General features: G+C 35.5%; 1 protein-coding gene and 1 long non-coding RNA gene across 2 annotated transcripts; one reads left to right on the forward strand and one right to left on the reverse strand.

Annotated features, from left to right (window-relative positions):
* The first annotated feature begins 13,037 nt into the window (after positions 1 to 13,037).
* On the forward strand, positions 13,038 to 117,659 carry LOC309665762. The gene is made up of 3 exons (XR_014266673.1): positions 13,038 to 13,941; positions 117,308 to 117,422; positions 117,643 to 117,659. It is a non-coding gene; the product is annotated as an uncharacterized lncRNA (long non-coding RNA).
* Positions 34,591 to 99,253, reverse strand: PPP1R3A (protein phosphatase 1 regulatory subunit 3A). Its single transcript, XM_082472281.1, has 4 exons — positions 80,382 to 99,253; positions 50,536 to 50,594; positions 50,315 to 50,439; positions 34,591 to 48,395 (listed from the first exon to the last, which is right to left on the reverse strand). Exons 1-4 carry the CDS (start codon positions 81,167 to 81,169, stop codon positions 46,014 to 46,016), a joined length of 3,354 nt encoding a protein of 1,117 aa, XP_082328407.1. The 5' UTR covers positions 81,170 to 99,253; the 3' UTR covers positions 34,591 to 46,013.
* Positions 117,660 to 144,179: the final 26,520 nt, after the last annotated feature.

Consider the following 144,179-nt stretch of genomic DNA (forward strand, 5'->3'; position numbering starts at 1 on the left):
AGTATGGGCAAATCATTTGTTTAAGTAGTATGCAGTAATCCTAGACTGTCATCTGCCAGTTGTTACATGTCAAGGCCATTTGATGTAGACAGTCCTTCTAAAAGGGGAGCAGAGAGGCTGATTGACAGTTTGCCTCAATGGCAATACTTATACTTAGAGGGAATATACTTAGAGGGAAAAATTATAGGGCTTTAAATATGTACATCAGAGAGTAGATAAAATTAATTTAAAAATTTCTAAATTATAGTTTTACATGTTAAAGGTCAGGATTTCTTTAATAGAAAAGTCCCTATGTGGCTCCATTTATTTGGCTCTTAAAAGTATTGTTCCTTTAAAATAGAAAGTTAAAACAAAATTCAAGGTAAACTATTACCACATATTTTGTGTAAAAATAGTTCTCTCACCAGGAAGAGAATTGGTCTAGCATAGTTTCGGAAACTGGTTTCCCAGGATCTCTGGAAAACTTGGAATGAAACAGGGCACACAATTTCAAGGTCAAAATTTCCACAGTAATATTTCAAATCTGTATTTTCATTTTGATCATAGCCTCTTTAAAAATTATCAATATAAAAGTTCTCTCTTGGGGTATACATTTTAAATAAAAAAGATATTTTTATAGGTTTGGATGTCTTCAAGTAGTTTTCTCCCCCTCTTTAAAAAAGAGTCTATACATGACTCAAGTTTGATACATTCTTTAGTAAAGGAAATGAACAAATTGGTTCCTACTATGTCACAGAGCAGCAGAAACTGAAGAGAGAACAAAGGCACATGATGGAGACTATAAAGAAAAGCTGCACTGGAAAGAGTTAAAGAGGCAAGGAAGGCTTTATTCAAGACTATTGTAACAGGGGTCATGACTATTGCTATAAGGGAGAGAGACTGAACTCAACTTAGGTGAAATGAAAGATGGGAGAGTTTTTAAGCACTGTGGCGGGCTAAAGAGAAAGTGCTGAAGAACCTTAGGAGGGAGGTTGGTCAGTGTGATCAGGCCACCTGTGCATGCTAATTGGTGCTAATTGAATTTAGATTCCTACCTCTCCCAGAGACTGGGAGAGAGGGTCCCAGTCTTCCTTGATGATTACATTTTAAAGGGACGGCTCCAAGGTCCTTGAGAAAGACAATTTTGGGGTTGTAAACTGGCAAGAGAAGATGTACATCTCAAAGTGGCAGAGAAAGAATTTACAATTGCAAAGTTTCTTAAGTAAGTGCTCCAAGAAAAGGGAGGTCTGGGGCTTATAGACAGAAAGAAACCTGTCTAGCTGTTAGTCAAGCTGAGGAGAACATTACAGATGTAGAAAACAAACGTATGGACACCCAGGGGGGAAAGGGAAGGTGGGATGAATTGGGAGATTGGGATTGACATATATACACTAATATGTGTAAAATAGGTAACTAATGAGAACCTGCTGTACAGCACAGGGAACTCTAGTTAGTGCTCTGTGGTGACCTAAATGGGAAGGAAATCCAAAAAAGAGGAGATATATGTATACATATGGCTGATTCACTTTGCTGTACAGTAGAAACTAACACAACATTGTAAAACAACTATACTCCAATTTTAAAAAAAGTCCGTATTTGTTACCATCTTGAAGAGGAAGAGAAGAGAGAAAACGGCATCATCACAGGGGACAAAGACAAGCTGTGGATTACTAAGCAGGCACTTGAAAACATGTTTGAATAAAGGAAGAAAAGAATGAATGAATGAATGTGTCTCTAGAAGTAGATGACACCATTTTTTAGGATTCATCCTGGAGAGTTTCATGCCTCTCTCTTTCCCTTCAATGAAATACAAATAAAATGAGACAATACTCATATTTTAGATGCTCAAAAGAACTAGAATTAAATTTTGTTTTTTATCTTTAGTTCATTAAATTTCTGTGAATCTTATTTTAAGAGTTTGCAACTGTGAGCAATGGATGAGCAGATTCTGAAACATGTGAAGTAGGGGGTCTCTTCTATATAAATGTGATACCCCAACAAGAATGCAACTTCTTGTGATAGAGAATTAGCTACAGGAGGGTTACAAAATCTGTCAAATTTCATGAAAAGTTCTAGACTGATAAAGATCACTCAATGCATTTTCTTGGGACAATTGAGCCTGCTTTAGTCCTGCTGCATCCCAAGCATTGAGATGAATAAGATGTCTTCTGTCCTTCAGCGTTGACAATATAGTGGGGAAAAGAGGCAAATAAACAGAGATTGTCATTCATGTGGCAGGAAAGGACATGGAGGGATACATGTCCCTCTGATTGTAATGCCTGCACAGACTGTTGCTTATTGTGTAAGTGCCATTCATTCATTTAAAATATATTTAGCACTATGTGTAAGACATACTTGTAGGTTCTGGGATTTAGCAGCAAACAAAACATACAACTTTCATAGAGTTTACACTAGAGTGAGTGAGACCGACAATGAACAACGAAATATGTAACATAATGCCAGGATAATGGTAAATGCAGTGAAGAAGTTAAAAAGCCTGGAAGGAAGAAAAAGAGTAACAGGACATTTTATTTTTAGATAGGGTGTTTAGGGAAGGCTTTTCAAAGAGACGAATTTTGAGCAGATATTAGAATGAAGTAAGGAAACAAGTCATGCCAGTATATGTAAAAGAGCATTTCAGGCTGAGATAATAGCAAGTGGAAAGGTCCTGGAGCAGGAACATATTTAGCATATGTTGAAACATCAAGAAGACCAGTGTAACCAGAACAGAGAGAGAAATAAGAAGACTAGAAGGAAATAAACTAGGAAAGTTAGCCAGTGGACAGAGTATATAAAATTTTATAAAATCCATGGTAAGGACTCTGAACTTTATTCTGAGCATGATGGAATGCCAGTGGAAGATTTTGAGCAAGGACTCAATATGATTCAATTTTATTGGAGTTGCTCAGGACTTGGGTGGAGCTGGTGGGCTAGATGGGGAAGATTTCTAGAGACAGAGGAGTCTGAGTTTCTTCTGGAAAGACACATAAGAGCCGGCCAGGTGAATAAGTTCATCTGAGTTTCAAGGAGTAGGAATTGGGGTAGAAAAGTGTGGCACGCAGAGGGAGCAGCGTGTGTAAAGTTTGGGGACAGGAGCTATGACAGTGCCTTGACTGGGTTGTTTTATCCTGTATATAGTACTAGAGGCACAGTACCAAGGGTCTGTGAGCTTTCAAAACTGGCCAAAATGTTTGTGACCTAAAAAAACTAATGTTTTGTTCTTAATATAAAAAGGGGACATTTTAAAATAAAGCCAATCAGTAACTAATTATGTTAAAATATAGTAAAAATTACAATGTAGGCTCCACAAAAGTAGGAACTTAACTGTTTTGTTCACTAAAGTATTTCAGTACTTAAAATAGAGACTGATCTGTAGAAGCCATGTAATAAGTATTGAATGAATGAATTTAATTCAGTTCTATAAAACATGGCATTGTGTCAACCAGTCAATTACAGCATGGCTCACATCCTTTATAGTCATTTGTAAACTATTTCTCACATAGAATGTCGATTTACTATAATACATCTGATAAGATGTAAATCTTCAAAAGGAATTATTCCCAGGGCCTGTGAGAGTCTTTAAAAGAGTTTGTGTTCTGGAAACCAGCAGGTAGAGGGTATGGCATGAGTGGGTGGAATAGTAAGAAATGGATCTGCAGAAGACAGACTATGGAGGGCTTTGTAATGCTTTAATGAGAAGCATCAAATTCATCCTGGAGAGAATATGGAGCCATTAAAAATTATTAGGAATGGAGTCAGAGTTACATGTTAAAAGGGGCACTCTGGTTTTCATCTTGACAATGGATTTGGTTTAGGTAAGACTGCAGTAATTAACTGGAGACAAGGTAAAAAGGTAGTTGCCCCAATCTGAGGGTAAAATGAAGATGGATTGATCTATAAGGTCATGCACATGGAATAATGAGAAAGGAATTGACTTAAGTCTATTAAGGAGATAATATTAGTAGGAATTGGTAACTAACTAGTTGTAGAAGTAGAGAGAGGGAAGCATTATGAATGACTGTTGTTTGTAGTTGAATCACTAGATGGATGGTACTGCCTCAGAGAGGAGGAGTAATGGAGGAAATGTTTAATGAATTGATTAATTGATTGATTAATGAAAAGTTTCTGATCTTTTTCCAAAATTCACCATCAATTAGGTCTTGTGTAAGTTACTTAGATCTTATTTCCCTCATCTATGAAACAAGGGCAATTGTATGTACTCAGCCTGCCTCACAGAGTTGGTTTGAAGAACAAATGTAATAATGTATTTTCTAATTTTGAAAATGTTTAATATTTTATATGTATAAAATATTACATATTAAAAATGATTTTAAATGGACCTTCTTGAACCCACCTTAAATATATTTTAAACAGATGTTACAAATACAATACTATTGAATCAGTGTGCTTTTCTCCATCTCATCCTCAGCAAAAATCACTATCATGAATTTTACATTTAACATTTTCTTACTTAAAAAATAGTTTAAATTATATATGTATATATGCTCAAATAAGATGTAACCAAGTTTTTCTTGTTTTTGAGCTTTATTCATCTGATATCGTTCAGTCTTATGCATATTGCTTTTATTTATTCAATATTATGTTTTCATTATGATTATAAAAGAATTGTGTGTAAAAGCAAAAAAAAAATACAAAATAAAACTAGAGAGGAGACCTTCAAGATGGCGGAGGAGTAAGACGTGGAGATCACCTTCCTCCCCACAAATACATCAGAAATACATCTACATGTGGAACAACTCCTACAGAACACCTAATGAATGCTGGCAGAAAACCTCAGACCTCCCAAAAGGCAAGAAACTCCCCACATACCTGGGTAGGGTAAAAGAAAAAAGAAAAAACAGAGACAAAAGAATAAGGACGGGACCTGCCCCAGTGGGAGGGAGCTGTGAAGGAGGAAAGGTTTCCACACACTAGGAAGCCCCTTCGCGGTCGGAGACTGCGGGGGGTGGAGAGGGGAAGCTTCGGAGCCACGGGGGAGAGTGCAGCAACAGGGGTGCGGAGGGCAAAGCGGAGAGATTCCCGCACAGAGGCTCGGCGCCGACCAGCACTCACCAGGCCGAGAGGCTTGTCTGCTCACCCGCCGGGGCGGGCGGGGGCTGGGAGCTGAGGCTCGGGCTTCGGAGGTCAGATCCCAGGGAGAGGACGAGGGTTGGCTGCGTGAACACAGCCTGAAGGGGGCTAGCGCGCCACGGCTAGCCGGGAGGGGGTCCAGGAAAAAGTCTGGAGCTGCCGAAGAGGCAAGAGACCATTATTTCTGGGTGCGCAAGGAGAGGGGATTCAGAGCACCGCCCAAACGAGCTCCAGAGACGGGAGCGAGCCGCGGCTATCGGCGCGGACCCCAGAGACGGGCGTGAAACGCTAAGGCTGCTGCTGCCGCCACCAAGAAGCCTGTGTGCAAGCACAGGTCACTCTCCACACCGCCCCTCCCAGGAGCCTGTGCAGCCCGCCACTGCCAGGGTCCCGTGATCCAGGGACAACTTCCCCGGGAGAACACACGGTGTGCCTCAGGCTGTTGCAATGTCACGCCGGCCTCTGCCGCCCAGGCTCGCCCCACATCCGTACCCCTCCTTCCCCGAGGCCTGAGTGAGCCAGAGCCCCCATATCAGCTGCGACTTTAACCCCATCCTGTCTGAGCAAATAACGGACGCCCTCAGACGACCTACACTCAGAGGCAGGGCCAAATCCAAAGCTGAACCCCAGGAACTGTGCGAACAAAGAAGAGAAAGGGAAATCTCTCCCAGCAGCCTCAGGAGCAGCGGATTAAATCCCCACAATCAATTTGACCTGCATCTGTTGAATACGTGAATAGACAACGAATCATCCCAAAATTGAGGTGGTGGACTTTGGGAGCAACTGTAGACTTGGGGTTTGCTTTCTGCATCTAATTTCTTTCTGGTTTTATGTTTATCTTAGATTAGTATTTAGAGTTTATTATCATTGGTAGATTTGTTTATTGATTTGGTTGCTCACTCCCTTTTTTTTTTTTAGTTTTATTTATTTATTTATTTATGGCTGTGTTGGGTCTTCGTTTCAATGCGAGGGCTTTCTTCTAGTTGTGGCAAGTGGGGGCCACTCTTCATCGCGGTGCGCGGGCCTCTCACTATCGCAGCCTCTTGTTGCGGCGCACAGGCTCCAGACACGCAGGCCCAGTAATTGTGGCTCACGGGCCCAGTTGTTCCGCGGCATGTGGGATCTTTCCAAACCAGGGCTCGAACCCGTGTCCCCTGCATTGGCAGGCAGACTCTCAGCCACTGCGCCACCAGGGAAGCCCCCTATTTTTTATATATATAGATATATATTTTTTTCCTTTTTCTCCTTTTCTGAGTGTGTATGTGTATGCTTCTTTGTGTGATTTTGTCTGTATAGCTATGCTTTTACCATTTGTCCTAGGGTTCTGTCTGTCCATTTATTATTTTTTTTGTATAGTTTTTAGCGCTTGTTATCATTGGTGGATTTGTTTTTTGGTTTGGTTGCTCTCTTCTTCCTTTCTTGTTTTTTTTTTTTTCTTTTTCTAAATTTATTTTTCATAATTTTGTTATTTTAATAACTTTAATTTATTCTGTTTTCCTTCTTCCTTCCTTCCTTCCTTCCTTTCTTTCTTTCTTTTCTTTCTTTTCTTCCTTTCTTTTTTTCTCCTGTTTCTTCTGAGCTGTGTGGCTGACATGGTCTTGGTCATGGTCATGGTCTCGACTTCAGCCGAGTGTCAGGCCTGTGGCTCTGAGGTGGGAGAGCCGAGTTCAGGACTTTGTCACCCAGAGACCTCCCAGCTCCACTTAATATCACATGGCAAAAGCTCTCCCAGAGATCTCCAGCTCAACGCTAAGACCCAGCTCCAGTCAATGACCAGCAAGCTAAAGTGCTGGACACCCTATGCCAAACAACTAGGAAGACAGGAACATAACCCCACCCATTAGCAGAGAGGCTGCCTAAAATCATGAAAAGGTCACAGACACCCCAAAACACACCATTGGACGTGGTCCTGCCCACCACAAAGACAAGATCCAGACTCATCCACCAGAACACAGGCACTAGTCCCCTCCACCAGGAAGCCTACACAACCCACTGAAGCAAACTTAGCCACTGGGGGCAGACACCAAAAACAATGGGAAATACGAACCTGCAGCCTGTGAAAAGGAGACCCCAAACACAGTAAGTTAAGCAAAATGAGAAGACAGAGAAACACACAGCAGATGAAGGAGCAAGGTAAAAACCCACCAGACCTAACAAATGAAGAGGAAATAGACAGTCTACATGAAAAAGAATTCAGAGTAATGATAGTAAAGATGATCCAAAATCTTGGAAATAGAATGGAGAAAATACAAGAAACATTTATAAAGGACCTAGAAGAACCAAAGAGCAAACAAACAGTGATGACCAACACAATAAATGAAATTAAAAATTCTCTAGAAGGAATCAGTAGTAGAATAACTGAGGCAGAAGAAGGGATAAGTGACCTGGAAGATAAAATAGTGGAAATAACTACTGCAGAGCAGGATAAAGAGAAGAGAATGAAAAGAATTGAGGACAGTCTCAGAGACCTCTGGGACAACATTAAACACACCGCCATTCGAATTATAGGGGTCCCAGGAGAAGAAGAGAAAAAGAAAGGGTCTGAGAATATATTTGAAGGGATTATAGTTGAAAACTTCCCTAATATGGGAAAGGAAATAGTCAATCAAGTCCAGGAAGCACAAAGAGTCCCATACAGGATAAATCCAAGGAGAAACATGCCAAGACACATATTAAACTATCAAAAATTAAATACAAAGAAAAAATATTAAAAGCAGCAAGGGAAAAACAACAAATAGCATCCAAGGGAATCCCCATAAGGTTAACAGCTGATCTTTCAACAGAAACTCTGCACACCAGAAGGGTGTGGCAGGACATATTTAAAGTGATGAAGGGGAAAAACCTACCACCAAGATTACCCAGCAAGGATTTCATTCAGATTCGATGGAAAAATTAAAACCTTTACAAACAAGTAAAAGCTAAGAGAATTCAGCACCACCAAACCAGCTTTACAACAAATGCTAAAGGAACTTCTCTAGGCAGGAAACACAAGAGAAGGAAAAGACCTGCAATAACAAACCCAAAACAATTAAGAAAATGGAAATAGGAACATACACATCGATAACTCCCTTAAATGTTAATGGATTAAATGCTCCAAACAAAGGACATAGACTGGCTGAATGGATACAAAAACAAGACCCATATATATGCTGTCAACAAGAGACCCACTTCAGACCTAGGGACACATACAGATTGAAAGTGAGGGAATGGAAAAAGACAATCCATGCAAATGGAAATCAAAAGAAAGCTGGAGTAGCAATTCTCATACCAGACAAAATAGAGTTTTAAATAAAGACTATTACAAGAGACAACGAAGGACACTACATAATGATCAAGGGATCAATCCAAGAAGAAGATATAACAATTCTCAATATTTGTGCACCCAACATAGGAGCACCTCAATACATAAGGCAAATGTGAACAGCCATAAAATGGGAAATCGACAGTAATACAGTCATAGTAGGGGACTTTAACACCCCACTTTCACCAATGGACGGATCATCCAAAATGAAAATAAATAAGGAAACAGAAGCTTTAAATGATACAATAAACAAGAAGGACTTAATTGATATTTATAGGACATTCCATCCAAAAACAAAAGAATACACTTTCTTCTCAAGTGCTTATGGAACATTCTCTAGGATAGATCTTATCTTGGGTCACAAATCAAGCCTTGGTAAATTTTAAAAAGTTGAAATTATATCAAGTATCTTTTCTGACCACAATGCTATGAGACTAGATATCAATTACAGGAAAAAATCTGTAAAAAATACAAACACATGGAGGCTAAACAATATACTACTAAATAACCAAGAGATCACTGAAGAAATCAAAGAGGAAATCAAAAAATACCTAGAGACAAATGACAATGAAAACACGATGACCCAAAACCTATGGGATGCAGCAAAAGCAGTTCTAAGAGGGAAGTTTATAGCAATACAGTCCTACCTCAAGAAATAAGAAACATCTCAAATAAACAACCTAACCTTACACCTAAAGCAATTAGAGAAAGAAGAACAAAAACCCCAAAGTTAGCAGAAGTTAAGAAATCATAAAGGTCAGATCAGAAATAAATGAAAAAGAAATGAAGGAAACAATAGCAAAGTTCAATAAAACTAAAAGCTGGTTCTTTGGGAAGGTGAACAAAATTGATAAACCATTAGCCAGACTCATCAAGAAAAAAAGGGAGAAGACTCAGATCAGTAGAATTAGAAATGAAGAAGAAATAACAACTGACACTGCAGAAATACAAAGGATCATGAGAGATTACTACAAGTAATTATATGCTAATAAAATGGACAACCTGGAAGAAATGGACAAATTCTTAGAAAAGCACAACCTTCCAAGACTGAACCAGGAAGAAATAGAAAATCTAAACAGACCAATCACAAGCACTGAAATTGAGACTGTGATTAAAAATCTTCCAAGAAACAAAAGCCCAGGACCAGATGGCTTCACAGGCAAATTCTATTAAACATTTAGAGAAGAGCTAACACCTATCCTTCTCAAACTCTTCCAAAATATAGCAGAGAGAGGAACACTCTCCAACTCTTCTATGCGGCCACCATCACCGTGATACCAAAACCAGACAAAGATGTCACAAAGAAAGAAAACTACAAGCCAATATCACTGATGAACATTGATGCAAAATTCCTCAACAAAATACTAGCAAACAGATTCCAACAGCACATTAAAAGGATCATACACCATGATCAAGTGGGGTTTATACCAGGAATGCAAGGATTCTTCAATATATGCAAATCAATCAGTGTGATAAACCATATTAACAAACTGAAGGATAAAAAGCATATGATTATCTCATAGATGCAGAAAAAACGTTCAACAAAATTCAATACCCATTTATGATAAAAACCCTCCAGAAAGTAGGCATAGAGGGAAGTTACCTCAACATAATAAAGGCCATATATGACAAACCCACAGCCAACATCGTTGTGAATGGTGAAAAACTGAAAGAATTTCTTCTAAGATCAGGAACAAGACAAGGATGTCCACTCTCACCACTATTATTCAACATAGTTTTGGAAGTGTTAGCCACAGCAATCAGAGAAGAAAAAGAAATAAAAGGAATCCAAATCGGAAAAGAAAAAGTAAAGCTGTCACTGTTTGCAGATGACATGATACTATACTTAGAGAATCCTAAAGATGTTACCAGAAAACTACTAGAGCCAATCAATAAATTTGGTAAAGTAGCAGGATACAAAATTAATGCACAGAAATCTCTTGCATTCCTATACACTAATGACGAAAAATCTGAAAGAGAAATTAAGGAAACACTCCCATTTACCATTGCAACAAAAAGAATAAAATACCTAGGAATAAACTTACCTAAGGAGACAAAAGACCTGTATGCAGAAACTATAAGACACTGATGAAAGAAATTAAAGATGACACAAACAGTTGGAGAGATATACCATATTCTTGGATTGGAAGAATCAACATTGTGAAAATGACTGTACTACCCAAAGCAATCTACAGATTCAATGCAATCCCTATCAAACTACCAATGGCATATTTTCATAGAACTAGCACAAAAAATTTCACAATTTATATGGAAACATAAAAGACCCCGAATAGCCAAAGCAATCTTGAGAAAGAAAAACGGAGCTGGAGGAATCAGCCTCCTGGACTTTAGACTATACTACAAAGCTACAGTAATCAAGACAGTATGGTACTGTCACAAAAACAGAAATATAGATCAATGGAACAGGATAGAAAGCCCAGAGATAAACCCACGCACATATGGTCACCTTATTTCTGATAAAGGAGGCAAGAATATACAATGGAGAAAAACAGCCTTTCCAATAAGGGGTGGTGGGAAAACTGGACAGCTACATGTAGAAGAATCAAATTAGAACACTCCCTAACACCATACACAAAAATAAACTCAAAATGGATTAAAGACCTAAATGTAAGGCCAGACACTATAAAACTCTTAGAGGAAAACATAGGCAGAACACTCTATGACATAAATCCCAGCAAGATCCTTTTTGACCTACCTCCTAGAGAAATGGAAATAAAAACAAAAATAAACAAATGGGAACTAACGAAACTTAAAAGCTTTTGCACAGCAAAGGAAACCATAAACAAGACAAAAAGACAATCCTCAGAATAGGAGAAAATATTTGCAAATGAAGCAACGGACATAGGATTAATCTACAAAATTTACAAGGAGCTCATGCAGGTCAATATCAAAAAAAGAAACAACCCAATCCAAAAATGGGCAGAAGACCTAAATAGACATTTCTCTAAAGAAGATAAACAGATTGCCAACAAACACATGAAAGGATGCTCAACATCACTAATCATTACAGAAATGCAAATCAAAACCACAATGAGGTATCACCTCACACCAGTCAGAATGGCCTTCATCAAAAAATCTACAAACAATAAATGCTGGAGAGGGTGTGGAGAAAAGGGAACCCTCTTTCACTGTTGGTGGGAATGTAAATTGATACAGCCACTATGGAGAACAGTATGGACGTTCCTTTAAAAACTAAAAATAGAACTACCGTACGACCCAGCATTCCCACTACTGGGCATATACCCTGAAAAAACCATAATTCAAAAAGGGTCATGTACCACAATGTTCATTGCAGTGCTATTTACAATAGCCAGGACGTGGAAGCAACCGAAGTGTCCATCAACAGATGAATGGATAAAGAAGATGTGGCACATATATACAATGGAATATTACTCAGCCATAAAAAGAAATGAAATTGAGTTATTTGTAGTGAGGTGGATCGACCTAGAGTTTGTCATACAGAGTGAAGTAAGTCAGAAAGAGAAAAAGAAATACTGTATGCTAACACATATATATGGAATCTAAAAAAAAATTAAAAATAAAAATGTTTCTTAAGAACCTAGGGGCAGGACAGGTATAAAGATGCAGACTTAGAGAATGGACTTGAGGACATGGGGAGGGGGATGGGTAAGCTGGGACGAAGTGAGAGGGTGGCATGGACATGTATATACTACCAAATGTAAAATAGATAGCTAGTGGGAAGCAGGCACATAGCACAGGGAGATCAGCTTGGTGCTTTGTGACCACTTAGAGGGGTGGGATAGGGAGGGTGGGAGGGAGATGCAAGAGGGAGGAGATATGGGGATATATGTATATGTATATAGCTGATTCACTTTGTTATAAAGCAGAAACTAACACGCCATTGTAAAGCAATTATACTCCAATAAAGATGTTAAAAAAATTAAAAAATAAAACTAGAAACAACGTGTCTATCCACAAAATAACTAAATCATGATATAGTCTCCTAAAGGAATATTACACAGCTAGAAAAATTACAGCTGAATATAGCAATAGAGAATATGAATTATTACCTACTTTGTAAAACTGTAAGGTATGAAAATATAATAAATAATACTTTTATGGATTCTATGTAGTTAAAAATAAAATTGAAATAAAAATTTACTAAGGACAGTTTTTCTATTAAAACAATGCTTAAATAAGAATTCAGCAGTTATGAACCAGGAAGGAGATTTGTCAGTGAGAACAGTCCTGATGTTCTCCTTTTGGGCTTTTCCTTTTGCCTTTATGTTCTACTTAAAGGTGCTTACTTACCATCACCACTAGATGCCAGGGGTGCTTTCCTTTCCTAAGGCCTACTCATGGATTAAGAAATATTTCTGGATGTAGCAGCATTCAGGAACTAGCCGATCCGTTTATTTTGTCCCTTTCAAGGACAAAGGCCAATTTCATTAAAATTAAAACATTACCTGGCTCAAATCTTGGGAGATTTAGTATTTTATTTCGATAAGGGAGGCTGCTCTATTTCTCTGAGGTTTTTTAAAAACATTAAGAATTTTCATATGCCCTAAATTAGACTCAGAGCTGTTAAACTCATTTTTTTAAGCTCTATAACTAGATCTAAGTGTTGTAGTGCTAGATAATAAATCCTATGAAATCAAGTTATTAAAAATATTCATGTTTATGGCTAGGAAATATTCTATTTGATTTTACATCTTTCCTTCTTATCGTCAGTATTTAAGAAGTGCAACAATGGTTACTAAAGTATGTCAGTCCATGTCAGCACAACTTCACTTTGAGCCATATGCATTATAAAAAAGTAAATTTTAAATTTTAGTGGAAAAACAAGAGAGGAGGTTTTATTTATTCTTTATTCTTCCAACTCAACATAAGCAGTGTATTCCTCATCTAAGATATAACTTATAGTTTACTACTATTACAACATTGCTTCATTTGTCATCTATATGTATGTGTAGGTATATAGATATCTGTATGATATATGCAGTTATCATGTATCATATTATAATTACACAGATCATGGTTTATTTAAATAAATATTTTATTTCTGCTGGTAATAGTTAACACTTCTATAACATATACTTTATCAAGCACTGTTCTAAGTGCTTTGCTGTTAAGCCTTGCAACCTGTGAGGTGAGTAGTCTTATTATCCACATTTTGCAGATGAGGAAACTAAGACACAGGGAGGTTAAGTAATAAGATCAAGGTCGCACAGTTCATAAGTATTAGACCTGGGATTCAAACCCACATGTCTGGCTCCAAGGTCTGTGCTCTCAAATCTTACCTTATATTGCCTTTACAAAACAGCTATATTAAATGAAGCCACTTGAAATATCAGTGTGGAGACCTAAGCTAACAGCCCAACCCAAAGAAGATATTTTGAGTTTGGGTACTTATTTTGAAAATTAATCTTCAAAGTCTTTTTGCCTATATTAACTAGATACAATTTTTTATTTTCCATTAGCACTGCCTGTAAGACTGTGACCTCTTCCAGCATAAGGACCACTCAACTATTTCTACTCTCCTGAACCTGATGTATTTTCTGTCACACAGTCAAAAATTTGTTGAAAAGGTAAGTGATGGAATGACCAGTGCAACACACTGACAAATTAAAGGAATGGTTTGGGGTAACTGGATGGTTCAGATTGAAATTTTGTTTTTGAGAAAATAAAATATTTTGGCCTGAATTAATCAGATGGATAGGCTATATTAATCCACTTCATTGAATTAAAAGAAAATTGATCACTAATTTAATTAGCCTAGTCTATTACTTGTGCCCTTGAGTTATAAACTACCATAGATTATTCTTGTGATTATTTTAACAGGGTTCAAAAATTTAACTCAACAATTTGAGTACATAGCATTCTGATAACACCATATTGTTGTCTAACAGTGAAATACAAAATCTTATTCAAATATGAACATTTTCAGCAGATATTATAGTGTGTTAAAATATTATAATACATTTAAAAATCTACTAAACTACTAAATCCTATTAACAACCAGTTTAAAAGATACAAAATTTTCAATTAAAGAAAAATTTAAAGCATTTGCTACTGTGTACAAAAAAACCCTCAGCATTGATGAAAGATAGCTAAATATTAATCCTCAAAATATTTTAATGGAGGAAAATATGAGGTAAACATTTGTAGGTTTCCTATCTTTATCACCTGGCACTTACAGATATAAAATACATGTAAGAAAGGTAAGTCAGAGTCCTACTCTCCCAATCGCTGTGTAACAAGGCTGATCTTGTTATCACAATGGTTCTGTCCATTCAGTTAATATTTATTAAACACCCATTATACAAAAGGTACTGCACTAAGTTCTCTGTAATAGCACATTGTTTGCATGTGGTAATTTAAAGTGCTTCCAGCATTCACAAGTATTGTCATGTTTTGAGTTATGAGGTGGGCCACATTGATGTCCTTCTTATATTACAAGCGTGGAAACTGAGGCCCAACATGGTTAATTATACCATCCAAAGTCACAGAAGTGATGGTGAAACTGGGGCTACAGAAGCAATACTGGTAATAATACAAAGGAGAGAGGGAACAGAAATAGCCCATCAAAAGGTTCTGCTTCATAAAAGTCTTGATTTGAAAGCAATGTTAAATGGCTTGGTCATACATGGAATACACACCAAACTCATTTTATTATTAAGGGTTAAGTTTCTTTTGATTAATACAAACCAACTTATAATAATAATATTCTTTTAAAATATAATTGGCATATTCTTATATCATACTTTTCGCTCTTCTTGCTTAAACTTAATAGAATAAAACAAGCTTCAAAAAAGGCACCCTAAGAATAAATAGGGTGTGTAATGAGCAACCATTACACATGATTTCTTCACTCATGTGGAACTCCTACAACCCGCTAATGAGATCACCACTTGTGAGGTACCGAGGCCTTTTGTTTCAACTAGGTTAATCGTATTTTATGACCAACCATTATGTCTCTTCTATTCATGTATACAACTATTTCATCGCTAGGTACAGTATTCATACTTTATGGTCCAATTTATTATTTGGCTGCCTCTGAAAACCAAGACTATATGAATATTTTATTTTATATGCAAAATACACTAAAGTTACTGTTACTTTTATAAACATATAATAAATCCTATAAAAAGGGATATTTTAGAAAAATAAGAAAATTGAATAGGGAGTACTTAAGCTTTCCCATCTTCAGTGTCAACACAATGAGCATTCAAAAATTCATTTGTCCCAATATTGATAGTAATAATGGCTACTATATATTGAGAACCTTCTCTGTGCCTCTTCTCTTTATATACACATTTATATATTCATCATTTCACCTAATGGAATCTTTAAATTGGACATATACAATAGTTATTATCATTTCAAAGCTGAGAAAACTGACATTCAGCAAGGGTAAGTAATTTTTCCATGTCACAGAATGGCAAATTTGAGCTTTTATTCCATCCTGAACACACTGTCTACTACATCATGGCTCTTCCCTCCCTGCCTCCTTCCACCCTCTCAGACTAGCCCACTGAGGTTCTGTCTTAATTCGTGCTCCATTATCTCTGTAGCTCATTTATTTAGTTATTCATTTGGCATACATTTATTGAATACCTTCTACAGGGCAGGCTTGGTTTTAGGAACTGGGGACAAAAAGTTAACAGACAAAGTCCCTGCTCATAAGCACATATAAACTCAGGGCAGAGTCAGGCAACAAGACGAAAATAAGACAATTTCAAAAAGGGATAAGTGCTAGGAAGACAAACAGAGTGAAGAGATAGAGAATGCAGCAAGCAGGGCTGGTAGAAATGGAGAGTGTCTATTTTAAGTTGGAAGACATTTCTAAGGAGGTGACCTCTGAGCTGGACCATGAATGACATGAAAAAGACACCAGGTGATCTGGGGCTGGGCATTCCTGGCAGAGGGAACACCAAGTGCAAAGACCTAGGCAGAACAAGTTTAGCATGTTCAAGGAATAGCTGGAATGCCAGTGTGGCTGAAATTTAGTGAGCTGAGAAGAAGGTGGTAGTAGGAGATGGGGTTGAAGAAATAAACAAATGCCTGATTCAGTAGAGCCGAATAGGTCCTGGGAAAGAGTATGGTTTTAAGTGTCATAGGAGGCCATTGGAAATGTGTGGAAAAGTCTTAGTCTTATCACAGACAGTTTAGGTCATGTTTATCGCTAGCTACTATCTGTTATCCTATTGAGATGGAGCGGCTGCCTCAACTATCATTTACCCCATTAAAATCATTTCTGTTTATTGTGGGTTTACCTGACAAATTTTGCCTCCTGATACTGACGCCAGAGTCACATTAGCTTGATACACATTTTGGGTGCCTTGGCATTGCCCTGAGTCTGCTGAACCATTCACTAAAATTATCTTTACTTTCTCTGCCCCAGTGCTACTGACCTCAGCTAGATATTAGAGAAACATCGAGGGCGGTGAAGGTGGGAGGTAATTCTCTTTAAAGTGTGGAAAACTGACACCACTTACTAAACTCTAAAAGCCGTATCACATCTTTAAAGGAGAATTCATGTTAACCCAAATGAAATTTTCATCTGTAGAGTGTCATAACTTTAATAAAGTGTGACTTGAAATATAGTAAGATGACTTGGGAATCACCGCATATACAGGTGTTCCAGGGTTAGCCTTCTAAATTAATTCTGCTTTCAAGTTCCTTGACTTTCTTACCTTCTAAATAGTTCTTTAAAAGCTCCAAAATTTTTCCTACACTCATTCTCTCAGCAGCAGGATTGGGGAGGAGGGAACCAACGGGAACAAGAGGATGAGTCAGAGGCAACTATTTTTAAGTGCAAATTAGTTGTAGGTATATAATACAAGTGTATATTTATGCATAATAGGTACAAAAACCATTTCCAGAGAGAATGAATTCTAATATACAATAAAAGCTTCAATATTAATTAAAATTTGAATCCCAAGATTATTCATAAATGAGATTCCAAGTCATTTTTATGGTCTTGAAAAGTAGTCATAATCTTTTCTCTAGTATTTTGCCCATAATTCAGTCAAACTGGTTAAGGAAAAGGAGCTAAGAGAAGGCAATTATTTTATTACGCATATATTTGAATGTAGTGGCCTAGCAATTACTTTAGACTTTATGTAAACATTATCCTTTAGAAATTTTCACACATGTAAGAGCTCAGAAATTTTAATTCTCTTACATCTAACATTAGGAAGTAGCTTTAGTGACACCAGAAATCAAGAAAGAGAGAGACATAGGAACCGGGAGAAGTGGATGCAGCCCAGGAGCAACAGACCTGGAAAGCAACTAGTCCCGACTGAAGCAGGAAAAATGGAAAGACATCTTGGGGGGAAAGGTCATATGATAGAATTTCTGATATGACAGAGAGTTTGAAAAAAAAATATGACAAAGGCATACAGTGTAGGAAAAAAGAAATGCAAGAAGCAACACCATGAAAACCAAAAAGTAAAATGATAAATGAAAAGAAATAAAACTGAAAGTCTTGGCTCCATAGTGTACAATAGATGCAGGCTTAATTATGAAAATGTTCTTCACTCATTTAACTAAAATAATTATACAGGAGAATGGGTGAGGCAAGGTGTTGAGGTCATATAACAGCCAAATCTCTCATCTATCTTCTCAGGAATTGAATACATGTTTCAAAAAGATAAATCAAGAAATGGTCCGTGTATTAATAGAGATGTTAGAAATAGTTAAGAGCATTAAAAGTGATCCCAGCTCTGGTTATTATCACTAGACTGTCTCCCACTATTTCTTCTGATGTGGACGACTTGAGTATGCACTGGAATGTATCCTTATGGAATTTCTGAGGTCAGTCCCGTTTGTGGAACTTTAAAGAATTGCTGAGCTACAGCCTTATTACCGTATTGTCTCATTCATTCAATTTCTTATATCTAATGCCTACTATATGCCAGGTACTGTGTTAGGTAGTAAAACTATGAAGCAGTAAACTTAATACTGAGAAATTGATTGTATTTCTTTAGTTAATTTGGCCTTACATGTAGATAGATGCAGAAGAAAACAAGTAGAAATGTGGTATGTGTTATGTAGGGGGCAGGTTCAAAATGTTCTTTGATTTTGAACTTGATCCCATGTGTGTATCTTTGAACAAGATAAGCAAACCAAAAGAAATAGAGACAAACAAATAAAAATATATTTCCTACTTCTTTCCTATGAAGGAAATTTCTGGCCTAGGGACCACAGTTTTAGTTATTTGTTCTACAATCATCTTTATTTCCATCAGTTACTCTATTCAATCATTAGATAAACATTTCCTAAGAAAAAAATTATTAGCAGTAAACTGTTGGAAAACAGTCTTGCTGATATTTCTAAAATGAATTTTGGATCTTATCAGTCATCTATGTAAAAATTTCCAAAGTTTTCACTTTGGCCACATGGTTCCTCTTCCATGTCTTACCCTTCTTTTCATTGCTCTTCTTTTTCCTCCCCTTCCCTTTCCTTCCTTTCCTTCTCTTTCCTAAACTAGTCAATGATAATGCTATTGGATGAGACAGAGTAAGGCAGGCATCTGTGCATAGGGGTTGACCAAAGTAGAGAGTCAGAGCCCAAGCAGGGTGAGTAAGGCATCCACACAGAGGTGGGGGGCAGTCTAGCAACAAGTGTCTGAGTCCCATGAGGAAGAAAGAAGATCCATCTCAGGGTAGCAATATCCAAGTAGAATCAGGAGAGAATCCACATAAGAGAAGGGGCAATATAATTTATAAAAGATTGGTTGCATACAGGAGGATTGATCAAACAACTAAAGATACTAAGGAAAATGGGAGTCAGGTTTCCCAATTTTTGAAAGGGTGGGCCACAAATTAGGAAAGGGAGACAACTAGAATGAACCCTGTGGTGTTGCATTATAATGGAGGTACGTGTTCTGGCTATGTATTAATGCATCACAAATTACCCCCAAATGCAGTGATTTAAAACATTACAATTATTATGTTATTTCTCATGATTTATGTGCATTAGGAACTTGGAAATAAACTGTCCCAGGACCTGGGACAGTTTATCCCCAGGAGCTCAGGTGCGAAGCTTGAAAGCTGGGGATGACTTGGCAGCTGGGAGCTAGAATCATCCAGAGGCTAGAGTTTGATACTGGCTGTTAGCTGGGGTCTCCACTGAGGCTATTGACTAGAGCATGTACACCTGTCCTTTCCTTGTAGCTGTCTGGTTTTTCACAGGATGCTGACTGGATTCTAAGAGCAAGCATCCCAAGAGGACCAGAAAGAAGTTGTATAATCTTTTAAGTGCTAGACTGGGAAGTCTCATAGCCTCATTTACGCTATCGTCACAAGTATTAATCATCTTGGGATGCCATAACACAATACCAAAGATGGGGTATCTTAAATGGCAGAAATTTCTTTTCTCACAGCTTTGGAGGCTGGAAGACCAAGATCAGGGTGCCAGCATGATTGGGGGGTCTGCCTTCTTACTGTGTCCTCACATGGAAGAGAGAGAGACAGAGAGAACCCTCTCTGGTGGCTCTCTAAATAAGGTCACTAATCCCATCATGAGACCTCACTCTCATGACCTCATTTAAACCTAACTAACTCCTAAAAGCCCCACTTCAAATACCATAACACTGGGTGGTTAGGGCTTCAACATATGGATTTGTGGGGACACAGTTCAGTCCGTAGCAACCACTGGTGCAAGATAGGAGACAAGCGTGGCTCTCACTTCTGGATGGGAGGAGCATTAACGTTATATTGTAAAAAGAAAATATGGATTATATGGGATGGGAGATCTTGTTATAGCTAGCTTGCAAAATACAATTTGGCACATTATGTATGCTTGTATACACGCATATACCTATATACACACATACGTGTGTGTGTTTGTGTGCACATTCCCTAACTATGTCCAATGAGAGGGCACGAGAGCAGCAACTGCACTCTACTTCGACAGCAATGAGCACACCTGGTGCCCAGATCTTGACTTCCAGATATCACTCTTTATTATAAGGAACCAGGGCTCCTTGGAGAAATGGCTGATTCAAGAGCTAGAGAAAAAACAAGGTGACTTTAGAACCACTTGTGACAGAAATAAAAAAATGATGAGGGTTGTCAAAAGGACACAGGGGAAAGCTTAAAGGAGCTCCGTTGGCCAACTCTGGAACCACTCGAACATCAAAATAATGAAAGTAACTGGTTATAACCCATTGAATTAAATAAGTAAATAAAACTTTTAGTTAAGAATGGGATATATACACACTTTCCAATTACCTCCCCATGCAAATATTTATTATGTACAAAAGTAGAAAAGGAACTTCACAGATAGGAATCCTGGAAGACGCTATCTTAATCCAGTGATCAAAGTGAACATCATCATTAATGGGACAAATTAAAATTACACACCATCTGACAGGATGCAGTGAGAAAAACATAGCCCCTCTCCTGTGACGTTCCTGCAAAAGATGCATAACTTGAAACAAATCATGAGGAAGCATCAGACACCAAATTAAGGAACAGTTACAAAATAACTGGCCCGTAATCTTTAATATTGTCAAAGTCATTAAAGTCAAGGAAAGACTGAAGAACTGTTCCAGACTGGAGATGACCAAAAGGGCTATAACTGCGACGTGTGATTCCGAACTGGATGTGTTTGCTGTAAAGAGCATCACCAAGACCCTGAGAAAACTTGGGTGGAGTCTGAAAATCACATGACAGTCATGTATCAATGTTGATTTTCTGAATTATACAAGGCTTAGTAAACATCCAAGTTGTTTAGCATGGAATCCACAAACTTTCCAATTGTGTATCTTACCTTGCATCTTACCACTTCCCTGGCAATAACCACATGTTTTAGCTTCAGAGCTGGTTAAGCCTTCACTAATCCTTTTCCAGGAAAATCTTTCCTTATTCTTTATGACCCATTGAAATGCTCACTTTCCTGTCGAACCTTATTAATTCTCCTGAACACTTTTACTTAGGTCCTGTATTTCCACCACTTTCGTACATTACTCTGTGTGTACTGTTATAATACAGGACACAGCATGAAGGGAAGGCCTGCATATATTCATATTCACATTCCCAGGACTCATCACAATCCCTAGAACATAGGAGCAGCTCAGTATATTGTGTCAAATGAGTAAACAGTACTGCTCTGTTAATATTGTGTTTTAAAAGGAGTTCTATTTCTTAATCTTTGTTATCACACACACTTATGGACATATAATCTTTGGGGGAGCTTTCAGTGGTCCAGTTATACATGTATTTCATTGTAAGTTCCTTCTAATCATTTTTGGAGTCGAATGAAAGGAATGAAAGAAGGAAGGGAGGGGGGGAGGAGAGAGAGAAAGTGGGAGGGAGAGAGAGAGGGAGGAAAAAAGAAAGGGAGAGAAATAAGAAGGGGGGATCATTTTGAGTTTGGAAAATCCAGTGAATTGGTAAGACTTGTCATCTCTAACATCTGGTCAGCACAGCTACTTGGGCACAGTAGACAGAAAACCTATTTTAGGGTAGATGAACCTGCATATGACCCCCAATTCCACCACTTTTCAGTTATGTGATCTTGGGCAAGCTAGCTGATTCTAAGATAACCTCATCTATTAAATGGAAACGATACTGTTAAATCCATAGGCTTATCGTGGGGATTAGAGGGAAATTTTTAAATAAGGAGTTTAGCATTATGCTTGGAATATTGTAAATGATTAGAAGGTGGCATCTATTATTTTCACTATCTTTAAAATTTTGATGCTCTATATTCTCTAACTGTAAACTATCACCTTGTTATACTTTACCAATAAGTTAATATACTAGAATAAATATTTAAAGGTATGGAGCAGCAAAATCCTACTTCTGAAAAAAATCCAATGGTTGTTTGTTTTTAATCTATAAAAATATTGTGTTTATGATTGCAGGTTTTATTTTCAACTTGGTTATTTTCCAAGTCAGTGAATTTCCAAGTTAGTTGTGTATTGAGAATAGAGAATTGGACATTTTGCACATGTAAAACACCTTCTTTGGTTTTGATAAGATGAGAGGTATATTGTTCTTAGTTCTTATGATCATTTTCGTACTTTTCAGACAAAAGGTTTTCTGCTACTAATCTGTCAGTCTTAAATCTCCTGGGATATGCCTTCTTCAACCCTCCTCTCTCTTGTTTTTTGAGTAAATAATTATATGATGTTTTCCTGCTAATGCATACATTGCTCTAAATCAAAGATCTCTAAAAGAAAAATTTACATGGAAGTGAATCACATAGTAAGTATTCATGGTGTTTTGAAATAATAAACAGCAGCTACAATGGCTTTTAGCCAAGTCAAACTAAAAAAAATAAATTAGAGGTTACTGAGTTCAGACTGATGTTATTTTTCACATCACTTCTCTTAGAGTTAGAAAATCCATGAGGAATAACAATAAAATCCCCCAAACTGGAGGCAACAAAAGAATTAGAAGAGTAAACCCAAGATATCACACTTCTAACTTTAAGGTCAAGGAGAGAGAGAAACCTAAGGATGTAGATCCATTCAAAGTCTTATTTGTCTGGCTTCCTTTAACCCCCAGTATTACCTGTGAATTTCTGTGGTGTTGGATAGCCACATTCCTCACACGAATTGCTGAAGGAGTTTCTACACAGCATCTCTCCTTCAGTATTCACTGCAAACAAGTCAGCAATCACTATTCACTCTGTTAAGTTTGAAGAACTTTCTTTTTATGTGCTTTGAAAAGTGTTGTATAAAATTGGAAATTTCCAGGGTGTTGTTTATGTTCAAGGACAGATTTAAACAATGAGGTGACATCAGGCTTGGAAGAGTCTTTGAAAACAAAGACATCCTATATCTTTAATGAAGAAAAAAGTATTATTTGGAAAATGCTGTGAGTGGGTAAATCACAGAACACACATGCACCAGTCTAATTATCACTGCTAAGTCCCTCTCCTCATACTCTGCGCCTGTATTGCTGGCTCTTTAACAGGGCTCAAGAGTTGCACTTTGCACTGTGGATTTCAGGGGGCACCTAACAAGCCACCCGTATTTTGGAAGCAGTGAGCAGGAGGATTAATGAGTTGCTTAGCCCCCTTCCTTTGAATGAGTATTTATTGATTCTGACAGAAGCATAGGGAAGTGGATGATAGAGAGTAGAGTTGCATACCTCATCTGGCTCTCTGCCTTAATTTGTTTGTGAAAATGAATTAAGACTGATGGCAAATAAGACTGTGCAGGAAAGACAGGACACAGAAAACTATAATGGTCACAGAAAGACAGAGTATCAACTAAAAAAATCCAGTTCTTAGCTAGATGCTATTTTTATAATCTAGGATTTTAGGCACAGATAAGCTATTTTAATATCATGCTTATGAATACATTCACAAAGTTATAAGCAGTTTACAGCCTTAAAAACAAAGTTCTCTTAACTTGCAGCACTGTAAGCTCAATTTCATGTACCTGGGTCTGAAAAAAATCAGATTGTGCTCTTTTACTTGCATACATCATCACCAATAAAAGAGATTTCTGGGGTTCGACTGCAATGGCACCTTTGTTAAAGATGCCTGAAGTCAATGGAATAGACCTTATTTCTCTACAGCTGGGGAGGCTCTGGAGGTCTAGCAGTGATAAACATTTGTCGCTTAAATGAGACATAAATGACTCAGCAGGGAAGATCCAATTAATGTGTGTGTGAAGGGGTGTTTGTTTGCCTTGCTTTATTGCTGGGATTTGTTTTGATTTTGCTAAGGCATGCTGTTGGCCAGACCAAAATCAAGGTTAGGAATGAAACGGTATTGGTACCCACTCATTCCATGTGGTTTTTAGCTTATCTTGTTTGATGGAGCAAAAAAACTGCACATTGAAGGTTACAGTCAGCTAGGTCTCTGTGTGGCTCTACTCTTGTGTTAGTTTCCTAGGGCAGCGGTGACAAAGTACCACAAACTGGGTGGCTTAAAATAAATGAAATTTATTGTCCTACAGTTCTGGAAACTAGAAGTCTGAAATCAAGGTGCCAGCAGGGCCATCCTTCCCCTGAAATCTATAGGGGAGAATCCATCCTTGCCTATTCCAGCTGCTGATATTTGCCAGCAGGCCTTGGCATTCCTTGGCTTGTAGACATATTACTCCAGTCTCTATCTCTGTTGTCACATGGCCATCTTCTCCCTAAGTGTCTCTGTCTCTGTGTTCTCCACTTCTTATAAGGACACCAGTAATATTGTACTAAAGGCCCATTCTATTCCAGAATGAATTCATCTTAGCTACATCTGCAAAGACCCTATTTCCAAGTAAGTTCACATTCTGAATTACTAGGGGGTTAGAACTTCAACATATCTTTTTGAAGGACACAGTTTAACCCATACAATTCTCAATTATTTTCCTCCTAAACCTGATACATTTTGAATCATATATTTAGATGAGAAGTACATTTCAGTAAGGAACAAAATTGTAAGAGTACTTGAAGTTATGTTTGAATTTCACCACCTCTCTTACCTTCTCAATCTAATTACAGCATTCTTCTCACATTGTTATATTTTAAAAATTGTAGAATATTTGAAGCACAGAGTTTCTTAGTTTATGATTTGTTTGATGGAATTTTTTAAATAACCTGAAATTTTTTTAACATTGTATGACAATTATACTTCAATGAAAAAACAAAACAAAAGAAGCCCACAAACTTAATTCTGTACTGTTTAAAAGAGATAAAGACACAAAGATTGAATATAAAAAGGTATAAATAGATATAACAGAAAAGATTAGCCAAAAGTAAGCTGGTAGTTATAGTAATATCATACAAAGTAGGTTTTTAAATTTTTAAATTTTATTTATATATATTTTTAAATTTTTATTTTCTATTGGAATATTAATGAATCAGCTGAGCTTCCATAACCTCTAATTCTGTCATTCAGATTCTCTTTAGATGGGCCTGTAACTCTGGTTATAAACCAAATGCCTACTATGTGCCAGGCTCTGGGCAAGAAGCTTTTCATACAGTTCTCCCTAAAATCCCATTATACTGGCAGCATTCTATCCATCTTACATATAATTGAACAAAGTAATTATAGTTACATGAGGCCAACTGCTTCTTATAAAGTGTTAAATGCAGAAAACCCACCCTTTTGAATTCTCCCTGAAGCTAAATAAGTGCCTTCCCTAATTTTTCCTCACTGACTTGAGTGGTTGTTTGGCATTATGTACAGACTGACTCATTACTGTTTTATGCTTGGGCTATGTTTATTATAGAGGGAAAAATTCATCCTTAATTTACCTTTTGGAAGATTTATTTCTCCACTAGTCTTTCAGAAGACTGGTAAAATATTTTTCTGCTTTTTTTAAAGTTAAAAGGGATATAATTTTATTTTACTTAATTGTAGAGCACACACTCAGCATTTAAAACCATTATAATATGACAATGCATTTGTTTACCTGGTATAACCAATATCGAATTCAATTCAAGCTATACAAACCTTTGCTTTTAGAATTAATATGGCAATCTGATATTTTTAAGACAATATCCCTAGATCTGGTCCATTTACAGGAACCTGAGTAAATAATTTGTTCTAATGATAAGATTTAGCTTTTGTCTACTGTATTATCCTCTTTCTTCTCTCCCTATTCCAATCATCCCCATCCATGAATTATTACTACACAGCAGCAAGGCAAGGTTCTGTTAGTCTCTACCTGAAGCCCATTACACATAAAATGAGATTCAAACTCCCCATCATGGTTCATGAGATACTGCCTGGTCTTAACTCAGTTCTTTTGTCCTGTGGTCCAGCACACACCATACTGCCACACCAGCCACCCTGTAGTTAGTTCCTCAACAAGAGCAAGTTCTTTTCCTTACTGGATCCTCCACTCACGCTGTTCCCTCTGTTCTTCCAGGGCTGTTCCTTCTATTTACAGGCCTCAGCTCAAATTGCAACACTTCTTCACGGATGCCCTCCTGGCTTACTCTTTGTATATAGATTCCAGCCATGTCATTCGCTAACATTTTGCACTGTTTACTTCCTTAAGAACACTTAACACCTTTTACTATTTATTTGTTTACCTGTTATTATCAGTTCCCCCTTTAGACTGTAAGCTCTGTGAATATAGAGAATACGTCTGTTTTTTTGACCACAATACACCCAGTTTCTAAATCATTGGCTGGCATATATTAGGTGTTTATTAAATATTTGTGGAAAAAATAAATAGATATATAATACTTGGTTTCCTTGTGAAACCCTGGTGCATTTTTAATACTGTTTATGTTTTTGTCAATCTGCTTACTACTGTGTGACAGAAGTCAAAGAAATACCAAGATACTGAATGTTCTGCTTTTATTTCTTGTTATGTGGTTAAGTAACAACATTAAGATTTTAGGAGTTTTATAGTTGATTGATAGCTCTTTTAAAAACAATATTTGACCACACCCCTCCATCATTATATTCTAAAAGTAACAAAAATCATCATTCTTCTGTGTGTGCATTGCATTTTACATGAAGTAATTGCGAACATAAAAGAGAAAAATATACTTTATAGTAAACTCCAAAGCACATATTTTTTAAAAAAGATAACTCTTTATATTTTCTGAAAATAATACAAGAAATCAGGTGAAAAAAATGTGTAGCTATAAAAATTGTTCATACCTTTCATAGGTTGCTGGGGAATTTTAATGTTGATATACGTACTACAAATAATGACTCAATTATATATACGAAATGGTTGAATTGGTGTCTACTCTCTATATTACCATCAGTTAGAGTATCAAACTGCATTTATTTAAACTATGAGTGTGATAGATTATTGTTTTAAAAAAATCCCCCATGCTTATTTTGGCTATTTTTCATACCTCTTCAGGACACAGCCCATAATGACATATTAAGTAAGTGTTCCCTACATGTTAAATAAATGAGTGGCCATTGAATGTATGCTATTAAGTTGAGAATTGAAGTATACGTAGTAGCTGTGTGACCTTTCCTAAACCTGACCTTCACCCTGTCCCTATAGTATAATGCTCAGGAGCAGATACTTCGGGGATGTTTTCCAGCTTTGCAACTTATTGCCACTTAACCATCTTTTTCTATAACGTGTGAATAATATTATTTATCTCACTGGGAATTCTTCAGACTGCATATGCAATACTTTGTATCATAAGCACCCAGTTAGCTGGTTACTGAAACTAATTATCAGGCATGCCGATAAACCAGATGGCCATTTGTGATCTCTTCCAAAACCTTAATCAAGTAACTCTAAACAGCTTTTTAAAGGCCCTATCCGGACAAGGTTCTCTAGAAACTATAGTGATATGCAAAATGTATATGAGTTCAATAATAGCTAATAAAATCCAAAAAGGTATGCTTGGTTTATTCCACAGTTTACAAAATCTCCAGTGGCAGTTAGAAAATAATAAGTCTTATGGGGAGTTACTGATAAATGTTATGCTTTGGCATTATCTAGCTACATTCAGATATGCAGTGGTATCTTTTGTCCAATTACAGTGTACTTTTTCCCTTAATTTTACCTGTAGGGGTCACTGGTGTCACAGGGCAATCTTCCTCTCTGTTTAGGTTTTGATGGGTAATTACCTGCTGACAGGTAATGTGTTAGAGGAATAAGGTAATATATTCTTACAATTTACTATTCAGTAAGGAATTCATTAACATAAAGATTATGACCTAGAATATACCCTTGGGAAACTTTCATGTTGATATGCTTTTATTTGGAAGGTGAGTCACTATGTTTGCTAGTGGAAAATAGTTGACAGAAACTTCATTTTTAGCTTAGTTCTTATTGGATATAATTGTGGGGTTCAGTCAAATGACAATGAACCAAGAAAAAAATGAGTCATTCATTTAAAATTTATTAAACACATATATCTTTGAATGGCATAAGAGGTATGATTGTCATAAGAAAAATGCATTATGTAAACCTAGGTAATAGAACTAACTTTACACATTTTACTGGATATGTTAGTAAATTCTAAATAGTAGCCTTCATTTCATTCAGGTAGTTAATATATTAGAGACCACAAGAGATGCTTTCCATGAATTATTTAGTTGAGATGGTGACAATACACCTTTGCATTTCACAGTCTAACACAAACTCAGTTTTTGTATTCATATAATCCTTATATATATGGTATTTACCTAAGTATCAAATGTTGATTTTTTATTTTATTTTTAAATTTTTATTTATTTATTTATTTATTTATTTATGGCTGTGTTGGGTCTTCGTTTCTGTGCGAGGGCTTTCTCTAGTTGTGGCAAGCGGGGGCCACTCTTCATTGCGGTGTGCGGGCCTCTCACTATCGCGGCCTCTCTTGTCGCAGAGCACAGGCTCCAGATGCGCAGGCTCAGCAATTGTGGCTCACGGGCCTAGTCGCTCTGCGGCATGTGGGATCTTCCCAGACCAGGGCTCGAACCCGTGTGCCTTGCATTGGCAGGCAGATTCTCAACCACTGCGCCACCAGGGAAGCCCTCAAATGTTGATTTTTGAATAACAAGTTTCTAGTTGGTGAAAATGGCCCAGTTAGACTTATTATTGATTCTGCTTCTTCTCTTTGACCAAATGTTAAGATACTGACGTTAGAGACAAATTGAACTAAGTCCAATTTTCTTCCTTTTCTATAACAAAAAAATGATGTCAGCCAGAGACACCTTAAATATAGAAAGTCTCCACCCAACCCCTGACTGGGGAGATGTGTCATTCACAGGCAATTCTATCTCAGCTGTGTTGGTCAGAGAACAGTACAGGGAATCCATTGCTGCTATGTTTGTCTTCTGTGGGGAAAAATAATAAATGTAACCAAAAGAATAAAGGATGTTTAGTAATTTTCCACTAAAGTTTAGATTGGCAATACAGTCAGTTCAGAGAATTTTTTATGAACCTGATTTTGTTTTCTTCAAAGCCCAAATTGGCAATGAGACCATTCTAAATCTATCAGATATTTGTGTAACTATTATGGTTAGGACTGGGCCTATTAGGTTTTTGAAAAATTAAAATAGGATTTTAAGAGTTAATTTTTTAATTCCTTGGAAATTTCTTCATAACCTTTCTCTCTTTCACAATGAAAGGCAAACACTATCTTGAAGTTGAAATGCAAGTGAATTAATTCTGAAAAAAAAATAAATGTATTTGTACTAGAACTGCAAATGTTTGACAGAAATTGGAAAGTGGCTCTTGAAGAAACTCTCAGCAGGAGAACCATAATTAGTTTTAAGATTTACTTCTAGCGGCTTCTCAGACCAACAGGACTTTGTTTGCTATAACATCTTAAAGTATCTAGGGGACATTCAGGCTTCAAATATCAAGGGATATTATGTCTTACTCTAGTCCAAAAAGCTATGTGAAAATATGGTCATACTGTAAAAATCATAGAAAAAGTTCCCAAATAGAAGCCATTTAACTTGAGGTTACTTCTCCTTACTTGGAATAGATAATATATTTAGACTTTTCATAATCTTAAAAGTAATCTTTGTATAATTGTTTCTTACTCTATGGATTTGTATATTTATTTTGAGAAAAAGAAAACATATCCTCGTCCACTCTTTTTTGTAGTATGTCTTCTGGTTTTGGATATGAGATATAAAAATACACACAATGCAAATTAATATCAATTTTTTAGTTTACATAAGCAGTGATGGTAAAATAAATTATCCTTTTAATTTCACATATAAAATTTGTTCTAAAAGCTGGATTTGGTAAATTTTTCACCTCACTGGTAAAGGAACATAAAGCATATATAAAAGTATAAAATATGGTCTTTTTCTCAATGAACTAACAGTTGAGAAGAAATGAACATAAGGCAAAAATAATAATAATATAGTATTATGTGCTAAATGAATAGAAATATTAAATAAAAATAGGTATTTACTAAGAGAGGGAAGATATTCATATTTGTGACCGCCATCATGAACAAAAATTACATGTGAAAATATTTAGGCACAAAGTCAAGCCACAGAGAGTCCATGACTTCTCAAAGCTGATGATCATATACTTATCAATTCAGCTCCCTTATTCTGTAAGTGAGGAAACAGAGGGCCAAAATAGTAGGTGACTTGTCCAGCACACACAAAAAGTTAATAATAGAGTGTGCTGTTAGAATTATGAAGGTGGAAGAAAACGGTGGCAGCAAACCTGAATTGGTTTTCATGTCTATAGTAATAGCCCTGCCCTCCTTTCCTCCACTCTGTGCCTTGTTACTCAAATGTGTTCCAAAAATGCCTTTGAACTGTCACTGATTTGTTTAAAGACCTCTTCAAGGCTCCATGAGATATGAACTTAAGGCTGCCTTCCTGCCTTTCCTCTCACTGCTCTTCCCGTTCTTATACAAAGTAAATATAAGCTAACCTATTCTCCAAACACATTCTGAACATTGTGCCTTTGTGCACATGGTCCTTTCACCCTGTAAGCCTTCCCTCTTATCTCTTCAACTGCAAGCATATCCATCCTATGTTCAGCTCAAAAACCACCTCTGGGGTCTTCCTTAATCTCTTCCTGTTGAAATTAATCTCCCCCATATTTAGCCTATTATACCTCTGGGGTATATATCTATTGCTCCCGAAAAACTGAAAGTTCATTGAAGACTGAGACCTTCAATCTAGCATATTTGCATCATCTGCAATACATTGGGTAACTTACACATAGCCACAGAGAAGTAGCAATGACAGAGCAGTTCATTAGTAATAACAATAAACATATTGAAAATAGTTAACATTTATTAGGCACTTACCCAGTGGTGGTAGGCACTAACCTAATTGTTATAGATGAAGTCAGAATTTGAAGGCAGGCAGTTGATCCTTGTTTTTAGCAATGTGGACTCTGGGGTCAGCTGCTCAGGATTGAATCCTGATTCTACCACTTAACGGCTGAGTGATCTCTGTGTGCCTCAGGGATTTATCTATAAAATGAAAATATTGATAACATCTAACTCATGGGTTTTTTAATAGATTAAATTAGATAATTCATGTTAAATATTTAGAGTAGTACCAAGCACATAGCAGTGCTGATTAGGAGTTAACTATATTTATTATAGTTTGTTCTAAGTATTTGTTGAGTTAAATTAATTCAACCCTCTTGGGTAAAACACTTCTTACTTTCTCACCTCCTATCAAAATCCTATCCTAGCTTTAAGAACCTGCCCGTGAGCTAACTCCTCTGTGAAGTCATTCCCAATGCCACCAGGATTATTATTTTCACAGAGTTGTACACTTGTAACCTTATATAGCAGCTGACTATAAAGTTACTTCAGGAAATAGCTATGGTCAACTATAGTTGCAATAATGTAAGAAATTGCTATAGAGTTATCAACTTTTTCTCATGATAAAAAACATGATTGTCTAAACTCTTGTGTTTTGAATTCAATCTTTCTACTGACTTGCCTAAGTTATTCTAAAAACTGTTCTTGTGGTAGGTAGGATACTCTGAAAAACCTGAGTGGGAGTATACAAAACTCTATACTTGGTCACAACTACAGCAGAATTTTAATTTATAAATTGGAAGGAAAAAAAATCTCTCAAGGTACCCGGGTAGTATTAACATATCAAAGATGAAGTGTTTACTCAATACGCTAGTAAAATCCCAGTTTAATTCAATCTTTTCCCATGCAGGAATTGTTTTGGTATCTGAGGAACCATACTCAATTTTCTAGGTAATATTAAGGCATGTTTTTGATGAGGTAATCCATAAAAATGTATTTTCCTATAATGAAAAGTAAATATATACCAGGCATTTTCCCTGAATAAGATGAAAGGGATTTTACAATTGTCAGGACTTGATAGCTTGTTAGCCCAGCCATACTCCATGGTGTGGTTCAGGAGAGTGGCACAAATAATCAGCAGTGAGGTTGCAATGAAGTATTTTGATGTTGCAGAATTTGGTGATGCCTTTTGAAACTGAAACATAAGAGTAATCTAAGTCAATCATTGGCTAATGTGGCTTTTAGCACTGAAATAATTTTTCATCTCTTTTCTCTAGTTATTTAATGAGAATAATCTGTATAATATTAGGTATTATTTCATATTTTAGTGAGATCATACTTTAGTTGCACCATAGCAAACACAAATCTGCCTTGACCCAGTCCTAAATCTTGTGACATTGTGTGTGTGTATATATATGTATGTGTGTATACATATACACATATATATATTTAATGTCTGAGATCATCTTGACTTGTAAAATACTCATAGTGGCAAAGATAGAAAGAAAAAAGAGGAGAGTTGGATGTAAAATGAAAGTGGAAAAGATAAAGCCTAAAAATCCAAAAGCTGAGTTTTCTCTCAGGTTTCTCAATGAAATTGTTTTCTCTTGCACAGGCCACTTTCAGTTTCCCTGCTACAAGTGTGAGGAATATGAGAAAAATAATCTCAATTACTTCAAATTCATGTACCTGGATTTCATGACAAAAGGGTGTTTGATTCCACCAGTAATTCAGACATATACCTTTCAAGCCCTAGAGAATCCTTGAATCACAATGAAACAAGCATTTTATCAAGTGTCTAAGAGCCTCTAATAATAGGTCATTTCCTTCTCTTTCAAACATAATGATTTTCAAATATAAGCTCTACATATTTTGAAATCCATAAAAGGACATGTAGTGGTATGATTTATGGATACATCATAAATATTTGAGAAATTAATTTCACATATCATCTTTGATCTAATTCTAAATTCTTATTAATTTTAGTATACTCTTAGCACCCGTCAAAGAGAATAAGAGACAACACACTCAACCACTATCTCTTACTACTGTTAAAATTGGCATTGATCAATTAAGCCTTCTAAACAGATTCTTTCTTTGAAGTAAACTGGGCTATAAGGTAATCCTAAATATACAGTATTGAAACAGAGACAGGCAGTGCACCTAATGTCTTCATATCCCTTTAACATTCTTTTTAGCTTATACACAGGGCTGAATTTTTCTCACTCCTAATTCTCACTCCTGCCATTTCCTAGGATATGACACATACAAAATTACAGTAACTAAAAACAACGTTTGACAATGTGACTCAAGGCATGTTTTTTTTTTTTAATTAATTTTTATTGGAGTATATTTGCTTTACAGTGTTGTGTTAGTTTCTACTGTACAGAAATCATGTTCAATTTGAAACCATGGATTGAAGTGGTCTCTCCTTTTCATGAATAAACACAAACTAAAACCTAAAGTGTAACTTTAACAAGCTCCAGGCCAAAGGAGAATACAGACATATCATATCCTCCCTACTAAGAATAGCACAAAACAAACGGCTGACTTTGCAATTGACAGAATTTGCAGTATTCCTATTTTCCCCATAGTACAGAAGCCTCCACTTCTGGTAATATTATTAGGCTCCACATTTGATGATCAAGAAGCCAGGTGAAGACAATGACAAACAGAGTTGAGACAGGGAGAAATAAACTCAGAGAACGAGAGAGACAATGAATTTATAATCAAAAATTCTAAAACACGTGAAGGAATCAAATACCAAATACAGCTAAAACCAAATCAAGAATTGGCATATTCACTTCAAACTAATGGGATATTCCACTAAAGATTTTAAATATCTACATTTAAGATACTCAAAGTGATAAATGGAGGAATAACTTTTATTTTTTAAATGGGAAGGAATTATTTTTTTATTGAAGTATACTTGATTTACAATATTGTGTTAGTTTCAGGTGTACAGAATTATTTTTTTAAAGAAGAAAAAAAAAATGGCTAGGTATGAAAAAGAACAAATTCTATATATTTAAATAAAAGTCATGGTTATTGAAATGAAAAATAATTCTATATTAGACAAAGTAGAAGAGAGAACTAGTAAATTGGAAAGATAATTCAAGAAATTAAGAATGAAGGACAGAGAACAAGGAGAGAAAAATATAAAATAGAAACTCAAAATAACATGGTAAAAATAAGTCCAAATGTATTAGCTTATCGAAATATCATGAATGGCTCAAACTCCTCTATTAAAGGACAGATTATAGGTTGAATTTTTTTAAATATAGCTATAAGTTTCTGGCAAGAGATATGATAAAGTTATGAGGAAAGCTATGTTATGTCAATATTAATCATAAGAAAACTAGTGTAGCAATATTAATATCTGATGGCATATAATTTAAGGGGAATATTAATAAGAATATCATGTACAATAATAAAGGATAAATTCACTAACAAATGGTAACAATAATGAGCTTATTTGCAACTAAGAATTAAGAGTCTTAAATATTTAAAGCAAAACTGACACAATTACAAGAAGAAATGGATACTTTCATAATATTAGGAGATTTCAAGTAATGGTAGTCAAAGCACACTAAATATTAGTTAGAATACAGGTTTTTTTATTAATTAATTTTTATTGGAGTATAGTTGATTTACAGTGTTGTGTTAGTTTCTGCTGAACAGCAAAGTGAATCTGTTATACATATACATATATCCACTCTTTTTTAGATTCTATTCCCATTTAGATCGTTACAGAGTACTGAGTAGAATTCCCTGTGCTATAAAGTAGGTTCTTATTAGTTATCTATTTTATATATAGTAGTGTGTATATGTCAATCCCAATCTCCCAATTTATTCCTCCCCCCCTTTTCCCCCTTGGTAACCATAAGTTTGTTTTCTACATCTGTGACTCCATTTCTGTTTTGTAAATAGGTTAAATGAACGTATTTTTTTAGATTCCACATGTAAGCAATATCATATGATATTTGTCTCTCTCTGTCTAACTTACTTCACTCAGTATGACAATTTCTAGGTTCATCCATGTCGCTGCAAATGGCATTATTTCGTTCTTTTTATGGCTGAGTAATATTCCATCATATATATGTACCACATCTTCTTTATCCATTCCTCTGTCGATGGACATTTAGTTTGCTTCCATGTCCTGGCTATTGTAAATAATGCTACAATGAACATTGGGGTACATGTATCTTTTCGAATTATGGTTTTCTCTGGATATATGCCCAGGAGTGGGATTGTTGGATCATATGGTAGCTCTATTTTTAGGTTTTTGAGGAAACTCCATACTGTTCTCCATAGTGGCTGTACCAATTTACATTCCCACCAACAGTGCAGGAGGGTTCCCTTTCTCCACACCCTCTCCAGCATTTATTGTTTGTAGATATTTTGATGATGGCCATTCTGACTGATGTGAGGTGATACCTCATTGTAGTTTTGATTTGCATTTCTCTAATTAGGGATGTTGAGTAGCTTTTCATGTGCCTGTTGTCCATCTATATGTCTTTTTTGGAGAAATGTCTATTTAGGTCTTCCGCCCATTTTTGGATTGGGTTGTTTGTTTTTTTCATGTTGAGCTGCATGAGCTGTTTGTATATTTTGGAGATTAATCCCTTGTCGGTTGCTTCTTTTGCAAATATTTTCTCCCATTCTGTGGGTTGTCTTTTCATTCTGTTTATGGTTTCCTTTGCTGTGCAAAAGCTTTTACTTTTAGTTAGGTCCCGTTTGTTTGTTTTTGTTTTTATTTCCATTTCTCTAGGAGGTGGGTCAAGAAGGATCTTGCTGTGATTTATGTCATAGAGTGTTCTGCCTATGTTTTCCTCTAAGAGTTTTATAGTATCTGGTCTTACATTTAGGTCTATAATCCATTTTGAGTTTATTTTTGTGTATGGTGTTAGAGAATGTTCTAATTTCATTCTTCTAAATGTAGCTGTCTAGTTTTCCCAGCACCACTTATTGAAGAGACTGTCTTTCCTCTATTGTATATTCTTGCCTCCTTTGTTGTAGAGTAGGTGACCACAGGTGTGTGGGATTATCTCTGGACTTAGAATATGGTTTTGAACAGCAAACTTATGAAGTATGACCTAATAAATATATGAAGAACTCTGTACCCCCAAAAAGAATGTGTACATAGAATAATAATTACATTGACAATGCAGTAGATCACAGAGGAAGTATTATCACATTTCAAATAATTGGCAGTCAACCACATTCTATGACAATAGTCTAATGTAATTTGTACCAATTATTAAAGATCACAAAAAATTAAATGTCCTGTTAAATAACTCATGTGTTAAATTACAGTGGGAATTATAGAGGGAAACAGGAAATAAAAGGGAATAAAAATGTTTAAAATGTTATATATATGTATTCACACATATATTTTTGAGATATAGGTAATTATCTCAAAATCAATTCAATGCAGTTAAAAATATTTGGTTTATTTTATAGTATTATATGAACTTTTTTAAGGGGAAGGATTAAAAATAAATGACATACATTTACCTCAAGAAGACAAGAAAAAGAAAATAGAAGCAAGTGAATTAAAAATAATACCAACTAGTTGTAGTAATGATAGAATTTGGCAAGATGCATAAAAGAACATACAAAAATCAATATTGTTCTTATACATTATTGGCATAATGACCAAAATATCAAACTAATAACTAGTAGGACTAATGAGAAACTTTGGCAAAATAGTTGAATAAGTGACAAACAAATAAAAATCAAGTGTTACAAAATATCAATAATTTCCCTAAAGAAAAAATAATAGGAAAAAGTGATTCATTCAAAATAGTAACAAAATCCATGAGGTACTTAGGAGTATATCTGATAGTAAATATGCAGTGTATTCATGGAGAATGTTATAAATCATGATTGAAGGAACAAAAAATGAATAAGAAATATACTATTCTCATGGGTGGAAAGACTCAATATTTTTAAATGTCAATTCTCCTCAAGTTAATGTACACATTCAGTAAAATTCCATTAAAAATCAAGTTTTTCATGAAACTTGGTAAGCTGATCCTACAATTCATATGGAACAGCAAGGGGCCAAGAGTTACAGAGTTTTAAAGAAAAATTTATAGGAACTTGACTCACCTAATATCAAGATCTACTATAAATCTATAGAAATTTGGGCCATGTAGATCTACAGGAGGAAAAAGAGAAGCAGAAATATATCCATAAATATATGACAATTGGCACGTTAGAGATACACATTACAAATTCCATATTCCCACCTACCCTTCGAGAACCTACAAACATTTCCTTTACAGTGAGTCCCTCTATCACCCTGTGCCTCCAGTTACTGGGAAACAATGGATTGCATGTAGAACAAACAACTGAATAAATTTCTCTCTTCTAGGAGTTTAGAACTGAGATCCAGGTAACTCTAAGCAGTTAACCTTTGGACATACATAATCAGGATGCAAGATTACCATTGGAAAATTCTACTTTAGGGACCATGCATCTTGAAGAGCAAGTTGAAAGAGAAAATCCACTGGCAAAAAACAGAAAAATAAAGTAAATAAAATAAAGACTCAGAAAAGGGAAAAAAAGATGGGAAAACAGGAAAGTCAGGAGAGATTCCATTTCTGATGGCTTTTCATGCCCCGGCTTCTGTCCCTACTGATGCCTGTTTTCACGTCTAGCCCTGGGGTAGTGGTCTTGTTTCCTTAAGATATGTTTTTTTCCTGTGTGTTTTGTTTTGTTTTGCTTAAACTACTTTGAAAGGTTTTGGTTATTTCCAACCAAAGGGCTTTGAGTAATGCACATTGACTATTATCAAAATTCCCTTGTCCCTAACAATTAAAAATGATAATATCCAACTTTATAAAATATCATGAGATCTACACCTTCAGTGATAGAACAGCTTTATAGATACATAAGAGTGACCCCAGTGACATTTTAAAAATGAACAAAGAGTACATAAAGACCACTATTTAAAAATTCTTCCTCTACACCCTGTAAAAGTGTAAGGCTGGGTTGAAGTCACCAGAGGCACAACGCTTTTAGGGCAACTATGCTAGCCTTTTGCCATTCATTCAGTATGAACATATTTTGTGGTCTTAAATTATGGTAGTAGTTCTCTGGATAAGGTTCCAATGCACATATCCCTTAAGCAGAAATGAGGGGAACGCTGATCCATCGTCATTCACAGTGTCAGCACAGCACACCTGTGTGAAGTGAGGCCAAAAGCGATGGTTATTGAAAAGGCCAAAACTAGATGGAGTGACACTGGTTCTGCCTTAAAATGTCCTTGTCTCGTATTGAATATCTTGGGTCATTTGTTTATATTTTAATTTATTTTTGCTCCTGAAATACTACTGGCTTGTCTCATGATTGTTAAATGCCAGTAATATGTAGCTTAATTTCCAAAAAATTTTGTTTCTCTTACAAATGATGAGCAGCATGTACACTCATAACACAGCTTCCAGCAACATAACGCCATTATAATTTTGAGTAACACACAGTGGCTTCCACAACTTTTGCTAAAGTTTCTTCCATCTTGTTCCACTTTGACTATCCTGGGTGGTGGAAGTATCATGTCCTGTGCCCTCTGAATAGGCTATAGGCTATAGTATCAGGTTCCACAAAGTTATGGTTATCCAGTGTCAGTAATGTAAATGACTTCTTCCTAATGGATTTTGACCAGCACATTCTTTACAAAATGTCCCTACTTTTTAAAAAATGATTGCCCTCTGCAATACTGAATCTGCAAAAATGTTGCTCTTCTTTACTTAGGCTGACCAGGGACTGGTACGTCTGAGTTATATTCTACAACCCTAAGGACAAGAATTCTGCGGGTAGGTTATAGATGGCATTCACACTGGAAGTTTCCCCTTTTATTCTTGTGACACAGAGTGATATACACCTGCTGGCTAAGATATTTTCTTGGACTTTTAGGCTGACCTTAGCATTTTTCATCCAAATCATTTTACTTTTGAAAGTGAAAGGAGTGCTATTAATATTACACTGGGACATCAGGCATAAATAAACACTATACCAGTCACATCAAGATGTATTCTCATTGTAGTTATTATTTTGTAAAACGCCAGTTGTAATGAGGCATTTGGAGGGTTTTATTCTGATTTCCTTGATATCTAAAATTATTGTGCTGAAAAGATGGCACATTTATGAAATATAAGAAACAAAGTGCTTACAGGACCAAACATTCCTTTCTTTGTGCCACTTCTGTGCTTAGATCTTACCTCTATTGTTGAACTGGTCACAAGATATTGCAATTACTGGTCTCTAACTCCTTCGCTATACTCAAGCTAGGCAAGATTTGGGACTAGTGCAATGTTTGTGTCCTGGAAGGAAGTCAAAGTATATTTTTTGAGATCATTTGAATAAATTGAAAAGAACAGAATACTTTTAGGAACTTTCTTTTTTTAGGAGCATTAATAAAGATAGGATTATCTGTGCAAGATATATGGTATACTCATATCTCATAGTATGTAATGTACTTATATATTAGTATAGCACCATGCAGCATGCTAACATATAACTGCAATTTGTAAGATAACTTAGTATATCTGAACTGAAGGAACAACATGGTACAATGTTTAAGAGGATCAGCTCTGGGGAAAGACTGGTGGAGTCTGAATCTAGACTAGCATGTGACCTTGGGAAAACCAGCCTTTGTGCATCTATCTGTAAAATGGGTAAGTAATAACACTTCTCTCATGAAGTCATAAAACATAAATGAGTTTTTCACATAAAGAGTTTAAAACAGTGCCCAATTATTGTAAACACTCAAAAGTTGGCTATTGTGTTATTATAATAATAATAATTATTACAACTACTATTATTATTATTAAAGGTTGAACCTCACATGCATAGATCAATAAAGATACAGATGTAGATGTTATACTCAAAGATTCAGGCTGCAACTGGTTTCCTTACTTATTCACATAATGAAAAATCAACATGTTGCACTTAAATATTAATTTAAGCATGGGAGTAAGATCATGTAGGCCAAAGAATTCATATGGGAGAAGACAACTGACTTAAATTGAAGTCTATATGCCTGATCGCAAATATTAAAGACTATGAAATAAATATGAAGGACATTTATAATCTCTTATCTCATTTTCCTTTCCAACTTTCAAAGTGTAGAAATGTATTTAAAATATACCCACTCATATCTGTGACGGTAGGAAATAAATTATCTTTTCTTTAAGCTTTATTCTCTTTCTTAGGCAGGACTGAGAATTGAGAAACACGGGGAAAGTTTATGTGCATAATGAAAATTGAATTTTCCCAAAGATTTATGGATTAACTGGGAAGAGTCACTTAATGTATAGTAACAAAATATCAATATCATTTGTAGAATGTATGTGTAAAAATGATTTACATGTGTGATATATTCATAAATACCCCACACTAAAAATTTTTATAAACTGTACGTTAAAACCTACATAGAATTATTAAAAGTAGGTTATGGGTTATTTAAGTGTTTACAAAGAGAATTTCTAACCTCGTATAGTGATTTTTAAACTCTCTCTCTGCTATTATGTTTTATAGAGTGTGTCTTTAGGAAATTTTAAATGTTTCCACTCAGAACCAGCTCAACTGATGCATGATACTGATGAATTCTACAATAGACTAGACATGTATCTGGCTTTTCTTTAAGTCTTAAGAGACTAATTGCTAATGGTCTTAAGCTGTTATATGGCATGCTACTACATTTCTAGGCCATATACTGCTTTCCTTTAGACTCTGCCCCCCAAACAGGCGTATCTTTGTGTTATCATTTTAATTTCATATCTAAATATGATAAAATGAATCTCTTCAAAGAAAGGATAAACCCTTTATATATTATATTATATATATTCACTATGCATAGTATTAGTAGACTGTTTACTGCCATATTGTCATTTATCAGATCTTGGAATACATGTATGTATGTGTGTGCCTTTGTGTGTACATGTGCATGTATATGTGTGTGTGTTTCAGTATATATAGGTACTCTCATATGCTAATCAGGCAATTGTTTCCTTTTTAAAAATCCACTTACTATTTTTGCTAGTTGTTCTGTTTGCTTATCCTAAAAGTTGACATGCAGAACAGGTGTGAAATTCAGAGATCAGCCATTCTCAAAGGGCATGGCAGCAGTTGGGAAGATTGAATTTCTTACACTTGATATCTTGTGATGTTTGTTGGTTGTTAATCTACTAAGCTTCTTTATCTGAAGACATGCCTTGTTCTCTTAATTTTCACATTAGCCAGCAAATTAAGTTATGCGTTATTATTCTTTTAATATATAATCTCTATAGTATTTCCCATGAAATAGAATGAAGGGAATGTTTCCTGTGCTAGGAAGGATTAATAAATATAGAAAACTAATTTAATTGTTAAGAAGAATGGAGAGAAAGGATTTTTTTCTTTCTTTCCCACATCCCAGATCCACTGCATCACTCTGTCTTGTAGCTACATTCTCTTTGTCTTTTTCTACATTGTCTTTCGTAGTTTATGAAAACATTCCAGCTTTGCTTTGATTAAGTTTATTCATTTTAAAATCAGACCTCAAAGTATCCTGTCCACGTTTCAGGGACAAGATAGGAAGGAGACATCACTGCAATTCAATTCTATCCACAAGTATTGACTGAGGATTCCTATAAACTAGACCTTGTGAGGTGACTGGAGGGAAGAAGCCACGTTCCTGTCTTGAACAAGCAGATGGTCCAGTTAGTATAATGTCAAATACCTAGCGCATGCAAGGCGGTTAGTGTCATAAGAGACCTGAAAACGGAGAGATCTCACCAACAGAAATATTAGGAGACTTCAAAAGGATGGGGACTAAAACAGTACATAGAAAAATGTACAGAGTTGTGTAGGAAGAGAGGAGGAAAGATAACTGAAAGCCATTTCTAGACAGAGGGGCATACACGAGCAGTCACAGAGGAACGGATGAGCATGGCATGTTCTAGGGACAGCGTGACTTGCTTGACTGACAGAGGACTTGAAGCAAAGAGCAGTGGGAATTAGGGCTGCGTGGTTCAGACGGGGTGATAAGAAGGACGATGCACTGATTCCAACCAAGACCAGTAACTTAATTAGGCATTGAAATATGCTGCAAAATCAGATCTTTGCATCATCTCAGGAAAATAAAAGTGATTTCTTGGTAATCCACTATTGATTTACCCATGATACTCTTTACTTTATTATTATGAATATAAAGAGCTGAATATATTAGGAAAAGACTTAGGGATTTTTTCCCTAAATTTTCACATACTACATTGCTTCATATTTGACGAATGAAGGTAGTATGTATGCATCTAACAAATATAGAAATGACACAAAATAAAAATGCTGAACTTTTTAAAGAGTTGTTTGTTTATTAAGGTTTTAACACACTGTAATAATATTTCTTGTAAAACATGTTCAAGCTAGGCTGAAAGTCTAGTGAAAATTTGATTAGCTATTTAAAGAGGTTTGGGTAAAATTATGGAAATGTATTGTATTAATGACTGAATCTATTTTTAAAAGATGAAAAGTAACTTATGTTGCCATGAGTTTTATTATGAATTATTTCTGAAAGTAGAAAAAAATTAAGTAAAAAAAAATTAAGTAGAAAAAAATTAAGTAGAAAAAAATTAAGCAAATTAATTTAATCCAATAAATACAAGTAACTTTTTTAGTTGTTCTCTTTATGTAGGAGTACAACTGTGGAGATGCTGGAGGAGCATGGCCTGTCATAGTCCTTTCATACCTTGTTGCAGGATCAGAGTCAGTCCTATTCCTCAGTTCCACGGAATTGGCTAAGACAGGACTTAAATTAACAAACCACGATCTTTATTGCATCGTTCAATTTCTGTATTCACTCAGTGAAATTTTAAAAGGTCAGAGATCATGACATCAGAAATCAGTAGATGAACTGGCCCTGGGGATGACAGCTTTCCTGCCTGCATCTTTACTAGTTTTCCTGCTAGTTTTTTGTTTTGCTTTGTTTGCTTTTTTGCAAAAATTTATATGCAAAAATTGAGACTAATAAAGAAGACAACAGGTCTGGTGAGATAAAATAATATTCATGACTGAAAAAAATTATTAAGAAAGTATCATGAATGCTATTTGGGAAAAATACTTATTTCCCCAAATTTGGTCTGGATATTTTTAAGTTTTCCATTTAACCAGAAGACTGGTTTAAGATGACAAATAAAAGATGATCCTGTTTCTCTCACAAAATGGTGCAGAATATATATATATTCTTTGAAAAAATTCACTATCAAAATATTGGAACTCAGCAGGGAAACACAATTGCATTAAGCCAATGTTCTTGAATATTGAGAGGTGAATGTCATCTCATTGACCTATTTACTCTTACATTGAAAAATCTATTGAGATATTGGTGGCTTACACAGATGTGATTTTCTGAGATAGTTGATTTTACTACCTACACTTGCTTGACTCGCCAATTAATTTTTAGAACTTTGTTTCTAATAGTCAGAAGCCCAGCAAGATAAAAAGGTGATGGTTATTACATCACATTTTTTACCCACTATAGAAGCAGATGTACAATATACTCTTTTTGTTTATTCTGATGCCACACCCTTTTGGCCCTTAACCAATACTTGGGGGGACACAATGAAGGCAGCTATGCTTATAAAGTTGACCCTTGTCATGATGATTCACAGTCAGATCTTTATTAACCAGGGGCTGCCAGTTCTTCCTGAGATCCACTTTTCTTGTTCAACATAGTGATGTGACCAAAACAGGTTGCAAAAATCTACCTCTCCACCTGGCAATAGTTTCATAGTTCTTATGACTTTATTTCTAATTCTTCATAAGTAATGTTTGGAAAGTCAGTTAAATCACCAATTATTTCTTCTTTGCCTGCAGAGAGGTACACAATGGAGTATTTTAAATCCTTTGAAACTTCTATTGTCATATTACAAATATGCATGAGAAGGTATAGTAAGTTAATGTTACCAAAAGTCAAATAAAAGAGATAAAAAAAGTTACATTCTTTTATGTATAAGGGAACAATTACAGTTTGGGCACCTGTGTTCATAAAGTAATATAGTGTTCTTTGCATTAATAAGATATGGCATATTGACTGAAACTCTTAGAGGTAGAATGCAAAAACCAAGCCATTAGGAACTGAAGAAATGCTAACCCTAACTTCGTTGTAATCTAGACCTGTCAACAAAATTATCAAGACAGCAATTTTAGAGATAATATTCTAGGTACAGCCTACAGTATCCCACTTGTATTTAATGAAAATATGCTCTCTCAAACAATCAAATATTTGCCCTAAGTTCTACTTCAGGATGTTTGTATTTGTTCAACTAAAAAGTTAAAGTCAAGCATTCAATTTCAATGGGACTTAAGACAAGCATGCAATTAGGGGATTTGGAAATAGTTGTGTACCTAATGAAAATTAAGGAAATCATTTACTACCACATGAAAGTCAGTTTAAATGCTTCATTCTCATGTTGTCTTCCCATGCATGCATGTTTCTTAGGAGTGTAGGATGATATATACAAGTGTTAGTCATTGAATTTACCTTTACAGGTTAATAAACAGATTACTTTTTCTCTCTGAAGATCAATGTTATATTCTCCATAAAAGAAGTTCCTGTTAAAAAGAAATCACCCAAGTGGGCTCCCTCAATGTGACTTTCTCCCATATTTCTGGCCAAGTCAAAAGCATCAAAATACATATCGATGCCTCCTCCCTGAGGACTAGCCATTCGGGGTATCAAAGGAAGTGCTCTGCCATAGAACAGAGCACAAGGTTTTGCATATATTAGTCATTCAATAAATAGTTGTTGAAATCAATTGTATAAGCCTATTTGCATTACCACTATGTGGCTAAAATGATTAGTTCCATTATTTCACATACTTAGCCATAGATAATAACAGTAACTGAAGTCACTGCTCTACTGGATATTCATTTCTCTCTCAGTAGATCTCCATATCCACTTATTTGTCTCCTTAAAATTTGAGTTATCATTTAACAACCTGATAACTATATACTAAATATCACCAATGATTAGTTGTTGTTCTCTAAATGCACCTTGGGGAATAATTTATTGTTTTATAATGAGAAAAGTTAAAAATTTGTTTAAAGACAAAAAATACTACCAAGTAAAATAGTTCATTAGGAAATCTTTTTTAAATTATTGTTATCATTTAATGCTTTATGCTTTATAGGTACAAATTCATTCTGAAGCAATGCTTCTGGAACTTTTAATTTAAATTTCCAACTATGAATAATAGTTGACGTCAAAATTGTTCACCTGTGTTATACAGTCTCCCTTTAAAAGAGAAAAATATTGCTTAAAGACAGGCCATCCCCCAAATTTTGTAGAACTGAAAGATCATCTCTTGATTGTTTCAGTCTTTGTCAAATTTGGCTTATGAATGCCCTGGCTTTGTAGGTATGCAGGATATAAAACGTGTATGTGTATTAAGTGTTATTCAAGTACACAATGTGTTTCTTCAGGTTAAATCTATACATTTCAATATGCATGGGTGTTGTTCTTAAAAATATGCAATCAAAGTTGAAAGATTCCATTTATCAAAATGTGCTGATAAATGATACAGTGGTAAATGCAAATTTCATGGTCAGTATTAAAAGACCAAAAAAAAAGTCCTCTGCCATTGTCCATGTCTTATCTATTTTTAAAAACAGTAGAGGGAAAAATACACTCAGGAAAAAAAAAAATGAAGCTTTACTGCAAAAATGAATTCAAGAAATGGCACTTTAAGTAGTGAAGAGACATGAAGCATTGAAACTTCATAGCCTGCTAAGGAGCAACAGCTGTACCTAATTTCAACTTGACGTGCTTCAGATCTCATATTCATATAGGTATTTAATGATCCAAACATAATGGTCCTATATAGAATAATTACTTATATGAAGGAGCAAACTTCATACGCATTCCTTTCTAAATGATCCTTCAAGAGAAAAACTGCGCTGGCTCTTTGAACAACGAATAGTCTCTTTCACCAATCCAAATGTTTGGGGCTAAATAGCTTATCTTTTAAGAGAGAATAATAATAGTGCTGAGGTTACTTCTTTTTGACAGACTCTTTTTGTCTTCCCCCTTCCCAGCACAGCCAGTACAATGAAAAAACGTAGAATGCCAAGCCGGTCATTAAGTCATACTGATAGATGGTTACAAGAAATATCAGGAACAAAAGGAAATAAGGCATTTTAGAATTGGTGTATTTCGAAAGCAGAGATTCCCTTTGAGCTTGACTTTCCTGGGCAGGGAGACTGTCAGAAGCAGGGCTCTCGGATTCCTTGTCTCCTGAAGAGCACAGTGATTGTCCAGAGTTTATTAATCCTTCTTTTTCATTCCTTGCCTCTTTCATGTTCTCAAAAGCTTCACTGATTAAAATTGTTGACCCTAGAGATTTCTCCACACTGCGTTCTCCTTGTTGGACAATCTGGCCTATACATCTTTCCCTCCTACTACCTGATGTCACTATTCTTGAACTTTTGGAAACTTCTTCAGGTGTAGACGCAGGATGATGGTGATTCTCAGCACCCTGGATTTCACTTGTTGGATTACAATTATATTTTGATTTAGAAGAAGTAGATTGGAGAGTCATGATAGTAACTGCATTCTCTATAGCAGTGGCCTGTCCATGAGATGGCACTGAAGTTTTAACATGATGATTAGAAATGCGAGAGCCATTCTGAGAAGCTCTATTAGTGTCTGAGTTTAAAGCAGAATGAATAATGGCATCTATATTCGTTTTCTGTGATAATTCTTGGATCTGCCCATGATCTCTATTTTCTGGAAATATTTTTTTGTCTGTTGGTAACATTCCCAAATGTAAATCTAGTTTTGAGGCTGCTTTTTGATAGTCTGTAATGACCTGTGAGGATTCTTCTACAGATGTTGTATTTCCAGTGACACATTTCTTCCTGTCATGTGTCTTCCCAGGATTGTAAATAGATATGGTTTCTTCCTTCTCCATTTCATCTACATGTACATTACAAATACCTAAACGTGATTCCTTTTCAAAATCATTGTCATAGATTACACCTACTGTATCTCGTTGACAAAGGGTATCATGTGAATCATCATTTCTCCCTTCATGTGGATCAAACGCTGTTTCCTTTTCCTCGATGGGCCTGTCACTTCGTGCTGTCTCTTGAGGTAGCTTAGCAATTATTGCTTTTTCTCTAGCAGACATGCTTTCTAGAGTACTTTCTGATGTTGTCTTAATTATATAAGCTGTACCTGTTTCTGCTTTCTCAGTAATACCATGATCAGCTAGAGAAGACAGTTCACAGCTCGCTGTTTCTTGGCAGGTAAACAATTCTTCTGTAGGATTAGCTTTCAAACTCCTTGCATTATCTCTTTTTTCCCACACGTCTCCACAATCTGCTTGTTCTTTGGTCTGCTCTGTTATATTTGTCTTACTCTCTCTTGCTCTTCCCTGACTTTCCAGAACATTCCAACTTTGTTTATGCTGGGTGTTCTTATTTTGATCTTCGGGATTAATCCAAGCTGATTTTTCTTCTTCAACTTGGAAAAGATACTCATTCCTCAAAACATTTCTATTTCTTGGTAAACAAGCTTGACCAGGCATCCCTCCTAAAATAGTGCCTTCACTAGTCGAGAGATCAAGGTCTGAGGTTGTTAACGCAGCTTCCTCGCAGCTTAGATTTGTCCTTGGTGAATGAAATGTATCTGCTCTGATTGACTGGTCATGAATTGGGGTATCCTTACTCGGCAGAGCAGTTAGGTCTCTGTTACTGGCTCCCATCCCTTCCACACTTATTTCAGAGTGGCTCATCTTCCTTTCTTGGTCATGTAAGATTGACTGAAAATTTTTGCTGTGTTTTTCATTAACACCTAAACATATTCTTTGCTCCTCCTCCTCATTCTTACCATTGCCATAAGCTTTCTTGGAAGATCCTTTTTCTATAGATTCTTCTGAATGGAAATCCGAACGGAAATCACTTCTTAAACATTCCCAATCTTTTACTTCAGTCTTTTTAGCTTCTCCTTCACGTTTTTGATTAAGGTTGTCTGCCATTAGTTGATCTGCAGAGGGACAAGATATTTGCGCTCTGCCCCTCCCTTGGGCTGGATTAGCATTGTTATCCAGTACTTCTTTGCTACCAATATGTACTTGCACTAATTCATCACTACTAGTATTTCCCAATGATGGCTTGATTTCTCCCATATCTGAAGTAATTTCCTCTGAAGGTTGATAACTACACTTATTTCCTGAGGAAGATTTTTCATTGTGGTAAAACTCTCCCTTCAAGGATCTTTCTGCTGATGAACTTGAAGACAAAGGCCTTTTAAACAAGTCAGTGTATACTTCATCATGGATTTGCTTCTTCTGTAACCCCTCAGCTTTATTTGGAAAATTGACTGTATTCTTTTCATCTCTGGAAGCAGTACTTCTTATTAAATGTTGATTTATCTTAAGGGATGAAAACACAAAAAATAATGATCAAATGATTTTAAATATACAAAGCAAATTAGATAGGTTTCATTAACTTGGCTAGTAATTATCTGGTATATTTCCTTGATTCATTTCATTTGTGGATTTTTCACAAATTGTGGAAGCTGGATGTTTTGGGGGGATACTTGTAGGCTATGACTTGGGAATGAGATTAATAAGAAAAGGGGCCAAAATTAATCACTCTCTTTCCTAGCTTCCAAATATCACATTGTATTATTCAACTATTCTTGCTTGTCATTGCACTTTCTCCTCACTTAGAATATACACATTGATAGCTCCATGCTAATCAATTAGAGAGCAGCTTCCTAGATGCCCCTTTCTGCATTTACACTTGCTGTAGGTGCGCCTATTACAGTTTCTCTTATTAATATGTTTTCTGCAAAGCCTCTGCAAACTATTAATAGCAAAACGTCACTCAAAGAAAAGTGAGGGAGTTAATGTCTCTGCAAATTCTGTTTTAATGACCCTCTGCCAACTGGTACTCAAATGTATTTGAGCTCTTCAGTGATGCCAACTGTCAGGATTTAACAGTGAGCTGCCTGTGTTTTTTTTTTTTTCCTCATAACTGACATTTGCATGATCTCAATAATTATATGCAAATCTTACATTTTCCCCTTCTTCTCACATAAGGCTCATGTTACTTGTCAACTGCACAGCTGTCTTGTAAGCCAATGCCTGTGGGTTCCACAGATTTGGTTGTATTTCCATCTATTATAGAGCTTCATTGTTTTATGCATTAACATCAGCATGGAGCAAATTAGCATCTAAATTACAGCTCCCTATTCATTTATTGGATGTACAATCTCAGTAACTTCTAAACAAACTTTTATATTTGAGTCTGCTGATTGTAATGAGGTATATTGGTGAAGTATGTGATTTTTCAGGGCCCTTTCATTATATTCTGTGGTTTGAAAAAGATGGCGATGTTAACTTTCAGCTGGTGAGAATTCTCACAATGGGTGACAACTTTGTAGTTTCTTAAAGTTGGAGCAAAGTAAATTGCATACTTTAGTGATGCAGCTTCCATATCACTATAGAAAGGGTGGAATGTGTGGGGAAAGAGGTGAGCTCCATTTCTTTTCTGTTTCAGCACTGACACTTGAAGAGGCAAATGTTATTTTAATCTTAGATGATTATGAATCCATATATCCTAATGATATGAGCTCCAACCAAATACAGTAAAGGATAAATTGCATTATGTGACTCATTTACTCCTATTTCTTCCTTTGTGATAAAAATGCTATCTAAACCATCCCCCTAAAAATCCCAAATAGATTGAATGTTCACCAAGTGTGAAATTTATGATAACAAATTTAATACTAAATTGTACAGTTCTGAATTTGTTTCCTGTTTGAAAAATATGGCACAGGCTATTTTCTCCTCATTTGGTAATTTAATACTTTCCAATGATATAGAACTTAGAGATTCTCACAGATGGAAGTAAGTAAAAAAAAAAAAAAAAATGCTGCTAAATGCAAGAATCAGACTTGTAGAGCTGGACAGAACCCTAACAATCATCTAGTCCAGCCCTCTCATTTTACAGACGAGTTTATGATAAGTGTACACTTGTCACAAAGATTAGAAATGCACATCAGGATAGTACTACCTCTTCTGTAATTCCCACAAACTATTACTCAGAGCCACTGGTAAATAGGTAAGAAATGAATGTCATTAATTTACCAATGCAGAGACCAGAAGCAACATACTGAAATCAAAGTGCCTTGTTGATCAAGCTAGAGATGCAAGGACAGAATAGGCTGCGCTTTCACATTTGCAAATTATTTATTAGTTGAAGCTATTGAAAGGCAGGCATTGCAGCATCTTTGAAGCATAAATGGATTCATCTTCTCTAATACCGAGGCAACCAGAACACTTACCATCAAATCTAATTCTTTTTCATTATGTTCATCATGTTCCGTGTTTACATCTTTTACATTCTGATTACTGGTTTCCAAGTCTTCCTTGTCCTCATGAGAAAACACAATTGTTGGGATATAGGTATCTGAAAAGTTAAGATAATTGCACCTATGTAAGATTGTTATAATTGTAGGCTTTAACAAAATAAATATATTCGGTTTAAAAATTAAAGAAATATTACCTGTAATCTTTGAATTCTCAGAGTTATTCTCATCTGATGTTACCAGTGATTCTTCTTTACTGTTAAGTTTAAAACAAAATGTTTTACTTTTTTTCTGGGACTATATTTCTAAGTATTTTTATAGAGGAGGAAATTCAAACCAATTACAAGCCAAACAAATATTATATAACCTTTCACATTTTCTTGCATTACTTTGTATATTTTTAAATTAAATTGATCTCTTAGAATGATGCAATAATATATATTAGTTGTAGAAAAATGTAAAAATTATTTACACAATTCCATAATTCTAAATAAAATTATTTTACTCATATTAAAACACATAACCAAAGGAAAAATATATGTAAGTGTAGATTATTCCATCATTCATGAATTTAATCTTTGCAAGTGAAAACATTTTTCTCTTGTTTTAAATGATGAAGTTTTATGAACTGACAGTCCATTTGTGGTCACTGAAATTACTTTCTAACGTTCCAATTATTTTTTTGTGTTCCATTTTACTCAAAGTTCTTCCAGTTGAACTGACATATTATTAACTCTCTCTCTCTAGAAAAGGAGAAAAAAAACAAACTTACTAGAAAGTGAAAGGCAGCTAAATTTATACCCAGTTTAAAGACTTCATGTGTGTATTGCCAAAGGCCAATTTTACAACCAAGACTTTAGATCATTCATATGGAAGCATACATTTTCTTTCTTTAAAATAATTCAGGTTATACTAGCTTTTCCCTCATATTCTGCATGCTTATTGAGAAAGATAAATACTTTTTTCTTTCAAATGTAATCTGTTTGTAGGTGTATTTGTGGAATTATAAGAATTTAGATTTGTCCATGACACTCAGCAAGAAAAGAGTTAGTGAAAAGCTCACTTTGTGTATAATTATGTCACAAGTCAGTCTATCAGAAATGATTGGCCCAGTCTCCACATTTTCTTGTACTGTCTCAGCTGAATTTTCTCCTAGTGACTTTTCTCAATGACTTTTTTCTGCAATAAAAGAAATACAGAGAGTTCACAATGGCTGATAAATTTGTGTAATACAGACTAGTTTTCGTTGCATGGACAATGTTGATTCAAATCCCCGGAAGGCTAATCTTGTTTCAACAAATCACAAGAAAATTGCAAATTCTTCCATCTTGACCATGTAAGAAGTAATTCAGCTTTGTATACATTTTATGATGCTTAATTTTAGATTTACCAAAACTATTTGGTACCTTGAAGTGGGCCCAGAAATGAAAATAATGTTTTTACCTAAGTATAATTTTATTAGAAAAATATTGTATTTCCAATAAGTGATACTGCTTTAATCTATAAATCTATATTGTTTAATGAGGCCTATAATTATGCAAAGATTCGATTTTTGTGGAATCCAACTGCAAGCTGACACATTTTTCTTTCATAGAGTGCATAGAAAATCTATGTACTCTTAAAAATATATAAACCATTGAACAGCATTTAATTATCCCTTCTTTATCTTTAGTCCCATAACAATGCTGAAAATCTCATTTGTAGAGGGAAAGATCATAATCATTTAAAGCTTTTTGTTTTTGCCTAAGCAAAATGCTATTAATCATTTTTCTTCTTATTAAATTCTCTAAAATGCTTTAATTTTTTAAATGATTGCATCAAAAGGAAAGAAACCTGCTTTTAGCTCACTTTGGGGACAAATAATTAGGTGTCAAACCGTGTATTATTATATTGACTTCTTACAAAAACATATAAATACAGAAATATAGGAAGGAAATCTTAGATTCAGGGGTAAATACAAGAAAGAGAACCTGAAATAGATGAAATTTAAATGTTATATCAAATATCTATTAAAAAGTGAATAGAAAATGTGTAAGACTTCTACAGGGAAAAGAATAAAATTGTGTCAATAAATATTAAAGACCTAGAAATTATTGAGAGATATACCATGTTCATAGATAGGAAGAAGATTGTGAAGATATTATCTCCCAATTTGATCTACAGATTCAATTCAATTCTAATCAAAATTTCAAAACAGGTTTTCACAAAATTTGAAAATATAATTCTAAAGAGAAGAATAAAGGACTGAAAATAGCTAGACTACTGAGAAATAGCAGGGTAGAGGAACCTGCTCTACCTAGTTTCAATAGTTCTTATGAGGATATAGTTATTAAGACAGTTATATTGGTACAGAGACAGGCAAGTATTGAGAACTTAGTAACAGATCCCTACTTATCTAGAACTTTGGTATATGACAAATATAGCATGTCACCAAGCAGGGAAATAAGGGATTTTTCAGTAAATGGAGATGGGGAAAGTGGCTACCCTCATGGAAGAAAAGATGAAATAGGCAAAACATATATTCGATAATCAATTCCACATGGATTAAGGTCTTAAATGTCAAAAACCTTGAAATTCTTAGTAGAATATATAAATATCTTTCAGACGTCAGAGTAGAAAATGTTTTCTTAAATAAGAAAAAAAAAGTGACTATAAAAAAAGATTGTCAGTTTAGCTTTATTAAAATTAAAAATTTTTGTTCATTGAAAGACATCTTTATAATAGAAAAATATAAATAAACTGGGAGAAGATGCTTATGTTATACAAAATCAACACAAAATAAATATCAAGAATATATAAAGAATTTCTACAAATCAATAAGAAAGCACAAACATTTCAATAGAATCAGGGGAGAGGAGCAGACATTTCACAGAAGAGAAAATACATATGGCCCATAAGCACATAAAGGATGGTCAGCATTATTAGAAAACAGAGAAATGCAAATCAAGACCACAAGGAGATGCTATTTTATACTTATTTAATTGGTAAAAATTGCTGTCAATTGCATAAATTGAACCAATCCAAATGCCTATCAACAGAAGAGTAGATACAAAACTTGGAATACCACAAAAGAAATATTATAAAGCACTCAAAATTAATAAACTACAGAAACATATAACAATATGGATAAATCTTAGCAACATAATATTGAATGAACAGTGCTAAAACATTACATCAGAGGAGGTTCTTTTTTATTGAGCTAAAACCTACTAAAATAATTTAAATATATTTATCAAGGAATACATATAATAAAATACATAGAATATAACAAGAAAGGTTGATTTTCAAGATTATGGTTACATCAAGTGGGGTGAGTCAGAGGAAAGGAATGAGCAAAGGAAATGGTGAGAAGTCGATTGTTTTGAGTGGTAGTTTTGCAGGTGTTTATTATATTATTTAAAATATCTAAATGGTTAAATTCTAGTTTTAGATAATTTATTAAGACAAATGGGTTGCTGTCTGGCCAAAATTACAGGATGTTTATAGATGAAATCCCACTCCAAAATCCAAAGTGTCTGTTATATGACCAATTACATTTAATTAAAACCACTTCAAAAAATTTGAGGAAAAAGGCAAAGAACTTGATGGTTGATGAAGATAGGACCCACAACTATATACAATTGTGGTATAAGTGAAATATGTTAGTGAATATTTCTAGTCTCCCCTTTATATTCCCTGAGTCCTTTTGGAGCAGGGGAGTTTCTTATTGATCTGTATTCCCAGTGGCTAATACATTACCTGACACATAATAGTGGCATAATAAATGCTGCTGAATAAATGCACAGTGTCCTTTCTACTCTTCCCTTCTGTCCACCTCTTGTCAAAATTATCATAACATTATTCTTCTTTTCTTTCCTCATTAAAATTTATTTTCATAAAAGATTCTAATAAATTAAAACGTGCATATTTTTGTGTGTCTTGTAATGTTTACCTCCCACTCCAAAGTTAAAAACAATGCTTTTAATTATGGGTTTAAATAGCTAAACAAAAATTTTAAAATCTTCTAATATAAATTTAGAAATTGAAAGGTCAAAAAGGTATGTAGTTTGTAGAGGGATAGTTCATTTCTAGTGCACCTTAAATCATATAATATAGTCACTAGTATTATTTAATCATAAGAGGGGTCATTCATTCTTCTAATAGATATTTTGAATATCCACTATATGCCATAAGTTCTAATAAACACTGGGAAATCAAAGATGAATAATATATATGTAGCCTCTTACCTCAAGGAAGCTATAATGTAATGATGGAAATAGACACATCAACAGGCAATTATTATAATGTGATAAATATTATAATAAATAATGGGATATGATATTCTCTAGAGAAAAAAAAAAACAGAAATGAGGAGAGCACTCAGTTGGAAGAATCAGGGAATTCTTCACAAAGGAAGTGACATTCTAATTCGGTTTTAGGGGAAGTAGGAGTTCCTCAAATAGAGAAAAATGGTAAGGTCATTTCAGGCAGAGAGAATAAGAAGTGGTCAAAGAAGTACAGGTAAGAAAGCACAAAAAGAAGAGAACCATCCAGGAACAATGAGATGTTCAGAGGGTTTGGACGGTGTTTTGAGGAAAGAATGCCAAGGAATAGAACTGGGGTTGGTTTGAGCCAGGTTTAAACGGCTTAACATGCCAGGAAATGTGGGACTGAATTTTTTCTGTACTTTTAAACCAGTGCTCCGGTTTCTGGGGAGGGGAGTGGAGGAGTTAAATGGGAGAGAGACACCATCAGATTTACATTTAGGGACCAATCTCTGGAAGTACATTTAAGGATCTATCTTAGGAGATCCTGGATGGCATGAGCCATAGTGAAGCAGGAAGACAAGTCAGGAGTCTCCTTCAATATTTCAGGCACAAATTATGACTGTTACAGGTGATGGCAATGAGGAAAGAGAAAAGGAATCAAATTTGAGTTAAACTTTTGATGTAGCATCAATGCGATTTGTTGATCAATTCCCTGAATGTAGATTTTAAAAATGCCTTCTTTCTGCCTGACCTTGGCTGTGTTCATGAGATTTAGAAGTCAAGTATTGCTCTTTCCAAGACCTAAGCAAGGGAGAGTTAAGTCTGGTGGTTAACCGGGGCTCCTGCACTGTTAAGTCGGTAAGGTCTTGAATTAGTCTGCTGACTGATTTCTGATGTCTTGCACACTGGGTAATCTGCTTCTCAGGTGCCCATGTAGACACCTTTCAGCCTTTTTCTCTAATCTCTGGTACGTGTGCCTGGACAGTGCATCAACAAGTTATGCCTAGTTTCCTGGCTTTTATTCTAGTCAATTCGTAGCGAAAAAGAGCAGAAAGACCTGGATTCAAATCACAGTCTTTCCTGTTATTTACCTTACTAAGTCACTTACTGGCCATGTGACCTCCAACAAGATACTTAACCTCTCTGTATCTCGTTTTTCTCCAAAATATTGCCTAGTCCTTACACAGGGCAATTATTTATCATAATTCTCAATATGCGGAAGTGTTCAATAAATGTATTATCACTACTGTTATTACCATTATTATTAGTGACATGTAGTAAATACCACACTGATCATTAGTTCTATACTGCCACAGTACCCGATTCCCGTGCTTCTCCTTTTACTTGGAATTATGTGTATTTTTTAAAGTTTACTCCATTCTCTCATATCTTTAATTCACAAGTTACTTTTTTTTCCAGAAGTTACTTTCAAGAGTAAAATTTGCAGCCCATGATGACATACTCGCTTAGTCTTTCTAAAGTATACTCTTACTATCAGAGGACCACCCTCCAAAGAAAGATCACTAGATCATCAGTGAAAGTAACTTTTTATTTAAAATACAAATACAGTGTGCATGGGAATGCTAATTCACACTTTCTGCTATTAGCCAATTGATTTATTCACTGTCAGAATTTAGTCACCCTGTTAATATTCCTGCAGTTTCTGGGTATGTGGCACTTATTCTTTTGCAGTTATGGTTAATTTTAACACTCTCAAAATGTAGTAGTTTTAGTATAAGTAATAATATCATTTTTCCTGAGTTTCTGTAATGCTATTGTGCTAAAAGCCCATATGTCTCTTAAAATATGAGTAAAACCTGTTCCACCCAGTCTAAGTCTGAAGTGATGGAATTACCCAACCGGTCAGGGTAAATGTCAGGATTAGGTTGTAGGCAGCAGAAATGTAACTCTGTTCCAAGAGGAATCAAAAAGTTGGCATAAAAAAAGGATCATTTCCAAAATGAGTCATGAATGTTGCATTTGTGTCTCTTTAACACTCTGCTTGAAAGTACTCAGCAATGCCTAAAGAAAACCAACTTGGAATTCTTAGGCATCAACTCTCACTCTGATAAACAGCTAAAAAGTCAATATTGAACTCTTCAAGAAGACGTAAGTGTGCCTTCTTTGTTCGAAGCTTGTGCTCTCATTTGATTTTCTCTACCCACTCTCCCTAAATGAATGGAGAGATTTTAAGTTAGAAATATTATGTACCTCACTTGAAATTTTTTTAAAGACACTTAAGAAGAATATATCAGGATTGGCATTGATAAGTGGATACTTACAGAAATACTGAAAAGGTTTTCCTGGAATAAATAATTACATATTGTGTACTGTTTATTTTCATAATTTTATGGTGATATTTCTCTAAAAATTGACTTTCTAGTATTCTGACATTTTATAGCCATGAATTGGAGGAGTGAGGAAAGCAGAAACTTGTACTTAATGAGAGGTAAAGTTCATAATACATTAACCAACTACTAGGGCTTAGTATCTATTCCTTTGGTGTTACAGTACCGATAGTCTTCTTTTGATCAGGAATAAAACCAGAACAGAAGAGAAATATTTGATCAAAAGAGAGACAATTAGAGCAATAAATGTCTAATTGTGAACAGAAGTGTCTCAGGAAAAAGTTTAAAGGCATAATGCAAGAAGGAATTTAGGATGAAAAGATGAATTAAAATTCAGTTCCTTGATGATAATTCCACAGAGGAAAACAAAATGAAGACAGTTCTGCATTAATAATGGGGATTGAAAGAAGCAAGAAATAATCTCAAAGAAAAAACATCAAAAATTTTAAATGGCTTCTATTTCCTTTAGATGCCGAATCTGGAGACTAATAACTAATATGGTAAAGAACATGGTTTTTGTGGGATTCCTCATCTTCAAAGTGAAAGCTCTAGATTAGATTAGAGATATCAAATACAATACTCTCATGCTGGCCTCCTTCTCTCGCACCCATGGCAAGCACTGATAACAGGTCAAGGGACTTCCTAGCTGAGACCAGATTGAGCCCTGTGATCCTTCTCTATACAACCAGGCAGCCACTACCCCTTTATTTCTCAACCCCTTTATTGCTCAAAATGGAAACAATTAGCCTTTCTCAATTTTGACATTAAATAACATGCTTTCCAGTTTTAGGAGTTCCATATTTATGAAGCTAATAGTATTCCATAAATATAATTTTGAAATGTAATTTGGAAATTTCTTAAATTGTTTTCAAAAGATATAAATGCTAGTAGGATCAATAGAAATAACCATTAACTTTGCAATACGAAGATAAATTCTCAATTGAATCTTATGGTCAGCATTTCAAATTTAATACCTATAGAAATCCTACCCACACAGTTTGTGAGCTAGACTTACATTATTTATAATGCAGATTATACAATGATTTATTCTCAAATTATTTTACTATGTCCAGGTAAAACTTTTCAAATAGTGGAACATTATCAATATCTACAAATGATTGGGATAAACGAACATATTGGATAATACATATGATATAAGCTAATTTATTACTTTTAAAATGTAAGCATAAACCACGGCAAACCACAAGCCCCTTGAGTAAAGTCTAGTGAACTGCTCAAGTATTCAAGTAACTAAGAACATATCACCACATTAGTGACCAGATGGTTTTATCAAGTCACTTTCCTGTTTTCCACAAACCTGAATTGCTATGTGCCTAAAAATCTTCTCTATTTCTTTTACTAAATTAGAACATTGCCTATTGCCTCAGTGCTTGATCTTGAAAATATATTGAAAACGATGGTACGATGCCTTCTTGATGCAGGAAATTTCAATAGCAGAGAAAGAAGCAACTAAAAAGCATAACCTTGTTGAAGAATTCTTTGGTAAGTTTCTTTTCCAAAGTTGCTTCATTTCCTAACTCTTTGTCTTCTGCCAAGGATTGCTGTTTTCAAATCTGCTTTGTCATGTTAAATCAGTGGGTGCTATTTTTTCTTGCTCACCCTCCCCACAGAAATCAGGGAGAAAAAATTATTTGGATTTAATTCTGTGATTGAATCTAGGCATCATGTGCAATTTTGTAGAGATGGGATCTCCTTAGAGTGTCTTCTAAAGGAGTACTAAATTGCGAGAATCTAATGCTTAATTAAGTCAAACCTTGGAGGTTCACATGTGAACAACAACAACAAAAATTGTAGGTTGCTTTGGGAGAGATGTAATTACAAGCAGAATCCATGAATTTTCAGTGGAAGAAGAGTTATAGGTAAACCTGGCCCAAGGGACTTCTCTGCCACAATCTGCCAATTATATTCTACCAAGAGAGAAATGTAAATGTTTTTAAGTGATGGATACTGGAAAAACTAAAGAATATACATCAGACAGATATCAGAAAAAAATTCTTAACTTTATTGGTCTAAAGTCCTTATTTTACCTGAGTTCTTAATGGAAGTAATTGTTACCAGTGGAGCATGTGGGTAACAGAAAAATTAGTCATTGTCCGGCTGAGACTCTTACTACTTCAGAATTCTGACATTCTGATAATCCACAATTGCCCTACAAAGTGATTTCTAAGAACTTTATACAGCATCCATCTTTTGAAAATTATCAGAGTATTGTTAATATCTATTTTTTCCTAAGGATACTAATTTTCAGGCATTATTTCCTTCATAAAGATATTGATTTGTTTGTGTTTGTGTAAAAAGTCATTATCACAAAATCATGACTATGAGCTAACTAATGCAATTAAGGAAATCCGGATTAAACATGTTTGCTCTGTGAAATCTACATATAAGTATCACCTAAGATATTTGGTCTGTTAAATACTGAGATTTGACATCCAAGCTCTACAGAATTTGTATTAAATATTGTTTTGAAAACTGTTTTAAGAAAAGGTAATTTAAAATGTAAATTGATATTCCCAGTGTATGTGTGGAAAGGTTGTATTTGGAAGGGCTAGGGGCGAGAAGGAAAACAAAGGAGCATGAGACTTCCAGACTGAAATCAAATCATTTGGAAGTGACACTTCTCAAAAGGATCTGTTGCCCAGCTGAGGGTGGCAGCCACTCCCATGAGCATCTGTGCCCGCTATTGTTCCCCAAGGTAGTAAAGTTTACATGGGCTTGTTCGTTTTGTTTTTTCTTTAGTGGGGAACAAAGTGCCAAACTTCTCCAACTCTTTCCCCAGCTTTTCTCCTATTCCTGGCTCTTGACAGAGAATTTCAAGCGTGTATCAATACTCTTCCCTTTATCTGGAGAGTAAATCAGGTGAAATGATGTATAATTCAGTAAAATATTGGTAAAACAGTTCTTCAGTATTTCATATAGGAGATGGTAGGTTTTATGTTCGTAAGAAAAATCACCAAATATGTTAAATATAATAATAGGGCCAACAAAAGTCAGGGCATGCCAAATCAAGTTAGAAATGTTAAAGTACTGCCTTCCTGTTATTGCTTTTAATTAAATGTTAAATTTAAAAGTTATGAAATCATTTTTTAAAATCCTAGGACCTTTTATTTATGGCTATGCAATTAATAAACGTCTTGTATTTTCTCTAAATTTAAAATTCTTTTATATTTAAATTTTTTAATATTATCAACTACTGCTTTTTAGTTTTAATAAGTGTTTAGTAACCTCTATCATATGAAATCCATTGGAATTCATTTCCATTTTCAAGAAATTCAGTTTCACAAACATTTTTAAACTAGCTACTCTACTTATGCTAATCACAGCATAAATTGATATATCAGGGAAAAGAGAAATATGGTAAATTGGGTTGGATGGTTTGTGTTAAATTCCAAATAAGAACCCTATTATCAAACTGGATTTGTATTTAACTGCATTTGAAAAGTTTTCTAGGCAGACTCAGGAAGTCTTAAAGCATTATTTCTAAATTTAATGCTTTTGTGAACTTACGTCACACATTAAAATCATCTTAATGCACCTTTTTGTCAAATCTTCACAATAAGATTACAAAAGGAAGGGAGGAGAGGATACATTTAAAAAGCAAATGAAAAAGAACTCAATGGAAGCCTATTAGGCTACCTGTTGATGAGCCTGTAAGAGAGTCATTAATATGAGGATCATTGACATGATAGGACATAATGACTCCTCCAGGGACACTCATTCTATTGTGTCAGAGACTAGTTAGGGATTCATTAACGTGAACACTCGTGACTTCTTAATATGCAAATTATTAATGCAATGCACTGAGGCATACTCACAAATGTCCACATCTTGTGTTACAGGTTTTCTTTGCCAGCCCTTCACCCACACCTTTTGTGAATTAGTATTTTCTTTCTGTCCTCTTGCGGATTTCTTCACAAAAGATTCTGCACTCCTGTGGAATCTACCACTTCATATTCAAAGACCTCCTCCCCTTCAGCCCACATTTCTTTGATTTAAGGCAGGTTTATATATACAAACCACTTGAACATTTTGACTAAATCAGTCAAAATTCAGCACAAAATCTGATTTGATATTTTTCTGCAATGTCAAATCGGTTTTTGGCTAAAGGCAGAACAATGTGAACGAAGCACTTGTTTTTAAAAAATGAGACTCTGAAACATGAATAGTGTAACCAGCAGTTGAATAATTTGCTCTGACGGTAGGTAGGGAAAGAGTAGTGGAATAGAAAAAAGAAAAAGAGAGCAGAGAAAGGCCATGAAAGAGGACACAAGAAAGAAAAGTGCAATTAAACTAAGAAGAGTAAGTGTTCGTACCAATGTAACACATTAAATGAGGAAATGGATTTAAACTGCTCAGTGTCTGGCATACAGCAAGCAATCAATAAACATTAGCTATTATTATTGCATCAACACTTTGCACTTTGCAAAAAGATAAAATTAATATCCACACTCCCTGTTGAAACAATAAGAAAAATGTTATGGAGTGAAAGTTGTTCAGTCCTTGAATTAACATACTCTGAAGAAGGGGATCAAACTTATAGTCCTTATTCCTGCAGCAGAATTATCTACAGAATTCATAGAAAGGTACTCAAGTATCTTTCAAAGCTTATACACATACCAGGTATGGGAAATATAATTTTTCATCTGGGACTATGTATGCAACCTATATTCATTTTCTTGCCATTTTATTCTAGCCTCATCTAAAATACAATACAATCTTTTACTACTATTTCTCTACTAAATTTCAGGAGAAACAGACCCTTATTTCTAAACTGATAAACCCTAAATTCTGCAGTCTGTCTATAGAAATCTATATCTGTTTATCAAAAAATATTAGTATCCCCATACAAAATTAGTAATATAATTTTTTAAGTTAACAGCTTTACTGAGGTATCATTTACATACCACAAAATCCACCCATTTTAAGTGTTCAATTCAGTGACATTTATTATATTTAATATATTTACAGAGTTGTGCAATTATCACCAAATCTAATTTTAGAACATTTCCAGCACCCCCAAAAGAATAATCCTGTTAGAGTCACTCTTTACTCCCATCCCCAGTCCTAGGCAACCACTAATCTTCTTTCTGTTTTGAGATATTTGCCTATTCTAGATATTTCATATAAGGAGAAGCATACAATATGTGTTCTTTGTGTCTGGCCTCTTTCATGGAGGAAAATGTTTCTGAGGTTCATCAGTGTTGTAGGATGTATCAATGTTTCATTTTTATTGATGAATAGTATTCCATTGTATAGATACACTCACTTTACTCATTTTCCAGCTGATGGGTATTTGAGTTGTTCCCACCTTTTGGCTCTTGTGGACAGTGCTTCTATGAACATTTACATACCAGTGTTTGCATGGACATATGTTTTCATTTCCCCTGGGTAGATACCTAGAAGTGAAATTGCTGGTTTATGATAATTCTATAATTTGTTTCTCCACATCCTCACCGACACTTGTTATTATCTGTTTTATTGATTGTTGTCATTATAGTGGGCGTGAAGTGACATCTCATTGTGGTTTTGATTAGCATTTTCATAGTAACTGATGATATTGAATACTTTTTCATGTGCTTATTTGTCATTAATATATCTTCTCTGGAGAAATATCTATTTAAATCCTTTGCTCATTTTAAAATTCGGCTGTCTTTTTATTATTGAGTTGTAAGAGTTCTTCTGGATAAGTCACTTATTAGATATATTTGTAAATGTTTTCTCCCATTTTCACTGTCTTGACTGTGTCTTTGGGTGCAGGAGTTCTTAATTTGGATGATGTCCAAGTAATAGAATTTTTAAATTAGCTTTAAGATCTTTGCTAACTTGCAGAGATCCTTCATAGAATCTATTTGATTAAAACTCTTTAAATAAGAGGCAATATTATTTTTAACATAAATAATCTTTATTAGTGTAGTTATCACATGCAACCAACTACATTTCATATTCTTGCTCATGTTAATTTCAATGCTAGAAAATGTCCACCAGTTATTGGTCCTAGCCAAGTTCTAGACTGGAGTAGATGTAAGCAGATTCAGGGATGATGCAAATGAACCTATAGAGTCAAGAAAAGAAGTCCAACTGATTTAAGAAGCTTACAGTACAAACACCACCTTACTCCTCTGGTTGGTGCCTTTCACTGGAAGAGATGGAATAGGCAGGAGGAGCTCATCAGTGCCAAGGTGGCTCTCCCAGTTGAAGGCTTTTGGATCCCTGATTAAGTAAAGCAAAATTCATTGCCAGCAAACCTAAGAAGATGAAGTGTGAAGGTCTCACTAAGACGGACTATGGTTAGAGATTAATAGAAGAGCAATATGGTGCTTGGGAAGGACAAGTTGAGAACCAGTATGAACTAAAAGGCAAGGAACAGGTGACTGAAGAAGTTGGGCCACAGGCTGGGATTGCTGAAGGAGTCAAATGCAAGGGCTGAATCCTGAAGGGATGCAGTTATGTTGCCAAAGATGGGGATCTCTGCCACACTTTTAACAAGGCAGCACAAGACTTTACAGTCAACATTCTGAAGAATACAGCTATCAAGTGGCTTTAAAAGGATTCAGTCCTTCTATTGGACATCATGCTAAGTCAGAATAATGTTGGACAAAATTTAATGTGTATTCATTCAGCAAGTAGTTAATCTGTGCTAGGCATCATGCTAAACGTTAAACTACTAGCAGAAGCTGAGATTGAACCAACTCTAACTTCATAGAGCTTACAGTCTAAAGAATGATAAATGAAAACTAGCAGTATAAAATCACAGCTATACATTTCATGATTGGGGAAGCATGGAGTGCTATAGAAGAAAATACAGTCGACTCTTGAAAAACACAGGTTTGAACTGCGTGGGTCCACTTATATGCAGTTTTTTTTCAATAGTAAATACTACAGTACTACGTGGCCTGCAGTTGGTTAAATCTGACGATGCAGAACCATGGATACAGAGGAACTGAGTATATGGAGGACCAACTATAAGTTATACTCAGATTTTCAACTACAAAGAGGGTCAGCACCCCTGATATCCCCATTGTAATAAGATCCATAACAGGGTCCATACAGGATCCATACAGGGTCAACTGTAATATCCATAAGTCAAACTCAGGGAAGGCAGTAGCAACTGTGTATATACATGGGCTTGTAAAAAGAGCAGACTGAAAGAAGATCATATCCTTTAATATGCTTACAAATCATGTTTAAAAGTTTGATTTTTCTGAACTGTAAAATATATACTTTTCAAAAAGAAAAGTAAATACTTTCTGAAAGTTTACTTCATTCTAAATGGAAATTAACTTTACCATGCTATTTAAAGTGCCTTTTTCGCCTTCCCCAAGTCATCACAAATGATGGGGCAAAATTTCTGTAATAGATGCCTTATTTAAAAAGCTTATCTTTTGTATCTTAATTCCCACAGTACTAAATGTTTCTATTAATGCTTAAAAATCCCTCAGGCCATATTTGCAAAAGCATTATTTTATTTGCTAATTTTTCTTTGTTTAATAGCATTATTCTTTTGGTGGATACTGAGACTAACTGATTTTCAAATTACAAAAAAAGTTACAACTCAAAACACATGTGTTTAGTCTTTTGTTTCTATCATTCTCAACCCTGGTGCATATCGGAATCAGCTGGGGAGCTTTTTAAAAATACCAGTGCCTGCAACCTGCCCCCACCCAACGAAATTGGGGTCTTATAGGAGGATCTAGGCGTGGGTGCCTATTTTTCCCCTTCCTATGCGCACCCAAGTTTAAGAAACACTGGTTTACACTACTATTCTACACTGGCTTTTACTATATCAAAGTATGGTTAGTGGGAAAATAAATCCTTCAGTGAAAATACTCTGCTCTTAAGTTTTTCTATGGGGTGGGAGGAGAGGGTATACATAATCAAGCAGGTTAGCAATAATGTAAATTTTATAGGGATTTTACTTCTGCTACTGTTAGGTCTATTAAACAATTAATTTTTATTCATCATGGGGATTACCAATCCATACATCAGTGAATTTAAATTTACTGATTCTTTTAACTGAAAGGAAATCTAGATGCTGTTTAGGGTAAGAGACATTAATCTTTTCTACCCTAACACTGATCGTGTTTGTTAAGATTTAGACCTGGGATGGTAAAATGTTTTCCAGTTGTACTATGGCAAATTGCCCAAACAATTATTGTAAATGCAAGCACCGTAAAGTGTATTGCCAAGGACACTAGTTGGTTAGATCCCATAAAAGAGACAATTAGTCTTGAGATGAAAATGGTAGAGATGAGGTGACAGTTATTAAAAAAGCAGAACACGCAATGTAATGGCTTAAATGTAAGTTGTGGATAATGCTGACAGTTTAATGTGTTTGGAGTTTATAATATGTAAAATAATGTTTCATATAAAAAGATCAAAACTGCTTATATTCTGGTCTTCTTTTTTCCTCATTTGCTACATAAGTAAAGGCACTTGCAAGATTACACTTGCTATCTTTGCAAATCATTTTACGATGGTTTGCTTGATTTATTATATGTATACAGCGTTAATTTATGAAAAATATTTTCTTCTTACAGGTATCAATTTACATAAACTTATCCAGTATCTACAATACTCATAGTCTGTTGTCAGGATAATCGAAACATTTTGAAATAAAATAATAATAGATAGAATTATTCAGTGCTTTTTAAGATAACTCAAATGTGGAATTTCTTCTTTGATTAGATTAACTGTAACACAACTGCACCTTCACCAAGACAAAATTGCAACTCAGTCCTTCAGTTGCAAAGATGAATCTAAAAGATTGGATATAGGGATTTGGGCAGCCAGAGAAAGCAGAAAGGGACCCTAGAAGACTTTAGAGTCAAAGGCAAACTGCTGATGACATATTTTCATCTGTACCTTTGCTACACTGCCCCTTTCTCTCAGAGACCCTGTGGGTAGTGATGGGTCCTGTGGGAAATAAGCCCAAGAATGTAGAGGCGACCTAAGGAGCACGAGAACCTAATGTAAACAGAAGGGGAGATCCATCACTTGAACTTTCTTAGAATATTTGCACTGGTTGCTTTGTTCTGAATGGAACTCTCTTCTCCCAGATTTCTTCATGACTGACTTTCTTCAAGTCTCTGATCAATTGTCATCTTCTCAATGAAGTAGTCTTTATTCCTTATTCTTCTTATGCTGCTCTGTTTTTTATATTCTCAATTGCATATGTCATCTTCTAAAATAACTTACTTATTCTTTACGTTTATTATCCTGTATTCATTTCTTCTAGTCATCGATCTTTTTTTTACTCTCTTTTAATACACAAGCTGAAAAGCATAGTAAGAACTTTGCTACTAATATTTTGATTTTTTTTTTCATGTGAACCAAGATTCATACCCTCTTAATCTTGAGGTCATTGGTACTATAGAAAAAAATATACTAGTGTAATTTCCATGTATCCATCCAAGAGGATAAAGACTGAGATGCCTGGACTAATATTTTTCACTAAATTAAAATGTAAACCTTAGATTTTGAGGAAGGATTTGGGCGAAAAACAATTATAGAAATAAATTTCCCCTAAGTGTCGCCAGAGTAGTAAAATAAATCACCCATAAAATAGTATAGAAATACCTAAAAATTAGTGCCATAATATATATATATGTGTTTATTTACGTTAAAGATGACCTATAGCAGAATTCAGTTAATATTGATAATGAGAAAAGGATAAAACCTATGTTTTAAACATTCTAACATACAGAACCAGTAAGTAAAAAACAGTTATGAACATAGAAAATCAATATCCCTTTTTATGGACAGTGACCTAGTTCATACTTTTCACTCTATTCTGCATACGCTTTCTGGATTGATATAAGTAAAATAATACTTTATCCTTGAGCATAGGAACTAAAGTTCAAAATCCTTGGTCTAGCAAGACTGTGCAATTCTTTTTCAACCTTTTTCTTCAAGTTTGATTCTCACAATTCTTTCCATTCCAGGCAGTCAAATTGACTAACAAAACCTCCGACTTATCTTTTTTGCTGCCGTGTCCACAAGTATTTTTTATTCTGTGTAAACAGTCTCATAACTCTTCTCCACCTACCCAAGTTTTACCATTTCCAGATCAAGTTCAATTCCTCTGTGATGCTGTTTCTGATCAGGTCCGCCTGCAGTAAATCATTTCTCTAAAGCCTGTTGCTCTGCACCTCCTATGCTCTCCTCTAAGTCTGTGTCATTCCATTTTTGTTGATAACTAACTTCTCATGTGCATAAATATTATCCATTTATCAAATTAATGCTTGAAAATAGAAGCTAACTAGAAGAATCCTACATAAATTAAGGACTCCGTAATTTCTTTTTGGTTAATTGGCTGATTGGGGCACTATGGTTCAAAGCCACAGGGAATTAGAGACCTTAAATCACAAAAAGAGCTTTTCCTCTTATATATTTCCTGGTCTTGATCAAATAAATCCCTTTTGCCTAAATTTCCTCTCATGTAAATGGGACTGGCCTGTTGACTACAATGTATAAAAGTGATCTAGTGGGAGATAATTTTATATCACTGAAGAAATAATAATAGAGACATTTAAAGTATGTATTCCTTAAGTTTATATAATTAGAAATTTCTAAACAAAAGAACAGCTAACTTGTTAAAGTAGTAAAATATCATAAATTTAAAGTTGTCGATGGACTACAGTCCATGCACAAGATGAGAGTCCCACCTGGTTTCGTAGACAAGTTCTAATAAATGTTACAGATGCTCAGATAAAAATTAAAAGAATGAAAGCAAACTGGTCCAAAATTACCATAAGTGGTCAAGGAATTCCCCAGGAATTGAAGAATAACACAGAAAAGAAAGACTCTTATAATCACACCAACATAATTTTGAGGGTTTTCAAAAAAATTAATTGCCTCAGAATTTACAATTAGTCACAGACAAGAGTATTCTGTTGTACTAATAAGAATACCCCTCCAGGATGCTCAGTCAATAGCTAAGCTTTCCCCAGATACTGTTTAACTCAGTCTCACAAATGCCATTTTCAGTAGGAACCCATCCATATTTGTATACTAAAAGTTAATTGGACAACAAAAAATGTAAATGATAAAACTTTAATTTTCAGCAAGTTTCATTAAAACACTTCTTCCGAGAAAGTGAAACGTAACTATTTACAAATGCCATGCGTTACCTACCTCAATAATACATTTATACTTTGGGTGGAAACTTCAGGTTTTACACAATAAAGCTCTTTAGGATATTAGGAAAATTATAGTAAAACTCTTGATGAAAACTATGAGATGATAGTTGAGGGTAATGATGTAAGAGTTAATTGATGTGTCATTATCCATGAGGTATATTATTATTTTGCCATATAAAATATGTAATTATTTATGCTAATTTCCTAAAAACATATATTTGTTTCCCAATTCTTATATCATAAAAAGAAAAATAATATAATTTTAAAATTTAAATATTATAATATAATAACAGTACTATTTCCATCTGAGTTTGTTAATATTTTCACAAAACATTTTAATTGTAGTTTATAGTCTGCAAAAATCAGCAATTAGCTACAAACTAGAAAGTCACATTGCTTATGTTTTTAAAAGGTAAAAGCTTTTGCCTATAAGAATCAATGTAACTGGACTCCTCATATAGTTTTAAAACATTTATATACAAGAATATGGGAAGTCTTCATATTATTCCTGTAAATTTTTTTAAAATCTAAAATTATATCAAAGTAATTTTTAAAAAAAGTACTCAATAGGGACTTCCCTGCAGTGGCTAGGACTCTGTGCTCCCAATGCAGGGGGCCCAGGTTCAATCCCTGGTCAGGGAACTAGATCCCACATGCCACAACTAAGACCAAGCACAGCTAAATAAATAAATATTTTTTTAAAAAAGTACTCAACAGAATGTAGCAGATTCATCATACTACCTTTTTGTAGGTTTTAAGGTTAAACATTTACATGTACTGCATTATTTCTCTTTAATTATTTTTGTTTTATGGTTTGTATAAGCAAAGACCAAGAATCTGCAATCTCAAGACAGAGAGGACGTGGTTTAGGTGTTTAGGTTTAGGAACAGGGGAGGAATCTGGTAGAGGCAAAAGGCCAAGTCAAAGGAAGTCATTAAGGTAAAGAAAAGCAGACAGAACAACAGCCAGACCCAGAATCCACAGGTGTCAGAATCAGTGAGTGCCGCAAGCAGCAGCAGCAGAACTAACATGAGTATTGGCCCGGGTCCTGGCCCTGGCAAAGAGAAAGAATGAATGACTCAGTTCTGATCAGTGGACATACAATATCTGCCTTTGGTCTTTTATAATTCAGCCTGTTGGATTTTTCTCTTGTCCCACTGGTCTGGATTGTGATATGAAGGAAGCCAAAAGCTGACCAATGAGTATTTCTTTTATTTGGGATGTTAAGATTACGTGACATTACAGAATAGTAACATTGTACTGACTCAATGAATCAGCTCTTTAGAAGACAGGAAAGAAGGAAAGACTAAATAAAGTGTCCTATAGTAGACTATATTAACTTATTTCTCAATTTGATCTTTCTTTGATACCCTGGTAACTGAAAGTAAATTTAGACTGACTACAAGATGTTAATATGGTTAATATGTTCAATTCTATATTTAATTTTGAGTCAATTTAGACAACAAATGTGGTTATTGAAGAAATAAATTTCCCTCTTAGCTGTTGTTTTTATAATGTGTAAATATGGTTTTTGTATACTCTGTTCTTTATTTTTAAAATAATGTGTTTTTTAAAATAAACTTATTTTTGGCTGCATTGGGTCTTCGTTGCTACGTGCGGGCTTTCTCTAGTTGCGGCGAGCGGGGGCTACTCTTCGTTGCGGTGCATGGTCTTCTCATTGTGGTGGCTTCTCTTATTACGGGACGTGGGCTGTAGGCACGCGAGCTTCAGTAGTTGTGGCATGCGGGCTCAGTAGTTGTGGCGCACGGGCTCAGTTGCTCTGTGACATGTGGGATCTTCCTGGACCAGGGCTCGAACCCATGTCCCCTGCATTGGCAGGTGGATTCTTAACCACTGCACCAGCAGGGAAGCCCGAAAAACAATGTCTATTTTTAATCAAATGAACAATCATTACTTCTGTGGCAATGGAATCGAATATGAGTGTAGAATTAATAGGAGTTGGCAAAAGAGAAATCAGTTCTTATGTTGATGTTTCTTATTTGCATGACTGGAATGATGACTATGACTTTAAACAAAGTATAGGATAGAGGAAGAAGGATTAGGATTGAAGGGGAAATGTAACTTTGGTTTGGGACGTAAGGGAATTAATTTGCCACATGGATATCCAGATGGAGATGACCAGTAGGACCCTGATTTTTAAAGATTGTGAAAACAATAAAAGCACTCATCATTAAAATTATAAAAAGCATAATTCATTCTTTAAGTACTCAGAATGGATACTTTAGGATTTTACCAGGCTCTACGGTTATCAGGTTTAATCAATATTTTTTCAGAGCTTTTCCACACAAAACCCTTTGTTAGTCACAGTGGGGAATAAAGCTTAAACTAATATACCACTGCTGACCTCAAGGATCTTGCAGTCCAGTTGAGAAGATGGCACACACATTAAAGTTTTTAAAAGTGCAGGAAAAGGCCACCATTTGAAAGGCCACCATTGGAAGAATTCTGGCTAAACAGATATAGAGGGACATATGACAAAAGTCCTCTTCTTCCAAATAAAAATATCTGATAAACAGTAAGTTTCACTGAATGTTAATTTCTTTGCCTATAAATTGCATCAGATGCACACATGGCAAACAGCAACCCTTTCATTTAAGGAAAGTTGTTTTATTTTGCATCATAGGAGTAGCTACTCCATGGGAAAATATTGCCGGAAGCGCTGGTAATTTTAAGGCAGTATAGTAAATCTATGTAAGGGCAAAAGCAAGTTCCATAACATGGATAAATCGACAGTAGGAGTAGCCCTGGTGAACTACATGAGTTTTACGAGATTTGTAAACCAATGCCTTGAATGTTCATATAACTGCCATTGTCTAAAGCTTAACTTGGTTTGCCAAAGGTAACTTTGAATGAGGTATTACTAATACAAACAGTATAAAATACTAGAAAATTATGAACTATCTTTGTGAAAAGTGAAAAGCTCATATACACATATGCGTGTGTGCTTTCCACACAAAAAAGCAATGCATCAAGGATAACTTGAATGTAGGTGGGCAAATTTACTTATACTGCTCCCTATGTTCAATTTACTAAATAAATTATCAACTGGATTGACTCTACCAGTCCTCTGTACATATTCATTGCTTCGAACAATACCTTTTAGTCAGAATTGTACACACACATATACACAGAATCAATAATTTTAACATATATTCAAATGACTTCTGCTTGTGAACACAGTATTAACCTTTCTACAAAAAGGTACACTTACAACAGTTTAAATTTCAGCTGGTCAATGTTACATTTGGTTTTTACAAATCTATTCAAAATTTCTTTTTTCAATGTACTTACAAAATTATATTATTGAATGAAATTGTATTAAAAATCAGATTTCTAGAAAAGGGTGTGGCCATTATTCAAAATTATTCATTATTTGTCTGAGAGAGTTTCAACAGTTCTAATACAGCTATCTTTTTAGGTAGGATTGAGAAATAAATGACATGATCTTCTGAAGTACTTTTAATTTTGTGATTTAGTAAAATAAAGCCTCTTTCTCTTCTCTGACTCCCACAGGAGTCCAATACTCAGGACTCAGAGCTAAAGAGGGCAGGATTGGGACAGCTTCTTAGCTAGCCTATTAACCTATCCAGCTGCCCCGATACCTTGGTTCCCTGAGTGCACGGTCCTTGTAACAGTGCTATCATTCACTGGTTGGTGATGATTTTTTTCTTCTCTGACTTTTGCTTGAAATACTACAAACTAGTTTATTAGTTTAATCATTAGGAACTCAGGGGGGAAATCTAAAGTTGTTGAGCTTATTTGACATGGAAAATAGAAATTAAATACTTTAATTTTAAAGTATAAGGATAGGAACTCCAACATTTAATTCGGTTGAGAATCAGAGTAAACAAATGACAAGATTAAAGATATAGAACACGAATGGCTACATGAAAAACATAGAATTTCCTGATAGAATACTTTACTAAAGAACACAATCTTCCCAGGAGATGTTTAAAAAGAGAATATTATAAGCATTTGGCTTGGGTAGTTTTCAGAATAATTCTGCCTGAAAGCAAAGGATAGAATTAGAATGGTCTCTCCTACAATACAATTCAAGGAAGACTGTTCAGGAATCAAGTGCTGTATTAGCATTGGAAAAAAATGTTTATCACTTTATTTACACTAAGCACAGTAGTCTTATACACTTACTCAAGATTATATATGAAGATCATATTTTTTTCTGCTTGTACCTGAATGTGATTTTAAAATTCGGTGAGATTTTTCCATTGGCAAATACTCAAGAGATATAAGTTGTAACAATATATTATTATAAAATTATTTATAAACATTAATCCTCAGGAGGAGATATTAGTAAAATGTGAAAATACTCAGCTTTATATCTTATGTGGCTTATGAAGCTGAAAGTTACCTGAGGAGTTCTATGTAATTTGTAATTGTGTGCATACATCCACAGTAATTTTTAAGAATGAAAATCAGCTTAGGGTTTTTATCACAGCTTTAGAGTCAATAGGTTAGCTTTGTATCATGGTTTAATTCTGTAAAACAAGCAGAGTACCATCAGTGTTAAATGGGCTATAAAATCTGTTTCACATAATTAAGAAAAGCATCTACAATTTGGCATGCTTTACAGATTTAAATTTGCAGGATATTTTGATCTTTTTTTCTACTGCAAACTTCAAAAGGGGTGAATGAAATTCAAATCCACAACCGCACCCAGGACAATCATTGTCTTACGATGTTAGAATCCCATTTATAGTTGTGACTTGAATAACACTGATGTACAACACAGAGAGACCATTTTCAGAATAACTAGAGGGGGAGGGAACAGTAAAATTTCCTAAAACAGGTTTGTTTAATGTACAATTGGTCTCTGTCACTAAACAATGCTGTATAACAGTCCAATTTGGCAATCTATTTCTATTTGTCATAAAATCTTTAAACAGCAGGATAGTATGACTGAGGTTTCAAAACCAGTTATTATTTATATAATAGATAATAACACTACCATGCCAGTCACCCAAGTAAAGCTATTAGAGAAGCAGAATAAAAACCTGAAAAGATTTGAGAGTTATGCCCTGAGGAGCTTTTTCTTTTTATGTAGTGGTGGGGTACAGAAAATGCTTTCAAAGCAGAGAAATGACCAAAATTCAATGGTGTATAATATATCTTCTTAGAGGAAAAAATTATATCAAATTCAGTTTCATTAACTGAGTTATTTGTAATGAGGTAGATGGACCTAGAGTCTGTCATACAGAGTGAAGTAAGTCAGAAAGAGAAAAACAAATACCATATGCTAACACACATATATGGAATCTATAAAAAACAGTACTGATGAACCTAGTGGCAGGGCAGGAATAAAGACACAGACATAGAGAACAGACTTGAGGACACAGAAGGGGAAGAGGAAGCTGAGACGAAGTAAGAGCGTAGCATTGACATACATGCACTACCAAATGTAAAATGGATGGCTAGTGGGAAGTTGCTGCATAGCACAGGGAGATCAGCTCAATGCTTGGTGACGACCTAGAGGGGTGGGATATGGAGGGTGGGAGGGAGGCTCAAGAGGGAGGGGATATGGGGATATATGTATACTTATAGCTGATTCACTTTGTTGTACAGCAGAAACTAACACAACATTGTAAAGCAGTTATACTCCAATAAAGATATAATAAAAAAATTCAATTTCATTTTCTATTCGTATGTATACAGGGATGATAAGGTGAAACTCTGTATAGCCAACTCAGTTTTTTAGTCCAAAAGAACCATCTTAAGAAGAACTACCTTAAGAAAAAACATGTTGTACTTCTATAAAAAAATACCTAAAAAATCCAGTCAATGTTCCAAAATTCTTTTGTAACCCAGAAGTTGCTGGAATTTGGGAATCATTTTTCCCCATAGTAGCAATGCCATAAAATATTAGCTTCCCTGGTTAGTGCCCAAAAGCTTATTGAACCCATAATTTTGAAACTGTGTATTTATACTAACCTGGACCCAGGCAGCAGGAATGATACTGAGGGGAAAAATCATCTCTCCATTAATCTTGGGCATAGGACTAGCCATGTACAAGATTTTAAAATATGGAATTTATCACCAATGCCATTTTGAGTATCTACAAAGTGTCAGCAACTGGGATAGATGTTTATATATGTTAGCTAATGTATTTGTCAGAGCAACTCTTCCAAGTGGAGATTATTATCCCTATTTTATACCTGAATAAAATGGATACAAAGCGTAATTTATCCAAGTTCGTACAGCTGCTAATTAGTTAGAATGAAAGCCCAAATCTGCCCTACTTGAAAGCCCATGCTGTTTCCAATATACCTTGTTGTTTTTGGAATCCTCCTTCCCTCCCAAATACACACACACACTCCAGACCCCCAGGGTCCTCCTGCTTCTGTGGAGCCCCTACCAAAACTCTGTATGCAAATCTGCCTTGTACCCCATAGTGCTCCCTGCTCTAAAATTATCCATTTCCACTCTCTCAATCCAAACTCAAAGCCCATTTGTGCAGCTGACCTTAATTGGGTGTAAGACAGAGATAGTCCCTGCCAGCCTAGAGGTCTGCATTTAAGGAAAGGAATTTTCATGCGTGTGTGTATTATATAAATGTGTGCATACACGTATAAACACACACACACACACTTATATATTTATGATCTTTTAAGTCTGACAACGCAGTGGACAATCAGGCCCACCTCAGGTGACTGCCCCTGAGGTTACTTCTCTTCTACTGTTCCTGTTGGGGTGCTGGGGTAAAACCTTGGAACAAGGACAAGAGTCACAGTGAGCAGAACTGGAAGAAGGTGAAAATCTTGTGTCCCACTTCACAATCATCTTTTGCCTGGAGCTTTATTGGCTCAGAGTTCTTGGGCCCTGTTCCATTTTTACAGGCTGCAGATGAGCTTCAGGTGGGAAGTTAGGCTCGTAGAGATCCCAGCAGACCCAGGTGAGGCCTGGCATCCACAGTGATTCCCTTCAGCTAGGGCTTGAGAGAAACCCTGAGTGGTGAGACCCTCTTCTTCCTCTTCTCTCAGAAAAGATTCAAAACTACTCTAGGGAAAGTCTAGGCTTATAGGGGTATGGATTTCCCACAAGACCAGGAAGCCACAAAGCCCTGGTAGATCTCCAAGGAAACTCTAAACTAGTTGGTTCCTTGCTGTCAACCAGCTGGCAACTTCCAAACAGTCCTCCTGACGGGTCCTGTGCAGCTGTGTTCTGGGTTTCCATATGGCCCTGCCAGAGGTCCCTCCCTTAAACAGACCTGGCTTCCACAATTAGCGTGCACTCAAAACAGGTTAGTTATGGAATACATTAAGTCCTAAAGGCCTCATGGGGCTATTGACACTTCTTTGCACTACTTCCAGGAACCCAGGTTATACTGTAAGTGTAAATTAAGGAAGTCTCACAATCCTAAAGCTCTGACTGGAACATGCAACATGACCGTATCTTAGGCACCATTTTCCAATGCTTTTCTTGGCTTCATTTTAATGATTTTCCCACCCTGAAAGATAAACTCTCTCTAATCTTAAAGTCATGCTTTAGAAAGTATCTCTCTCTTTCCCATTTTTGAATGTACCTGGTTCTGTTCCTCAAGGACAAAAATTGAAGACTGATCAGTTTTTTTCCTTTGGCATTGAAATCTTTTGGGAATTTATTTGCATTCACTTGGCCAAGTTATAAATACCATCCAACACCTATATCATGCCATTTCATTACTTAAAATAATAAATTGGTTTCACTTAACAAAATACAAAACCATATGAAGTCAGTCTGTGTACCCAATGGTTAGAAACATTTAGCAGCTGTTGGGAGGAAAAAAGAGATTCTGAAAAGGTCAGTCCGCTGTCCAGAACACAAGATCAGTTATAGATCACAGATCCGAGAAAACCTGAAATGTAAGTAGTTCTTTTTCATCCATGGCTTGCCTGGTATACCTAAAGAATCTGAGCTTTGTTTTAGTGTTCTTTCCCCCCCACCCCCTCGGCTCTCAGTTCCTGTGAGGCCTGTTCCCTCGGGGCCTCTGGTCTTCACGGGATCATGTTTCCAGCATTATGCCTAACAACACAGTACCTAACACACAGGCCCTTAATAAACACCTGTGGAATGAATTTTGAAACCTGAACAAGGAAGACTATGATGTCAGGAGAAAAAACACAAGTCCAAGAACCAAGAAATTAGTTAGCTGAACACAATTTGATAATAATGACGGCAATTATATTTGGGTTTTAATGACTACTTTATATGTGCCCAACACTTTACTAGAAGTTTTTTTTTTTTTTTTTTTTTTAACTAGAAGTTTTTAAAATATAATCTCATTTTATTTTAGCCTAATCATCACAACATTGGGCAGGCACTATTACCCCTATTTACAGATGAATAAACTGAGGCTTTGAGACGTAAAGTAGTATGTCCATGGCCACATAGTTAAGTGTATATTAACTCGGATTAATATGTGTGTCTGTTGAATGCCATAATCAATGCCTTTTTTAACCCTTTTGATCTGGTCCTCCATTTTTTCATCTATTAAACATGGAAATTTTAATAGTCATTAAGATCTCTTCCAACTTTAAGATGTTCTAGATATCAGGTGACTACATCTCAAGAAAATTTAGAATTCAATGAGTTTCCCTTGTTGATTAAAATCCTGCAAAAGACAAAGAAATGGCTCTCTAAAGTTAAAAATTTAGAACCCGTGAAAGGAAAGAGGAAAGGAACTTTTGGGCAGTTTGGGCTTTTCTAGGGTTTTTCAGATCCACCTAAAGCTAGAGTTAGTCTTGTCTTTTTACAGGAGTTATTATTTACTGATAACTTACTATGTCCAGACACTATGCCAAAACTTGAATGTATTATTTTAAGGAAATCTCTAACAATGTCTATGAGATAGTACTATTGTTATTCACAATTAACAGAAGGGGTACCAAGTTTAACTTGCATAAGGTCACACAGCTAGCATGTGGTGCAGCTTGGACTCAAACCCAGATATGTTTAACTCTGAAGCCCCAAATTTTAAATTTGAAGTTATACTACTTATGCATGCTATTTTTAGTTTATTTATCTATGTACATTTAATATTATTTATATCAATGTCATTTAATTCTTTCGGTCATTTATTTTGAAATAATGCCCCTGAGATGTAGATCAGAAATCTGCTTAGTTTGTTTGCTAACACATACACCAGTGCCACATATGTGGTGACACTTACCAAGTATTTCATGATGCATGCCTTTCAGTGCAATTAAATACCTTTGGGTCACTCTCAGTCATATGCCTATGAGTTACAAACTCTGTTTCCCTCTCCCTCTAGATATTTCTTTCTGTCCAAAGTGGATAGATTAATAAGAATCAAAGAAAACAGACAACCACATCGATGTGGAGGTTTGCAAACTCTGACCTGAAAAAAATCTCCATAGAGAAAACATAACAGAAATCCTACCTCACTCAATGTGTTCCCACAATTCATTCTGTACTTAATTAGAAGGGATTATTGACACTTTTAGAAGATACAATTTCTTCTAGAGAGAAAGAGACCCTGATAGCAAATTAACTTTGGTATCAAGAGGAATTCAACTTTAACTTTGGTATCAAGAGGAATTTGGAATTTAACTTTGGTATCAAGAGGAATTCAAGTTAGTTGTTACTCTCTACATTAAGACAGACTTATTTTCAGTTTAACTCTGACTTTTGTTACATACTATTATTAATCTACTTGCATGTATGAAGTAAAAATTCACATACATTTCTCTTCTGCATTTATCTTCTCAAAGAAATGACCTCCAAATTAAGTTACATAGGAAGTGTGGAAATGCTCAAAACAGACCCATTTAGATTCTGTAACTTTTGAAGGGAGGAAGATATTTTAGAAGCTATAACTTTTTTGATCAAATAAGTATTAGTCCATTTTTGCTTTAGCCAAGTACACATTTTGTAAAAGAACACTAATAAGGTGTGCTGTTTTTCCCTAACCAAATTCTTCACAATGAAATCCAACTGCAATATTCATTTAGAAATTTGATAATGCTCTCTTGTGTGAGTTTTAGGAATATTTGAAACCCCACTGCATATAAATTATATCATGGAAAAGCTGTATAAATATTCTGTTATGGCACATGCTGTTCTAAGGATCTGTCAGGATTTCCTTTATACACTCCATTTTGAGTGGTATATAAATCAGATGTAAAAATTCATGTTGGACTGAAATTCAGCACAAAAGGCCTCCTCCAGAGGCAAATGCTTTTTTTCAAAATGTGGTTTGAATTATGTTGGTCATTTTTAAGTTATAGAAGTACAGAAAATGTATTTGTGGTTTTGAAGGAGAGAGATTTTTTCCATTTTTATAACTCATTAGGAAACTTTACAGGCCTTTAGACCATTTTGTGGTTTAGCTCTTCTCAAGTTTTTCCCCAAAGCAATATTAAAACTTGAATGGTGTCGGCTATGAATCCAATGGTTACTGTTCTGAATACAAATGTGGGTATTGATATATATCCAGTTATACATATCTTAGACTAGGAGAAGTTTCAATAATATCATGACTGGGATAGATTAGGCCTAGCAGTTATCCTTTTTTGTTCTTGCTATCAAGTCAAGTTTGCTCTCTCAAAGGAATCCTCTATCTTTACCATAGTTCAGCATGTAATGCTTGTAATTTTAAAGCTGCTTTTCTTAACTTGCAGAAAAATCCAGAGTTAAACGCTGCTTCTTTTATGAGGTCTTTGACAATAAGGCTATGCCTTTTTTAAGTTTCACTTTTCTCTAATATATAGGGCAACTTGCAGCATGTATATTAGATATTCACAGATGATGATCTTATTTGTAAGGTATTTAATATGTGTATATTTATGTATATAAATTAGTTTATTAAAAGAACTTATTTTATCTATATAGCTAACATGTTGCTGAGTAATTTCATAAACTAATAAACTATTACTTTAGCAGGTAGAGATTATGATTATATTATCTCTCAATAGCATCAGTGAAAACCTGAGAAACTTTTGTTTGGACTAAGAAATGTAGCATATCTCACAAAGTCAGATAAACCAATCTTTCAGATGACTTTAAAGGATAATGAAAACAGAAATATTTTATATGATTGAATTGCTTCACCTACATTATATTTAGTTCATTAATGCATTAGAATAACACATTTAGTAGTTATTATTTATTGCCGTATAAGAGATCAAGGCATTAAAGCATAAGAGGTTAAAAACTTCCCAATGTAATTCTTTATGTTTTTATTTAATTCCACTTAGAATCTGGGTGTCTTGATTCTTAATACAGTTCCCTTTTCATCATCTTACACTATTTCTGGTGCAGTTACTAGAATCCTTGGGTCTAGTGACAGTTATGGTGGACCATCCAGAGGATAATCAAACATTTGCCTGTGGCTGGTAGAGCAATGTGGATTTTTCCCTTGGGACACTCTGAGGAGCAGGAGACATCTATCTCCTCTTGGATGTTTTATCTACTCACCTACTGTCATGGAAATTAGCCAACTCTACAAGAGAGAGAATTGAATCCTCAGTTTTCTTTATTTTTTACATTAACAGGAGAGCAAGGTTACTAATGAGGGGTCATATCCCAAATCTCTAATCTATAAAGCTAATATCCTTATTTCTATTTGGGTCATTTTTTTATTCTGCTCCATTTACTTTTACTAAATTATACTACTTTCTGTTCTATAATGTTACATTTGGTTATAATTATAAATTTTTATGTGTAATTCATGCATCACTCATACACTTCTGTCTTTCTCTTAGCTTATAATTAAAGTCATAGCTCTTCCGATTTAACTTAATATGTATCACTACAAACATCCCTGCATGACTCAATCAGTCGTTAAAAAGTTCGTTACAGCTTTGAGGGGAAGTCTATGAATTTCTGAGCACTAGATACATATGGAAATACAGTTTTATGTTAATCAGAAATGTTTTGAAGTACGGCAAAAGTATTTGAAAACCACTGAAAATAAATATACATTAAATGACAAAATAAATAGTTTTATATGTTAAGAATCTAGATTCCGTGGTTTGAATTTAAGCAATTTATAACTCGCTAGGTAGGCAATATACACATTGCAGTCCCCCTGCCATCTGTTACACTATACCCATATTTTCCTTACATTTGGAGGAGCGATAACACAGTGCTTTTATTTGAATAGCACTGACCTTATTAAAGCCTAGCACCATTGATTTATACATAACAAAAATATATTTTTAAACAGAATGGCTATTTCTTACAACCAGTGAAATAATGACCTTAAATAACCTTAAGATTATAAAAAAGTAAGGAATGTAAGATATATCCTCACCTTGATTTTACCTTTAAACAGCCTTTTATTTGTCTGTTAGGAACTTCTTCCTGTAGTTTTCCAGGCTCCAGCTCTTGTTCTTTCTTTTGACAAACCAGTATATAATTTGTGCCATTATTATTTGACCAAAATGTACCAACAGAAGTTTCATAACGTATACAAAACTCAACTTTACTGCCATCTTTTTGATAAGGGGGAACCAATGAAATCTTAAAGGAGAATTGGTCAGTTTCACCATCACATGAATTTGGGATATATTCTGCTAATATGTCATAATATGTCTGCCAGTCATCTAAGGACATTCTCACATATACTAACTTCTCAAAAGAAATATTCAAAACTCGAATAATGCCCTTCATACTTGTAGATCCAGGAAGATACTCAGTTGATTCCAGTATCGCTTTCTGTACTCGAAGTTGTTGCATAAGGTCTTCTTTTGAAGAAGGCAAGTCAAATAGTGGAGATAAAACATATTCTTCTGTGTGGAAAATGTCCTTCATTAAGTCAAAATCAGTTGAACCACTCGGAAATTCCCAGGAATCAAATTCTTTAACAGACACAAGATTGAACCCAAAGTTGTCAGCAAATGAAACTCTTCTTGCACCTGAAGGTGGAGTGTCCAGGTAAATGTCTTCAGATGAATCAGAACCTCGTCTGCTAGGTTGAGGGGAAAAACCAGGTCTGAAGGTAGCTTTAACTTCTTCATCTTCAGAAAGAGAATCAGATAAATTAGGAACTTCTAAATGGTTATCTTTGCTAATCTGACTAGGTTCTTCAGAAGGCTCCATTGGGCTCTCTGATATCAAATAAGAGAGAACTGTACAACTAGTAGAGGCTGATACTTGAGACACTGAGGCTTAAAATAAGTATAAGGTTACAGTTGACATTGCAGAAAGGAGTCAGCTCTATAAATAGGTCCGATGGCGTGTAAACTATGCTCGCTTGCCTCCAAAGGCCTTTAATATGATAGCATCCTTGTTACTCTCACCAGCATGTTTCAGGTTCAACTCTCAGTTTTTAAAGTTGAATATGTTTATGAGTTCCAAAGAGACATCTTAAATCATTTTCTGCTGGATTCAACAATCTGAAACTTTAGAATAAAAATATTATTTTAACCAGTTGATATTAAAAATGAAAACTTGAACCATTTATTTTAAAAGACAATAAAATTAGTATCACAATACTAAATACGTAGTTTGAGCTAAATCCATCCATTGGAGCAGGCAAAGGAAGACAGGAGAGAATGAGAACATTTATAGAACTGGAAAGATCCAGTGTCTAGTAATAATGATAGCTACCATTTATCATGGACTTATATATAATGTGAACTCTAAAGGGTTAAATAGAGGTGCTGGGAGTTCTGAGGAAAGAAACATGATTTAGATGGAGAAGGTATCATTTGAAATAAACCATGAAGGGTAGGTAGAATATATACATGCAGGGTTGGAATGAGGTAGATTTTCCAGGTGGAAGAAATAGCCTAAGCCAAGGACTAGAACAAATAATTAGTCAAATCTGTTATTTTAAACATTATTGTTTCTTTCAATTAAGCCATGGAAAAATACAGACAAGTAATGTTTTATTAACTTGAAAATATAAGTGGGCAATGGTAAACCTGGCCCAGGAGTAAAATATTTATGTAGAATAAAATGTTCATCTTTGGCAAATTGCCATTTTATGCCCACAGAGCAGAAGTTAACACCATGACATGTTGGGGTTCTATGTGACTTTTAAAGTGTGAGCAGCCTGTTTAGACTCTTATATTTTTTTGTATTAATGTAAAACCCACTTTGGAATTGGCAATTGGGAAAAACCTTAAAAAATTTAAACATACATATGCTTTGACCCAGAAAATGCTCCAGCTATGAATTTGCCCTATCAGTAGGGATAAGTATGCAAAGATAAATATAGATATATGTTCATAATAGGATTGGATTATTTTTAAAATTCTAGAAGCTATCTAAATATCCATCAACAGGGAAATGGACAAATAATGTTACACCCATTCAATAGAATGTTTTATAGTCATTACAAAGGATACAGTACCACTTTATGTGTTGATATGGAAAGGCAACCAAAATAAATGGCTAAGTGAAGAAAAGAAAGTGTGCACAAATATGTGCATAGAAAATTTCTGGAAAGACACAAAAGAAACTATTAGCAGTGGTTATCTCTAACCACAGAGGTTGAAGGTTCTAAGGGAAAAGGACTCATTCATTTCAGTTTATGGTCTCTGTACTGTTTGAAATATTAGCCATGAGAAAGGTTTTCTTTCAATATATCTTCAACTCAAATTAATAAGTATGAGAGGTGATTATTTTTTTTAAAAAGAGAACTCAATAGCATAATTTCTTTAAAATTACAGCTTTATAAATACATTATAACTTACTGAATAATTTGAATTGCATACAATAGTGGATCAAGAAATTATTTTTGAAATTAAAAATAAATAGTGTCTAGGATAAGGGAATAAAATTATTTAGGCTTTACCACATAGCTAGAATGGGTGATGACCACATGGATTGTTCAAGAATGGAAAATGGCTGTGGAAATGACTATCCCTTGCAAATGTAATGACCATGAGCCATGAGTAGCCATATTCCAAGGTACCTAAAATATGTCATTAGCTAGTCAAGGAAATTCATAACAAAATACTCCATAGAATTTGTAAATAATCCATACAGTCATATAAACAATAGAATAATGAAAATTTGCAGATATAATAATGTACTAAAGTAGTACATCCAGGGATTATAAGCAGAGACATGGAGATAAAGACCCCTTGGTTTGTACACTGGCTGTGACACTTACTAGCTGGGTGACCTTCAGAACGTTGCTCAAATTTTCTTACCCTAAGTTTCCCTGATTGCTAAAATGCAATGTTAACAATTAAATGAGATGCTTGATAAAATGTTTAGCACAAAACTTATAGTAATAGAAGCAATCATTATTTTTATTTCTATGTATGTTTGTGAAAGGTTGATTTTAAGATACACTGATAGATCAGATAGATAGATAGACAGACAGACATAGAGAATCTACCTATACAATATTAAGTAATGGTTTATAATTTGCTTCATTTTTGTCTTTTTTTAAAGGCTATATAGTATATAACATTTAGCTTTACAAGACATAAAATAGCTCTACATTAGAAAATGGTCCTGTATTTGAGCTTAACTTTCCTGTTCTTAATTTCTCTTCCCACAGAGCAATACTCCCTTGATTTGTAATAATCACTGCCTATCTTTTGGAGTGTATAACCTTTGCGTAATTGTAGACGGTTGACATGTTCCGCCTTAGTCACCACTTAGCTAAAGAAGAGTGATTTCATCTTTTCAGTCTCTTCTCACATGTCAGTCCTTTGGCACTTCTTATCGTTTTGTTGCTCCTCTGTGAACTCCTTCCAGCTTGCCTATATTATTCTGTTAATGAGCTGCCCCCAGATGAATGCAGTAGCACAGATCGAGTGTCTCTGGGGCATGTAAAGAAACTACCAGTTTCAGCCTTGTGACTTGGTGTTTGTATCAGTTAAAATTCACATCTCCTTGCTTTTTTTCCATATCATAGATCAGACCAATATCTCATTTTCTCATACTCACTACTACCTCAATTTTAACGTGACTTTTACCACACTCTTCCTCAATACCTTAGGTATACCGGTTTTATCAGAGTTATGACTTTTTAAAAAATTTATTTATTTGTTCATTTACCAAACGGCAGCTCAAGTTTCCACACATTCCACTTCCTTTGTATTAATCAAACATTCTCAACGTTACCTTTAACATAAAAGGCTCTTTCAGTCAGGATCCCTGTAAATAAGAAGTAGATGTCATGCTCAAAATAAGATAATCCCAGGAGGGCTTATTTACAAGGGTCTATTTATAACGTGTATATGCAGAAAAGCCACAAGGGTTAGTGCAGTAAACTGGTGCCAATCGCATCAGAGCTGTTACATTCCTCAGGGAAGAGGAAAGGGGGCAATCATCAAAACTTGAAAGCACAGAGTGCCATAAACTATATACCGGCCTGAAGGGGATCAGTGATCTTTGGTCAAGGGACACAGCCAGCTGAAGATGACCTTGCCAGGAGTGATCCATGGGCAAAAATACACTGAATTCACTCTTCTCCTTTCCTACACTATCCTGCCTGGGCTACCCGTTGGCCAGAGGCTATGGGTTCTATTACAGTTCATTCAGGTCAGTCTCCCAGAGCAGAGAGCAGGGTGGAAAAGGGTGAAAAAAGTGGTGAGTGGGTTTGGAAGAGCAAACAAAAGATATTGGAGATTAAGATTTTGTATTTACTTATCTTTATGTGCTTATGTGCTATATTTAAGCATATGTATATGTTGCTCTTTCTTCATACATATTCCATCTCAATGCCAACTGAGTTTCTATTACCTGATCTTTTATTATTCTAGCAAAAATGTTCAAATATCTAAGATCTTTAAGCTCTGATCCAGTGGAAGCCACATAAGAAATATTGAGCTTATCCATGGATGACTAAGAAAGAAATGATATTTTTGAGATTAATTATAACGTTGCATTTGTTTCCCTTGTTAGCATGTCTTTGTCTGCAACCTAAACTCAAGAAAATTTTGTCAAAAGAGAACCTGGAACAGTGATTCTTAACAAGAGATACATAGTAAAAATCACTGAGTGAGATGTTCAGACTCCACAGGCTCAGGTGCACTATCAGGTCTACTGAATGTGAGCTTCCAGGCTGAGGATGCCCCGCAGGTGATTCTGGTATACAGACTGGTTACAAGGCATGATCCCCATAGGGTCCAGGACTTAGGTTCTAGTTCGAAAGAGATGTAGCTATCATACCTCAAGTACCACATGCTTTTTTTTATACAGAGGCTATAAGACACTTTTACCAAAAAAATGACATAAAAATTTAGTTGAGTTTCAGAGTATCAGAACTTTAAGGCATTTAGCAATCATCTAGTCTAGTCCCTTCATTTTCACATAAGGAAACTGAAATCCAGAGCAATGAAGGACCCCATCATTTGATAACAGAGCTGGGACTTGAACTCAGCTCTCTCGTGCTTTCAGTCCTGTATTCTCCATATTATACCATCCATACACCAATTCGTAATTAACAAATTAATCATTCTTTGAAAAATAGTCATTAAAATTCGTTTGTTCTAGATCTAGTTTATTTTTTTAATCAATTAACTTTTGTGAACTTTCTTTTTTCCATTTGTTGAAATATCTCCAGAGGTGTCCAGATAATTTTTATTTGTGGCAGAGTCTCTCAACCTTTTTTAACCTATGCTCCTTTGGTAAATATAATATCTTACACTGTTTTCTCTTGCTCCCTCAGAGACTTTGCTATACTCCTATTTGGGAATTACTGGTCTCAGTTATAAAAATGAATTATATGATCTCTTTAGAACTAATATTGATATTTATTATTTTAAAGGACTGTTAAAGGGTCCTACTTCAAACATAGCTTGAGATGCAGATTTGTTCATCAGATCCCAGTCATTGGAAAAAAAATCCTTTGAAAATGTTCACATCTACCAATAAAGCATACCCAGATAAGTCAGCAGAAAATGAAAACTTTGCCAGATGAAGGTAAATTTTTAAAGGGATCTGTCATTTATTCCATGGAGAGGTGAATAATTCAGTATAGTTAATTGATCATGTTATAGCAGAAGGGTTTGCCACCAAAGGCAGCATCTAGATTCTTTAGCTTAATTTGTAAAAGAAAAACTAAAACATACTCAAGCACCAAGTGCTTATTTTATATGGATTGTATAATGTGCTGTAATCTCCTTTGATCAAAATAAAGGCATATAAGTATAGAGTAGTTTTAGAAATCTAGAGTTTTAAGGACAGTTAGCAAGCAAGCATCAGGGCTACCCCCTTCATTTTACTTATGAGAAAATTGAAATCTAAGTGGTCAACTGGATTCTTACCTTGGGTTGTGGGTGATTTCAGCATTAACCTTAGAAGGAAAGCATACTGTAAACTTCTGAAAGACAGATACCATCTGATAATATCTTAGTAAATTGTTGATTGACCCATAAAAAGCATGCTCACAGTGTATGTGTTTTGATATTAAAAAGTACAGCTAAGCACATTGCACTAGGAGTAAGTAGGCCTGAATTCTGGAGTCACGTTTATCACTAGGAAATTGTATGACATTGGAAATTATTTACCTGCTTTGTATAAATGCCCAGATATGTATTTAAGATCTCCTCAAAACTTGGGAATCTGCAAACCCTTGAGCCTTTTATTTTGAAAGTTGCCATTTGTATGTGAAGCAAACATACACTGACTTCCTTCTCTGTGCCACATACTGTGCTAGAACCTAAGGCTACAAAGTTAAATATAAAATATGCAATCTTTTCTCAATAGCCTAGCATCTAGTGGAGAGATAGGCAACAATAGATACCCTTCATCATAATATAGCTCACTTTCTTGCCCTAACATCCTTAGTCATTGATTGGAAAATTTGGGGAATTGGTTTACAATATTCTTCTCTTTATTGTGTTAGACGTATATTGTGTTAGAATTGGACTCTTGTCTCGTAGTCAGGTTTTTAAATTCTTTTATCTGCAGCCAGGACCGATCTATCCCTTTTTTTAAAGAAGTTCAGACTCCACATGCTACAAAATACTGATTCTTGTGGCTGCTATTTACTTTGTTAATTTTATTGACTATTTTTTCAGGTACTCTAGTGTTGGAATGTTAACCGAAACTGCTCTGCTCAATTTTCACCCCACATTTTTCCTGTAGATGAGGGAATCAGCTAAGAAATACTTAGGAGTCCACCTGAGAGCTCAATATCCCTTGGTATGATATAGATAGCCCTAGCCTAGAATTGCTGCTTTACACAATTAAGAAAAGCAAATTCAAGGGTTTTTTTCCCCTAATTATGTTAATGTGAATTATCAAAAAATTATTTTAAATATTAACCTAATACTTAAAGTTATAAATTCTAGTAGTTAAATTTTAGATAATGTTTATCTAGATTCACTCTGACACATTTGTCATATTTTTCAGACACAAATGTTTATTTCATTAAACATATTTAATGGTGGAAGTTTAATAAAGTGGTTAAGAGTAAGTTTTGGAGTCAAACAGACCTGGTTCAAATGCCTGCTGTTTTTCTTATAAGCTTTTTGCTTTGGGGCAGGATGTTTAACTACTCTGTGCCTCATTTTTCATTCTATGAATGGAGCACAATAATGCTTAAGTCATTGGGTTGTTGTAAAGATTAAGCTAGAACTTGTGTATAAGCAGTTGTCAACAGTGACAAGTCTATATAAACAATAAAAATTGTGTATATCATTATTGTTATTCTTGCTGATGCTAACATTGCAATATTTTTGATCATATTAACATACCTCCATTCTTGAGAGATAATACAGCTGTGGGATTTGAGAACACAGTGTATGGAGATGCACTGCATATGTTCAAATCCTGCTTCTGTTTATTAGCTGAGTGACTTTAGGTAATTATTTACCTTTCTGTGCTTTTATTTCTGCATCTGTGCTATAAGTAATACTAATAGTTCCTACCTCCAAGGGTTGTTACAAGGATCAAATAGTTAATGAATGGAAAGCTTATGAAGCAATAAAAAATATACAATTATGGTGGTTAAAATTTACAAGGAAAAAGATCACTTGAAACCTCATCATCTAAATTATGTGACATGATATAAGTGTTAGCTAACGCTATGGTGGTAATCATATTGCAAAATATAAATTTATCAAATCAACATGTGCACCTTAAACTTGAACAATGTTATATGTCAGTTATATCTCACTAAATTTTTAAAAATCCAATCATCTAGTATAGTCATTGTGTATTTTTCTTACATTTTTCTTCATGACAGTTTCATGAGGAAAATTATCCATTTTGTGTACCACTGTATTTCCATATATCCCATATTATGTAAAACGGATGAGTGGGTGTATGCATGGATGGTTAGAAAGAGAGATGGATAGCTGGATGGATGGGTGGATGAGTGGTAGGCAGAATGAATGACTTCAGCATAAGCCATCATCTTCCTGGAATTCAAGTATACCTTTTATTGCTATTTCTGTACTTCTGCAATATAGTAAAAATCAATGTTTATAATGTAAGATCCTGAAGTAACTTCTAAATTATTAAAAATAATTATTCATATGTGGAATATGTGGCAATTCTCCATCTGCCAAAATAATTTGTTAAGCAGAGTACTCTATTCTTTGTTCAGGCTGGATATTTCCCGAAGTAAACAGAATGTAAATACCAGTGCATGTGGTTGGTGACGTTTTATTATGTGCACATCCAGATAAAAGCAGAAGAAAGAATTGCATTAGTTGTTTCAGATTCATTTTCTACTACACTATTTTAGAGGTATATATTTTCTTTCCACTGAGTCACCATAGGTTCAGACCACTAGAAGCCTTTTGCCTTCTTCTCCACTTCATACTAGTCCTTCCTTGTAGTCGTTGAATTCAATAAATTGTTTAAGATAGAATGAAACAACATAGGGCATGGAAGGAAATTAAGAGTTTCTGGGATTTTACTATGGGAGCCTACATAAGTAAGCATGTAGGTAACTACATTTTTTTCCAGTCTACTTACAGGGTAGTATTGTAATATATGTGACTTACTTTTTTATGTCTTATGTCATTTGAGTTGGTTAATATAGGCAAAAATTCAGCATTAACTGTGGATTTCTCTCAAAATTTCAAAGACAGGTAAATGCTTTATTCAATGCTTGGCACAATTTTGGGTGATGATAAATACTTAATGCTTCCACAACAACTTAAAGAATCTCAAACTGAATTTACCATGCAGGGTAGGATGCCTAATAGTGTTTAATATTATAACAAAGCCAGCAACATTGTCAGTGTTTGTGTCAACTATACATTATTTTAGTTAACCAGGCCAGGACCTGTGATATACGTGTACAGGACACTGCCAGATATGTGGGTAGAAAACTAAGGGTCTGAAAAGTCTCTAAAATTATATTTTAAATTTATTCATGTCTACATTTTACTGTGTTGACCATACACAATTTTTATTCCAGGTCCTGAACCAAAAAATTTAAGAATTATTGATATCTGTAAATAATTATTTGACAACCAGGAGGAGTTGGTCCTGTGAATTAAAAGTAGAATATGTGCCAGTCTCTGCCTTTCATGCACCTAAAGTTCAGCCCAAACTGAATCAGTATCCATTATAAAAACCTCTTTGCTATGTAGTATGAAAAATACACGATGGTGTTGCACATACACACATTATGCATATCTAATCTGACTATTTAGGTGAGCAATAAATAGAACTTGCTTAATTTTTCATAAGGCAGTCCTGGTACAGTGAATAGATATAGTTAGCATCATTCTAAATTTTCCCATGGCAAAACATCTTTCACCAATAGAGCAGTCAACTGTCACTAGATTATTTTAGGTTTTTGTTAAGAATATAAAAATATCTAGGCATAAGCTAATATATTGCTTAACTCAGTAGTTTAATAATATATATATATGTATTTTAATATATATATATTTTAAATTATGTAACTAAAAGTTGTCAAACATAAGGAAGTGAGAAATATATTTTCTTTTAAGTGGAATCAGCTTGATAATTTAAATGATTTGCTCACTGATGAACGGTGTTTGGCAAATTGTTTGGTATGACCCACTTGGGAGGTTGTGTTTGTTCATTGTAAGGTTGACATTATTTTGTCTTAGAGTTGAAAAGCTCCTTGGAAATCATTTTATCCAAAGTCCACCCTTTAAAGACTCCATTTTAAGATTATTTAATAGGAATGCTTCTATCTTTACCTTGTATAAATCCAGTGATAACAAACTCACTGCTTCATGCGGCATCACATTCTACTTTAAAAAATTAATAAAAGTTCTATTATTTTGTGCTACAGTTTAATTTATATTAGTTTTTGTGTTTTATTTTTATTTTTGTCTCAGAAGCAGGATTTGATATCTTCATAAGAACTTACTGCCTTAACCAAAGTCTTCATAAAAATTTGTGTCAACTGAAGCAAAACTTTAAAAAGTACTACATTTATTCTAAAACTTCACAAATCATTAGTGTACAGCCCACTGAATTTTTCCTAGAGTGATCTTAGCCATTTAACCAACTAGTTTGAAAAATTGATTACCAACTCCAGCAAGAAATCCATCTCATACTTACTCCCAATAGCTGCCTCTAAAGGTAACCACTATCTTGACTTCCAATCACCACTGATGAGTTTTTCTTGTTTTTAACCTTAATTTTTCTAGAATCAAACTCTTTGGCCTAGTGTCTTTTGCTTAATATTATATGTTTGAGATTCATCCATTCTCTCTGTTGTATACTCTTCTATTTTATGAATAGATCATAACTTATTATTCATTCTACTGTTGAAAGACATGGGTTTGTTAATAGATGAACCACTAAAGACAGTTATCCTGTAAACATTCTTGTATATGTCATTTGGTGCACAGGTGTATGCATCCCTGTTAGGTATATACCCAGGAGTGCATTTGCTGGATCTTAAGGTATGTGTACATTTACCTTTAATAGCTACTACCAAGCAGTTTATCAAAGCAGTGGGACAAATATACACTCCCAACAGCAATGTATGAGGGTTTGAGTTACTTGAAGTCCTTGCAAGCCCTTGATATTGTCAACAGTTTTCTTTGTCACTCCGGTAGTTATAAAATGGTATCTTACTGTTGTTCCCTGATGTCTAATGAAGTAAAGCATCTTTTCATTTTTTGAACATTTGGATGTCTTCTTTTGTGAAGTGACTGTTCAAGTCAGATAAATCGATCGATCAATAGATAGATATTAATATGTTTTTTGTCATAAATACATGTGTGCATGTCTATATGTGTATTATTTCTCCCGTTATGTGACCTGTCTTTTCACTCTTAAGTGTGTCTTTTGATACATGGAATTTATTTTAAGTAGAATTCATTTGCTAATCCTTGAGGTGAATTCTTTATGATTTACCTTTCACATTTAAATCCACAGTCCTTCTGGAATTGATTTATGGATACAATATGAGGTAGGAGAATCAAGATTTATTTTTGTTGCATATAAAATATCCAGTGTGTGCAGCATAACTTATGGAAAAGATTGTTCTTTCTCCCTACACCATGGTGTCACTTTTGTAATAAAATTAGCGACCATATGTGTGAGAGTCTGTTTCTATACTCTCTGATCTAGAAAATTGTTCTAGGGACTTCCCTGGTGGTCCAGTGGTAAGGAATCCACCTTCCAATGCAGGGGACGCGGGTTCCTTCCCTGGTCAGAGAACTAAGATCCCATATGCCGTGGGGCAACTAAGCCCGTGCACCACAACTACTGAGCTCACGTGCCTCAACTAGAGCCCGTGTGTCACAAACTACAGAGCCCACTGCCTCTGGACCCCACGCGCTACAACTACAGAGCCCATGTGCCCTGGAGCCTGTGCACCACAACCAGAAAGAGAAAACCCACATGCCACAACTAGAGAGAAGCCCGCACGCCGCAGAAAAGAGCCCGTATACCTCAACGAAGATCCTGAGTGCCGCAACTAAGACCTGATGCAGCCAAGAATAAATTAAATAAATAAATAAATAACAAATAAATCTTTAAAAAAAAGAAAACTGTTCTATCTTACTATTTTTGTACTGATATCACATTTTAATTATTGTAGCTTCATAATGTCTTCATATTCTCTAAAGTGAATCCAAACTTGTTCTTTTTCAAAATTTTCTTGACCCTTTGCAACTCCATTTAAACCTTAGAATCAGTTTGTTAATTTCTACAAAAAATTCTGCTAGGATTTTATTTGGAATGCATTGAGCCTATAGATTACTTGAAGAGAATTTGAAGAAAAATGACACTTTTACAATACTGAGTTTTCCAAACTGTAAACATTGTATGGCCTATGTTTTTAGCTCTTTTAAAATTTCTCTTAATAATACTTTATAGTTTTCAGTGAGGAGTCCTTTCACATGTATCATTAGATTCATTTCTTGGTATTTAATTTGCTGTGCTAGTGTATATACTGTCATTCTAAACATTTAATTTTCTATTTTTCCATTTCTATTTTCTATTTTCCCTTTTGTTGGTATATAGAAATGCAGTTGACTTTGGTAAGCTGACCTTGTAGCTAGTGACCTCACTAAATTCATTTATTAATTGTAGTAGTTTATTTAGTTTATTTTGTGTTTTATGTATACAATGTCACATCATCTGTGAATACTGGAAGTTTATTTCTTAGTTTCTTATATTTTTATCTGTTGCTTTACTTTCTTGATTTATTGCACTAGCAAAAAGAAAAATCTAGTACAATGTTCAATAGTAGTGGCTGTAACTAGCATCCTTGTGTAAGTCTCATCTATATGGTAAAGATTACAATATTTCACCATCAAGTATGAAATTTAACCTTGGTTAAACTGGATATCCACATGCAGAAGAATTAAGTTGGACCCCACCTCCAAATAAACAAAAATTAATTCAAAAATACTTACATTTTAAGAGCTTATACTAGAAAACTTTTACACAAAAGCATAGGCATAAATATTTATGAGCTTGGGTTAGACAATAGTTTCTTAGACATGATACCAAAAGCATAAATGATAAAAGAAAAAAATAAATTGGACTTCATCAAAATTAAAGACTTTTGTGTCCAAAAGACACTATCAAGAAAATGCAAAGACTACCTACAGAATGAGAGAAAAATATTTGCAAATAATATATGATAAAGATCTCATATGCAAAATATATAAAGAGCCCTTACAGCTCAACAATAAAAAGACAAATAACCCCATTCAAAAATGGGCAAAGGATTTGAATAGGCATTTATCCAAAGAAGATTTATGAATGGCCAATAAGCACATGAAAATATGCTCAACCTCCTTAGTAATTAAGGAAATATGGATCAAAACCACGATGTGATTCCACTTCATACCCACAAGCATGGCTATAATCAGAAAGCAGACAGTAACAAGTGTGGTTGAGGATTTGGAGAAATACGGAGTCTCATGCATTTCTAGTAAAATGCTAGAATGTAAAATGCTATAGCCATTTTGGAAAATAGCTTGGCAGTTTCTCACATGGTTAAATATGAGTTGCCATATGAACCAGCAATTTCACTCCTAGGTATATGCCCAAGAGAAATGAAAACATCTACGTACACAAAAACTCATACATGATAGCCCAAAAGTGAAAAAAAAAAAAAAACCCAAATGTTCATCAGCAGATGAATGGATAAACAAACTGCGGTGTATCAATGAAATGTGGTATATACAATGAAACTGTGGTATATACAATGAAATGCCATTCAGCAATAGAAAATAATGAAGTTCATGTTACAACATGGATGAACCTTGAAAACATTATGCTAAGTGAAAGAAGCCAGACAGAAAAGGCCACATATTGCATAATTCCATTTATACGAAATGTCCAGAATAGGCAAATCCGTTGAGAGAGAAAGTAGATTAGTGGTTGTCAGAGGCTGAGGGTAAGGGGAATGGGAAGTTACCGCTCATGGGTACTGGGTTTCTTTTTGCAGTGATGAAAATATTACATAGTACTGATGTTGCACATATCTGTGAAAATACTAAAAACTCGCTAAACTGTGTATTTTAAAGAGTGAATTTTAAGATATGTGAATTATGTCTCAATTTTTAAAATTTATTTATTTATTTTTGGCTGTGTTGGGTCTTCGTTTCTGTGCGAGGGCTTTCTCTAGTTGCGGCAAGCGGGGGCCACTCTTCATCGCGGTGCGCGGGCCTCTCACTATCGCGGCCTCTCCTGTTGCGGAGCACAGGCTCCAGACGCGCAGGCTCAGTAGTTGTGGCTCACGGGCCCAGTTGCTCCGCGGCATGTGGGATCCTCCCAGACCAGGGCTTGAACCCGTGTCCCCTGCATTAGCAGGCAGATTCTCAACCACTGCGCCACCAGGGAAACCCTGTCTCAATTTTTAAAGATACAATTCTCTGGTGAAATTCTCCATCTTGCCCTATTTTCTCGCACTATTTTCACAACGATTTTAAAATCCATGTCTGATAACCATTTTTCTTTCTTTCTCATTGGTCTTGGCAGGATAATTAGTCTGCCACAAGATATGGCATCGTAACAGAAAGGGAAGTTAATTTTTCTGTCTTTTAAATATACCAGTTCTCCCTCAATGTGTATTAGTGTAATTGATTTTATGAACCTAAATGTAAATAATATTATTCTTGTCAGCTTCTTTCATCTGCTATAGCATCCAGCTTTCGTATTAGTTATAGCACTCAGCTTTGTTACAACAAGCATTCCTAGGTAGGATATAATTTTCTAACATCTATATTCTCTATAGATTTATAGGTGCAATATTTCCAAATTTCCTCACCCATACAAGTACAAACTTCCAGTAAACTAGTAACGATGATCTATGAGATTGTTCTGATAAAAAGAAAAGACTTTAAAGCTATTTCCATGTTTTTTAGATGGTCTCCAGCAAGAAAGTTTTTGAAAAAAATTAAATAGAACATATTTCTAGAGCAATAAAGAACTTTAGCTAAAACCCTTCTTTTTTAGAGATGTAGATATTAAAGGGCAGGTACACGGCATATCTTGACCCCATCACAGCTAGTTAGTAAAAGGATGGCATTAGTCCCAGAGCTAGTACTTTTTATCTGCTCACCGCTTTACAATAAATTCAATTCAGCTGAAATCCACTGGGGAGAGAGCAGCATATTATGAAAAGAGCATTAGAGTCTGGAAAGTTCTGTTCAAACTATGGTTCATGTATTACCAGTCATGTGACCTTGGGCAAGTATTTAACTTTTCTAAAGATTCTCATTTTCTTTACATATGTAAAACAAAGATGATAACTATACTGTTATGAATGTTGAATGAGGTGATTTTTTTTAAAGGTCAAGCACAGTGCCTAGCACATAGCAGGTGTTCAGTTAGCAATAACGTACAGGAAATTAAAAATAAGGTAGTTTATTGCCTTAAACTCGTGTAAAAATATTACATTTTTAAAGCACAGTATGCATTAGATATTATCAATTTTATAACATTTTATTCTGTTTCTGTCTGTGTAACTTTCGTTTAAAGACAGTAACTTGTAGTGCTTAGTTTGCACTTGAACAACCATAGAAGAAGAGTCCTAATTATTGTATCTTGTTTCATTGAAGATGTTAAGTCCCAATCTTCCTATCTCCACCCCCAAATCCCATCAGCCCATCTGAAAAACACCCACCTATACTCCCAAACCACACCAAAATAGCCTAACAGAACACAAGAACGTCCTACAGGCCTAAAGTATAAAGAGGTGGGGATGGGAAGGCTCTGATACTACCCTTTTTACGCTTCTGGAATTTAAACTTATTTCAATTTGATAATTCCCTCAGAAAGGATAAATATAAATTCTTTCTCATCCCCAGCTCCCACAGAAAGAGAATGTGATTCCTCGTCATGTTCTCTCATTAAAACAAAATTTCACTATCATAAAACAATTATTTGATCTCCAAGGTCCTTTTTAATTTTCTGATTCTGACTCTATGCCCCATGAAATTTATGGCAATGTGCTTAAACTTGTATATTGAATTTTACCAATTTGTTCATTGTGTGTGTACATGTATGTGCTGGGACAGGCACTATTGATTGACCCCCAGAACTTCCATTTTATAAGATTCACGTCAGTAAATATTTATTGATACTCTAACCTTGTGAAAGGGTGAATAAGAACATGCCCTTGCCTTCAAGGGCACCACAATTTATCACAGAAAATGTAACTTAAATAACTTCTCCATTGTGAATTAGACAAATATTTTTGTATGCAATGATTAGAGTTCATGCTTTTACTTCCTTAAAAGTTTATCAGCCTGTGACTTTCTTTTAATTTTTAAAATGTTAGTGCATAGCTTTCCACATGTTATTTAGGTAAGTTGCCTACATCAAATATGCATCAGGTTGAAGCACACTGGATTGCTGTGGTGAATGGTGTTTTATTCTTATTAGGAAATCTGCATATCCAAGAAACAGACCATGAAGATAGTATCATAGTTGTCACTAGGCTCAGATCAGACATTATGAGCTCTTTTCCATTACTTGCATAGTATTATAGGATTGGCTCAAAATTTCAGTTCATCTCCATCATTTTCATATATGATGAAGTGAGAGCTAGCTATTGAAGGGCTGGAAAAGCATTTGTATGATATCATGTCTCCCACAGCTCCAGATACACAGCCTTACTAGAAGATGTTTGTGTACTAGAACATGTTTAAGCTGGAAGGGATTCTAGACAGCATTTTGATCCTCTGCTTCATTTTATTGTGAAAAAAAGCAGGTCTATAGGAAAGAAGGGAATTTCCCCCCTCCTATTATGAGTGCACTAGCAGCATAGGCAAAGCCAGCACTTCATCAGCTGGCTCACAATTCACTGGTCTTTCCCTCAAACTCATTAAGCAGATCTTGTTTAATAATTAAGAGGACTGCTTGAAATGTGTCCCTGTGCCTTTCCTGAAGGAGTCCTCCAGATCAGTAGCAGCTGAACCCTTCTTTTCTAGATATTTTTATTGTATCCATACTTAAGACAGGGATGGTCTATAAAATGCAACTCTGAGAATCAATCAAGTCCCCTTAATGGAAGTGGTATCTATCCTCTTAATCGAAGTAAACCACACTGGGATAATTATCATATTCCATTGCAGTGAGAAAGTACAAAGATGATTCCTCAATTGATAAAGGATTCCTACAACACTGATATGCCATCATTTTTCTGCTTATCCCCACTTGGAGGCAATTTCTTCACTGCCTATCTGGAGTCTAAAGGACAGTGCTTTTTATCTTTCTGAAGAAATCCTTTTAAAAGAACAATAAGCATGTGTTAATGTAATATGAAGCTATTTACCATACTCATTTATATAAGAAGCCCTATGGGATAAATTTGCATCATGTATTATATAGGCTTCACAAAAGATAAAAGAAACTTTAAAGAACAATAGAGTAGAAAAGAAAACAGAGTTATGAATACATGGACAAGCAGACTAACATTAGATCATTTTCAAGTATAGTTTTAAATAAAATATAAAGATGTGAGGGAAATGATCCATTAAAAACTGATATTAAGGAATTAGAATCGTTAGAGAAGATGTGATAAATACATACCGTCACTACTTCCACCTGATTGTAAAAGTTTTAAATTTAGGTCTGGCCTATTTCCTTTCCCCAGGAGACTAATCAAAACTTAAATTGGAGGTGGGAAGGTTTACAAGATTTCTGATCCAGAACTTTCCCAGACATGAAGGGTAAAAAAAAAAAATGTCCTAGCTTACTTGGAAGGCAATATTTTTTTCCATCCTTAAACACCAGAAATTATAATTACTGCAGCAAAGAATAAGGATTAACCATCTTATATAACTATAGGTTAAGTCTTCTGAGCATAGGTGAAGTGAAAATAGAATATGAATAAAGTTCATTTGCCCAGTCTAAAATTCAGAAGTGGCATAGCAATCTCGGTTTCCAAGATTCAAATTACTACAATCAGCATACATGGTCTGTGGCCTGACACTGCAAATACCAAAAAAGAAATAAAAATCTAGAGTCATTTTAGTCTACTCTATGTGTCCAGGTGTCACTCATTCACCCTCTACTGAAAGTTGAGGAGTTTGGAGGCCAGGCAGGTGAATTTACTTTCTACACCATCCCTGTGAGCTTTTGTCTAAATTATCTAGCGACACAAAAGATCAGCTTGAAACTTATTGCTCACCTCTTATCTGTTCAATGGTTTGATGGAACAGCAAGGAATATCGTTAAAGACAATGAGGCGTCAACTCCTTTAATTATTCTCTCTTAAGAATCTGCCATTTCAGACCATCTATTTCAGATTTGGAATCGTGACATTTTAACCTCTTCTTGATTAAAGGTTTCTATCTCTATCTCAAAGAATGCTTACTTATATGTGGTTTCTCACAAATGGCTTAACCTTTCTGCATCTCAGTTTCATCCGTTGGAAAATAGAGATAACTACAGTGGGTTCTATTTGCCCAGCATGTGGCAGTCATGATCCATGCCTGGACTCCCTGTAAGGTCTTCATATGGAGTTCAAAATACGTCCTAAGAGCAAAGAAAGAACTGAAAACAGATTTGGGACTAAAAACAAGGCAGGGCTCAAGGCAGAGGAGAGCTGAATGTTGATGTTCTAGAGTCCTTTGGTATCTTTCTGTCTTTTATACACTTAATTCATTTACCTAAAAAATATATAAAAATATCATCCACAACTTTACAGCTGGTATAGATTAAAATTTTCCTCAGGCTTCCAAGTAATATAGCACTTTTCCTTTTTAACAGTAATAAAAACACAAAGTTGAGAACCAATGTGATTTTAGTTTTCAAAGTTATTTTTCTAAAGGAGGTAAAAGTTGTGGTGTACTGATATTTTAATGAAGAAGTGAATTATTATCCCATGATTTCTCCATTAAGAATGAAAACAGCCACCACATGCAGAAGGGTTTGTATTACTTTGTCAGTAATTTTAAATTTGAATGGCATTTATACTTCCATTTATTAATTGTAGACTTTTTGTATTGTCACTGAAAAATGCTTTTAAGCAATCTGCTCCATCAATCATTAGTGATTAATGGTTTTAGTCTATATTGGTAAGTATTTTGGAAGTGTTTCTCACACGATATAGATAATACCTATCAATAAATTCCAATAACTATGAACATGTCTTTGAAGCAATTTGTTCTTTCCCTGTATTAGAAGAACTATGTACAGCTGTTACTAGTATAGTAACATACTATCAAAATGTGATCCATAATCAGATATTAATCCAATGCCATTGATAAACACTGAGAACTTCAGGAATTTTGACAACAGTATTCACTATTAGCAAAATGTTGGCATCATTAAAGTGTCCCTTTTATGACTTTCTTTAGTTGACTAGAAAGGCTTACCAATTAATTTAAAAGTGCATGTACTTAAACCAAAATATTTTCACAAGGTATTATCTCCTTGCTTTAGATAAAATAGCAAGGCCAAGGCAAACAGGAGACATTGATTCTATGTCAATAGATTATGATTTTATTCCTCTTTCAATAAGTGGTCAAATGGAATGTTCTTATTCATTTTATGTGAAGAATGTTGAAGTGGAAAGAAGTTCACTAAATTATTATTGATTTACCTATTATTTTTAATAGCCTTAGAAAATCAGATCCTAATAGAATGTTGACAGGAGAAACTATTTGCCATTAAATAAATCCTAGCATATGAGGTAAGTTTATTCTTTAGTTTGATTGATGAGACAAAATTCAAATATCTTTAAATTTCCTTCTAAATATAGTATTCCTTTGTGATATTAGACATGTAAAGTTTGTATGGTTATGTGTTTTGTAATATATCTTCTAAGAAAAATGGATAAAACTTTCTATATAAGTCTCAGCTCTTTGAAGAAATAGTACTATTTTCACATTGACAATCTGTCATATCATTCCCTGTACACTTGAAGAGCCTGCAGGTTTACAAAGTTAATTCAAATTTTAAAATCAAAATTTGGCAAGTGAATATAGTTCAGTGTAATTGAAACTTGCCCAAATTTATATTTATTTGATAACAATTCTGTGACATTCTAGATTTGATGTTTTTTGTTTTTGTTTTTTATTCCTCAGACAGCCTATAGCATGTTTTCTTTACTTCCTCTTCCAAAGTGTTAGATTTCCAGCAGACAACTAAGGGCTAAGTATTTAATTGATATTTTGAATTGGTCAAGAACCACTCACTTGGACTCCCGAGCCTGTTGGTCCTATTTTGAGAGTGGCCTGCCCCATATAAGCCATAATACAGTTTGTAAATTGTCCAACTTAGCTGTTCAGCTGCCGTAGCCCAAAGTTTAAAAATATGTAAGTGGGTCAGTTCTAAAATTAATGCAGCCTAACTTTGCCTGAAAACACTAAGAATATTACCCATCACAAGAGCCGAAGTATCGCCCCCATGCAGACAGAAACAATCCCTGGAGAATGACTGCCCAGGATGATGGCTCTGTGACATGCTCACTCTACTCTCCTGTCTGCAGCCCTTGATTACAACCTAGGGTGCTCTGATCCTGCTTATCAGACAAGAACGATGTTGGTTTTAGCTGACATGCAAATGAAAATAGGCTGATCAAATGAAGCACAGTTAAATGATAACAATCACAACTAACACTTATTGAGCACTTATAATTTACCAGACACACTCCTTTAATCTTCTACAATTAAAAAAGAGAGGCATTATATATGCCTATTTTACAGATTTAAAAACTGGGTTTGTATAAGAGGTATAGCTGGAACTTGAAGAAAAGCCTCAAAAGTCTGTGTCCTTAATCAACACATTATACTGCATTTTGCATGTATTACTTTCCTTTGTGTCTATTCATTATTTATTAAGCACTTAAAATGTGTCAGCTAGGGATTAGGGATATAATGATAAGGTTCCTGTCTTCAGATAACTAATATAGTAATGGAGACTGCTGTGGACTGAATGTGTTCCCCCCACCCCCTGCCAAATTCCTATGCTGAAGCCCTATTCTTCAGTGTGATTGTATTGGAGATAGGGTCTTTAAGGAGGTAATTAAGGTTAAATGAGATCATAAGGGTGGGGCCCTCATCCAATACAACTGGTGTCCTTATTAGAAAAGGAAGAGACACCAGGAGTGTCCATGCATGGAGAAAAGGTCATCTGAGAATACAGTGAGAAGGAACCAAGGAGAGAGGTCTCACCAGAAACCAATTCTGCTAACACCTTGATCTTGGATTTCCAGGCTCCAGCACTGTGCAAAAGTAAATTTCTGTTGTCGAAGGCACCCGGTCTGTGGTATTCTTTAGGGCAGCTTTGAAGACTAGTACAAAGACAGATACATATATCATTTTCTATAAAAGAATATGAAAAGAATAGATGTACAAATCAAATATCTGGAAAGAATAAATTTAATTTTTTTCTAATAAAAATATGAAGATGGGTTACAAAATTTAATCCCTAGAGAGGATGCAGTTTTTTACTTTTGTCTATAGCTGATATGGTCTTCTTCAAGAGGCCCCCCTCTGGTTTATTGAGAGAAGTGTTAACTAATTGTTTAATCCAGTCTAAAACTTAATCCAACAATTGAAGTAATATAGTGGGGTACTGTTCAGGAACTCCAAGAAACTGTTATCAGTCTCTCAGACTTCTTACTGTTTGTTCTGCCTCTCAGGTTCATCTCCAACAGGGCATCTGGGTGTGGTGTAAGGGTGGCAGGGGTGGGAAGTTCTTTCAGTGAAGTAGTCTGGCTCTTCCAGCCTCCTGGTGGTGTTCCTTGAGTGCCCAGTTTCTGACTGCTCTATGGGCCTCCAGTGCTAAAATGTGAGCAAGAAAATTGTGAACCATTCTTTTGGCCTCTACAATGTACAGATTGCTCCCCTAGTGGGTTCAGCCTCGGTTTTGTCCATATTGCTGATATAAACAGTAAGCTGAATGTCACATTCAATACAAGCCTAGGTGGTCCACTCACAGAAGTACACCACACTGCCAAGTCTTGGAACATCGCCAATCAGACTCTTAGCCACCCAAGGGCCTGTGCTACACAGGAAAGAGTAAGAGTGAATTGGAAAAATAAAATATCAAGTTGTGCCTTTAAAATAATTCTGTTATGGCTGAGTCCCAGACAGGATGGTACAAAGAAAAGTATGAGGGGACCTCCACCCAAAGTCCCAAATGGGGATGGGGGTGAGGCCTCACTCTGCTCCCAGTGATATTTACTCATAGAAAGGATAGATCTGTTCATCATATTCTCCCACATCTCTCTTTTCTTGACACATTTCTCCAAGATTTGAAAGGGACAGGCTTCTTTTCCATCCTCTTCCTGTCTAGAATGCTTATGTAAATATCTATGGACTAAGTTCCTAAGTCTATGCTAATAATAAATAATGAAATTTGGAAAGTCCAATTCTCAATCACTGAGCTCCAGACTATGGCCGTGCTGCAAATTCTATTCTTGAATACTAATTACTACCTCAAACTTTATCTTTTCATTCCTTTTGGAAGAAACCTTAACCAAATCAAAGCAGAAGGATCTCTTTGATGGAATGTAGTTCAGAAAGGCAAGAGAGTAAGCCACGTAAACAATGTTCAACATATAGATCCTGTTATACTCTTGCTGAGTAGCTAGAGGTGAATGATTGATTCTGACTTAAAAATGCTTCCCAGAAGCGATAACCTTTGCGCTGAATCTAGAAGGAAGAAAGGAATATTTGTTAAAATATTTTTAGGATTGGCTCAGTTTAAAAATGCACAGCCATGGGTTTTGTCTAAACTGGGCACATTTTTATATCACCAGAGAATAGGCAGCAACAGCAACAAGAACACTTGACAATTATGGATCAAACTCAATAAATCTGAAAAAAAACCCTCTTCCATTAGTTGACAGACACTATAAGGCACCTATTACATGCTATGAATTGTGCCAGGTGTTACCAAAAATGGAAAAGACACACTCCCTATTATCAGGCAACATACAAGCATACTATTGAAAATGCTTAGCTTGCAGTGCAGCACACACATTTTAGAAGAGAAGAAGAGTTGTAATCATTGAGTAGGGTTAAAAAATAATTTTCCAAATGATGAAAGTCCAGTATTTCATAGTAAAATCAGAACTAATCCTTTTATTAGAGTCCCATCTATCCAGTTGTTCAGAGAGTCACAGATGGCACCTCCCTTGCATTCCGTGAGAAGAAACATGCTGAAAGATTATGACCAGTACAGGAAAGTTTATTGAAAGATTATAGGTAGAATAGGGTATATTTTGGCACACATGTTTATTATTGAAATTCTATTTACAGTAATCACTAAGACTTTTAATCACCTGTCCAATAGGTATTTTTAAGTTTATAAGTTTACACTCATTATTCTTTAATTTCATAACATTGTAAGAAAAGTTCACAAAATACAATTCTGAAGGTATAATATGTAAACAATCATTTTCCATTTATTGAGTAAAAATTCTTTCTTTCTCTTAACCTATAATACTATTTTTTATGTAAAATGTATTTTATTGAATACAAAGTAACAGGATATAAGTGGAAATGAGACAGGTAGAAAAACTAGCTTATAGAATAATAGTGTTATGACTGAAAACAAATATTGTCTGATTAACCAACCAATAAAGTATTAAAATTATCATCTATAAGTATTTTTAAATCAATGACATTCTATAACTTTCATCATTACTGCAACTGGTGGGGACAAGATTGGGTTTCAGAAACAAATAATGCTGTACTTGTATTCTGCTTCTATTGACTCCATACTTTTAGGGAGAAATTACTTATTGTCCTCATGAATTATCTCATATACTGTTAAACAGCAAATAAAAGTAGAACCTCCTCTTAAAATATACTGAATTTGTAACCAGCAAAATCTTGAATATCTTGATGAAAGTGAAGCCCAGAAATTTATATGTAACACAATCAATAGTGGCTTCGAAATTCTACATAAGTGGGGCTTTAGGACCGAAATCTGGTTAAGCCAAGGGTCTTGTGTTGAAGTTACATTTGCAGAACAAGTACACTACTTTTATTTAGGTTGTTAATTATAGTGGATAAAAGCATCAATATTTTATAAAATTTTATTTGGCTTTTACATAAGTTTAAGAAAACACAAATCTTCACATGAAAAATATTATCATTACAGTTGTCCCTCGATATCTGCAAGGGATTGGTTCCAGGACCACCTCAAAGATACCAAAATCCAATGATACTGGAGTTTCTTTTGGCATACTAGAGTCGACCTTATGTATCAACAGTTTCTGCATCTCATGGATGCAGAGGGTCAACCATATTTTTATGTAAGATATAGTTTAAAATATTATTGGGAATTAATATGTTCTCCCTCCCTCAAGCCATTCAGTGGTACTGCCACTGTAGACACATAAAATCATGTGTGAATAACTCCCATATCTTTCTAATACTAACCCTCTTCTAAAGTCAAGAGTTATATATTTACCTTCATTCTCAAAGGCATATTAAACTTATTATGTCCAAAATTATGTTTATAATTTACTACAGCCTCCCCAAACATTTTTCTCTTTCAGATTTTCTATTTTAGTTAGTTGATGGCACCACCAGCCAGCCAGTCAGCAGACTGGCTTCATTCTTAGTACTTTTCTTGGCCTCATCTTCTATTATTCATTCCTTCTGTATCTCAAATGGAGGCATCAACATTCATCCAACAATTCAGGCCAGAAATGTGGAGCAGGCTCATGTCAATATCCCATCTATCTAGCTAGAGAGAAAGTGATAGTAGCAATGTAGATAGTACTTTCTCCCCACCCAGTGCAATCAGTCACCAAAGCTGGTAGATCTCACCATCGGAAAAGTTTCTTAGATTTATTCTCTCACATGGTAGAGGGGTTGATCAAACTGAGCTTTGTGTAAACTTGAATACTTGGAAGACTCACATATTTAAGATTCGAGTTCACACACTTGAATACTTTAATTTCATAGCAGAAGAGTATGCAAGAGGCAGAACTGGAATGCTGCCCATGTAGCCAAAATGGAAATAAAAAGGGACAAGAAGGTCCTGGAAGTAGATCATGAGACAAAAACTCCGTCCCTAAAATTAGGTATAAGACCTGAAGGAGTCAAGAATAGAAGACAAGTTTAAGGCTCTGTGCTACGAGGCTAGGATCTTATACATTTCCTCTGATTAGAGACAAGATTAGTTTAAGGATCAGAGGCAGAACCAAACAAACACCTATACATCCATACATATACACATACATACACATAAATATAAAACAAAAAAATTCACAGTATATGGCAATATACAGAACTGCAGAAGCCATCAAGTCATTAGTCTTTTTCAGTGCAGCTCTGAAGCTCAAATTCTTAGGTTCTAGCTTAATCTCTGCCATATACTGTATGGTCTTGGAAAAGTAACCTACATACTCTGAGCTTCATCTGTGAAACAGGGATTATAATACCATCTACCCCATAAGACTGTTGAGAGGTTTAAGTGAGATAACGCCAGGGGAGAAAATAAACAGAGTTTATTATTACATCTTGAAACCTCTTGCAGTGTAATCTCTAACTAGAACTAACTTCCTTTAGCATAACAGTCTACTCCTTTTTTCCTCTCATCACTATATTGATGACACTCTAGTCCTCATTTCAGGTCATAAAGCTCGCCTATGCCTTGTTTATCTTCATTATTTATTTGGATGTGTCCACTTGAATGGCCTTTGATACACTTTACAAATCTGAAACTGAATACATTATCTTCTCTCATTTACTTTATGTGGCAATAGCCTCAGCAAGTAATTGAGAACTTTGGTTGAAGAGACTGGGAAGAAAGACAGCATTCCTCCCCTGCCCCGTACCTGCACAGCACCCTCCATTATCAACATCCCCTCCAGATGGTGCACTTGTTACAGCTGTTGAACCTGCACTGGCACACGGTCACCCAAAGTCCATAATTTGTTAGAGTTTATTCTTGGTGTTGAATGTTCTGTGGGTTTAGACAAATGTATAATGACATGTCCATCCTTACAGTATCATATGGAGAAGTTCCACTGCCCTGAAAATCCTCTGTGCTCTGCCTATTCATCCCTCCCTCCCCCCAACCCCTGGCAACCACTGATCTTTTTACTGTCTCCATAGTTTAAAAAAAAAAAAAGGTAAGGTTATGTAAGTTAACCTTAAGGTCAGTTAACCTTAGTCTTCTCAACTAGATTGTAAACTCCTTAAAAATTTAGAACAATTCTCCTTTTTACTGTTGTGAGGCTGGGCACCCCAGGAGAGATGAAATTGATACGTTGTTGGAGGGTGATGAGGGGGATGTTTCTCATATTTTTTCAGCTGATAGTGTAGCCAGAGAATGACCTTTGTATCCTTGAACAAGCCCTCCTACCTAGAACCTCCCTTAGGGGACAAGTCACCATGGAGTCCCTGTGGGTAGCGTCCTTAGTAAAGCAGGCAAGCAGCCCATTACCTAAGGAAAAATTACCTGAGAATTTTACAATGAAAGATTACCTTCCTTTGAGGGGTTTGCACTCAGGTAGGTATCATATTCTGGAACCAGTCCTAACTCAGCATTCCTGATTCCTTTTGGAATTCCTCTTTCCTTTTCCCCTCATGAGATTATCCAATGCCTTTCCTCTGCTTGAAGGATCTTCTCCCCAGATATCTGATGGCTCATTCCTTGGTTTCCTTTAACCTTAACTATAAAACAACTTTCTTCTCTAAAATTACAAGCTCCTCTCTGGGAAGCACACACACACACATACACACAAACTTCTTGTCCCCTTTCCCTGCTTTCTTTTTCTCCTTAACCCATGTCAATATTTAACACACATTCTCTCTCTGTCTCTGTGTCTCTGTGTCTCTCTATGTCTCTCTGTCTCTCTCTATATATATAGTTGGCTCATTTATCATTGTTGTTTGTCTGTCTTCCCCATTAGAATTCAAGGTCCACGAAGACAGGGATTTTTGTCTGTTTTATTAACTACCCTAGCCCCAGCACCAAGGACAGTGTCTTCTGCATTATTATATGGGCTCAATAAATATTTGTTGAGTGAATAATTCAATTACTGGACATGTTCTTTGTAATCTCAAATGGATGGCCTCCTTCTCTAGGGATTTTCATGCTCACAAGCCACCACCGGGGAATTTTACCTGGTAACTTTTGTCTTAAGCGATTCTTGATTCACTTCCCCACTCCCATGTTCCATTCTCTTGGAATTTTTTTAGATGATTGGGAATTATTCTTAAAAAAATTATCTAGGTGAATGCAGATGGCTAAAATTAAGTGCAGTGTAATCCAAATACAATTTTCCACGGTGGGGGTCCTCAGTGACTCATCCCAAAGAGTCAAAAATGTGAAAATTTCAGGAAATGTGACAGTCTTTTGGGAAAAATTTGAGGGCAAGCGAGTGTTAAACATACAGTGTAGAAAGCTGCCTTTGCCTTCTACGTCTGTGTTCAACCCCGGGTCTTCCAGTGTAATCACCCTGGCTTAAAGCTGATGTGTTGTAAAGATAAAAATTAGTAGGTTCAATAGCTGTTTACTGAAAGGGCAATTCATTTAGGAATACTTTTTAGCAAAGATATGGGCTTTTTAGCCAAGACATTTTTACTTGACTGCAATTTAAGCCAATTTCCTTTTGTTTAGTCCACAAGGGAGAGTCAATAGCTAGTTCTCGTTATCCATCTTTCTCACAGTAATATTTCAAAGGTTTAATAAAGGACAATACAAAACTTTTGCAAGTATAAACTGCAAGAGAAATAATGATGGCTTTATTCTTTAGTGGTTCCATGTCACCTTGCTATATCTTGCTTGTCATTCACTAAGTAAATGTCAGTTCCCAACTGCTACATGGGTGAAAGTGTTATTTGACATAATCTAAACTAGAATCTAATTAAAACTCAGTTGCGCTTGGATGCCGATACTGTTTGTCCTCCCATTCCTCATGTTCTGCCCAGTCTCTCTAGTCTCCTTTACTGTTCTTCCCCTCCCTCTACTACTCACCTGTCAATTCCCACCCCATTTCCCACCACGACATAGAATAAGTGAAGGCCAACTCCTCTCCAGCTGTTATTTACTATTACCTTTGCCATCTTTTTTCAACTGATAGTGTAGCCAGAGAATGACCTTTACCAGTCCCATCCCCATTGTCCTAGTGTTGTATCATGCTACCTACAGATTTCATGCTGGTTTTGTCGTTTGGCTTCTATTTTATTTTATTGTCAGGAATTGTGTCACTGAAGATCACTAGGCAGAACTAAGAACCAGTGTTAAATAACCTTACTGTGAGTGAAGCATGTGTTTAGGAGGCAGTAAGAGATGAAGGCTGGCAGTAAGTGGCAGCCACAGTCAAAATGTACTGGTTCTTGGATTGACCTCAACCCCACAACAGAAGCAAATGTGTGATTTTGCCAATGGGAGGACAGCAATTTGCAGAATAGGCTTGTTCTTAGAATAGGTAACTTGTGGCACTAACTGGCTTCTATATTTCCTTATTTTACCTCAAATGACATTAAAACCATGAGCAGTATTTTGAGAAAATAGAGTTGTCTCTTGAGGAAGATTCCATAAAACAAAAAACAGAAAGTATATCATAACATACCTGTATGAGTCTCTGCACAATCTCACTGTGAGGCGGGAAACTAAGTTACAGAAAATTCAGATGACCTGCCTCAGTTTGCAAAGTCACATTCAACTCTCAAACCCAGGTCTTTTTTTTTTTTTTTTTTTTTTTTATTGGAGTAAAACTGCTTTACAATGTTGTGTTAGTTTCTGCTGTACAATGAAGTGAATCAGCTCTATGTATACATATATCCCCTCCCCCTTGGACCTCCCTCCCACACACTCGCCCCCCATCCCACCCATCTAGGTCGTCACAGAGCTGAGCTTCCTGTGCTACACAGCAGGTTCCCACTAGCTATCTATTTTACACATGGTAGTGTATTTATGTCAAATTTAATCTCCCAATTCATCCCACCCTCCCCTCCCCCCCACATGTCCATTCTCTACGTCTATGTCTCTATTCCTGCCCTACAAATTGGTTCATCTGTACCATTTTTCTAGATTCCACATACATGCGTTAATATACAATATTTGTTTTTCTCTTTCTGACTTACTTCACTCTGTATGATAGACTCTAGGTCCATCCACATCTCTACAAATGACCCAACTTTGTTCCTTTTTATGGCTGAGTAATATTCCATTGTATATATGTACCACATCTTCTTTATCCATTCATCTGTCGTTGGACATTTAGGTTGTATCCATGTCCTGGCTATTGTAAATAGTGCTGCAATGAACATTGGGGTACATGACTCTTTTTGAATTATGGTTTTCTCAGGGTATATGCCCAGTAGTGGGATTGCTGGGTCATATGGTAGTTCTACTTTTAGTTTTTTAAGGAACCTCCATACTGTTCTCCATAGTGGCTGTATCAATTTACATTCCCACGCACAGTGCAAGAGGGTTCCCTTTTCTCCACACCCTCTCCAGCATTTATTGTTTATAGCTTTTTGATGATGGCCATTCTAACTGGTGTGAGGTGATACCTCATTGTAGTTTTGACTTGCATTTCTCTAATAATTAGTGATGTTGAGCATCTTTTCATGTGCCTCTTGGCCATCTGTATGTCTTCTTTGGTGAAACATCTATTTAGTTCTTCCACCCATGTTTTTAGTTAGGTTGTTTGGTTTTTTTGATACTGAGCTCCATGAACTGTTTGTATATTTTGGAGATTAATCCTTTGTCAGTTGCTTCATTTGCAAATATTTTCTCCCATTCTGAGGGTTGTCTTTTCGTCTTGTTTATGGTTTCCTTTGCTCTTCAAAATGTTTTAAGTTTCATTAGGTCCCATTTGTTTATTTTTGTTTTTATTTTCATTACTCTAGGAGGTGGGTCAAAAAAGATCTTGCTGTGGCTTATGTCAAAGAGTGTCTTTCCTATGTTTTCCTCTAAGAGTTTTATAGTGTCTGGCCTTACATTTAGGTCTTTAATCCATTTGGAGTTTATTTTTGTGTATGGTGTTAGGGAGTGTTCTAATTTCATTCTTCTATGTGTAGCTGTCCAGTTTTCCCAGCACCACTTATTGAAGAGACTGTCTTTTCTCCATTGTATGTTCTTGCCTCCTTTGTCATAAATTAGGTGACCATATGTGCATGCGTTTGTCTCTGGGCTTTCTATCCTGTACCATAGATCTATATTTCTATTTTTGTGCCAGTACCATACTGTCTTGATTAGCGTAGCTTTGTAGTATAGTTTGAAGTTGGGGAGCCTGATTCCTCCAGCTCCGTTTTTCTTTCTCAAGATTGCTTTGGCTATTTGGGGTCTTTTGTGTTTCCATACAAATGGTGAAATTTTTTGTTTTAGTTCTGCAAAGAATGTCATTGGTAGTTTGATAGAGATTGCATTGAATCTGTAGATTGCTTTGGGTAGTAGAGTCATTTTCACAATATTGATTCTTCCAATCCAAGAACATGGTATATCTCTCTATCTATTTGTATCATCTTTAATTTCTTTCATCAGTGTCTTATAATTTTCTGCATACAGGTCTTTTGTCTCCTTAGGTAGGTTTATTCCTAGATATTTTATTCTTTTTGTTGCAATGGTAAATGGGAGTGTTTTCTTAATTTCACTTTCAGATTTTTCATCATTAGTGTATAGGAATGCAAGAGATTTCTGTGCATTAATTTTGTATCCTGCTACTTTACCAAATTCATTGATTAGCTCTAGTAGTTTTCTGGTAGCATCTTTAGTATTCTCTATGTATAGTATCATGTCATCTGCAAACTGGTTTCTGTTTCTTACAACCGATGATGATCTGGCACACTTTCTTACTGGGCACATTAATTATTAGTTTCTAAATGCATACAAAAGTCCAAAGGTTTATTTCCATTTTCTACTCTCTTTTCTTGTGTCAAATAAAAATATGAACATGATAGAGATCTATTTACCTTCTTTCTCTTTCAGTACTGCTGTTAAGGAGTACTTGTTTTCATGCAAAGGCATTGCAAGTATATGAAGAAACAGACCTGGGTGACTCATTACCTCGCTTTGGATAATTTAGCGAGAAATTAGCTCAGCAGGTGTTAGCTCAAGGGAAGAATAGATTGATATTAGAGGCTGTGATCCAGAGGCTCCTCCTTTCTAACAAGGCCAGTTCCTCCAGCAGGGAAATAATGCTTGCCTAGATGTATCTTACCCCTGAAGCCCCTTCAGCTGAGCACTTTGCAAGGTGCACACAGCCAAGCTAGGCACAGTGTAAGCCCACTTCTACTGGGGATTGTGAGACTTTAAAGATGGTACACTTTGCTATTTCTTTGCTTGAAAGTTTTTCTCCTAATAAAATCTATTTTATATTTACACCATGTGGTACTAGAGGTATGTGTTCATATTTTCTTGGCGTAACAAAGGCAAACCAATAAACATGATGAGAGACATACCTATAATCAAAAGTCCGTATTCTTTTTTTTTTTTTAAGTCCTTATTCTTAAAGAGCTCAAGTCTAGTAGGGAAAATACCATGAACACAAACTACTATAAGATAAATAATGGTGATTGAATCATAAATCCTGTAATATCCACACTCAGGGAACATCCAGATTTTGCTGAAATGCTTCCTTTGAAGAAATAATTCACTCTTTCTTGAAGCAGATACTAAAGTTGCTGCAACCTATCGCACCATAATATATCTGTCTGGTTCTTGTTCTTCCTTTTAGAACTACAGAGAGTGAGCCTACCCTTCTTCCAGCTGAGTGCTCTTCAAATATCTGAAGACAGTTGTCACAGCAAATTTTCTCTTGTAGAGTCTAAACATCCTCAATAACTTTAGTTGTCACCTAGCTACAAAGCTCTATGGAAACAGAGGCAGGAGAGGATACTTCCAGGTGGGGTCCTGAGCTGTATTTATTGAATAAGAAGCATTTCACTTTTGGGTGAAAAGCATTTCTATAAATGATGAGGAAAGGAGGCATTATTCCAGGTGGAGTGAGCAGAGGAAGCAAAGTATGAATTTGGAAAAGGGATGATTAGCTCCCAAAGATGTAAATAGTTCAGCAGAGGTGTTTGAGGGAGCACAGTGAGACCACGTCAATGAAGAGCATAAACTAAAGTTTGTCGTGTAGATAATTAGAAACCTTGAAACACTTTCAAACAGAAGAATGACATGATAAAAGATATGCTTTGGGAACATTACTTAGGTGTAGAAGGGAACCAGAGAGAGAGGAGAATAATTAAGGGGTTATTATGGAAATCAAAATGGGATGTAACAAATGCCTGAAATAGAAAAATAGTGGGAGGTATGATAAGAATAGGTTAAACGCAAGATCTGGTGCAGAAATAGAATCACCATTCATAGTACTACCAGATCTATTTTATTTATTTTAATATTAAGAAATCACTGCAAAAGATTTGTAGATTACATACTTCTACAAAGGCAGGATGGTGAAGTAGAAAGCAGCTTTAGAGTCAGAAAGACTGGAGTTAAAATCTTGGATCTGCTGCTTCTTAACTGTTGTCATGTACAAATTATTTTACCTGGGAATCTGCCTAGTTTGTAACAAGGTGGTAATAAAGCATGGTGGTGCCAGATACAATGACACTAAATAAATGTTAAATCCCTTCCTCTTTTTCTTATTTCACTCAAAAAATTTTTTACTAACCTGCAGTTATGTACCAGGAATATATAAAGTAGATGGAATGCTTTCTAGGTAGAATGTTAATCTAAAAAACCACGAAGTCAGGACAAAGTGAAAATTTTGATGGGAAGAAATGATTTATTTGAAATGAATAAAATATATGTGACATATTGTTGTCAATAAAGATGGCAAAATTAAAAAGAAAATCTGTCAACCAGAGTATACTCTAGAGATTAAATAAAAATACTTTATATATAACATTTGTTACCATAAGCATTACAGACAGGGATGCTATTACCTATATTACATATATTTTACAAAGACAGAAAAAGAGTCACATACTTTACACTGAAAATCATTAAATAACATTTCTATATTGATTTCAAGATCTTACAAAGTAAAAGAAATGTGAAGCAAGTTTAGTATCATAAACTAGAATATCACTTAGATTAAAGGAAGAAAAGAAGATATTTAAGTTTATGCTACTTGTCAATATGTCTGAAGTTTTTTTCAAAAAGAACAAAATAAGCATAGGTTGCATCATGAGGAATTTAATGTTAATTGTATTTTCTAACAGATGATAATGGCTAAAAAACACAATTAAAGGGATATTCAGGGGACTATGTTAAATAAGCAAGGAAGGTTTATGTGAGGGTTGGGTTACAAGGAGTCAAAGCAGTGTATTGTAATAGAACACTTGACTAAGAACTTGGAAACTGATTCTCAGAGTTGCCTCTAACACTGTGTAGCTTGTCATCTATTAAAGTTTATGAACCTTTTGCAGTCATTTCCAGTTCCACTCTTTTGAGTCAATAAACTGAGTATAATGTAAGAGGATGGATAATGTCTTCTGGATCTGAACTTTAAAAATCAATCAACTCTAAAGAGAATTCTGACCATTAAATTGTGTCTTTACTAAATAAGCATTTTTTCCTAAATTGTTCTCTACGGTGTGATCTAAATTACTATTTTCACTTTCTTTTTAAATCTATATAGGGATTAAAAGTATATCCAAGTAAGGCAGAATGTAAGTTTGGTCTTTCGTTTACTGCTCTTGAATGGAAAATTCTCTTTACTATAACAGTTTTTTTTTTAATAAAGTTTTGATCCAGTGTGAAGACCAGTTTCCATCTTAAGAAATTATTTCTCATGGTAATAATATTCAGAGCACATTTCAGGGGTTACCAACCAGTTGTTCTGATCCCATTGAGTAAAACCAAGGATAATTATTGATGTCACACTCATTTGTGGCTGTGCAGAATAACATTAGGAACAAACTTCCCAAAATATATTTTCTGCTTCTAAATTTCAATGCCATTACAATTCCTTATCTAGTTTCTTGCTTCTTTAATGACATCTAAACACAAGACTCAGGCAGATGTCAAAGGAACTTGATTGACCTTCAAGATCTCAATTCAAAGATTGTCCAATGTGTAAAGAAGAGTAACTGTTAAAATTTACCCAGATGTTTCCATAATGAAGATTCACTGTAGATGTTATATTTAATGCATTAAAAGCAGAGTATGAAAATTCAAAAGATGTAACTCCAATATTAAAATATTGATAAGTGTAAATGACCAAAGGATATCAATAAGATGTAGTCTTATTATTTGCAGTCTTCAGATTTTTAGAACAAAAGAGACACATATTTTTTACTTGAATCCACCGTAACAAAACAACGAATAAAGAAGAGGTGCTTTATTGGAGAAGATATTGTGGTATTCGAAAACAAAACAAAACAAAACAAAAGTGGCAATAGATATAAACGACAGGAAATCCAGTAAGTAAAGATTTGTATATACTTGAAAAATTTTCACAAACATTTGTCATTCACACTTACAGAACTCACTAAGCAAAAGGGAATATAAAATTTTGTATAGTACTTCCTAGTTTTTAAATTGTTTGCTACCTTCATAGATTTACTTCATAAGAACATGTCCAAAAGGGAGAAGTATTAAGGTAATTATTATATTCTTTGGGTACTAACTGAGAGTACTTTTCTTATGCTCCAATTAAAAGCCCTAACTCATTAATCATAGTGAATTACGTGGAATATAAAGTTAGAACGGTCTAAGAGTGCAACTTTAAAAATAGAATAATGGAAAAAGCAATTTGATGTTGTTATAACATAAATGTTGAGAAAACTATGACTGCAAACAAAAGATTGCAGAAGGTATCCTAATTTCAAGAATAAAAAGCAATAAAACAAATTTCACTGCATCTATCAAAAATCATACTCAGGATAGAATGTATGACTAATACTACTTCCCTGGCTTTCTATGCTTTAAATTTACCTGAATATGCATATTTTTTTTTTAAAGTTTCCTTAGGAAAAGCTTTTTTTAGTTGGAGTACAACCTCCTGAACCCCAATTTAGTAAGAAATGTCAGAAATGCTACGATCGACAATTATGGAGTGAATCTAAGTCAAATGATAGCTTTTTAATCATTAGAATGATCATAGTAATTTGAAAGGTGAACATAACAAGAATGATGTTAACATAAAATTGTTGATATCAAAAACTGAAATTAATATGGGATCATTCCCATCATTAATCAGGAAATAAATCTATCTTGGAAGAGGATTTTCTGAGAGCAGCTAATAACTGCTATCACACTTTCCTGAATCCATAGACCAAATATAGATAGAAGAGTGACTGATAGTAGGAGCCTGAAAGTGACAGTTTCCTCATGAATATCACCAGACCACGTGACCTCTATGGTATTAAGATTTGGAGGAAAATTATCTTATCATGAAATAATTCCCCAGTCAGCTTGATGAGTACGCTGCACTGCAAAAGCACAGTTATCTGTGTCAAGCTGATTTTCTGCCATTATCTGCACATTTAGAGAGTTACTTGAAAATAGAAAAAAAAAAAAATAGAATTAATAATAAGTTTTGTATAAGTACATACAATACAGCAAATACAATAAAAATAGGTTCAATAAGTGGGAATAAGGCTAAAATGTGGCCTCTAAATCTTTATTCATGATTGTTACTGGCATGCCCCAAATCACCATTTAGATTTTATCAGCGTCTATCAAATACTTCCAATGACAGTAACATCCCTTTAGTCTTAAAAGACAGACATATAGGAAACTATTCCAATAGAATTTTTTGATGTCCCAAACCACTAAGCCAAAATTATTCTATTCAGTATGATTTTTAATCAATATACTACTATTCCAAGAAAAGCAGATTTAAATGTTTTCTTCGTGTTATGCAGTGTCCATGACAAATATTGCAAAGCAGGAGGTTTTGCTTCCTCTGTGACTTCCATCCTAGGACTTTAGAATTGCTATCAAGGTTATATGGTAGACAATTTAGGCAAAAATATCAAAATTTCAAATAGCAATATTAATTGACCCACAAGATCTAGCTCTAGGAATTTATTTAACAAATAAATTCACTTATTTATTTAAGATATATATATATATACACTCACATTAGTGTTCAAAGATACACACATATACACACACATATACATCTTCACATATATGTGTGTGTAAAAGATATTCATTGTAGCAATATTGTAGTAACAAATAGAAGCAACATAAATATTTATTAATTAGTGTTTTATATATTCATATAATGGAACACTATACAACCCAGTAAAATGAATAAGGTAATTGCCTATAATACTTAGTTACCCAAAATATACAAACATTCACACATACACACATATACATATACACATATGTGTGTGCATTAGAACAGAATATGTAACATGATTCCATTTGTTCTTAATAAATACAATCCTTTATATATGGAAATCAGAAAAATTCATATTTTAAAAGCTAGCTATATTTGGACTTCTTCTAGGCCCTAATATGATAAATTTGAGTCAAGGAAAGGTCTTAAACTATATTACAAAGTAGCAAGAGCCGGGGTGCTGAGACTCAGAAAACCAAGGAGATAAAAAAAAGCTTTCTAGAGGAAGTTAGTAGGTCCTAGCTGCCAGCCTTTAAAGGCAGTTGGAAAGCCATTGCTTCTGGCAGGAAGTAGCCAGGAAGCCTTAACTACATCATTACTAACAGAGGGGAGGCCAAGATTGCTTGAGGCACTTAACAATGAAATATGGAAAAAGAGTTTGGAGTGACTCCAGCAAGGGGACGGGACTTTCCTATACTACACAAAATAATGCTGAAGACCATGAGTTACTCAAGTTACACATACAGCCTTTATTAAAACTAAAGCTCATTTTTTTCCCTGAAATGTGTCTTGCAATCAGTGGTAGTGTCTAGTCACTATTGGTAGTGTCTTTTTTATTGATAAATTTTTGCTAGAATATTTTATTTGAATGGAGCCTCTTACAATTGGTGAACTCTTAAAACCAAGGAAAAATGGTTCATACTTATAAAGCCATATAAAATTTACAGAAGCAAACCTCACTGAGGAATGGAGTAGAATAGCAGGCGAAGGTCAGATGAATGGGACACTTTTAGTTTTTAATACACAACTGAATATTTAGTTAGAGGCTTTTTTGCTTGTTTGTTTGTTTTTACTGCAAATATCTTTACCTTAATCAGCATAAACCATGTTTTTCTGTTCCAACCTATCATTTTGGAAGAATGAGGTTATAACACTTACTCCAGTCCCTGCTAGGATGTAAACTCCATGAGGGCAGGCATGTTTGTCTGTTTTGGTCAGTGATGTATCCAATCACCCAGAAAAGGGCTTACCATTAATAAGTGGTCAAGAATATATAGATGAGTAAATGAATGAATGAATGAACGAATGAATACATGAAGTTGCTTTTTAAAATGAGCCTTGACATTTGCCCTATAGTTGTGTGGACATAAAAGCCTCATACTTTTCTCATGCTCCCAAAGGAAAAAACTCTGTCTACTGATGCATGTGGTTAAGATTTAGCCAGAAGAAATAATTTCAGTTCCAGAATTTTCCTTCATGAATCATGGACTGACTACCTCTATATTCTTGAATAAGGTACAAAATTCACCTTGATATTCTCCTGAAAAAGTTAGAAATTTAAAAAGGTAAATATTTTTCTAACCAGTTTAGCCCAATTTAAGTTGATTAGGAAATGTTCATCTCTGCCAATTCATTAATTTTTTTATCAAAGCTTTTAATAGCATTAATTTTTCACATTAGCTATTTGGATGTCGTATAATGCTAATAAGTTTGTTTCTGTCTCTTCTGAAAACAGGATGGAGCAATGACGCCTTTGAATTTGTGCATCTGTACAGCGTCTCACTTTCAGGTATTCCCAAGGGTGTCCCATAAAGGGAAATCTGATGCATGGTATGATAACAAAAGTGCTTCACTGAAGTTTGAAGTCTGTTTATGCTGGAGGAAGAAATGAGATATGAGTTGAATAAAAGAGGGTGTGAAAGCCAAAGTATTTCCCATTTTGTTGTTTTTATGATTGAGCCCCCTGGTTCCCACAGTGACTTTCTAGACCTTACAAATCAATGTATTTTTGAAATGACTCTCCTTTTGCAATACATCAAAAGACTTCTTGACGTATCTATTCCCAATTCCCAGATTATTCTAAATACTACTTCAGAAAATAACCCCTTGTCCCATAAACTGCCATTTTTTAACCACAATCATTTTGACACGTTTATAGCCAAAATGCTATTTCCATCCCTTCATATACTGACAAAAATGTCCACAGCTTGTCAGAGGGATTAACAAAATAGAGATGGTGTGGGAAAAAGAGAGCATAGAGTTTAGTTACATTATTTTTTTTTTCGTTTGACAGAAAAATGTAGCAAGTATGAATGCCCATTGAATAATTACATATTTCCTTCTACAGTCTTATCACAGCATAAAGTTATGTGGGAATTTTGTAGCTCCCCATCAATTATAAAATACCAGAGCACTAGTCAGTTAACTACATGGAGCAGTTATTGTTCTAATAAATCCAACAAATTTGTTCTTACATACCAAGAAGACATACCTCCAATAAAATATGTGTATATATGTTTCATCCAAAAAAAGATACATCTGAGGCCATTCCATAACTTCACTTTATAAGATTCTAAAGATATAAGAATAAATTAGTTTATAATTACTATTTCGTCTTTGAAAATAATATATTTGTAGTAAATTGAATTTTCCACTAAACATTCCATACTTCCCCCTTCCCGCAAAAAAGGTAATGCAGTCATCATAATGTGCTAAATATCATACTGAACATTTAAAGGCTAATAATAAGCATAACTTTTGTTAATGATGTTATTGAAAAGGCAAAATAATTTCTAAATTATTTCATTAAATAAACAAAACATATTTGAGGTTCACTTATCAGAACTAATCTCAAGATGTAACTCTGAGGTTACTGTTTCTGATTTCATAACAACATGAACGCAGCTAATCACGTCACAATTTACATAGTCTTAACGACGTACAGGCTTTCACCATTTATAGTGAACTCTTTAGTAACTCTGAGACATTTCTCTGGTCAAATTATTAACAGCAATAAAATTTTAAAACAGAGCTGTTGTGTGATAGATTTTGCTTCCTAAGATGGTCCCTTGCTTGCTTCCAATGTGACCTTGACACCCCCCCATCAAGGGATGAAGACTATTTTCTACACCCTTTAAACTGCGTGGACACTGTGACTGCTTTGATCAGTATACTGAGGCAAAAGTGGCATTCTGGGAACTCTGGGCCTAGGTCTAAAAGGTACCGGCAGCTTCCATCCCCGGCCTCTTAGAACGCTCGCTCCAAGGAACTCCCTCAGAACTCAGCCGCCATGCTGTGAGAAAACCAAGTCACGTGGAGGGGCCGCGTGGCCGTGGGCATTTCTGTCAACAGCGCGCGTCGCTGAGTTCTGCGCACGCACGTTCCGCGCACGCACTGTCCGCGGCAGCCCCTCCGGCCTGTGCGTGAGTCTAAACAGCCAGCCCAGTCCAGCCGTCAGAGACTCCAGCCTCAGCTTCCAACTGACTGAAACCCAGGAGACACCAAGTGAGAACCGCCCAGGTAAACTCAGTCAACACTGAACCGTGAAAGATAATAATAAGCTGCTGTTTTTAGCCGTTAAATGTTTGGAGTAGTTTGCTATGCAGCAATATATAACCAGAACTTAATATGACTGCCACTTTACTCATCCTGTAACACACCTCTTTCCTGCTCCATCTGTTAGGTAAAGAAACGGGAAAAGTCAATGAGGAAATAAAACATGATGTAGACTTTAGAGAATAGGATAGTTCATGTTTAACTTTATTGTGGATCCTATAACAAAGCTTTTCTTTGAGAATTTTATCATAACTATACCGAAGAATTGTGTTAAACATTAAATTTAATCTACACTCTATGTACTTCACTTTTTTCAAAGTCATCCACTTTCTTTGAAAAGCTGAAGGTTGACTTATGATTCAGAGTCTTTTCTGCTGTTTCAAATAACCCTTTAGATACGGTTATTCAGGATAAATTGCCACCAGAGAAGGCATATGATTTCTGGTCTTCCCTCATTGCTATGTGTTATTCATTAGAATAGAAAGGAGGAAAAGAAACCTCGGTGCATTGAGGTCTCCCCAGCCTTATATTTATAGCAGCAACTAGAGGTGATACTATGTGAATAGCATCTTCTAATCACCTAGTGGCAGCCCCTTCCTATGATAGCAATGGCTCTCTAATGGTGGTTATTATGAGAAGGGCAGCAGTTCACACCTGCAAGCAATCTGAGATGTTTCCCTCGTCTGTCACGGAGGCCATTTCTTGGTATTAAAGCTACAAATAGCTCCTCCTGTAGCCAATTCTAATAGTGCATCCTTAGAACAATAACTTTTTTTTTTTAAAGTTAAGATTCTCTTCTTATTTGACAGTGCTTCCCACGCAGTTTACCATAACAGACAGACCTAATTATTATTATTTTTTTAAATCAATCATATTATAGTTTCCTCTCTGAGCTTGTTATTTATAAATTTTTATTTATTTATTTATTTATTTATGGCCGTGTTGGGTCTTCGTTTCTGTGCGAGGGCTTTCTCTAATTGCGGCAAGTGGGGGCCTCTCTTCATCGCGGTCTCTCTTGTTTCGGAGCACAAGCTCCAGACGCGCAGGCTCAGTAATTGTGGCTCACGGGCCTAGTTGCTCCGAGGCATGTAGGGATCGTCCCAGACCAGGGCTCGAACCCGCGTCCCCTGCATTGGCAGGCAGATTCTCAACCACTGCACCACCAGGGAAGCCCCAACAATAGCATTTTTAAAAACTGGTCACATTAGAATCACCTGGCACTCTTAACTATCCCAGTTCTAAGTGTGTATCCTTGACCAGTTAAATGTGAATCTCTGGAGGCAGAAACCAGATATTAGTAGTTTTTAAAGCTCCCCAGGTGATTTTAATGAGAAGCCAAGGCTGAGAACCGCTACTCTAGAACAGTCTTAGTTCTGTGAATAGCTTGCCTGCTCAGCATCACCCTTTTAGTAGCATAACTAGATAGCATCTACTCACAGATTTCTTGTTGGGCCACCGAGGAGCAGCTGCGGGGCTGGCACACTTTTTTCCCAGATATTAGTAAACTCTCCATAAGGTTAAACTCAACTCATATCTGGCAATATGATGAGCTCTGGGAAAGCAAAAACTAGTTATATTTGACCCCTGGTCTTCAGGAGGTTAAGGTCCAGTTGCAGGGAGGTGGGAAAGGCAGGAATGGAATAAACATAAAAATAAGTCTTTCAAATATAATGTGCCTCATATATTAATAGAGCAGTACTGCAGGAGCACCAGGAAAGGATACTTCAAGAGAGTTTGTGGAGGCTCAGTCAAGCAGAGGGAAATGCATGCACAGAGGCCCAAATGAAAGTCAGGCAGAAGACAGGACAGGTCTGTTTTGATAAGGCCATGGATTTGGGGGTGATGGGGAGAGAGTTTGAGGGTGGTGGAGAAAGTGAACAGTATTACATTTCCATTTTTTCCTTTACTGTTATTTTTAAGAAAGTAGTATGTGTTATAGTATAAAAATAAGAAAATAGACATAAGCAGAAACTCAAATAGTCAATAGATACATGAAAAGAAGCTCAGTCTGAAGAAAATGCAAAGTTAAACCTCAACGAGACACCATTTCATACCCATCAGATTGGCAAACAGTGTGACAATAATAAGAACCAGAAAGGTTGTGGAGCAGTTGGGAACTCTTCTATGCTGTCAGAATGTAAATAGGTATATGAATTTTGGAGGGAAATTTGACAGTACCTGATAGAGTTGAAGATACATAATAAACCCCAGAACCTAGAAATTCCATTCCTAGGCATGCACTCTAGAGAAACTCTTACAAAAGAACGCAAGGAAACGTATATGAGAATGTTTCTAATAGTATTATTTGTAAAAGTAAAAAGTTAGTAAAAAGCCTATCAAGGGAGGACAGATGAATAAAGTGTAGTATATTTAACTATTGCACAGAAGTGAAGTAAACTAGAGCTATAAGTATCAACAGGAGTAAATCTAACAAGCAAGATGTTAAGGGAGAAAAGCAAGTTGCAAAAAAAAAATATATATATCATATGATATCAGTTATCAATAAAGCTAAATACTATTATATTTTGATTTGGTGACTCATACAATCTAGTGAAATAAATATAGGCACAGAAATAAACATGAAATTCAGTATATTGGTAACAAGGAGAGAGAGGAGAATGGATGGCACAGTGAGTAAGGGTGTATGATCATAGAAGATTCCACAGAGAACTTACAAGTATATTTGTTGTGTTAATTTCTTAGCTTAATGAAAGGGACACATGCAATTTTATTTATTTATTTTTTTATTGATGTATAGTTGATTACAATATTGTGTTAGTTTCAGGTGTACAGAAAAGCGATTCAGTTATATATATATATATATATTCAGATTATTTTCCATTGTAGATTATATATATTTATATATATATATACAATATTGTGTTAGTTTCAGGTGTACAGAAAAGCGATTCAGTTATATATATATATATATATTCAGATTATTTTCCATTGTAGATTATTAAAAGATATTGAATATTGTTCCTGTGTCATACAGTAAATCCTTGTTGTTTATCTATTTTATCTATAGTAGTGTGTATCTGTTAATCTCATACTCCTAATTTATCCCTCCCCCACTGCTTTCCCCTTTGGTAACCATAAGTTAGTTTTCTATGCCTGTGAGTCTGTTTCTGTTTTGTATATATATTCATTTGTACTCTGTTTTAGAATCGACATATAAGTGATATATAATGTTTGTCTTTCTCTGTCTGACCTATTTTGCTCAGTATGATATTCTCTAGGTCCATCCATGTTGCTGAAAGTGGTAATATTTTATTATTTTTTATGGCTGAGTAATATTGCGTTGGTCAAAGAGTTCGTTCTCGTTTTTCCATATGATGTTACGGAAAACCCAAATATATTTCATTTTACATATATTATAATCCTTTTTATGTGTTGTTAGATTCAGTTTGCTAATATTTTCTTGAGAATTTTGCATCTATATTCATCAAAGATATTGCCCTGTAATTTTCTTTTTGCTATGTCACTTTAATGTTTTTTGTCTTTCTGTCTGCTGTTCTGATTGGGTGATTTCCATTATTCTGTCTTCCATATCACTTATTCATTCTTCTGCTTTAGTTAGTCTGCTATTCATTGCTTTTACATCAGTGTTTATCTCAGCAATTGAGTTGTCTAATTTTGATTGGTTCCTCTTTATAGTTTCTAGTTCCTTGTTACAGTGACCTGCATTTCTATCCATAATCTTTCTTAATTCCTTTAGCATTTTTATTACCTCCTTTTTGAGCTCGGGGTGTAGTATACTGGAGATGTCTATTTCATTGGTTGTTCTTTCAGGGGATTTCTCTTCTCTTAATTTGGAGTGGTTCCTCTGCTTTTTCATTTTCCCTAAATTTCTCTTTTCCTATGACTATCTACTGTGGTCTCGAAGCACTGTTTTTATGTGGGAGCATCCCTGGGGAGACTGTGTGAGTCCAGTATTTTTGCTGTGAGGGCTGCTTTGGTGTGGATGCCTGCCATGTCTTTCCTCAGAGTGTGCTGGCCATTATCCCCTTGATGGGGTTGTGATTGGTGGTGTGACCAGAGCCTACGCTGGATGTTGGGTGGGGCCTCCTCTTTGCTCTGTGCTGTCACAGTTCTGTCAGGGGCAGGGTCTGCTCCCCAGTTGTTGGAGTGGAAGCCTTGAGGGTTGGGTTTGACAAGGCTCTGTCGCCCTTCAATGTGTGCTCTGGAGTGCATCAAGGAGATGAGCACTGAAGCGAGTGAGGGCTGTGTGGTCACAGCAAACCTATGCGCCACCCGTGCAGGCGTCCGAGGTTCTGCCAAGAAGCAGCCCAAGGTTGTGACCCTTTCTCCGTTGTGTTTGTCCCAGACCTAGTACTAGGATGACACTGGGGGCCAGGGCTTTGTGGCTTTTAGAATCGAAGTGGTTGTGCTGCCACCTGAGACCTGGGCTGCCTACATGGGAGGGCGCTCCCAGGGCCTGTCTGCCCCAAATCTGGCTCCAAGCTGCGGTGTGAGGTAGGTGGAATGGAGCACTCCTGCCAGGAAAGGAACCACTGAGTACTTCTCCTCAGGGGCTGCCTGCCCAGGCCGTGTGATTCTGTGATGCCACCCCGTGTGCACGCCAACAAAGTCTGCAGCTGCTGGAACTGCCCTCCGGCCTGTGCCTGCTGTGGGAGTGCTGATAATGGGCTCTAATGTCAGCCCTGGCCCTGCCATAACCTGGCTGCCGATGGGGCTCTTGTGATGGGCCCACGCCCCACCCTGCACATGCTAACAGTGGCGGCCTGGCGTGTGATCCTTCCAGCTGTCTCTGTGCAGCTAGACTGAGTTCTCTCCGGGGTCCACCCGCTGGAGCCTGAGTTGTAGCGCCCTGCTGCTGTGTGCAGAAGCAGCCCTTCCCAGCCTGGGAAGTACTGCGACATGGCAGCGGTCAGCGCTGCTGTCCGCTCTCCGCCCTGATGGCTAGCAGGCCAGCACAGGTGCACTCCTCATGGACAGAGATTAGGCCCCTCCAGCTCCTCTATCTGTCCTGGCGGACCTCTCAGCTGGCGAAGGGAGTTCCCAGGGTGAGGGCACCTTTCCTCTTTTACAGCTCCCTCCCATGGGCGCCAGTCTCTTCCGACTTTTGATATTTGGTTGGTTAGTTGACTGAGATGTGGCTGAAAGTGGAAGGTCTGAAAGGGATTAAATATATTCACTTTTACACATATTATATTTGAGGTGCCTGGGGAATATTTAAGTAGATATGTCAGGCAGTCAAATCAATGTAGGACTCTGAAACTTAAAAATTGGTTCAATGATGGAAATATGTATACAGGTATCATCAGTTTATGGAGGTATGTAAGTCATGAGAAGTTCTAATGAAAGCATATAGAGTTAGAAACAGACTGAACATGAGCATTTTCTAAAAACAGGCAAAGTTGAGAGAAGCATTAGTCAAATCATGAGACAAGATCACAGAAAGAATAATCATGGATTGGAAGTTCCAGGTAGATAACTCCTAACGCATTAGGAAATAAGCCAATTCTAGCTGCCCTATTAACAAACTTTTGCCCTTCCCAGAATCAGGGTCCTCTTGCACACTATCACATCCACTGCTAAGCAAAGGACTGAAGTATAGGCTTCTTCTTGTCCTTTTGCGTATTCAGATTCAGGAAGTATAGCCACTTGGTAAGCGAAGTATCGTCACATCTTAAGGGGAAAGAGGAAGAGTATGGGGAGCATTTCACTTCAGGCTCGTGCAGGCGTATATTCAGTCCTTGCACTCATCCTACTCTCTCTCCTACTTCATCCCGTATTCATCTTAGTTTGAATTGGTTAGGGTATTGAGCTCCTGCTTGTGGGCTCTCCTCTGTAACAGTGTTCCATTTGCCACCTTGTTCCAGCCTGTGAATTTGATGTGCCTCAGTTTTTCCTCTCTCAAGTTCACCATTTGGGCTTCTGATTTCCGCTCTCTGATATCGTCTGTTCTCAGACGGCTGCTCTTTGACCCCTCTTCTCCTTCTCCTTGTATACCGCCAGGTCCGATACGTGGGGGAGTTAGCAGTGGACCCCAGCCTTTTAAAATTCACAATATTTTTTTCTATTTAGCTAGTGATTTGTCCAGGCAATTAGAAAATGAGACGTAAGATCTACAGGAAAAAGAGAATCTTTCTGAAAAGGTTCAAATCCCGAAGGGCTAGGCTGAAGACAGTTTCCATGTGTTGCAAATTTGGACTCAAAAACAGTGTTGAGAGTAGAGAAGAAGGATGTGAAAGGAAAGCAGCAAGCAGAAAGATGATGTGAGAAATATTAGAGATAAATTTTGCTTAATTTACAATGCTTAGTCACATCTTACATTGTAAATAATGTATCTATCATCAATTATAAAGTATGGAGTATTTTACTTAAATCTCTTGTTGCAAAAGCTTAATTGCCATGTTCTACATTTATTTTAAACTGAACTCCTTGGAGGTAGGAAAGATAGAATCTTATACAACTCTGTATCCCCAACATTTAGTATAATTCCTGGCATATAAAAGACACAGAATGAACAAATGAATATAAGAATAAGAGCAAACACTTGTATAGTGCTTACCATGTGTCAGGCATTATTCTACATGCCTAACATATATTAAATCATGTTAATTATTTACTTTCAAATTATAATTTATTTACACACAAGGATGAAATTATAAATTTTCTGAACTGTTAGTCCTATAAAGAAGAAACAAACTACAAGAAATACAGATGTTGGCAGATATAGTAAATAATTTTAAACGTGGTATGAGATCATCCTATCTCAAATATTCCTTTGAAAGACATTAAGAAAATTCTTTGAGAAAGCTTTCTAAATTTTAGTAGACAAGTAGAAGAATTCAAGAATCCCCAAAACTTATGTGCATGTAGCAGAGCTTGAAAATGCAAGAGTCAGGGAAAATTTTGTCATGTTGTTTAATCGCAAAGGTCAGAGCTGGTAAAGTAACTGACAAGACATTTGTCAATCCTACTACCAAAGAAATGGAGAGAGTGATTATGAGAAGAAAAACGTGGAATGTTATTAATTGAATGTTCCTTTCCACACTTCTATTTTGCCCTGGGACATTGCCCATTCTCATGGTTGAACCCAACCTCCATTATGTCAAGGGGTAACAGAGAGCTAAGTTATCAAATTTTTGTCTTTTTAAGTTTAATAAAACTGTCTAAGGAGATTTCTTTCCAGTAGCATCAATCCTGCCTTCCACCTTCTGAGTGCAACCACCAAACTTCGTACACATCAGAGAAGGAAGAGAGAGACTCCCTCAGGTGGAGTACTGGGATTGGAGTGAGATAATAAAATTCCACCTAAGATTATGAATCTAAGAGAAAAGATGTGTTCTCTACTTCCTTTCAGGAGCCCTGAGGAAAGGAAATCTCTCATAGTGTTCTCTCGGTCTCTGGGCCACAAGAGAGGCAAACAGAGAGAGAGCAGAAGAGTAATGTACAGGCAGAGACTCCATCCTTACCCACCTGTGTATCCCTGGCCCCAAGCACTGAGTGTGCCCAGAGTGGGCTACCAAAAATGTTTGTTGAATAACATTATGGGGGACAAAAAGATACACTAATTGGTTGGAGGAAAGTCAAAACTACTGTTAAAACATAGGTATATATTAAGATGTAATATTCAACTGAAAGAACAGAAAAACATCACAATCAGGATGCTAATTAGAGGTAAAAGGACCAAGGCTATAAACTCTTTGAGAGGAGAAAGCATGTTCCCCTGTATCACCGTTGCCAGGCCCCATGCTTCACACATTTTTATTATTTAATAAGTGTTTGTTGAATGCATAAAGAAGGACTGAACAAACAGAAAAAGAATGAATCAACAAATGAATGAATAAAATTAAAGGAAACCATCCTTCTCCTCCATACACCCCGCCCCCATGCTTGTTTCTCAAGCTAGATGACTGCTCCTTCCCCACCCAGAATACAGGAGGTTTACTTTCTGGGGACATTAAAGGTGCAGAGTGCCAGAAGCAGCTGAGCGGGCAGCTGACTTGCCATAACAAAAAAGGATGAACTGTCTGAACACTAGAAGTAAAATAAAGATTTTAGACCTTGCATGGAGAGAGAAAATACAGGACAAATACAGAGGGTAGGAAGAGAAATATGTCAGATTTCTCAATAGCAACCCTGGAACTGGATCACAATGGAGCCATTTAAAAAATTCTGAGAGGATGTTATCTCCAATAGAGCATTATGTAAAAAGCCAAACCATTTATCAAGTATCAGGGTCAGTTAAACAATATGCAGGATCACAAAAACTTCCTATACTGTACACCCTCTTCTAGGAAACTGATGAAGGGAGTAATTCAAGAAGAAAAAAAACCATGGAATTCTAGGCAAGAGAGGGGCAAAGGCAGCTCTGGGTGACAGATGTGAAGCAAGACTAGCAAGTGAATGGTTTAGACTGCGGCAGGAGGCTAGAGGGTCCCACGAGGGATGCCACCAAGGGAAGGAAGAAAAAATCTATCTGGTATGTTTGATCGCATAGACAAGTTTTATAGCTCCAAATGGTTTGAGGATAAGTTAGTGATTAATGATGTAAAACTAAACAAAACAACAAAAGGGGACAATATAACATGTACAAGAATATAATTAACTATGAATAACAGTTACATAGCCATACTAGTGAAAATATCAACTACTGATTCTAGCCAAAAATCATGTTATAATTATACTTGAGAGGTGGAGTGGAGAGGAATTACATATCAGTGGGGGTGGGGAGTGCATAAGATAGCTAATTTCATAACAGTAAGTCAATCTGAATTTAAAATATTTTAAATAGATGTCTTAGCACATTATTCAGAAATGTGGAAGAAAGTAGCATTTAACACAGCTAAGAGAGATGACAGTGGATGCCTCTGAAAAAATAGGATTGGTGGTAGGTAGGAGTGAGCCGAGGACTGCTGTTGTTGGTGAGAAACCTTATAATACAATGTGACTTTTAAAATTATGCATGAGTTCATATGATAAAATAAAAATTAAGTTAAAAACTGTCAAGTTATTGAAAAATACGAATAACAGATATAGCAAGTTCCTACATGGGAAGGAGAAGCACAGTAAAGATAACAAAGCTCAAATTAAAAAAAAAGAAAAATGGCCTATATGATGAGAAAGTTTATCCTCACTAATAATCTAATGAGTATTGAAACTATAAGACTTCAATTTCACCTATAAAATTAGGCAAGACTACGGAAGCTCAGTGTTGGTAAGGGTGCATGAATACAGGAGCACATAGATACAGCCTAAAGCAGTGCAGCATGTTCTCGGGCAAATCCACATCTAGGAATCCAACTGGGAGAAATCATCGCAGGAGTATGTAAAGATTTACTTACTAAGATGTTTGTGGAAGAATTATCTATATTAGGGATAGATTGAAACAAATGAGAAGTACAGGAACATGATTAAATTAGCTATAGATGGTTTCCATGAAAAATTTATGTAATTATTAAAGTAACCTTTTTTTCCAAAAGTTTTTAAAGCCATAAGAAAACGCTTATAATATGATATCAAATATAACCTCAAGAGTTGCACATACTCTTACTCCAGTTACATCTAACACACACACGCTTATACACTCCTACACAGAAAAGAAAAATTTAGAAAAAATATGGCAAAATGTTAATAAATACTATCTTTAAAGTTGTGGGATTACGAGTTATTTGGGGATTTCTTCTTTGTACTTTTCAGCATTTCCTAGGCTTTTTACAATTGACGAGTGTGACCTCTAAAATTGAAGCCTAAATATGCATTATGGTTTTTTTTTATGAAACATTTTTATGTTTTGATTTTTACAAAGATAGCTTCTAGATGGAAGTCTATGGACTGGTAAAGATGAAAGCCTTATGGAGAAAGAGAAACTAAAGGAATACACTAGAAGAGCCTACAATAGTCTGCCCAGCCCGACAAAAGATATGGGCATCGCTTTCTTAACACAGATTAAAAATCTGTCACAGAGAAAAGATATAACAGTAATGGGGCACTTCCACTATAAAGACATCTGCTAGAAATCTCATTAGACTAAAAAGCTGAGCATCAGACAAATTCTTGACTTGTCTTGCTGACAATTTCATCTCTCAGAAGGTAGTAGATGCAAAAGGTGGAACTGCTACTTTATTCTGACCAGAAGGGAAGAAGTGGTTGGTATGGAGAAGTGAGAGGAGATATAGACAAGGATGTTACAGTAACGTGAATTCATACCTGCGTCAACAGTACTCCTAAAACTTGTCGGTTGGTGTCTATGTAGATTGTGAAGTGGAAAAGAGCTGGGAGCCCAATGGCAGTAGATGACCATAAATTCAATATGTACTCAGATTTTGTATAACTGTGGGGAGGGAAGAAGAATGTTTGTTTTGAACTTCTCACACCTTTGGACGAATAATTTCACTTTGGAAATACCTGCAAAAGATTTCTCAAAAATTATAAAAATATGCACAAAGAGATGTTTGTGATAATGTTGTCATTGCAGCAAAATATTAAAAACACTCTAAGTGTCCAAAATAAGGACAGAATATTCACTCAATAGAGTATTATGCAGTCATTATGGTGAGCGTTGGAATTTATGATGACATAAAAATACTAATACTATTAATAACAATATGAACTGAAAAACGTTAGGATACAAAACTTAGTGGATCCTAATATGTACTCTAAAATAATGTATACACTTCAATATTTTATTCATTACTTCAACAAATTTTAATTGAATGCCTAATAATATATGCCAGGCATTACTCTAGGCACAGAGTAAACACTGAACAAAATAAATCAAAGTTCCGCCTACAAAGCTCTTCCTTTCTGGTGGGAAAAGGCACAGAATATTTAGAGAAGTTATTTTGGGGTAGACGAACTATGGGTGATATATGAGTGATTTCTTGCTTTTTCTGTACTTAGCAAACATCGTACAGTGAATATATATGACATTCATAATGGAAATATAAAATGTTATGTTAAAATTTGCTGAAAGGCATGCATATTTATTGAAAGTATTGTATCTTAATTTAATCCATGTGTGATGTGCTAAGCAAGGAAGGTAATCCAGTCTATTACGTGTTTTTTCAGATTACCCTTGAATATTACACACACTTCCAAATACACATCTTAATTAGAAAATTAACAGGCGGGAATGCATTCAGGGAAGAATGACTTGAATTATAGGAAGTCTGAGAGTTATGTCAGAAGTGACAGAGCTGAGGAAACTGAGAAATTTAGATTAAAAAAAGACCAAGCCAAAACAAAAGGTGTGGTGGGAAGAATAATAGTTAGAAAATCTGAGCTTAAATTTTGTTCCACCATTCTCAACAAACCTCAGAAAACCACTCTCAGAAAATCATTTCATTCTTCTGGGTTCCAGGTATGTGTGTGTATGCAGAACAAAAATAACATCTCCCCGTCTTTCATTAAAAATTGTTATGAAGATCAAGACCAAATAAATGATGCCATAGAGCAACTAAGCTCGTGCACCACAACTACTGAGCCTGCGCTCTAGAGCCCGCGAGCCACAACTACTGAGCTCACGTGCCACAACTACTGAAGCCTGCGTGCCTAGAGCCCATGCTCCGCAACAAGAGAAGCCACCACAATGAGAAGCCCGTGCACCGCAATGAAGAGTAGCCCCCGTCACCACAACTAGAGAAAGCCTGCGCGCAGCAACGAAGACCCAATGCAACCAAAAAAAAAAAAAAAAGACCAAATAAATAAATAGATAAAAGACTAGGGCTTCCCTGGTGGCGCAGTGGTTGAGAATCTGCCTGCCAATGCAGGGGACACGGGTTTGAGCCCTGGTCTGGTAAGATCCCACGTGCTGCGGAGCAGCTGGGCCCGTGAGCCACGATTACTGAGCCTGCGCGTCTGGAGCCTGTGCTCCGCAACAAGACAGGCCGCGATAGTGAGAGGCCCGCACACTGCGATGAAGAGTGGCCCCCACTTGCCACAACTAAAGAAAGCCCTCGCACAGAAACGAAGACCCAACACAGCCATAAATAAATAAATAAATAAATAAATAAATAAATAAATAAAAATTAAAAAAAAAAGACTATATTATATTTGAAAATGTGTGCTAATGAGAGAGAAAAATGATTTAGTATAGAATTTTTATTAGGAAGAAATGTTTCTATAATACCAATGCACAGTTAACAGCTATTAAAATTTTATATAAATCTAGCAGATGTCTACACACATAATATATACATATGTGAGTATGTTTATATACCTTTTAACCAAAACAGCATCACAATTTACATAATACTTGATAATCTGGCTTTAAAACTTGAATGACTACCATTATATGTGCAGTTCTAAAGAACAACATTTAAAAGAATGGGTCACATATTTGACTCAGTCTTAGGTGTACATCAGTGAAGGAGAATCCATCACTAAAAAAAATAAAGTTTTCAGTCTCTGAGCAATCTTCAGACAGTTACTAAATGACCATCTGATGTGGACATTTTGAAAGGAACTCCCCAGGGTGGCTGGACTAGATAGCTTTCAACCCCTTCCCACTGTGAGACTCTATCATTTTATTTTGATTCCATAAATTGTCCACCAGGGCCAAGATATGGTGAAAGCAAGAAAATTAACATTTATTGAGGCTCCCATGCCCTTTGAGCTTTGCACTGACACATTATCTCATCTGATGCTAACAAGCCCATGAAGTAATTATATTTTATAGCTGAGGAACATAAGACTGAGAAAGCCTAAGCAGTTTGTCATAAATTTGTTTCATAAAGTGCATACTGTTTACCTATAACAGTGATTTTCTGTGTCCTATAAAACCGTAGGGTCCTAAGGAGATGCCTAAGGGGCTACTATAGAAATAAAAGGGGATCTGAGTGAGCCTTGTTCTGGGACATACACTCAGCTTTAATTAGAACACCCCTGATTTATCTCTCATCTATTAGAGCTCATTTGAAACATTGATCCCACTGATTAAAAAGAAAAAAAAATTTACAGACCACTGCATTCTAGTGTGTGTATTTCCCTGTGTTTGTCAGGGAGGCCTCGGCACCTGGAAGACTGTACAAGTATAGGAAGTCAACAGATTGAAGCCAGTGGTTTGATAAATAAAGACTTTACAAGTAGTATGGAGCCAAAGAAGCTGAGATTCTGTCAGCTTCTTTGTTCATTAGAGATGTCAGAACATCTCTAATGAACAGGAGCAACAAGAGGATGCCTGGGTTATACCCAAGGTCTGGGAGGCCAGTGAGTTCAGGAGAAGCAGGCAGACAATTACCAAGTACAGACCAAGATGGAGTCAACCAAGGCAACAGTGACCAAATGAATCAAGAGTTACACTTGCAAGCAGTCTGTGACCTTTCACCCTGCAGCCACTCTCCCATAAGCGGAGATGTTTCCACTTTGCCCTGCTCTTCTCTTTCTAAACCTCTTTGAATGAACTCATTCTTTCTCATGTTTTTAAATACCTTTAAAATCTGTATGTTTAAATTCTCCAAATGTGTGTCTGAAGCCCTGACATCTGTTTGGAACTTCAGACCTACATATTCAATTGCTTGTTTTTTTGTAGTCTAACAAATGTCCTACAGGAACCTCAAGTGCGATTCATCTAATATGCCTTATTATCTTTGCCTTAAATCTCCCTCTTGTCGTAACATATTTCCTGTCTCTATAAGACCACCTTCTACCCGATCAGTAAAGGCAGAATCATGAGACACCTTGAGTTCCCCTCCCCCCAATATCCAGTGATAGGCTAAAGCCTATCAATTCTACCTTTTAAATTTTTCTCAAATCCATCTTCTCTACTCTTATCACCAGTTCCTTGAGCCCTCAACACTTGTCATCTGTGTTAGATTGAGTGTTCCTTACATACACCATATAGTGTTGTATTTCTACCCCCGGAGTCATAGAGGTCCATCTCCTAGAATGCCCTTCTCCCATTCTTTACCAGATCAATTCCAAAATTAACTCTTTTTGACATCTTCTCTGGGGAATTTCCCCAAAATCTCAAATTGGCTTAGTGTCTTTTCATTATGCACCCAACGTACTTTGTGTATCCCTCTGGCATGGTATGTATGAAGTTATATTGGACATTTTTAGTTGTGCTTGCTTTAACTGGATTTTTCATTTTTGTATCTCAAGTGCTTAGATGATGACTAGATTCTCAGTGAAAGGATGTGAACATGAACTACACTGCCACATAAAAGTAAGCAAAGGCTGTTGGATGAGTATTGGAGGCCAGGGGCAGAGTCCCAGAACTACTGGTACTTTCTGTTTACCTCAGGTACAGGGAGGTGAGCTCTCCTGGGAGTTCCTACATCCAATTTAATTCAGTAGATTTCCATTGGGCACCTTGTATATATTCTAAATACAAGCATGAGAAGACTCAGGCCCTGTGGTTGGAAGCAAAGCTTTGAAAGACTTAGTTCTGCCCTGTTTGTCATCTCTGTCCTATCCTGTTAGCCTAGTGCTGTGCCTGGGCTGTGCAAACGCTGACAGTACTACCCTCCCACTCTGCCAGGGCAGTGGCTTATATTAGGACCCACTTACCCCTTTACTTTGGTCTGAGAGATATTCTTATGCTCTAGTTTTTACTTTATACTCCATGACTTGAATAGTTCTGTTCAAAAATGAATCTCTATCACCGTGCTAATTGTGAGGGCTTGGGGGTGTTAGGTTATCTGTTCTCTCCACCTTTTTTCTCTTCCTAACTTGTACTCTTCTGGGGAAAAAAAATTTACCTTAAATTAGCAATTTATGGTGAAAAATTCAGGCATGTATGGTGACATTTTAGTGCCAAAGATACGCTTGATCCAATAGTACTCCTAAAATCATTTTTGTGGTTCAATTCGTACCCATAGCACTGAAAGGTAAGTAGTGGGAAGGGCTGGGGCCACTGGTAACACTCCATCTTTCCTGCCCTTCAGATCTCAAGGTTGGGACATGGTCAATGTTAGGTTAAAAGGAGGAGCTCACAACTAAGGAGAAATCCACATCTGCTCTATTTAGGTATTTCAAGTAGTGTTTCTCTTGTCCAGAAAGTGATTTATGTCAGAGAAGTCCATATAACCATATAACAGTTACCTTTAACATTTAAATTATGCATACATCATTTACACAGTGATTTTAAAGTAAATTTAGTGAAGATAACAAATTTTTCTCCAGTATAAAAGTCCTCCAAATTAACTGTAGTTAACCAAAAGAGGTTTGAGTAATAAAGACTGATGTAACCATGGAGTGATTTTTAACAATTTAATCAGCTGGAGTGTTGGTTCCCAAGTTGGTTACAAATCAGAAGGATCTGGGGCACTTTTTCAAAAAGTTTCCCTTAAGCCCTGACCCTGGCCGGGGAGGGGGTGAGGGCATCCGGGGTGCAGCCTGGGAGTCTGTATTTGTTTTCATAAGCACTTGAGTGATACTGAAGCAGACAATTTTTGGAGATACCACTAAAGTAGAAAATAAAACCTTTCTTAACGTGTTTGTAAAACTAATGTAAATACTGGTCGATATGAAAGAGCAGCGGAACACTTTATATTCTAGCGTTACGTAGTGGAATCTCAACTCATGCATGAGGAGTACAAGGACTATTGTTTATGGAACAACTTCATTTTAGCTTCTAGCCCCTGTTCTGCTTGGATCTTGAAGACTTAACCTCAGCCCTCTCTGGAATCCTCCTAGGATTCCAGAATCCACTTCTAGGATCTGGATCCACTTCTAGGATCTTACACAGGGTCAAGGATGGGGGAAAAGGGACCAACTGGTCTTGGTCATCACTACAGGTCTCTCTGCCACATGGCCCTGCACATCCCAGAGCTCTTTGCTGCTCCTTTTGAGGTATTATGGAGACAGGAAAGATTTTTGTGGCTTTTATGGTTCCTTCTGCCTAGACCAAATATACAGCCATTTCCTTACTGGGGTCTTGTCACCATACCCCATCCCCTCCCTCAGCAGTGTTTTCAAGAAATAGGGCTTAACTGCCCCTCTGTTTTCTAGTCCTACAAACCTCTTTCTTTTCCACTTCCCAGTATCAGTCAGTCGTTAGGTTCTGCTCCATCCCCAGCAAATCGAAGCAGGAAATCCCTTCACCACCCACTCACCTCCACCCCTCAGTAAAACAGCCCTAGGCAATAAAGAAATTATCACAGCAGGACATATCTTTTAGATTTTTATTAGTAGTTCTCTCTGAAAAATCAAAATAGTTAGGAAATTACTTTAGATTCATCAAGACTGTATATCTTTTGTATTTAGAGACTAGAGAAATTCTCTCTCACTTCTGTTTCTCCAAGACATGGGCTTATGCCATATAACAATCCTAAATCCAAACCCCCATAACAAACACAGCCCCAGCCTAGAGCTTCTGGAAACCTAAGCCAGGAACGTCAATGTTTGCACACACACCCTATACCCAAATACCTCTCCTATGAGGCAACAAGTTAGGTATTTGCTAAACAGGAGGAAAGGAAAGGGAAATACAGGAGAAAAAACACATGTCTTAAAATATTATCAAAGCCACAATTAAAGATCTGGAAATTCAGTATAAAATTAAAATTTCAGTCAAATATTCTATAATTTCCTGGTGACAGCCAATATTCGCAGACATTTTGGGAAAGACATCATTCCCATCTGGTGAAATACATTTCACCAAATTTGAAGTATTTCAGAATTGGAATATCCCACTCCGTAATGTGGGATCATTTGGTTGAAAGGATCAAAAATTCCTAGATCAAGTAAGAAGGAAGTTATGTGAAGGTGTCGCCAGGGACAACAAGGACAAGACACAAGCTAAAAGCTTGAGCACAGGAGGAATGGAGCTGAAAGCCAACAGTAAGACTGCTCCTTTCTCTCATAAATTACAGAGTCCTTCCTCATCTTTGTTTTTCCCTCCATATGGCTTGACTACTCTTAATTTCTCTGAAGACTGGCCTATTCTGTTTCTTTGTGGATTCTGTAACTTGAAAATGACTTTGACATTCCATTGTAGTAGCCTCATCCTTGGTTTATCAGGAATTTTCACATTAAACGCTTACTTTCATTCATTTGATGTAACCTCTCAGTGTCCCCATCCCAAAGGTCGGAAGAAAGAATTCAGTTATTTCAGTTTTTTCCCAGTATCCACTCAGGCCAATCAACTGTACCCCAGGGATGGGCACTTGTGCATCCTCTCCTTCTGGATGCTGTGAGTAGATCAGCTTCTCTAAAGAAGAAGGTACTTGGGCAGGAGGTATGTCTATGTGACCACTAAAATAATGGGAATGCCTATTATTCCCGAATTGTGAAAAACAATCTGGCACTTTTATACGTTCTGTATGCTATAGGCATGTGTTATTTTCACTTTGTCCACAGAATGGTATGATTATGTCATTTCCTATATTGATAATGTTTAATTAATAATAATTAAATCTGAGATGGTACACCATCTCTAAGTTTATATCAATCCTAGATCTATCCTTAACCTTAGAAACCAACCAATCAACCGAGCAACAAAGAATAAAGCAATAAAAATAACGTAAAAACCTGTCAACCCCAAATCTCTTTTTAGTCAGAAAGCATTCTGAATCAGTCAAATCAAATGTTTCTCCAGTGTTGAGGGTAAGAGACCATCTCAGTTAATGTCTATGAATGCCAAATATACTTTGTCTTAACTTTTCTCTCTCTTAGGAGACAGTCTAGCCATCTGTGAATTATTTTTCATTACAAATTTTCTAAATTTAAACTTAAACTGATTTTAAAAGCCCTCTACCACTAGGTGGCACCAAATAGCCATAATTCATAGATTGTATCCTAAAACCATACACAGGCCTTTAAAGGATTATCATTCTTCTTTGCTTATGAAGACAATATTTTAAAAAATTAAATACAAATAATTTGGGATTTTATAGAATAAGAAATACAACACAGTTTTTTCCTAAGTAAATAGAACATAATTTAAAAAATAAGTTGAAGTATATTCGTGTAGTCTGTTAATAAATTCATGGTAACATTCTTTGTTGAACTTCAAAATATGTTACTCTTTTCTCCCATTAAATTATTGCAGTATTATAAATATTTTTTTAAAAAATCTGCTTAAAAGCATGTAAGATGATCCTTTTTATAGGTTTTATTTTTGTTTTTAAGATCTCTTTTACTGAAATCTCTTTTCCTGTCATTACACAACATGCCTTTATTTTAATAGTGATGTTCTCAGTCCAAGGAGGCGTTTGGATTATGATATAGGTGCTGTGGCAAGAGATGCTTCTTCCCATCTACACTTGTAAATTTCTCTCTGTAATACAGGGCTCACCACACTACTTTAGGTTTTTGTCACCTCGAGGTTTGACTACTGCCATGTCCTCTACCTTGGTTGACAGAGGAAGAGCCCTGGAATATTCAGCTAGTACAGAATGTGACAGCTTGTCTGTTTAGCAATGCCAACCACACAGAGCACATTATACGGATGCTCTGTGCATAGCTCTGGCTTCCAACAGTCATTCTGGGTGTTCATTTTAATTTATAAAGCTCTCCATGGCCTAGGACTTGTAAGTAAGTTATATGACATCCTCATTTCCTATCCTGGCAGTTAAGGCATTTTACCAGGTAGTTCCTAAGATGCGATGATGAACTCAAAGTTAGAGGTCCTGGATTCTACACTCAATGTCATTTTCTGGCTTTAAAAGAACTCATTTTGCACAATACAGAATTTCCTTGAAAATGTGGGTCCTTAATTTAGAGTCTATAAATAGTGTTTATTTGTGGAGAAAAAGATAGAGACTACCAAAACACAGGGTTCTTTCAGTTTTCACAACTAGCGGAAATAATCCTTCAGCAGTAGATATCTATAACAAAAATTACTAAAAAAAAAAAAAATGAAATTAACAGAATAGCAAAACTAGCTTAAATGTACCACAGTTCATTATGGTTACATTTAGCAGACATTTCTTGAATGTTGAGATGATTAAGATACTATGTTATAAACTGCAAGACACTGTAGCCAATTATAAAAAACTATACTGTTATAAAGTGGATAATTGTAGCAAATATAAAACAGTAATATTGAATTACTAGTTTTACATTGGAATTATACAATATCTCTCCAAATAAGTTGTTGCTTTGGTAGAATATAAAATAAAGACAGACGTTAAGTGTCTCAAGATTACAAACTTGCCTGGGTTTTAAGCAACTGAGAGATCTGGGAACTAAATTCAATATGAATAACAAATAAATTAGCTTGAGTATGCTTAACATGTAACACACATATATTGTGTGCATGTCTAATTTTCTCAGTCAGAAACTACTGATTAGAAGAAAACAAGGGCTTAGCAGGTATTCTATTTCAAATCTGTGCCTTTTCCAGAGGCATGCATGTCAAATTCTTCCATGACCTGCAAAAAAAAGTGGGTAAATTAAAGACTATATTTTCCTGACCAGAGTCTAGCATATATGGGACTTGTGATTGCCTACTTCCAAACATTAGTTAATTTAAAGGCTCTACATTTGTCAATAAAAAAATAGATTAAAAAAAATGGCTGGGGAAACTGCAGTGGGAGAAATGAAATGTGAAAACCTACACATTTCTTGATTTTAATGATAATAAAACTCTGTTCTCATCAGAAGTAGGAATAGTAAACAGAATTTTTAAACTGTCAGTGAGATGATTTTTGGAAAGATTATCACTTTAAAATGGAAAAAAATATATTTGTATACATAAAAGCAATGTTTATTTTAATAAATTTCATTTATTAAAAGGCTCTTAAGTTATTGTACAACAAAAGAGTGCCAGATCTACTCTGAGGTCCCTCCCGTTTTGGTCGCTTTTATTATCTCTCCTTTCAGTATCTGTCATTACTTGTGGTTTTCTCTTTTCTGAATCAAAAATAGTTTTATATTTGGTTTTCTGATTATCTTCAGCCAGAATGATCTTTCGGCATATGCTTCTCCAGGAGTGATGGAAATGTTGTATTGACAAAATACACCCTTGAACACTTCTGCCTAATGTTTATTAAGCTATCCAGTTAAGTTTCAGATTGGGTGTCATCCATTTTCCACATAAGGCTGACACTGACACTGACAGAAAAACTGACTAATAATCACTACTGGTTTCAATGGCCAAACAATAACTTCTCTCTAGAGCTGCATTATTGGAGGTGGTATTATGACCTTGCATGTTTATAAGAATGCGTGGAAGTAGCTGATGAAATTTGTTCTGTTGCAAAGTCAGCGGTCTCAGAGGTAGACTATATTTTGCTACCATATTTTGCGTATAATGTATAGAACTATCTAATACCAAAACAGCAGCTAAAAGAGGGAGGGGGAATTTCACAAATACATCATCTTGAATATATAACTTTACCATAGCCAGATACCTGTGTACTACTATTGACCCACTACAAAAATAGCATGGATTTCTGATTAAAAATATACCATTAAAATGTCTTCAAATGAATGGGCAAAGAAGATGTGGTACATATGTACAATGAAATACTACTCAGCCAAAAAAAATGTTGCCATTTGAGACAACATGGATGGACTTTGAAGGTATTATGCTAAGTAAAATAAGTCAGAATGAGAAAGACAAATACCATATGATTTCACTCTTGTAGAATCCACAAAAGTAAAACAAATGAACAAATAAAATAAAAAAAAACTTGTAGGTACAAAGGTCTGATTAGTGGTTACCAGAAGGGAAAGGGGTTGATATGTGGGTGAAATGGATGAAGGGGATCAACTGCGCGGACATGGAGGTCAGCTAGACTTGTGGTGGTGATCACTTAGTAGTGTATACAGATATTGAATTATAATGTTGTACACCTGAAACTTAGTTAATTTCAAAAGAAACTAAGAAAAAACCAATTATTTTGATTGAATAAAGGGTGGAGGCATTACAGCTAACAAGATGGCAGTAGCTGACCAGTACCTCTGAAAAATGTATCCAGAGATTTTTAAGTAAATACTCTGGATTTAGTTTCATAACGTAATCTCCAATGAATAATAATGGCCATTATTTTTAGAGAATTTACTCAATGTAGTAGGAACTATGCTAAGTATTTTATATCCATTATCGATTATTATTGGTAAGGTGCTATAAGTAGGAATTTGTTATATACACAAATCTTGGACAAAGTCACTCAGCTGACTGGCTTAGATTTGAACCCAGTCACATGAAAGAACCTGTGTTTTAAATCATTTCAGTATAGAGATCTATATATGATAGCATAGCTTCCATATCCTCTTAATTAATAGCTTTAACCAATAAGCAATGATTTATTTTTCATATTATTATCTTTCATCACTATGATAATCCCATTTTACTGGCTTAATTTTGTTTTGTCTTTACTATTCCTTTTATTTAGATAACAATTAATGAATATATCCTTATTGGAAAAGATTTAAGCAATAGTTATAGAAGATCAAAGTTCCCTCTCACCTCTCCATTCCAATGTCTTGTCTGAAAGACAACGTATGTTAAAATTCTGCTTTATGCCCTTTCAGTCCTTTTGCTAAGAACTAACACAAATACACATACAAATATCTTATGAAAACATAATTATACTATGCCAGTTCTTCCAGTACTCTTTTAAATATCTAACACACATGTATATATACACATAGAAATATTATTTTCATATAATCATAATTATTCTATACCCATTCTTCCAATTTTTTAAATAATTATATATCTTATGCTTTCCTTATAAGTAGATATGGGTCTTATGCTTTTTTTAGCTGTTGTCCAATATTTCATAATTAAGATGCACCACATTTATTGAATCCCTCACCTACTCAACAAATATATAAGATATCTTCACTTTTGCTATTATAAACAATTCTGAAAGTGACATCCTTGTACATATTACTACTGTACACATACATGAGTCTTTCTTTAAAATAGATTCCTAGAAATGGACTTGCTTAGTCCAAGAGTATATATGAAGTATATGTATGTATATGTATACACACATACGCATATATACACATATACGTAATTTAAATATTTTTAATAGCTACCACTCAACTGGTCTTCCAAAAGAGTTTTACCTTTTATACTCTCAACAACACTGTAATGAAAATGCATAGTTTTCTGTGTGCTTACAAACACTGAAATTTATCAATTTCAGGTTTGTGGGGTTTTTTTCTTTTGCTGATCTGGTGGGAAATTATATTTGATTGTTTTATTTTCCCTATTTCTGAATACTGGAAAGAAAATTTCTCTTTATTGGTAAAATAGAAACTTTATCATTTTCTAACTTCATACATTACTAGATATGACCCAGACATAACATATTCAGGTAATATAGTGATTTATTTTACATTTCATATATTTTACCAATGTTTAAGTATTAAGGAGTTTAGGTAAAATTACAGATTTACAGCTTCTCTTTAAAAAATCGTAAGATCTGGCAACGCTAAGCCTATATTTCTTAGTGGCACAATGCATTGACACCAAGCAGCGGCTATATCACCTAGATGGGATGAGCCTTCTCCCAATTGCCCTAAGGTGGCCTGAGTTTCTCAGCTTTATTTCCTCCAAAGTCCTTAGATAATTTGACTGGGCTACACCTGAACTAACTATTCCTTAAGCATGTAAAATTTTGACATAATTTGTTAAAATTAAAAGTTAACCTTTTATTTGCTTTCGTTATTAACCCAATGAATCACCAAGCCTACTTCATTTGCAAAATATAAATGGAAAACAAGGTATTGTCAAATGTTTCCTTCCAAAAATATCAATATATTTTTCTATAAATAGTTTAGAACCACCCCTTTGGTGTTTTTTTGATGATACAAATTGTTTTAATATATTACTAAATAATATTTGAAAGAAGCTCCTATTTCTATATGTAACAAAAGAATAGACTAATACCAGATGCAACTGAATACATTTGAATTAGACATTTTCACTGAGTCGATGTAATATTTTAAGCTTGACACTCATTTTAAAATGAGATACCAAAAAATGATTTTCTCTAATAGTTTAAGTATTCATAGACTATTATATATTAAATTATCCCCTTAAATAGTACCTGAACAATTACCTCGTTAAACTACAAAGTACCTCTCTACAGTATTTTTTATTGCAATCTTCATTTCACAAAGGACATATGGCCACAACTCTGCTTACCTAAGGCATGCCAGGGCACAAGAATTTCCTTTTTATCTGCCAACCAAAGTTGGAGTTTGGAAGAGGAGTCCCTCAATTGTAGGCAAGTACACTGCTCTGTTTGCACAGGGAATTCCTCTGTGTCTACGTGGAGGGTAGTCTCCATGCCTGGGGAGCAGCCGCTTGGAACCTAACCAAAAGGAAGGCCTGATCAGTGGAATCAAGGACAGAATCATTTCCCTCCATTGTTCTCTTTTTCCTATCATATATACATTTTTGCCGTAAAAATTTTTTAAATTCTAAGCAATTACTTTTTTATGCAAGATTTGTGAGTTGTCAATTCCATGTATACAGTTACCATCATCTCTACCTAGAATAATTTCTCAAACTGCTTTTGAATTTATTATTTATCAAATATTCATTAGCGTCTTTCATGTGCCAGAGACTGTACTAAGTACCAGTTATAAAAGGGTGAACAAAAAGACTAGATTCCTGCCATCATGTGACATGTTCGGATAAGAGGGAGAAATAATAAACAAACATATACTTATTGAATTAATTATCTCATTAATAAAGAAAATATTCCCAGTAAGGATAAGGTGCTATGAAGCAGGGCAAAGGGACTGATAAAGATAAGATGGTGTAGGGAATGGAGAATAAGCATCTCAAAAATTATTTTATATAACCCATCTCTAGAGAACCGTCCCCGATTACAGGCACCATCATTCCATAAAGATATTTATAAAGTACAATATGCACTTACATGAAGGAAATAGAATAGTGAGGGATTGGAAGAACATGGCCATGCAAGGAATGGCTGAAGGAAATGGTGATATTTAGACCGAAAAAGAAAAGAGTAGAAGAAGAAATATGACACTTAGGTTTAGACATTTCGAAAGTTGTCATGAAATAAAAGGAACAGAACAATTTTATGTTTCATATAGGAAGAACTAGACTAGGGATAATAGGAGAAAAGATAAAATTAGTATAAGATTTATTGGATCATCATTTTGTACCCAGCACTAGATGATGTCTTACAAATAATTAGTAATTAATATTATCATGATTCTTTGAGATTTTTCTTTTATTCCTCTTTATCAGGACACTGAGGTCAGTGAAGTTAAAAACCAAAACAAAACCATGCTCAGATTCATACAGATAGTGAATGGTGAAGCTGGAATTTGGCCTTGGGCCTTCTCCATAGCAAATGTTCTTTTCTCTACATCCTGATACCTCTTGATTTTAGCTTAATATAAAACATAACTTTTTAACATCTAAAACTGCCTCACCTGGTGAAGTAGTGTACTTCCTATAACAGGAACTGTTACTGAAGAGGTCCCTTAGGTGGGATTCTTGCACTGTGTGGAGAGTAGCCTCTAAGGTCTCCTATAATCCTAAGAGACTGCAATTTTCACTAACTGAATTAGGAAGTCATAGTCTGTGGCACCCTACCCAATTATTAGCACAGTTTACTTCACAGGATTAGCAAATCATCACCTATTAGAGATCTGGACCCTGCAGGATTTGGGCCTGTTCCATAAATGGGCAGCCCTGAAATAGAGTGAGAGTACTGCGTTAGACACCAAAGGGAAGTGGGCTAGCCTCAAAGAAAAACGTCACCTAGTTCACAGCTTTGACTAGGACCAGATTGCAACTGAATACATTTGGTGTGGTTTTCATTTTCCAAAATGAAATCAAGACTAATATTT

The sequence above is a fragment of the Balaenoptera physalus genome (genome assembly GCF_965194825.1).
Source record: "Balaenoptera physalus genome assembly, chromosome: 8".
NCBI lineage: Eukaryota > Metazoa > Chordata > Mammalia > Artiodactyla > Balaenopteridae > Balaenoptera > Balaenoptera physalus.

Excerpts from the sequence above, each read along its gene's own strand:
- PPP1R3A (XM_082472281.1), bottom strand. The coding sequence starts at position 81,169 with ATGGAGCCTTCTGAAGAACCTAGTCAGATTAGCAAAGATAACCATTTA. Across the intron at positions 50,595-80,381 it reads TGTTTAAAGGTAAAATCAAG|TAAAGAAGAATCACTGGTAA; the intron begins GTGAGGATATAT and ends TAAACTTAACAG. Across the intron at positions 48,396-50,314 it reads AAAAAGAATTAGATTTGATG|ATAAATCAACATTTAATAAG; the intron begins GTAAGTGTTCTG and ends TCATCCCTTAAG.